A 144179-nucleotide genomic window follows, 5' to 3' on the forward strand; every position below is an offset into this window, starting at 1 on the left:
ATTGCTTTAACTCACTTGGTAAAAATCTTTAGATTATAAGCGACACAATGACGAAAAGGGAGGGACAACGTGTGCACTAACTTTCAATTAAATTGTTTATTCCACATGAGGCACTAATAGACACAGTGGTGGTGCCCTCACGCTTCACCAAGATGCCATGCAGGGAGATATGTCTTTTTCTTAGGGGTGTGTGAATAGTGAAATTTCATCTCGAATCGAATTCGAATTGAATAGTGTCGAATAGAGGCCAAAAATATCGAATATCGAATCTAATATCGAATAGTATATTTACACGACACATGCGCCGCCAGTTGCGGCAAGACAAAGGACGCTATGACGTGGTGACAGCTTTATTATGCATTTGTTCGGGAGGCTTTTTTTTTTAGATTTTATAGGTGCACAAACATGTTGATAGAAGAGCCACCATTCCAGTCAGCAGCGCCACTACTAACCTCCTAACGGCTAACAGAGGGGCGTGCGATAGCTAGTTTTTTTTTCCCCTGTAGTCGTGCAATACGGCGGCTCATCTGATTACGGTAATGTGCTTCATCGTCATGGGTGCTCTGGACCCAAAAATTTTCGGGTGCCCGTTCACAGCAGTGTTTTAACTGCGCACTCGAACGATGGGAGTTGCTGAACGAGTGGTGCGGTGCGGCAGTGGCGACTGTGCAGCGTGAACAGTTTTCGCCCCGAGGGTTTCGCGAGCCAAAGTCAGGACGTCTTACGCACTAGCGGAATACGTGACCGAACTACGCGAGAAGTAGTTTCGGAAGCGAAGTTGTGAAGGGCTGACGGTTTTCTCATGTGTTTTTTTTTCATGCGGAGATGACAACCTCCTTTAAAGTAAACATGCGCTCACTTTTGAACCAGGATATAATTGAAAGTTTTAACGAAAGGTCTACTGTAACGACGTTAGCGTTAGTTTATCCATCCGACACTAACCAAGTTGCACAGTTGGTCTTTGTCGCGTTTTAGATATTCGTCCTGTCGAAGTATTCGAAACTTCGAATACTAGCTATTCGAAATTCTAATCGAATTATTCGATTAGGTACTATTCGATTCGAATTCGAAGCTCGTATATTCGCACACCTCTACTTTTTCTGTTTTACTTTGACAAAATTAGGGATGGGCGAATAGTAAATTTGAGGTTCGAAGCGAATCCGAAGTGAATAGTGATTTGGTCGAATAATTTCAAATCGAATAGTTCGAATAGTATTTACCTCATATTATTTTAAAAAATGAGCGTTTTTGTCATGATCCTTGCACAATATCTTTAAGAATTGGAACTAGGTATGAGTGAATGTTAGTTTTTTTGGTTTGAAATGAAGTGGAAGAAACCTTGGATAGTATAAAAATTTGAATAGCAGTACGGTGCAAGTTATAAGTGGTACAATATGTTACAATTTAAAAATTACTAGACCTAGCACATATAAGCCCATATAACATGCTTTTAAACTTTAAAAAATATATATATGTACATTTAGCCTTGAAGTGTGGCTTCGCGGCAGTGCAGATTTTTCCTGGATGGATGGTTTCATGGCACAGCAACCAGGCGCTGCAGTGAAACCACCTTTACAGAAAGTTATGTGGGGTCAAATATATATTGTCACGTAGTGTTGTGACTAATGGAGCAGGAACTTGAAGGCAGTCTTGGGGCAACCACTTAATTGGGCGAAAGTAGTCCTCTAAATCGGCGGCGGTAACATCGGACAGGCGCAGCTGCCGATTTCGACGGGTCACAAGAAAACAGAACACTCGCGGCTCGGCGCCGCACGCGGTTTCGTAGTGGCACGTGTCAGCATGACGCCCCTTATCAACACGTTGAAGTCGAGGGAACAGAATTGGACGCGATAACATCATACACACATGATCATACTGGGCGCCTGCTTTGACGCATGCAAAGACGAAAGGCACAAATGATACGAGCACACGCCGTCGTGTCAAACCAAAAGACGTCACGTGGCATTGCCCCCCTTTCAACAGACATCGTCCCGATGTTTAAACCAAACTAGTATGTGACTGCAAGAAAAAAAAAAGAATGCAAAAAGCACACAATCGTAAATACGAGAAGTTGTGGATTAGTGTGTTAGTACTAGCGTGCGTGGTATGGTTTCAAACGGACGACGTGAACCACTTCAGGGCGTGGGCGACGTCGTTGGGACGAGCTAAGGTTATCGGGCACAACCTCGTAATCCACAGGACCTAAGCGTTGCACAACCTTATACGGTCCGAAGTAGCGGCGCAAGAGTTTTTCACTGAGTCCGCGCTTCCGAATAGGCGTCCACACCCAGACGCGGTCACCGGGTTGATATTGCTGGTCGCGTCGGCGAAGATTGTAGCGTCGGGGTGCTGCTGTCCCATGCCTAAGACGCCTCCCGGAAGCAGAAGCAGCAGCCCCCATCGCACGCTTCCAGTTGACGGCGCCATTGCGCAGCGAGCAAGCCGCCGCTTGCTGAACTTACCTCCGGAGTTCGGCGGTCTCCCAATCAAGATGACGACGAAGACGGCAGGAACTAACACCACCGACGCAACCACGGCACCAATTGTCTTCCAGCAGCCACGAGAGCCGCCGAAATTCCATGGCTCTTCGTGGGAAGACGCCCAGGAATGGCTTGAAAAGTTCGAAAGGGTAGCCGCTCTTAACGACTGGGACGATGACAGCAAGCTCAGGCACGTTTTCTTTTCCTTGGAAGATTCCGCCAAGGTATGGTTCGAAAACCGTGAAGCGTCGCTGTCTACCTGGCATTTGTTTAAGCAGCATCTACTGCGGTCATTCCCAGCGAAAATGGCAAGGAACGCGCAGAGCTGCTTCTTCAAACACGTACGCAACAGCCCGGAGAATCTGTGCTGATGTACGTAGAGGAAATGCACCGGTTGTTTCGAAAAGCTGACCCGGCAATGCCTGAAGACAGAAGGTGCGCTTCTTGATGAGAGGCGTGAAGAGAATCTTTTTGCTGGGCTTCTACGGAACACTCCCTCTACTGTAGAAGACTTCCTAAAAGAAGCTAGCAACATCGAAAAATCGCTGCAACTGCGAGCGAGGCACTACGATCGCTTCTCGACGACGTCATTGAGCAGCGCATCCGCCCAACTAACTTCCCGCATGAAGACAGCCTCAGAGAATGATTAGATCTGTCATCCGCGAAGAAATGCGCTTGATGTTTCCACCTTCGCAACCTCATGTCTCGTCCCTCGCTAATGTAATTAGAGAGGGAAGTTCAAAGCGCGCTAGGGACGCACGGACCATGTCAGGCGATAAAAGAAACCCAGAAGTCATGACATATGCCGCAGCCGCACACCGTGCACTACACGCGCCAGCCTACACGATTCGCGAGCCGCAACGTCGCCCTCCGTCGCCACACGTGGACAGCCGCCCACCGCTTCCTGCTCGCAGCGTGCTGAGGAAGACTGACATATGGCGGGCACGGGACCGTCGCCCACTATGTTACCACTGCGGCGAAGCGGGACACGTCTACCGCCGTTGTCGATACAGAGAAATGGGTCTGCGTGGGTTCCCCGCCACCGCGCCCCGCCCACAACGAGGCGAACGTCCGCAGGATATTGCAGAATACCTCAACCACCGCTGAGTGGAGACCTAGGTATTCGTCTCGCTCACCATCACCTGCCCGCTACCAGTCCCAGAACGTCGGTCGCAGTATTCGGGTGCTCGTGGCCGGTCCCCAAGTCCGGGAAACTAAAGTCGGCAGCCGCTGGAGGTGTGGTTGCTGTGGAACAAACTTTCGAAGAACCTCCGCCGCAGACGACGAGGCTGCAAGACCAAGCATGACGAAATAAGCGACGACGTGGCCCCCAGCGAAATTCAAGTGCCGAAGGAAGCGGAGCTTGACGGGTGCAATGCAACGGAACGCATGGAAAGCGGTACGACGCGACGCAGCCGTGACCCAACACCTCACCGCAACTGCAACGCAAGATCTAAACTACCGACCTCGACGTACTCATTGATGGCCGCAACGTTCGTGCTCTCGTGGACACAGGCGCCGATTACTCTGTCATCAGCGGGCGCTTAGCAACTGAGCTAAAGAAAGTAAAGACTGAGTGGGACGGCGCACAGATGCGCACGGCGGGCGGACACCTTGTCACACCGAAGGGAAGGTGCACCGCTAGAATCACAGTCCGCGACGACACATACCCAGCACCTCCACCAGATGTCACGTAGTGTTGTGACTAATGGAGCAGGAACTTGAAGGCAGTCTTGGGGCAACCACTTTAATTGGGCGAAAGTAGTCCTCTAAATCGGCGGCGGTAACATCGACAGGCGCAGCTGCCGATTCGACGGGTCACAAGAAACAGAACACTCGCGGCTCGGCGCCGCACGCGGTTTCGTAGTGGCACTGTTCAGCATGACGCCCCTTATCAACACGTGAAGTCGAGGGAACAGAATTGGACGCGATAACATCATACACACATGATCATACTGGGCGCCTGCTTTGACGCATGCAAAGACGAAAGGCACAAATGATACGAGCACACGCCCGTCGTGTCAAACCAAAAGACGTCACGTGGCAATATGTGTATTTGTTCATTTCAAATACTTCGAAATTTCTTATCTAAATTCGTATCGAAGCGAATTTGAATACTTTAATATTCGTTCAAATATTCGAAATGCCCAAATATTCGCCCATCCCTAATCAAAATATATGGCTCACTATAATGACTTCGCGAACTATCTACACATTCAATACAGTCAATTCCTTATTCGAGAAGGAAAGTTGCAGAGTGCTAACACAATTGGTACCCACTTTTGCCATTTTTGCAGCTTCTATTATCAATCTTGTTAGTTCAACTCTATTACCTGATGAAACCTTTGTTTTCTGAAAGAAAGGTTCATACTCACACACCCTACGCAGTGACGCCAGCCATCCATTGTTGCATTTGTTCAGAAGGTTACAGTGCTCTCTTCACCTGTCATTTATGCAGTGGCCCATTTCCTGACATACCGCTTACCACATGAAAGTGGTATCTGATAAACGACAGCTTCTCAGCATGTCCTATGTCGTTTTGTGCAGGCAATGGTCTTCTTTGGTGCTTGACTACTAATTCTGCTAATCGATTTTCAGCTTGCATGGGGCTGAAAAACTGCTTCCACATTGGCATGTGATGCCAAAATTTCCATAACTGTAGTTGGATAGCGCAACAACTCGACAGGACACGCAGCACATGGGAAAGATTCACACACAATGCGTCGCACAAACAGAAGTGTTAGTCGTAAAAGGCTTAATTAGGAAGTACCACTTCATTGCTCTAGTTGGCTGTTCCAACAGTGATGTCACTCTAAAAAGAATATCTGATGTGCCATACTTGCACAAAATTTAGCACTACATAATAAGTTTGATGTCACGTGCTAATGTGCAAACAGTTTTTCAGCTCCGGGAAAGGTGAAATCGATTTGTAGAATTTGCAGTCAAGCACCGAAGAAGACAACTGCTTGCAACAAACGATATAGGATGGTGTTTGCAGAATGTAGAGAAGCTGTTGCTTATCAGATACCTCTTTTCTGCAGTAAGCAGTATGCTGGGCAAAACAAGCAGCTGCATAAATGATAGGTCAAGATAGCATTGTAATCTTGTAAATAGAGGCAATGATGGGTGGCTTGCGTTACACTGTAGAGCGTGTGGGTGTGAACCTTTCTTGCAGAACACAAAGGTTTTAACAACCAGCAGAGCTGAACTAACAAGATTTATAATACTATTAGCTGCAGGTATTGCAATAATTGGGTGCCATTTGTGTTAGCACTCTGTCCCTGTCCTTGTCGGATAAAGAATAGAGTTTCTTGAATGGGAAGTAATTCAGTAGTTGATTAGTGTTACGTACATCTTGTAAAAATGAAGCGGGAAAAAAATTTCTGTGCATGGCTTCTTGGTGCAGTGGGAGTACACTGTATAAATGTTTGCCTCGTGTGCAATACTAAACGATATTGTTTAAAGTTAGCACGTGTGTTGTCTCTCCATTTTTGTCTTTGTGTTGCTTATGTGCAAAAAGTTCTTAGTCTGTTGCCAACTAGGCTGAATTTTTCCCTAAACCACTGTCACCCTGTGCTGCCTCGTCCGTTGTCTTCTGACCGAACTGTAGCCGCTTGTTTTGTTTTTTTTTTGGTATGCAGGTGTATGTGCATGCTTGACTGAAACATTTTTTGGTTCAATGTACCTTTTGTGTGCAGGATGAAATTAGAATTGCAGATATTCCCAAAAACACAATGTGATTGTGACACACACTGCTGTGGAGGAGCTCGTTAATTTTGCCTGCCCTAGATTCTTTAACATATCTAGATTTCACTAAGTGAGACAAAATCAGCTGTTCAACTGCCCCTTCTTTTAGCATTTACAAATGTTCGACAATTTGACAAAGTATCGCTGCTGTGCTTATGTGTTTGCCAAGTCAGCCTTCCGATTTTCGTCGTGGTGATACCTGTCTGCTCGATGGAGACACCTTGTACTTATTATGCCTTTTGCGTGCAGGTTCTTGGACAAAGTCATCAATTCCATTGCTCCATCCTATGCCATGTGGCCAGCATATTGGTTGGAATTGCTACAATAAAGGTTATGATCAACATTTGTTGAAATTTTGCATTTATGCTTGGAAGCGCAGTATAACGCATTCCATGCAACATTACTAATGAAAATGAGTTGACTTAAAATGCTTGTTGTCTGGAGTGCAATGGATCAAGCCAGTGCCATATCGGAATAAGCAGCGTTAACTAATTCTTTGGACAAAAGAACAATGATAAATTCTTGAACATGGGGTGTTGCTGGAGCTGTTTCGACAAGCATACTTGTCTTCTTCGAGGCTGCAACTTGGAGACAAGTCGGCTTGTTGAAATGTTGGCTCCAGCAACACCCTAAGTTTTAGCTGTTCACTATTAGCCTGTTACACCCCGGTGGCACAAGCTGAGGCATTTATTTTATGTTCTTTTTATGCCTCAACATAACTTCTATCAAGAGTGATAACTAAAGGGAAGCCTGCATAATATGGCATTGGATTAATTTCTTGAGCATCTCTAGCCAGCAAAATTGATAATGCAAAAATGGCAGAAGTTCAGGGGAAGATGGAGGCTTGAAAAGATGAAAAATTCTTGGACACGGGGTGTCACTGGAGTCAGCGTTTCGACAAGCAGACTTGTTTTTCTTCAAGGGTGTTAATTACTGCTGGGTGAAAAAAGTAGACGCAAAAACCACTATTCGACATCTTTATTTTAGCCAAATGGCACACAAGTGTTTTAAAATAATAGCAAAAGTCCCCGTATCTCCCGTGGAGAAAAGTTCCCTCGCTCAAGGATAGCTTTCGGTTTTCGACTACATGGAGCGCCACCTGCTTCCTGCAGCTGGTGTCATGGAGACTTCCTGTTTAACTTTTTGAAACTCAAAGCGACTTGCAACCTTTCCTTGCACTGTTGTACATTGTGGAATATATATGCTTCTGTATACGTTATGGTTATATTGGGCACCATCCGGGATATCAAGCATCAATATTTGACGTGTGACCCTTTGCCACTAGAAGGTAAGCAAAACAGCACTGCATCCGGCACAACGTTCCTCCTGTCTGTGTAGTGAAGCAAATATGTCATTTTTACGGCGACTGCTGTCCTTGCATCTGGGAACAACGTAGGCGGGATCGACTCCTCCCATATCGCGTTTTCTATAGTGACCGAGACATGCCTCTTTATCGTAGGAGAAAGTGAGCCGCGCAAATACGGACGCTAGAGAACCAGACATCGTGTCTTCTTATGTGTTAGCGTTTGACGCTTTTCCTGGCAATAAAGTCGGATGCCTACCTCTAGAAACTTTCTGTCGTTCTTTGTGTTTATATTATGCCCTTTTCACCGGACTTTGAAACAAGGTCGCATTTGTTAGTCAACTAACGCGACGTGCAGCATGTTGCCTTTGCCTTGTTCGCAAAAGAAAATAGTCAATACTGTGCCATCGGAGGGGCCCAGGAAGGCATACAATCCCTCAAAAAGAAATTTACATGCTTCATGAAGTCTGAAAGGGCTAGCTTATTTTCTGCATCGCAAGAAGCCAGTCACGTGTTCGCTGCTACAGGGGACCTCTCCACGGGCTGCTGCGGCTCCTGTACTGCTGTCAACCACTATCGCACACCCGTGAAAGATCCCAGCCTTTAAATCCGTTCCACTCCTAGCGCGAATGAGCCGATACAGCTGTGGCATATGGTCTACGATACATACATAAATTGCTACAAGCTGCGTACATTGAATGTGTTTCATTTCTACATGTACATAAAATATGATGCATGCATGCACAACAAACAAGGAGTTAAAGGGACACTAAAGGCAAATATTAAGTCGACGTTTATTGTTGAAATAGCGGTCCAGAAACCTCGTAGCGCTGCTTTTGTGCCAAGGAAGTGCTTATTTTGAAACAAAATCACGTTTTTAGTGGTCCGCATCGCGTTAGCGCGCTTCAAATCTCCCGCCTGAAAATACGACTCTCCTACGTCACTGCTGCCGTGCCCAACGTTGCCCGCTTTTACTGCGCGGCCGCCGACACTAGTAGCAGCCGAGCGGAAGTAGCGGGACCCGCAGTAGCAACAACGGCGCTGCGGCAAAGACTTGCTCAGATGGGCAGATTCAAAGCCGTCACCAAGTTGCGGTTGGTCTCGTAATCCTCAGTACGAAAGTGCAGCGAGCACACACGCAGAGGTTTTGACTGTTTAGCACACTGGCGCAATGGCATGACACTAAGCCACTTCGAGCGTAAGGGTTCATTCCGCGGCACCCAGTGAAAAGACACCGGTTTCCTTGCTGCAGCGCTGGCGTTGTGCACCATTCGGGCATCCGGCAATATCACACGCATGCGGCATTTTGTCGAACTTCCTGTCAGAGCGACTTTCACGAGCGCGCAAAACACGCACGGCAGTACGCGATCCCGAAACTACCACTGAGACGGGCGAGGCACAGCTCGGCGAAAACGGAACCTTTCAACCACGCACGCCGTTCCCCATGGCAACGCCACGGAGGTTTTGTTTTCCATGAATCAAGCGGAAACGAACAAACAGCATTTTATTACGTCTTTTGATGCTCGGAATGTTCTTTTTTTACTGCTGCTAGTTTGATTACTAGTGATTTATTGTAGGCCGACTTCCCTACGTCATCGGGATCACTTCGAAAATGTCCCACTCGTGGCGCTCATCATGTGATACATTTAGCTTAATTTCTCGGTAAGTAGGGCACTGCTGTTGATAATATTGCCGTTTTAGAAGTTGTCATACATTGGGCTTTCACTTTGACACAAATTGTTATTTGCCTTTAGTGTCCCTTTAAATAAGGTGGCATGGCTCATCTGTTCACAACATCACCACATTGGGAACCAATCGCATTGTTTGCATGAATGACATTCCCCACAAAGCGAAGGTGACCGAAGACGTAGGTGTAAGTGCAGTCTTCATATATTACAATATTTAAAGCCTACTAATCAACATGGTTTAGACAGCCTGTTACCATAAGGACCTACTGACATTGTGCATTTGTAAAGAGCTGTCTATGCTTTCAGCGTACCTTTAACTTGAGGCGTATGATAGATAGAAAGAGATTGACATGATAATCCCGTGTTATGTTGGTCTGGTTTATTGCATGACTTGCTACTCCAGGTATCATGATGACTGGTGCACACAATGGTCGCATGCACACGGATGCCTAAGTCACACACATGCACTAAGAAGTTATTCATTGTGTTCATTGGGGCTTGTTTTTTGGGAATGCTTTCCTGTTGCACAGCACACAGGCTGAGAAGCTGCCATGGCTCAAGCTGTTGTGCTTCCCTCAGAATCTGTCACTCTAGCTGCAGCACTGCCATTCACACAGGACATGTGCTAGGTCTTTTGAAAATCACATGTGGAGCACAACTGAGAGTTTGACTAAAATTTTAAATATGAAGCATTTATTAGTGAACCAGAGGATCTGCCTGTCTGTTGGCCTGTCTATCTGTCGATCCAGTCTACTCCATCTATCTTCTAGCCGCTCTTATCCGGGTGCTCTCATGGACGTAAGGCATACCACTGGAAGAGCAGACGCCACCTTTGGTGCAACGATCTAGGCAGGCTCACATGGTCACAGTGGCTGCTTAGTCTGCTTCGGGAGTACCAAAGCGAGTTGAAAACAAAACTTTCGAATGCCACCTGCGCTGTAATTCTGAGTGAGTGGGGAGGTTTTCCCGCTTAGGCTGTGCGCTTGACAACACTTGAAAGAAAGCACTACATTATGTAGCCGCTGTCTTTGAAGGAGTTTTGTATGGTAGGCCAGTGTTCAATGCAGGACGTACGCTATGGAGCCTGCTGCCAGCTTTCACATGTGTCTGCAGGGTAAGAAGGTGCATGAATCTGCAATTGCGGAACTTAGAAATCGTAAACAGCTATTGGCCACAGCACACACGTGCATCCAGCACTTCTGCGGGGAAGATTTCTGCTTTGACGTGGGTCTGCTGTGTTTGGTAAGTAGCAGAAAACACTGAAACTCGCCTGTGAACACTGCCCAGCTAATGTTTTTCTCCCACAAGGTGGCCCACATGTTTCTCACCTCCATAGCGCCCCCAAAATTAGGTTGACGCACTCAAGCTAATTTCAATTCAAGTTGACCCGTCCCAAATCCATTTGTTTTCTACGGAGCCAAATGTATTCTTGTAGGAAAAGTGCCACCCTTTTTGCGTTATAGACACAATTTTGGCGCCAAAATTGCTGAAAAACTTGCCATACACTTTTACGCATTAAAAATTTTTATTGCAATCTCTACACCTTGTTTTTACCCCGCTTTGTAGCTGCAAGCTCGTTGCTGCAATAACTTCTCAGTTTCTGTCATTCCTAGCCCATACATGTCCTTTTCTGCTGCCGTTGTTTGGAGAACTAGTCCAGCAAACGTTGCTATAAGATATTTGTTTTGTCTCGTAGACTGCTTCTCCTTCTAACAGCAGTTGCATAGCCTGTCGTCTTAAGTTTTGGTGTATGAAAGCTTTGATGCTATAGGAGGTGATCACATGATGTCGTACAAAGAGCACTAGCGCGGCAGCCGCTATAGCCGTGGTCGTCCACGCGGTCCTCATTGTAGGACTACAACCAAGGTTGTTGGCCGCGCGTGTTGTTTCGATGTTTCTTCTCATGACATCAGACTTGTATGCCTGATCGCTGAATGACTACGGCTACAATGGCCAGATGTAGGCACTTGCTAGTGCCACCTGACAGGCCGAGCTCAATGCAGGCTGAGTGCAGGCCTCCTATAGATACTGTAATGGAAAGGGAACAATAGGAATCATTTTAAAAGAGAAGGCTCTTGTTTGTTTTAGTCCCAACCAATGAATGTTTTGAATTAAGGAAAAGAAGCAGCTGGAAATTGCTCACTGACGACACTGATAACTGTGTAACTGTAGGTACGGCACCACTTGATTAATAATAATTATAAGGAAAAAAAAAAGGCTCTTCCCAACGGCACGCAGAAGTCGCCATAAATGTCAGTTTGCCTCAAGTTTAAACAAATTATTTTTCAAAAGCTTTGATAACATCCACGCATTGACAGTTTATTGTGTGTGCAGTTAAACGATATGCTGCGTACGTGCGATCGCTGACTTGATGCTTCTTTCTTGTATGTGCCATGTAGTTAGTTTCAATATTAGCTTGAAGAAATTGTCATATGTGGGTCATTTCTCAAGGGATTTGACTGCAGGATTCAAGAGATCTTCATAATGACTGAAATCTGGACCCTGATTCTGAAATATACATTTTTTGTTCCATGGTTATGTTTCAGCGCACTGTAACCTCATTTGGGGTACCTCATGAAAAAAATGCTTAAGACGAGTCGTGTCGCTGTAGCTCATCAACATACTTAGTAAGAAAAAGAAAGTACGGGACGAAGACGGTCGTGCGTGGGTATGCCGCTAGCGTAAGGTCCAGTCAAATCTGGAAGTTTTATAAGACACCTTGTGTGGGTTGGACAAGAAAAAGACATACCATTTATAGTTGGTGATTTTACTGTAGCAGAAAAATGTGCTGCAATGACCCCCATGCTGCAGCCACACCGTATAGATTGTGAATAAATGTTTTACATCAACGGTTGTCTAACAGCAGTTGACGTTGCACTGTTGGCTGTCCGGTTTATAACAATGTAATAAACTTTACATATGTACTCCTGTGGCTCAACAAGCTATAGTTTAGCCAGTATTTTTGTATGCAGTTTGTGTACACACCAATTCTGCGATGCCTGCATGACTGGTCAGGTTTCAAACTCAAATGCTTTCTCATAATTTGTGAAGGTTATATATAGGGGTTGGTTATATTCCATGCATTTATCCATAACGTCTTTGACAGTGCTAATATGGTCTATTGTTGAGTAGCGTGTATGAAGTCCTTTCTCATTTAGTTGATTGGATTCTAAGCATGGTCGTAACTAAGGGGGGGCTGAGGGGGTTTTGACACCCCTCAAAATTTTTTCATGCTTTAACTTTTCGGGTGATACTATTATACTTGCACGCCTTCAAAGTGACCACCAGTTGCCAAAGTTAAAAGTTCGCCGTTCAACACACAAACACCCCCCGAAAGAAATTCCTGGGTACGGCCGTGATTCTAAGGTGGTGCTAATTCTATTAGCTATTATTTTGTAAATGCTTTGTTGGCAATTAAGAGTAAGCTGATCGGCTTGTAACTTTTCAATTTCTTGATGCCCCCTTTCATTCATTTATTCATTCATTCAAACATTTATTTTGCAAAGCATGGTTACAACAAAAAAAGGGATATACAAAAGAGGGTCCCTCAGTCATGAGACCTTAACATGACCCCCTGCACATGATTATTGAATACAAATTACAAATAGGTACATAAGTTAATTATACCAAAAACAAAAAAATTACATTGATACAAGACATTGATAAACAAAGTTTATAAGTACATAAAACTATAGTAATTAGGGCAGTGTTCACATTCTTGCAAGATTTCAGTACGCTCACAGTAAAGAGGCATTGCATATACGAATTCAAGAACAGCGTATCCCCGTTTTTAAACAGATCTACTGTTACCTGGCGTGTTATCACAGAACAATGCCTTTTTTATGCCTTTCCTTGCCATTAGTCATCTGGTACTGCTGAAAAATTCCTGGGCTGCACTTTTTGACCAATGGCAGACGGCTCATGGCGGCAAAGGGCACAAGAGAATAATAGCATCACCCTGCAACAACACCCCTGATCATAACCGGTTGCTTTGCCCCACTGCATTCCCTCTAAGGCTTTCTTTCCTTCATGTTAAAGCTGTTTTAGACACACACAAAAAAAAAGATGCGCACTGCGAGAGAAGATTACTGGACAGGGTACCACTTACAGCTGCTTTAATTCCCAGAAACCACGCACATATGTACCATCAATTCACGCCTGCGCAACAAACATCCATTTGAACGTCAGGGATAATAAATACAATAACGCGCTCAATAAACTTTTTCTCTGCCTTTTATGACACTACTGACGTATCACTAACACAAACTGTCTTGCTTTCTTATATGAAAAACTTCCATAAATTCTCTTGCTTTCGTCTTTGCTCCTGGCAGAACCTTCTCTTGGGATGTCTGTGTGTGTTTTTTGTGCATGAAGCGATTTTAACGTGAACAGGTACAACAAGAAGTTTTCCCTCCTTCATGAGATTCCTCTGGACTGCTACTACTATATTTACTACCACTGTTGTCCTGGTTGTTCTGGCAGATCTCTGTAGAACATCATGGCTACTTTGACTACCTTATACATATTGATAGTGAAATTGCCTTCTTTATCTTGGTGCATACACCTGGTTTTTGCCTGTGCCCAATTTTCTCCACTGCTTTTAGGCTTCTTCTCTGCTTTAGCCTTCTTATGTTGACTACCTTACTCTTGTTTAGCGTCTATTGGGTTGGAGGCTTTCATGCTTTGTTGTTTTTAAAGCACCAGTAAACAACCTCGTGGTCCAAAATTTCTGATGGAGAGGATAAATGCGCACTTGTACGATGTGAACACGCTGCTGCAATAATTTTGCGAAAAAGTGCTGTAATAAGGAAGGTACAGGATATAGAATAACCCGCTTCGGCTGGTTTCGGTTTCTCGCTCGGCCTTCCTACCCTTCTCGGCAGCGAAGAGGAGTAGGCGTAGCCCTTTGTCGTGACTACGCCCACTTTGGCAACGTAACACGACGCTAGCCATTACATCATCGGCGCGCAGCTGACAACTGAGCAAGGCTTCTTCTACGTGTCGCTTGTGCCAGGCACCGGTGAGGGAAACACACATGCTACGGCGCATGCGCCCTTTCCCTAGCGGTAAAGCACGAGACGCCTCTTGATCTCACAGGCTTTCGTTCTGACAATACCGCACGACCCGGTAGTCTCAGCTCTACCAAAAAGGTAGAGGGAAGCACATGGAAATAAAAACGCAGACTGCGCGGCCAGAACTGCAGCACCGCAGGGCCAAGGCGCTGTTTCGTAGTGCAGAGGATCATTTGACGAAGTCGGTGCTCTGTAACTTTGCCCATGGGCAAGATTACATTACTGCGCTGGCGAAGAGGACTGTGGTCAGGCGCAGGAGAGGGGCATGGAAATTGTATTTCGAAATGGGGCGTCGGCGCAGCACCATAAAATGTGGTTGCCGCAGCTATCTGCATGAATTAGAGAGCTTGTTTGGGAGGTGCAAAAAAAAAAAAAAAAAGTTGGAGCCTGTTTAGTGGCCCTTTAATCAAGTCTTAATTTCGCCTCCTGGGCAGAAGTGCCTGATGCTGCCGAGCTAACAAGAAAATAATCATTCCAAAAGAAGCAGCACTTTATATAATAATTTTTTTCATTTTTTAACTATAATGAAAAAGTAGGTCAAAGACGAAGGGAATGTAAAAAAAAATAACTTCAATTACTTTGCACACCAAAATACGCGGAACTATGAACTAAAACACATTTTCTGTTTAACATAGTCTGCGGGTGGTCATTGCACGTTTGCCAGTGCATGAATAATGTCACTTGGGAGAGTCTATCCCAACTTATGGCTTACTTCAGTGTTCGCCTGCACAGTCACCAAAAAACTATTAATGAACGTATCGGGCATTAAAATAACTACATTTGCAGGAAAAACATGGATAAGCCCGAAAAACACGAGCGACTGGAAAATTCTACGTGCGACTCTGAAAAAAGCAGCCTAAATCTACTTACGAGTGGAACTGACAACTCTGCTAGTGGCAGAGCTTGCCAGTGTCCTGTCTGATGATCATATGATGACCATACCTGAGATTTCCAGTGCAGGTTAGCTTTAAGGTTAGCTTCCTCAGTTAGAGCTGAATATCAGTTATTCAACGAGATTGTCATTTACTCTCCTTTCTATCGCTAAAAAATTCATGGGCTTCTTCTATACCAGTTTCTTCTGTTCACCCCTCAAATCTAGGCTAATTAGTAATCTTACCATTTTACGGTTACTACATTGCACCTTGCCAAGCACTTCCACATCCTGCACGAAGCCAGGTTGAGGGAACAGTATGAAGACGTAATTCATTTTTAGGGGCTGAAACCTGGAGGCTTATGAAAAGGGTGCAACTTACGTTGAGGACGACACAATGAGCCATGAAAAGGAAATTAATAGGTTTAACGTTTAAGGACAAAAAGAAAGCACAGTGCGTCAGAAAACAAATGCATGTTAAAGGATATGTTGGCCGAAACCAAGAAAAAAATCACAGCGTATCCACGGAGTGAATGATGATGAGTGGGCGAAGCTGCGGAGGTTCATCGGTAAACCGTGAATCTTCCGTGAATTCTGCCCAGTACATCATCACCGACGTGAGATCGGGCGCGTTTATACTAAAGGTTCGATGAGAGTTATGACGACTTGCTCACTTTAATTTTACATGTACGCTGTGAATTTTCATTGTTTAGAAAACCATTGCTTTAGAAAACATCTGGCGTCTTTCGTTGGTTTATTTCATCAATCAACGGCGTTTTGAACAAAATTTTTATTGTTTAATCACGCACAGGAGAAATCTCACCAGACACTACCTTGGAGGTAAACAATGGCTGCTAATGGGAATGAGAGACAGAAGAAGTCGGCTTTTAGCTAACACTTACACTTCTACTTCTACTAACGTTTCCTACTGGAACATGCCAATGGCTACTAATGGGGAATGAGAGACAGAAGAATTCGGCTTTTAGTTAACGCGCACGCTGCGAATTTTTTATTGTTCAACAACGCACAGGAGAAATCTCCCACCGGCACCACCTTGGAGGTCAAGATCTGGTACTAGCGTTACGACTGGTTACGCACTACGAGGGACGAACGGGTGCCGCTTTAAGGAGCTTCGCCCCTAAAAAGAATGGCTGTGGGCATGTAGCTGGAAACCAAGATAACCGCTGGTGATGAACACTAACAGACTGTATTCTAAGAGAAGGCAATCATGCCAGGGGGAGGCAGAAAGTTAGGGGCGCAGATGAGATTAAGTAATTCGCAGGGATAGTGTGGATGCAGCAAGCACAGGACCAGGTTAAATGGAGCAACGTGGAAGAGGGCGTTGCACGGCAGTGGGTGTAGTTAGGCCGATGATAGCGCATGAAGCTCACTTATGTTGATGTACGTTATGCCATTCTGGCCTTGACATCAGCACCACCAACCTCTGTTGCTATTCCAAGACCCAACACCTTGACAACACTCAAAGCAACCAAGTGTATTTCAATGTCCACTCTTGATTGGGGGTCCTGTAGTGCCTCCACCAGCACTTTGGGTATTGCACGCACCCCTGCCATATAAGGCATTGAAATTGAGGTCTGTGATCCACATGGTGGTATGGCACAAATGGTTGAACATTATCCAAGCAAGGAAGCAAGGATGTCTTCTTAAGCTTAAGCTCATCATGATCAAATTTCATTTCACTTTGGATATAAAATTTAAAGCGACCCTTTTAACATCTTTTAAGCCCCCCGCCCTTTATTTGCCAGCAATGTTGACCGAGGGCTCATTCACACCTGCGACTAGTACCACTCATGCGACCAAGTTAGTCAAAAATGGTCGCTTTGGTTCAAAAGCGACTGCCATGGTTCACTTGTTCACTGCTCAAGTTCTAAGTCACATGAATGCAGTCGCAAAACACTGAAGCATTCGGTCAGATGTGCAGGAACAAGTCATCGGCTTATTTTACAGGGCATGTTGATGTGCGCACGTATGATTTCAGTGTTGCGGAGCATAGAGTTAATAGTGATTATATTAACTCTATGTTGCGGAGGGTAGGGGTTGCACAAAGGTGTGAACATTCGTCATGCGACTGGTCATAGATGCAGGTGTAAACATCGATATAATAATTAGTATTCAAATTCATTAAATAATTAGTATTATGCAAGGAAATCTGAACTTCACTGCTAGCCGCATAAGTGGGGAGTGGTGCACGCCAGAAGCATCTCTGACGGAAGTGACATCGCCAAGCGCTCATCCATAATTGGTTAAAAACAAGAATTGCATGTAGATAATCACTTTACTGCTGCAAAAGTTTGCTTGAAAGACGTTCTGTTTTGTTTTCAGCACTTTTTACATTAACTCGAACAGATACCATCATAAGAAAAAGAAGTTAGTAGCTTGTGAGAGAAGGTTCGTGAGATCACTGCAACTTAAAATATTCGTTGCCGAGAGGAACGAGGCCATTTGCAATTGGAGTGACAATATTTTTACACAAAATAGAATGACGTGGAAGTTATAGCATTACATGTGCTCAGTGAAAACGTGCAATGACAACAAACGCTACGCACGTTCTTGAACCACTGAAGTTCAACCAAATAAGGTAGTGTGCTACGTAATGTTTGTAACGGTTCACTGCGTGGCGGTCGATGTCTGTCGATGGGTCGATGAAACACTGGGCCGGTCGCACCTCATGTTGACGGTAGACAGGAGTCGGGCATGGACTGACAAGAGCAGGCGGCAGGACAGGCGTTGAATGAAGTCCCGGACAGCCAACAGTAGGCCCGGGTCTGGAATGCGCCCGGGTCCAAGAACAATAGACTGGTGCTGGCTACGGGAGCAACCAGTGGAAGGGAGCCAGGCCCGTGCAGTCGGCAGCAGTGCTGGGCAGTATCGAAGACACACGATACTCTTCGGGTATCTTATAATTGTACCTGTGTCGAGATACGTCTCGCAAAATGAGTATCTGCATCTGTATTAAGATACAAGATACTGCCATAGAAACACCACCGTGAACATCAATAAACATCAGCTGAACTTCGCTTCTCAAGCTGATACTGCTGTCACTAAGCCACCCCAATAAAACTAAGGACAGTGACATTATTTTTGTCTTTCCGCCATAGTGTTTTTTTTTCGCCAGAAGTGCATTTATTGATAATTTAATTGTTAACACAAGTGCTGTCTTTGCTGTCCTCCGTTTGCATCCCATACATTACCTAGGCCCCTGTATAGTTCTTGCGCGTTTGTTTACTGTAATATGTCTTGTGTAACCTGCTGCTAAAATACGTTATCTGCTTTATTCTTATTTTTAGGGGCGAAGCTCCTTATGCCGTGGGTCTGTCCATCGTCCGTTTGTTCGTTTGTTTGTAGTAGCCACCTCTAGTTCGTGAGAAGCGCGCGTTCTGGTATGCAGTAGAAGAAGAAGACGACGTTGACGAGCGAGACTCTCGTACGTGTTCGCCTGTGTGGCGTTCTTTGTTCTTCACTACGTCTCGTGTTTTCAACGACGCCCGAAGACAACATTTCAGAAGTAACGCGCCATGAGGCTCCCTCTTGGCGCGCTTTTTCTTTCGCTGGAAGACAAGGCTACAGAGACCCACCTACGAGATAGCCGTTAACTTTGCAGTGGTCGAACGTCTTGGCGAAAGATTGCCGTTCTCTTATGTTTTCTTTACTTGTTGTTGCCTTCTGTAGTTTCCCGGCTACCATGTAAGCCTAGCTGGTTTTATGTCAAGCTTGTAGACGATGTGGAACGGGACCCCATATTTACTGCGGTGGACGCTCTCTATCTTACCGGGACGTGGAACGCCAAAAGACCGTATATCAAACGATACGTTCCAGTCGTGTGCATCGATGATGCAGAGCGTCCTGCAGGTGGTGTGGCCGTATACGTCAAACAAACAGAAAAGGCACAAGATCTGAAACTACTACCAACGGCACAGAGTCACAACGGTGAATATGCTGCCATCGATTTTGATGGATGCAACATCATGACCATGTACCTTGCACCCAATTTTTCGAGTGGGAATATCAAGACGTTCATTGGCACGGTATCGTGTAATTATGACAAGTACAAGAATAGACCATTTGTGTTAGTTGGTGACCTGAATGTCGATATTACCGAAAAGAACAATGAGTGGTTAATACAACATATGGCAGCCAAATATGCTCTCACGTGCACGTCCTTTGATCATATGAAACCAACGACCATCCGAGGGACTCGTATAGACCTGGCATTTTCAAATTTCCAATTGCAACCCGTACAGGAACCGCTGTCCCTTCATTTCACGGACCATAAAGACGTGATAATGAAGGGACAACGCAAGCCAAGCATCATCTAATTAAGAAAAATAAAAGTTTGATGTTTGCAGTGCTGGGCAGTATCGAAGATACATGTATCTTAGATACTATCTTAGATACTCTATGGGTATCTTGTATCTGTATCGCGATACGTCTCGAAAGATGAGTATCTGTATCTGTATTTCCGATACATTCGATAATGTATCGTGCATCTTAAGATACAAGATACTTCTATCGCAACACAACCATGCGAAACAATAATCACTGGCCAAGCTCCGCTCTCAAGCTGGTACTGGTGCCACTGAGCCATCTGAACAAGTCTACGGGCTGTGACGCAATTTTATTTTTCCGCCAGAGTCCTCCAGTGAGGGCAGAAGATGAGGAAGACAAGCAAGCGGACGTCTACGCCCAGCCCACGTACCTTTTGTTTGCTCGATTTCTTTTCTTTTTAGTTGCGCCAGTGCCGCGACACTTGCTCTTAGCCACTGTCCTGCGCCGCGTACTCCACTGCGTGCAGCGTCTATCGCGCAAATTCTGATGTTGCTACAGTGTCGTTATTGAACATTCTCTTGCGTCTTGCTCCGTAACGAAATGTGATGCGCGCAAGAATGGGGCTGCTTTGTGTCTCGTGGATTTTACATATCAGCAATTTGAAGGATCTCGTGGATGTAAAGCTTGACTTGCATGCAATAAGATATGCAAACAACTAGAGCACCACTAGTACTGATGCTAGATCTAATAGAGCAAGCGTTTACCTAACAGAAAATATCTTGACGTACCGTATTTTTCACTTCCTGCTACATTTATTCAAAGAATTTATGAAATCATAATTTGATTATTAGCACAAGTGCTTTTTTGCCGTCATTTTGCATCCCATACATTACCTAGGTCTCTGTACTGTTTTTCTGGTCTGGTCACTGTAACGCATTCCCAAAATAAGATCTCTGGTTTATTCGTCTAACTGTCTGCTTTATATTTCTACTACAATCCGCCACGGTGGTATAGCGGTTACGGTGCTCGGCTGCTGACCCGAAGGTCGCGGGTTCGATCCCGGCCGCTGTGGTCGCATTTCGATGGAGGCGAAATGGTAGAGGCCCGTGTACTTAGATTTAGGTGCACGTTAAAGAACACCAGATGGTCGAAATTTCCGGAGCCCTCCACTACGGCGTCTTTCATAATCGTATCGTGGTTTTGGGACATAAAACCCCATATATTATATATTTCTACTACTGTTTACCCATTTACACGTTGACAAGGCGATTTTGAAAACAAATATATAATTATGTAGGCGTCCCTTGAGTTACAGTACAAAGCATTCTGCTTATCGCTTAGGAAAATAGCGAAACTGAGTTTGCATTATAATAATGGAAATCATTAGGAGCCATCTTAAAGATGTTAGGAAGGGGAATCGAGAAACGTTGTTTTACTGAATGCTCCCTTTTACTCGTGAGCGTCCCAACGAGCCGTTTCAGGCAATTTTCCATACGCACTGAATTTTCTATTGTCTTAATAGGTAAGTTGACGATACTTCATGGTCATTGCTATTAAGGGCGCCGTGTGTATTGTGTTTCTCTACTCATTCAATGTGAATGTTTGATACAGAACCACCTCTCTATTTTACTTATATTAGTTTTCCTGTTTTAGGCCTTCTTAAATATTTTTCGTATTACTAATCACCACCTAATGGGAGCTATAAGCGGCAATAGCGCGAATAACGGCGGTGTCCTCCGACGCTTTGTGCAACTATACAATACACTTGAGACGTCTCTGTGTTGCACATGTTTTCTCCTTGAAGAAAAATTGCTAAAAGATTACACGTTAGTGAGGATATCAACAAAGAATCCTTTATGCCAGCAGATAAGTAGAATATGAAAATTTATTGCTCTTTTACGTCATCTATGTACATAGGCGTGCGCAGGGGGGGGGCAATGGGGGCGAGAAGGGGGGGGGGGGCAAAGTCAGCCCTATACATTGTAGGGGGGGCGAGAAGAGGGGCGCAAAGGCAGCCGCATACATTGACATAATAGGGAGGGGGGCGCTGCGACGAACCTTCGCCCCCCCTGAAGGGGAACCCTGCGCACGCTTATGTCTACGTATACACCAGGTGTCTCAAACTCAGCTTATAGCCAGCGGGCCGCAGTCGCGAAATTTAGTTCGAAGCGCCGGGACAGTGAAGATAGTGGGAGATAGTTTGAACAAAATGACGTTGCCATTCGAAAGGAAGCCTTTCCCATATCTCATATATAGGTCATTTCTGAAGGGAATTTGGAGTCAAGATTAGAGAAACATCGATACCGATGTGCACAACGAGTGAATTCTGGACACGGATTCTGAAATATAGAGTTTTTGTTCCACGGTTATGTTTCAGCACATCGTTACCACATGTTCCTCACGAAAGGAAAGCTTGAGACCATTCATGTCTGTGTAGCTCACGAACGTATGTATACTTATCTAGAAAATAAAAACAAATGGGACGAAGATGGTCATGTGTGAGGGCGGGGCCGCTAGCGAAAGGTCTCAAACCCCTAGTATACACCATGCGCCCCCCCCCCCAAAAAAAAAAAAAGTCGCTACCAGCGTTATTGTGATGATATGGCAACCCGCTAGCTGGTCGGCAAGCTGAGGAGCGACTACCATTAATTGCAAAAATGACAAGCAAGAATCGCTGTCAGCGAACTGTGGGAAGAGTTGTCCTGTGAAGAAGCTAAAGCAAACCGCAAGAAATTGTTTTGGAAGGAAACTAATGTACTTTGAGCAAGAAGGGCAAAACTTTCAGATACTAACAGACATTTCATGAAAGTGAAACAAAATAGGTCACAGTTAGGAAATTTTCAAGAAGACATTTTCGTGCATAGGCGTTCGCTGCTACATTATATGGATCTATAATAACAAATTAGAGAATGTATCGAAGTATCTTAAGATACAATTGCTAAGTATCGTATCGGATACAATTATTGCGGCAGTATCTTGTATCTGTATCTCCAATACTTCTTGCCTGAGTATCTTGTATCGTATCGCGATACAATTTCAAAGTATCTTTGCCCAGCCCTGGATGTTTGTAGTATACACACAGTGTTTCTCACTCTTTATATGACGATTGATGGGGCGTTACACAGAAGATTCACGGTTTACCGATGATATCCTCCGGAGCTTCGCCCCGCTCATCATCATTCACCACGTGAATATGCTGTGATTTTTTTAACTGTCTGGGTTAAAGGGCGTAAAATAATCTGAGCGTGCCTAGAGTATACATTAACAACAATTCTGCTTAAGATTTAGTAAAATAGCGAAATTGAGCTTGCATTATACTAATGAAAATTATTAGAAAAAATTTTAAAGATGTTAGGAAGTGGATTCAACGTATCACCAAGTACTTCGTTTTGTAAATTTTGTCTGATTAATAAATTTACTCTTTTTAAATTAAATTATCATAGTTTCCTCTAGTATGCGGCACATACACTGAAGGAGGTTATTTATCGCTAATCCATTTATTTACCACCTTCACCAGAAAGTATGTCTAAGATTTATTTGTTTTTCCAGTGGGAAAGGGCACTTAAGTTAGGAAGGGAAGCCAATATTTCATTGGGCTGCCCTGATGAAGTGCCCCGCTCTCAGGGAGGTCCCACGGGGAAATATATTTATGCATATTCGTAAATTTGATCCATGCAGGACCATTTGGGGATACTTGCCCATTCTGTACCACTGAAGCGTCAGCGGCTGCAATCAAGCACCTGTTGTGGACATGCCCTGGCCTGAACCAGACACGGCGGCGCTACCTGAGAACAGTGGGCCTTCATCCGACGAGATCACCGGATTATGATTTGTGGCTCTATGGGCCCCACCACAGAGCACTCTTGACGTATATAGCGGAAACCGGCCTCTATCTGTATATTTAACTATGAATGCAGTTGGGCAAACTCTCGAAATTAAAAAAAAAATTGGTCCCCAAGTTGCAATTTATGAATACCTCCTGCACTCAAACTACCAAGCCAGCAGACTTGTGCTTACGACTTTTTTTATTTCTTTAGTAGCAACTTAGTGTGCTTTTGCAAAATATTTTTTTCTGCTCCACTTTATAACACTCCAGGCTCTATTTTAATCCGCTAATTAATAAGGAACACCGTTGTACTAGCAGCTTATAGATCTAGGCACGTATTCACAAAAACGTCTTGCGCTAAAAATTCCCGCAAGAGAATTTTTCAGCCAATAACGTACGAAATAGGTAGAAAGCGCCAACATCATTAGCGAAGCCGGCTATCCAGTGGGAAAGTGCACATACGAAGAATATGTTTTGTGAATTCGACCTCTATTTCTTTAATTTTTGCAAGGCTGCATAGCGCGAAGAAGGTAACTGGACGACGGAAACCAAACATGAGCCGTACAATTTCCTCCTGAATGAAAAAAAAAATAGAAAGGCTTCGCAATTCCTTTTCTGATGTGCCTATTTTCTAAGTTCATAAATATTTAATTTTGGGGGTTTTGCATCTCAAAACAACGATATGATTATGACGGATGCAATAGTGGAGGGTTCCGGATACTTTTGACCACCTGGGGTTCTTTAACGCGGACCTAAATTTGTCCTTGGGCTTCTAGCACTTCGCCTCCACCGAAATGCGGCAGCCGAGGTCGGGATTCGATCTCATGAACCTTCGGGTCACCAGTCGAGCAACATATAGCCACTAGATCACCGCGGCGGGTGTATTTTCTAAGTTGTTCCCCTTGCAACCAAAAGAAAGCGTTAGAGCGCTATCTTGCTATGAAGATACGCGTAGCCGAGCAAAATGATGTTTCTAGGTTATCTCCAATACATGATAGTGTCATATCGCATTCGTAAGGAACACGAGTAGAGTTATGCAACTTACAGCGTATGCGGTGTTCCTGTAACTTCATTTTATGTGAACTATAGTGTTATGTAACGGGACTGTACCTTGTGTTTTTTTTTCTTTCATATTGTTATGTGAATGAATTTGCATAAACTCTGCCTAGCTGCCCTTTTGTGTAATTTTTTTTCGTTGTGATTTTCACGTATCCTTTTGTCTGTGAAAAGAAGTAACCGGCGCTATACAAAAGCGCCAACATCTCCTAAGCACCATATAATAACACTAATAATAGGGTTATGTTCCATACAAGGAAGCAGAATTCACATTCTCGAGGACGAAAATTCCCCTATTTTGGGCAATTTTCTCCGCAAGATTTTCTGAAAATTCCCGCTTATTTCCCGGCTAGAAAACACACTTAGGAACATACATATTTATGCACACTCACGGAGAAGCGCATTAAAAATGGTGATGTTCTTTAGAGCAAATTAAAAAAAGAAACATACGTCTATTTTAAGGGTTGTTCATGCCCTCAATGCATCGCTATGCACTCAGAGTCTTCAAACAACGCTCTCTGAATAAAAAAAAAATACAGATCTTATTGCCCCTTTTTCTGGAATCGATTTTGTGAGCCAGAAACACGAAGTACATGTCGAACTTTACACCCTTTACAATCTCGGAGACCATGTCGCCAAAGTTTTGTGTTGTAAATAAAAGTTGTTTCCATCCATATATGATGTACTCACTAACATCATTTGCAATGCTAGCTCCACAAGTGTAAAATTCCCTATAAAAGGATCGATAACTGGGCTAGTTGGTACACATTCATTCAGCGAACTGGGATCGCGGAAACAGGCAAAGGACGATGAAGTTAGGGAGCGCTCGTGTTGTGTAGTTCTTCATCACCCTTTGTCCGTTTCCGCGCTCCCAGTTCACTGAATAAAATTCCCTGTACATCGCTAAGATTCCTTTTTCCCTTATCGCTAAAACTGCAGTCGAAAATTGACTGCGTAGAACATCACTGCCCGAGTGTACACGTCGAAACACCGACGCCCATTGGTGAGGCTGCGCCATCTGCCTTACTTCGCACGAACGCTCCCGCCATTTTTATGGCTCCCGCAATACGCGTGTGTCGTGGTGTCTTGGAGGCCATGCGAATCTATCGAGCAAAAGGACAGATGGCGCTGTATATTGACAGATGGCGCTGTATATAGCAAAGGGAAAGAGGAATGCTGCAATTATGAAGCACAGAGCTTTATGGGGATACAATAGGTACGATGTGCTTCGGTAGCTGTGGAAGGGTGTGATGGTCCCGGGCAGGGGCGCCGCCAGTGGGGGGCACGGGGGGGCTGGAGCCCCCCCAGAATTCTCGCCTGCCTCCCTTTGCCCCACCGAGATCGCCGAAAAGCTCACCCAAGGTAGGCGGTATGAAACAAAATGTCAAATTTCTGTCATAGTTTGAAGGCAGGTGCAGCATGACAGCAGCGCTGCTTATCCAAAGGACCATCTTGTTTAGGCGTGACAGTTTACTGTAGGAAATTTCTTCTCACAAGCGATTGCCCACTCGCCTGTGATAAACAGGCGCTTGAAATATAGTGCTAACAGGTGCAAAAAAAAAAAAAATGCTCCGACTGATATAGATTTAGAAAGGGTCTACACTTTGCAGTCCGGTCTGCTTGCGTGAACCAGCAAATTCGTGCCTCGGATGCGACAGCCTCTTTTTGAGGCGCCTTCCCCTCACATACCGCTTCTGCAGAGAATAAGCTTCGCCCTGCTAGGCTCGCATAACCGCGAGCGCTGGGCAACCCAAGACAGCACGCATATACCACAGATACACGTGTCGTCCATAAGCGGACCAGAACACAGGCGAAGCAAACAGCGCGGGCTTGAAACCTTAGATGTTCATATACGGAGCCGATTCCAATGCCTTTCCATCAGGGGCGTAGCCAAGGGGGGGGGGGGGGGTTCAAACCCCCCCCCCCCCCGAAATTTTTCAGTTTTGCTTACGTATATATACACACACACATACAAACGCACGCACAAACATACATAAAGTATGGTAGAACCCCCTCCCCCCCGAAAAAAATTTCTGGCTACGCCCCTGCTTTCCATGCGAACTCCGCTCGACAACTGGGCAGAGTGGAACCTTGGCCATGCGGAGATCCCAGGCGCATCCCTGAAAAGCAGTATAACCGAAGCCAGAACACGGCAAGCGGGATGCGCGTGTCGTCTTTCGGCGGCGCCAATGCGGCACGCCCAATAAACAAAGCGGACAAACTGCTGCGGTGTTAGATTCGTTTGCTCGCTTTTTCTTACACCGTGGGAGTCTTTTTCTTACACCGTACTCGATCGCTAGCAAGCAGTGCTTGTGACGCAGGAGGAAACGCCAGCCCGTCTTGCCGCCACGCCAACGTGCGGTCTACCCTACAGGACATTGGGTTCATTGCCTCAGTATGTCGCAGAAAAGGTCCATTGCCGACTTTTTTTCGACTTCGAGCAAGCGGGCCAAGCAAAAAGGCGTCCCCCCCGAGCTTTCCGCTTCAACAACCGAAGAATCGCGGACGCTCCAAGAACAAGAAAATTCTGCTCAGTGCTCCGTTTCGATTCCACTTGAAGAGACTGTGTGTAGCACCGCTTCTGACGACGCTTGCCCGTCCTCGCCGATGCATATGGACAGCGAATGTGACGAGCTTTCCGCATCGTGGGCAGCAAGGGATGAACCTGATTCTGCGACCGAATTCACCGCCTCTGTAGATGCCGACCACGCAGGCCAGTTGGACATTTCGAAATTCAAGGCAGAGCAACCCACACAGCCAATACTGAACCCATTTCCATCTAAGAAGTACGGCAAATTGAGCAGGAGCTTCAACTCGGACTGGTATCGCCTATTTCCTTGGTTGGAGTGCAGCGCGCGGGCTGACGCCGCTTTCTGTTACCCTTGCAGAATGTTTTCAACTGGCGCCAATGAGAAATCTGCATTTGTCAATGGTGGATACAGTAATTGGAAAAAAGCCCTAGAAAAAGACGCTGGTTTCAGAAAGCACGAAATCTCACTCGCGCCAGGCATCGAGGGTTTCCTACACGCAGATGAAGTCGGGAGGGCAAAGCAAGTCAGTTGCATCACATCTCAGCGACGCGTACTCCAGGGAGGTGCAGGAAAATCGCCTCTATATAGCAAGAGTTGCAGATATATTGCGATTTACTGCAGTTCAAGGAATCGCTCAGCCACGATGAAGGTGCCACAAGTGAAAACAAGGGAAACTTCGTTGAGCTCTTGAACTTGTTTGCTAAATATGACGAAATTGTAGCAAAGAAATTGAAGGGTGGAGCAGCGAACGCGAAGTATGTTCATCATTCGATACAACACCAGATTCTCGAAATTCTCAGCCACATCACATTAACAAGTATAAAGGAAGAGATAAAAAGCTCCCAGTGCTTCGCACTTATCGTCGATGAAACCAAGGACCTAAGCAAGACGGAACAGGTATCAGTTGTAGTAAGGTACTACGTCAGTGGAACTGTCTTTGAGCGGTTCCTTGGACTCCGCAACGCTGAGCAATTGGATGCAAGGTCGCTCCTGAGCTACGTAAAGGAAACGTTGAATCGCTGCGGCATTGATGCTCAGCTTTGCATTGCTCAAACATATGATGGTGCGAGTGTCATGAGCGGTACCTCAAGGGGCGTCCAGGCGCTGTTTAGGCAGGAAGTGCCGCGGGCAGTGTACGTACATTGCATGAACCACCGCCTCAATCTTGTCATCGTGGATGTCTGCAAGGCGATAAAACCGGTGAGGGATTTTTTCTCTCTTTTGGAATGCCTCTATGTCTTCCTAAGTGGATCTGCCGTTCACTCCATGTACGATGTGCAAAAAAGGTTGTCTTTGTCAGTGACAGAGCCGCAGCGTCTCAGCGATACACGATGGGCCTGCCAGATAGCGGCTTGCAGAGCTGCAATGAAAAGCTTTCCTGCAATCCTTGTATATCTCGCCGAAGTCATCGCTACAAACAGCAGGCGGGCAACGGAAGCTAGGGGTCTGCTTGAGCAAATGAACTTCTCGTTTCTCTTCCATTTAAGCCTATTTACCAAGGTACTTAGCCGCCTTAAGGTTCTTTCGGACCTATTGCAAAGTAGAGACTGCAATCTTAGTCAGGCATGCATCATGGCACGCACAGTCATTGACGAGTTCTCCGAAATGAGAAATTCGCAGAGCGCATTTGACACTGTGTGGGCGCAAACCTGCAGTATTTCTGAGGAGAACGGGGTGCCCCAAAGGGAAAAGCAGAGAACGAAGCGTCTTCCGCTCCATTTGGAGCAGTTTGTATTGAGTGGAGGACGGCCCGTTGAAGAAGAGTCTCCAGGTTCAAAGGAAACATTCAGAGTCAAAGTTTTTCTACCCGTTTTGGACCACCTCATTGCGGAACTGACTAGGCGGTTCACGGAGAATAATGATGTGCTCTGCGGAGTCAGCGCCCTTCACCCCCAGAGTGAGAATTTTATGGACATCTCCTTACTCAAGCCTTTCGCTGAGCACTATGCATGCGACATCGACAGCGTTGAAGTTGAGTGCAAGTTGGTAATAAAACTTCTTCAGCGCATCGAAGCCGAAAGAAAGTGCAAGATAAAAACATTGATGCAATTGGTGACTGTCTTGGGAGAGTATAAGCTAGCCTTCCACGAACTGCACAAGCTAGGTGTTATCGCTGTGACGATACCGGCATCGTCATCATCTTGCGAGCGCACATTTTCATGCCTTCGAAGACTGAAGACTTATCTTCGCAGCAGGATGACCAACAACCGTCTGAGCGACCTAGGTGTGCTTGCGGTCGAGCGATCTCTTTCCAATAAGATAGATCTTCAGCGTGTTGTTGACATGTTCGATGCTGCGTACAGTAATCGACGTATACGTCTACACTAATATGCTGGCATAATGAAACCCTATTGTACCTTTGCGGTGCATTCATGGGAAAATTGTTCGGGCACGAGCACATAGGAGTGAAACCTATACACCAGAGCACGCCTGTCTCGCACCCAGGCTTCTGGCGAGCCGAGCGGATACTCTCGCACCCAAACGCCGGGCTGACCGGGCTGCCGAGACGCGCGCGGACTGCACCAAGTAAACAGGGCAAGCTGCAGTTCTGAGGCTTTAAAGTGCGGAAAAGTGCCCGTTCACGCCACTTCAGCGTGTAAGAGCTCGTCTGGGCACTACTGCGTCGTCTTTGGATGCCAAAACAAGCTGCGCAACAAGAGGATATTAGCGTTGTCTGCGACGATTACGACGCGCCACGGAAATAGTGCCGGTGTGGTGTTCTCAGCTTCGCCGCGAGTGGATAACTGTGATTCAAGCAAAAAGCTAGGAGCCGAGTGAAAATGCGCGAGTAAGTACACTAACTGCGTGTATTCTGCAGTGTGATGCCCACCTATTTCATTTTACGAACCTAATTTGCGTGACACGCAGCTGGGTTGAAGGCAGGCGCGAGCTTTGTGTGGGGGTGCACTTCATACCTTTGAGCGTTTCTTTTGACGAAAGTCTAGTGCAAGGTAGTGCTTTCAAGCACAAGCAATCAGCATGCTTTGCCACTTTCAACGTAGTATTAAGCTTTAGTGATTTGATGGCATCCACGCCTTCGAGATTTCCTCTTCAAAAGGTAATAAATGGCACGGTGCTCCTCAACAGCTGGTCAGAATTTCGTGCTTTCAATGCAGTGTTTGACGTCCCCAAATTTATTTGGACACGAGGCATCCAGCTCCACATAATACATGTATTGGCACGTAAGTAAACAGTACTCGCGCCAGTGTCCTTTACGTCGCAGGCGTAGCTAACCGGCTTAACTAAGAGTAGCACAGTTTCGCTTGTAAAGCACCATCGTTACAAGAATAAAATCGCGCAGGTAGCTTCCAAAAAAAAACGCTGAACGATACTGCAGGTTATACTCTCTGATAGCACGCTTTTGTGAGCAAGACGCATTATTGTAAGAACGCTCATGAAACAAAAATTACGTTCCACAAAGCTGTACCCGTAAAGCGTACTCTAATTATTACGCGATGAATGCTGAAATATGGTGTAATATGGCTTGTAATATGGCGCAACAAAACATCGTTTCACTCTTTCGCGAGCTGCACGGCAATTAGGATTCACGCGTATTACAGCGAGAACGTTTTTTTTACAAATGTAACAGCGTACGTATCTGACGAGGTTGCTTCCGCAGCCCACTCAGCACGTACTGTATACATTGCGGGCTTGCATGAGCAACATGTTCTTGATGTTCCAATAAAATCAGCGAAAATGTCCAGGCTAGAAAAGACGCGAAACACGCTCTCCGACGGGCTGAGTTTAGGGAGTTTCACGTTTGCTCTGTGTAGCGTCTGCTGGCGTGGCAGCCCGCGCATGTTGTTTCGCCGCGTGTGCGATAGATGGCGCGACGCGCGATGCAAATATGGCGATGCGCATGGAATTCTCTGTGTTCTGGTCTATACCGGTATCAGAACACCCGCTTCACCATAGAATAATCCCCGCCGTGGTTTGTGGTGTGCTGTCACAGCGCAGGCATTGGAACCTGTGGTAGCGACGAAATCTTCGAGGACTTTCTTGGTATTTGTCCCCGCTTTGAAACAAACTGCAAAGGGTGCTGACCGAGGCCGCTTCGATGGCCTAGCTTGTCTGATGAACAGTGTATAGTCGGAGAGCTGACATTTGCGTTTGCGAAAGCTGGTGTACTGTATAGCCAGATGTGAAATGACTGACATGCCTATGGTGATCTAGTTTTGTAAATATATCCTCTCTTTATTTTTGTTATTCTTTTGCTACATAGCTTTATTTTGTTATTCTTTTCCCATTTCCAACGCTTAGCACGACCAAGCGGCGCAAGAAGGGTGTTTTAACGTTTTTTTGTTATCTAGCGCGTATTTAGGAAACTTGCAGGGGCGGCGCCAGGATTTTTTTACTGGGGGGGGGGGGGGCACCCACGACAACTGGGTTCCTTTAGGGGGGCAGAGAGGCTGGGAACATATGCATTGTATTTTGACTATGCTTGCTCTTGGGGGGGCAAAGGGGGGGCAGGCGGAAATTTTGGGGGGGCTGGAGCCCCCCCAAACCCCCCACTGGCGCCGCCCCTGGAAACTTGGAATTGATATGAACCTTACTTAGTGGTGTTAGTTATCTCTGATGCTGTGAGATTACTCTTTAGAAACTATATTGTGATGTAAGGTTACCTGGTGTTATTTTATTGCTGCTGGTTACCTGCTTTATTTTCTTTATTTGGTACTGCTTTTTGTGTATGCGCTGTTCGATGCAATATATAAATCTTCATTATATTAGCAGAATCACTGCTGTGCAAACATGCTAAATATTAATTTTTATCTTACTGCGTTGCTCGAATATCTTATTTACACTGACGTGTTTAGAACGTGGGCCTTCAGCCCAGTCAAACTGTTGTTAACATTTCAGCCACCGAGCAATTGTATCCTATTGTGTTCTCGAAGATTGTAGTGAATGTACATAAATAAATGTTAGCTTTTGCTTTTCACATCCTTTGATTGGTAGCTGACGCAAAGCACAGTGAAGGGGAACAGCGCAGGTACCGACGGCTAACAGGCACAAGACAAACGCAGCACTGACTTTCAACAAAATGGATATTTCGCTTGTGCACAGCTGTTTATACTGAACAATTCACAAAAGAAGTTATCGTAGCTGCGCACATCTTCTCAAGTCGCTATCGCCTTGGCATATCATCAAGGAAGCTCAGCTCTTTTCACACAAGGCTACACATCCTTTGCTGACAGGCATCTAATGCAATTCTAACCCGTGCGTAATTTGGCGGGTGCCTCGATGATTTATCTTGTAAGAGTTGACTTAGATCGAGAGAAAAACTTGCAGATAATATTTTATCTCGATGTAAGCCAACTCCTCAAGTCATCAGATGATGTAAGCTTACATGTAAATCATCGAGGCAGCCGCTGTCTGGATGACTGATGGGAGAAATTGCAATGAACAGAACCGTTGGGGCTGAGCAATGACTGGCATCTATTGATCATGCGCGGCCTCGATATCTATTACGTTGCACTTACCTAAGCAGAACACCGTGTATGTTTATTGGAGCCTTGAGCGACTGAAGGAAGCGTATGTGCCATCTAACAAGATTTATATCTCGGACATTCCAATCTAATAAGTGAGGCGTTTATAAAACAGGAGAGGAAAGAGGAAGGGAGTAAAACATAGTGAAAACCCAGCGCATAAGTTCCCCACTTCCCTGCCCCCCCCCCCCCCCCCCCCCCAAAGGAATTCGCTTTTCGTGGCTGCCCCCCCCCCCCAGTAAAAAAATCCTGGCGCCGCCCCTGGTCCCGGGGCTTACATTTGGGAACTCAGTGGTGTGTATGAAGTGAGAGGTACAATCAGGAATGGATGTAAATCAAAGGACGGTGGGCCGCCTCGCGTTGGGCGCTCACGGGAAGACGACAAATGAGGCTGTAAAGGGTGATATGGGATGGACAGGCTTTGAAGTGAGGGAAGCTCAGAGCAAAATGATATTCGAAGAGAGGCTGAGGAAAATGAAGAAGAGTAGATGGGCAGAGAAGGTTTTCAGGTATTTGTGTAGAAAAAGCGTTGACACGCAGTGGAGAAAATTTTGTAATGTCACAGTATCTAGTCATTCTGTCTATCCACCCCCAAGCCCCAAACTCGACAGGGCCCAATCGGTAGATTGGAGGCAATTACAAACCCAGACCTTCCCCAACCCCGTTCACCTCAGGAGGATATACCCAGACGTCTATTCAGACGATAACTGCAAATTATGCGGCTGGACTCACGCATCTCTTAGGCACATTCTCTGGGAATGCGCGGTTATAGGCGAAGAACATGCAGTCTCCCCAGATGAAGCTGCGGCGCGGTGGACGGCCGCGCTGCGCAGCTCAAACCTGCAAGATCAACTGTGGGCCATCCAGCAAGCCCGTGAGGCGGCGAGGAGACAGGGTCTCCGGTCCTCCTCGGGGGCGGCCTAGGCCCAGGCCACGAATTTGCCGGAGTTCTGAATAAAGTTGTTACCACCACCAGTGGAGAAAAAGAACTAGGAGGCTCACCAGTAAATATGCGGCTACCAGTGCGGACGATATGGCAACAAGGAGCATTAAGCGGAAGGTCAGAGAGGCGGAGAGGACTTATTGGATGGCAGCGATGGAAAAGAAGCCGGCTCTGAGTAACTAACGAAAGGGAAAAAACGAAATAAGGAGGGAAAGGGTTTATGGTAATTTAAGGGGAAGCGCTTTACTGTTTGAAGCAAGGTCGGGCTGCCTTAGAACGCGTAGTTATAAAGCGAGATTCAGTAACGAAGAAGAACAATGTACATGCTGCGGGGGAACTAAGGAAACGATGGAACATGTACTGATTGAATGTGGCCGGCAAACAGAGGCCGGTTCCCACTCTAGTCGGTGGGCGGGGCGTCTGCCCGTTGACGACGCGGATGTGCCTGTTTACGTCGCAAGAAACATAGCATGCTTATTGGCCGATAGCCGACGTAAATCGAGAGCGGCGTTCGGATCAGATGCGTTTCTTGCCACGGGGTGCCGCCAATTGCCGGCGCCACACTCCCAGTACACGCTGAATGACATAATGCAGCGCTAAAAACACACACACACACCACAAAGTAAGGAACACAAACCGACGGGACAGGCGCCTGTCCCGTCGGTTTGTGTTCCTTACTTTGTGGTGTGTGTGTGTTTTTAGCGCTGCATTATGTCATTCAGCAAGCACCAACTCGCCCAACAACACGTTCTTCCCAGTACACGGTAGCCGCACTCGCGCACGCGAATCACAGCGGGAGAGCGATCGCGTTTCATGACGCGCGCTGACGTAACTTCTTTCCCCCGTGCCTTCCCTAGCTTCCAGTGCGCTCGTGGGCACGAGAAAAGAGAGAAAGCGCTGAAAGCATGCGCCAAACCCCCGTAACTCCGCTCATTCCTGACGGATTCGAGAAATTTTTGCCGCAGTCGATTCGGGAGGCAGTAAACTCCAATACTGAGGTCATTGGATCATTACTTCGAAAAGTGATTCATGACCACTTTAAGGGGCACTGGCTAACTTCGGAACAGGGGCCCTGGAACCAGGGGGGGGGGCAGAGGGGGCCGTCGCCCCCACAGGTTCGAAATTAGTGGGGGCATGCCCCCACACTCACAGCTGCACCGACAGCCGCCCCCTCATTTTCTCACTGTGGGGCCGTCGCCCCCACAGGTTCGAAATTAGTGGGGGCATGCCCCCACACTCACAGCTGCACCGACAGCCGCCCCCTCATTTTCTCACCTTCTCCCCTTATACCACTCGTGAGGCTAGAGACTCCCTTCCTTCAGCGAACGAAACATCTGGAAGCTTGTGACTTGTGGCATTCTATTTGTCGGTGCTTTTTCTGCGTAAAGCGCACTGCCTATTTTCGTCTGGTTCAACATATCTTCCGTGCTAAAGGGGTTATCGAAGACATAAAAACTGGCGCTCTATTGTGCAGCTCTTGCAGGAGTACGCCTAAGCGCCACGAACCGTCAACCTATTCAGGGGCATAGCAGAAACTTTTTTCTGGGGTGTCTGACCTCCCTTTACGTTCTTGAGTGTGTTTGTATGTGTGTGTGCGTACATATATACACATACAATATACGATAATTAAAAAAAAGGGGGGGGGGGGAGTGTTTAACCCCCAAACCTCCAACTGGCTTCGCCACGGAACTTATCGCTCAAAAGCTTGAAATGTCAGTTTACTTCCAGTTCGGCCCAAACCACCTTGCTTCCTCCGCACATAATTGCCGCAGTAAAAATCAGAAAGAGAAAACGTGGCCCATGGTCTTGTTGCTGAAGAGTTGCGATCGAGAAGCTCTTCGTCAACTCATCAGGTATGTCACCCTTCAAGCATATGCGGTGAGCGACGCCGGGATTGAATAGATGACTTCAAAAAAATCCGTAAGTATAGGCTTTCCTGCAAGGTTTATTGCTTGATTTTGTTTCAAAACAAAATCGTTCACAGACACGTTCCCCGATCAGCGTGCGTAGGATGGGGGAGGATTATGAGGCATGACGTTCTCGAAGCAATTTTTAAAAGACATGGTGTTGTGGGCGTCTTTACTGAGGGGGGGGGGTGCCATGCGTGAACTCACTGTTGCTCTCCGAATTAACATTTGCGTTCCTAGTCCGCAGACAAAGTCGCCTTCTCGTAAGTGCCAGCTTGCTGCAAACACGTGTGCGGGAGTTCGGTTCATTTCCCTTTCTAATATTTGTGAGCCACGTGTCGTGATGTTTGTTACCCTTGAGGTAAGACCGTAAATGTGAAATTACGCCCTGCTACTTTGATTGCGTGGTGCATTAATTATGGCACGCAGCACCAGAGCACCATGCCGCCGAAAACATTGGTTATGCTTTCTTAGCTTTTCTTTTCTTTTTTTTGCGTTCTAGATGCAAGTGCACATGCACTTGTGAAACGAAGTTGCTTGAAGTGGGAAACCCAAAGAAAAAACGCGCTCGGGCCGCCGGCTTCCCTTCGTGAGAGCAGGGAGGAGTAGGAGACATCTTTATTAAGGAGAAATTTCGGGGGTTTGTGGATGGGTGCTTGTTTGTAGCGACCTCTTCAGCCCAGGCAGTAATTGCTTTTTGTATTTGTTTGTTCGGGCGACCGTGTCGTTTCTGGGGCAGAAGTTCTCCGGGTGGAGGAAGGCCTTCGCATTCCTAGAGGATCTGACTTTGGTTTGCTGTGGCATTTTTATCGCAATTTATGCATACTGGTTCAACCTCTCTACTCGTGAAGATCGCTAAGCGATGAGGAATGGTAAGGATGTTATTGTGAATTCGGCGAAGGATAGTGGCCTGCGCTCCAGTGAGGCTGCTGTGTGGTATCGGGTATGTCCTCCTGCTATCTGTATACAGATCCGTACGTTAGTTGTAGGAGGTCACTACCTCTCCAGGTTCCGTGAAGCAAGGTGGTACCAAGTGATTCAACTCAGCACGTGAGAACGGCTGCAGCACCCGTGTCACGAGTGGTGGGCCTCGTGCACAATAACACTAAGGAGATACAGGAAGAATAACTGTAATGGCAGATTATCATATACGATCACAGTCATGCAATTCTTACTGTGAACTGAGCTTCAACAAACGACCGAGAAAAGAGCGAAAAACTGAAGGATATGTACTAACGCCCCTCCAAGTTTCTCGTCAGGGGCGTAGCCAGGGGGGCGGGGGGGGGGGGGGTTGGGGGGTTCAACCCCCCCCGAAATTTTTCAATTTTGCTTGCGCATATATACACGCACATATACAAACGTACGTACGAATATACATAATGTATGGCCGAACCCCCCCCCCCCCCCGAAAAAAATTTCTGGCTACGCCCCTGTTTCTCGTAACCGCAGTCCGGCCCCAATTCGTTGAAAGCTATACTCATCGTAATATCTTCCTCAGTCGTTTTTATTTTGCTTCTTCCGGTGAGCGCGGTGGTAATGGCGGCAGCCGGCGTAGTTTGAACCCGGTGATGTTGACGTCGTTTATACAAGCGTGCTTCGCGGCGATTCTGCGTCGGATTTCATTTCACGCGTGTTTTGCCGCTGTCCCACAGAGAGCTATGGGGATTCTATGGTTTTTATTGTATGTGCATTTATCCTCACTGGCGCCGTCCCACCTGCTCTTCGGGAAGCGTGGCGCATACCACGGGCGGAGTGAGTTGCCCTGCATGGCCCTGATCTCACCCCGCCTCTCCTCACTGCACGACGCCTCTGTTCTTGTTCTCCCAAAGGAAATCGCCATTAATAAAAAAACTCAAAATGAAATACACGTGCACATAAACAGTATTCGGCAATCGGACGCCTCGCATACCGTCGACGAAAACAATCGTTTCCGTCGGTTGCTGCCAGCCATCGTACGCAGAAAGAGCTGCAGCGAGAGCACGGGGGATCATTTCACATTCATTGAAGCCGCTGAAATGTAATCCTGCTTCCCTGGCGAAATCTCCGCTGCGTGGTTCAGCGTCTGCAAGCACATCCATAGCGGCAAGCACAAAAGCCACGGCCATGCAGAGGCTACTTACACACGTGGTGAGTATCATGGAGCCTTCTAATTCGCTGAGAGCAATGAGATCGTGACGTCATGGTTTCAACACTGAGTCTGGGGCGAGAGAAATTATAAGTAATCTTTTGACACCCAACAAAAACTGCACACATTCTTGAATGCTCCTGCTTCATTTCAGCTTAACTTCGTATTTCTGGTTGCATCCCTTTGAGGTCCTTAATTAGCTGTGTGTATCGGACGCACAGGTTACGCCAGAGAACACCTGTACGCACTTGTTTTACCTTACCCACTTCCTCGGGAGGGAAGGCGGATCTAGAACATCGACTTCACAGTCAGCTTCAATGACGCGGTGAGCTACCACGATGCTTCCTTTTCTGATAATACAGCTCTAGACTTTGCGTTTGATGTTTCACGTAAACATGTTATGGTGACTACATGAAATGGCATTAGCGTTATCTGGTCGTCATAGACTCCAGATGAGGCAAGAAACACAAAAAAATAGGCCGTTGGTGTTGTGAGCGAACTAGATAGGGATGTGTCTATTCTCTCGGTAGCCGAGGAAATTTCAGAAAATAATTTCACCTGTCAGTCGCCTCATGTTGGTACTCGGAAACTGCGTCGGTACTCGGAAACTGCGTCCTATTCGCGTTAAACTTCCCCACAAAGCATTATTTTCTTGTTATGGTTTCCGTGGCCATATCCTCAAAAGCCCTGTTCACACAGCTGATAAAACAATGCAGCCGGGCAATAATGTAGTTGCCGGCGGCGTGCTCTATCGCACTGATAATGGCCTAAGTCACAAGTATTGTGTTTCTGTGCGCACGAGAGTTAAAAACGCGGACATAGGAAATTCCAGCGTTCTGAGGAGACTATACGTACGTGATTTGGCTTCGTTTGCAAATAATAAGCATCAGGAGGACTCGCATATCATCAACTCTCCGACCCACACACGAATTTGTCTTGTACACTGAGCTCTCGATCGTTATATCTAAAAAACCACCTGCCATATCCAGCTGCTTTACTACCATTGTATTTCGCGAAGTGGTGCTCGCGGTCCGAGGTGGAACGACGGCAACACTGTTTTGTGCAAGCACGACTACAAGCAATAGGCAGAAAAACTTCATTGATTTTGAAATGTATTTGAATGTATTTCAATTTTGGTACGTGCAGCTCCATGCAGGTCACTGCGGCCTAGATTTATGATGAAGAAAGGGCAAAAGAAAACCAGCAGATTCTTTCTCCCTGCTCCAAAACGTGCACACTTGACCCGGGGCGTAGCCAGAAATTTTTTTCGGGGGGGGGGGGGGGTTCAACCATACTTTATGTATGTTCGTGTGTGTGTGTGTTTGTATGTGTGCGTGTATATATACGCAAGCAAAACCGAAAAATTTCGGGGGGGGGGGGTTGAACCCCCCCCCCCCCCCCCCCCCCTTGGCTACACCCCTGCACTTGACTGAAGCTAGTGCTCGAGGTGCTCACTTTGTCTTCTCATAAATGTTTTATTCTTGGTTCCTTTCGAGTAGGTTGAACATTTTCATTTCTTATAGAAGAACGCGATAAAGAACGATGCCTTGAGAGTGACGTTCCGAAGTCGAGTAGCCATGCGGTGAGACCGACCCACGGTATAAGCGATGGCGAGTGAGACTTACTATGAGACCAGCAGGACGGAAAACTAAATGCCGTGACGGATACGTATATATGTATACGTTACAATGACTTCAGAAACTTCGGCCGCTACTACAGAGACGGAAGCTGGGAAAGAGCGCCAGTCAGCGGCTGTTAATGTCCTCTCGGAGCTTCTGCCATGCCCTACGGATTGTTCTATTGGTAAGGTACCATGTTGGTTACCTATAGAAACAACGTTTTATCATCGAAATTGAACACTGGCATAACCTTCCATTACATTTTATGTTGTAGAACCACAGGAAGCACAAACATCACACTCTATGCGACGAGTTACAGAGGAGGAAAGACCATCGACATCTTCCTTCTGATGGAGATATGCCGTGCTTGCGAGCTGTGCCAAAGAAAAGCTACAAATTTCCGAAAAACAAAGACGGTCGCTCATGCCACCACGAGTTTTTCTAGAGGTCTTCGTGGCTTTCTTACGACTTTGAGCGTGATATAGTTTTCTGCTACGAGTGCCGTGAGGCCTTAAGTAAGGACGTTGGAGGTACGAGTTATGGAGTTATCAGTTTTGAAGACAGGCTTCAACAACCAGAAAAAAGGTACCGAGAGGCTGAAACGCCATGAGAAAAGTCAATTTCACGTAGATGCTCTAAACCGCAGCCTCTCCAGAGCAACAGGAATTCGGGTTGTTCAGCTTCTATCTGCGCAGAACCAGAAGCAGCAGAAGGAATCCATGATAGCGCTGCGCGTCATAGTCAGCTCCATCCGTTATTTCGGTCGCTCAGGTCAAGCGCTACAGGGGCACACTAAAGAGGACGGCAACTTAATAGATCTTTTAGAAGAGCGATCGAACGACGTGCCAGCTCTCAGAAGATGGCTTACGAGCAAGGACTGAGCACTGATGTGCAAAACGAAATAATAGAGATCATGGCACACATTGTACAGCGCAACATCGTTTCTGTTTCAAGTAGGAAAGGCGCCAAGGCGCCTCAAACTTAGCGCACTTTTTTGATTTCGGCCGTGTTTGCCATTTTTTCACGTTGTCTTCCTTTTAGGGACGGCATAAAAAAAGCGTGGATGTAATTCACAGTAATGCGTATTAAAACCAGCAAAAGAATTGTTCGACACATCATTTATAGTTCGCGTTAAATTCGGCCGCGAAATCCGAAAACATTGCAGTGAGCAAAAACAGGAGGCCCGCGCCGCCACCTTCAAATATTTTTTTTTTTGGCGTGCTGGGAGCGTTTTTTGGAAATAAAATTTTCGGTTCCGAGCAATTTGAATGTGCCCACATAACATATAAAAAACCCAGGCAAAACAAAAATATCGACCGGACACGCATGTTCGATCTCACGTGGAAGCACCCCGTAGCCTCAGGAAAGCGCTCATTCAGTGCTTCACGTCGAATCAAAACTTACCTCCGCAGCCGTATGACACAAAGCAGACTAACGCATCTTCTACTTTTACATGTCCACAAGTGCAGGACCTCGGAAGTGGTGTTAGACGATATTATAAACGAGTTTGTTAACAGGACAGCTGAACGGACAGCCACGTTTGGCTCGACATGATGGCTCGCCGTTCAGTACATAGAAAAATTCTTATGTCTGACCCGAAGTAGATCGAAAAGGGCATGTTTTTAATTTTGCGCATGGTGTTTTAATATGGCTTATTTGTGTATGTATGCGTAAGTACGTACGTATGTGCAATATATGTATGTATGTATGTATGTATGTATGTATGTATGTATGTATGTATGTATGTATGTATGTATGTATGTATGTATGTATGTATGTATGTATGTATGTATGTATGCATGCATGTATGTATGTATGTATGTATCTATGAATGTGTGTATGTATGTGTGTATGTATGTGCGCGTGTGTGAGTGTTTATGTACCGTGTACCAGTAGTTGATTACATGTATTCTTTCTAGGAAGCTCGTTAACCCGTTCGTTCGAAGTTGTCATTCATTGTTTGTCAGTATGTGCGTTCTCACTAATAAATCTTTAAATATTCTGTCAGACTGCAGCCTTCATTTATCTGATCTTCATTTATCTGATCTTTGTCAGTGGTCGTTGACAAAGCTTACTGGGGGTTGCGCGACAAGTCTGAATTCTTTTAAATGCGCTTTCCCAAGGAGTGAGCGTGTTACGAGAACTCAAGGGACCCTGCGAAAATCGCATCTGCGTGCTAAATTCTGTCCTTTTTGAAATCCGAATGAGGTGGCACCTTGTTATTATTTGAATATCGCATGAAATTTTTTAGAATTGTTGTACGTATATTGACCCACAATCACAATCCGTGGAATTTTGAAAGCGTGCCATTCACTAAGCTCAACACATGAATAAATTAAATAAATCACGCTTCTTGCATATATATATATATATATATATATATATATATATATATATATATATATATATATATATATATATATATATATATATATATATGTATTAGTGTAATATATATGTATACTATATTAGGGTAGAGTGTAGGCTCTCTGCGGTGCAGGCTGCCAATGCGACGCCTTCGTGGCTTGCGCTCGAGCATTGCAGAAAAAGTCGAGTATTTGGGGAGTATGTCTGCTGCACAACAATAACCGTCATCCACCGCGCGTACTTTCCTCGCGTTATCACCGCGGTCCCGGCACTTGCCGCTCGGAACGGCGCGCGCATTATCAGTGTGACACAGCATCCTCGATAGGAAAGTGACGGGAGCCGGGTTTCCAAGAAAGGAAACGCGAGCAAGCCGGATGACGATTATTGCTGTGTAGCAGAAATACTCCCCAAATACTCGACTTTTTCTTATAGTCGTATCATATATAGTGTAAGCTCTCTTCGTTGCGGGTTGCCTATGCGACGCTTTCGCGCCTAGCGCTCGAACATTGCAGAGAAGGCCACCGCTCAGCAGGGGCTCTATGACATTAGAGCAATCTGTCATAAATTTTATTTTGTGTTTCCTGGCCGGAAATTTACTTAATCAGCGACGCAAATACGTGCGGGAACCAGTAAACGTTTTATAGCCCGATCGAACGCTCTTCCTCTTACAAGAAATCTAGTTTCTTTCTTTGAAAACGAATAGCATCGCCGCTGCTCCATATCCAAGCTTCTGTGAGTTGATCAGTGTGGAGAAATGTCAAATATTTTGGTTGTGCCGAGCCAGGACAGCTAAAAAAAGGTTCTAGATTTAGTCTCCTGACTGACTGATTGAACTGACTGACTGAGAACTGACTGACTGACTGAACTGACTGACTGACTGAACTGATTGAACTGACTGACTGAACTGACTGACTGACTGACTGAACTGACTGACTGAACTGACTGACTGACTGACTGACTGAACTGACTGAACTGACTGACTGACTGACTGACTGAACTGACTGACTGAACTGACTGACTGACTGAACTGACTGAACTGACTGACTGACTGACTGACTGACTGACTGACTGACTGACTGAACTGACTGACTGAACTGACTGACTGACTGAACTGACTGAACTGACTGACTGAACTGACTGACTGACTGAACTGACATAAAAAACAAAACAGACTGATTGAGCCGACACCTTTTTTTTGCGCTTGTCGGTGTCGGTGTAGTCGGAAAATGCAAAGCATTGACCAAGTACTCAGGATGTTAGGTTCAAAGCTGTTTATTGATCAAGCTGGCGCGTGCCGACGTATGTTTCTTCGAGTACAAAAGCGTCAAACAGGAGGACCAGGGCCATCGGGTGGATCTTCTTGTCGTATTTCTTTAGTGGAGGACACGCTCGCCACTTGTAGCGCCACATGCGGTGGTTGAAGGCCTCGTCATCTGGAAACACCTCGTTGTTTGAGAGCACAATGACGGGCGTCCTGGAAATGGTCTGATCAGCCGAGTACTTGACCGCCACCGAATCTACGTCACCACCAAAAATTTTTTTAACTGTATCAAAAGCAGACGACTCACAGTTTGGTTCGTTCCACACCAGGATGCGACGGCCCACGGTGTCCTGAAGTGGAAAGCTAGTGTAGCGGTTAAAGTTGCGGATCGTACCGCGGTTAATATAAAAGGAAAGAACGGGGTCAAAAAAAAAGTTTTTTCCTGCACTCGGAGGGGACACAATCTCCATGCAGTTTTTCTTGGGGACCGCCTTCTCGACCAGGCTATATAGGTTGTTTACAAAGGCCGACACTTCCTCGTGGATGCCATTAAACTGAAAGTTTAATAGTTCCATCATGGCATCAAACGACGCGGGCACATCCATGTAAAAGGTAGCGAGGTCACCGTGTGGGGCGTCAAAGAGAGGCTGGGTGTTCTGGTACATTTCAATAAAGTCCAAGGTGGTGTACGAGCACATTTCGTCATTAAACACCTGGATAGCTCGCTGCAGGCGCTTGTCGTCCAGGCGAATGAACCGAAACACCGGGGTCTGCCAGCCACTTGGGGGTGCGCACAATGTTTGTCAACGGCGATACGGGGTTTTCGCGTAGCCACTCGTAGATGGATTCTTCCGACGCTCCTTTTGAACGTTTTCGGCACTTTGCACCCGTTCTTGCGCGTACCTCGTCAGTGCCTCCACCGCTCGTCTGACCTCCATGGGCGTCGTCACATGCAACTGAATGCGGAAGTTTCGGGTGCAGTATTTCCAAAACTCGCCCGGGCTCGTGTCCAGAACCTTCGAGTTGTCCCAAAACTTCATCTCTAACGTCGCGACCCCAATCATTTCCTCCCATTTTAATGTATTCCAATACTCGGGGCTCACTATTGAAATACTTGACGAGATGGTAGAGGTCCCATGCACTGGCGCTTGTAGACCAAATTGACGAGCGATTTGGTCGTCTGACGAAGCCAGCGAAGATAACACATCGGCATGTGCCGTTGCTCCAGCTGCAGTCGTGTAAGACGTGGACGTGTGGGAGTGTAGTTCCTCGTGTGTGGAGTGCGACGGCAGCGATTCCGTACTGGGTGGGCCCTTGCTCGAATCCTCTGATAATGTCGTGACAAACTGTCTCAGCCTCTCCGTCGTCTCGAGCGGGAAACACATCGTGCACAAGCTTTCTTCGTTTTGGAATTGACTGTAGCTGCAGTGCCCAGCGTGGAGGGGGTTGTAAACCTTTTCCATCTCCTCCAGCCCCTGTTCCTGGTTCGGACACGTTTGGATCTGATACTTCTCCCACGCCTCGATCAGGTTCCGCAAATGCCGCCAGGGTTTCATTAATGTCATAGGTACTGTTCTCGTCGCTCGAACCAATAAACTTTGTAGTTTGTCCCTGGGAATATAGATGGCGTCACCAAAAAATAATTCCAAATGGTAATATAGGGCTACCTCATCTTCTGTTTCTTGATCGTCAAGCTGACGTTTGCGTGATTCTGCCATGGTCTCTATTAAAAACCAGAAAAATGCAAGAATTCAGAATATAGCATAGCTAACCGAAAAAAAAAGTCTTACCGAAGGCGTCTTGAGTGTCCGCTTGAGGTCCTCCTGAGTGGACAGCCTGTTGAAGACTGTGAGTTCTGAGCTGCTGCAGACCTCTTTATATACCCCTCGCGGCGGCCTTGGAAGCCCTTTATAATTAGTGTAAAAACCCGTCCTAGAACTAGTTACGATTGCGCGACAACTAGTTAGTTCTCCTGCATGGCGCTCAGTGGAATATAAATGAGTTTTTTTTTTCTTCTACAACAAAGGCGCTTTTTAAACACGTATTTTTCCTTGTATGTCGTTGTCGTTGTAGTTCCACTCAGAAAAAGTATATATATATATATATTTAAATATCCCTTTTTAGGCTTCGACGACAACGACAACGACATGGCTTTATTTTTTTTTTGTATGTCGTTGTCGTTGTAGTTCCACTCAGAAAAAGTATATATATATATATTTAAATATATCCCTTCTTAGGCTTCGACGACAACGACAACGGCGCAGCATTGTGAAGTAAATAAGAAACGAAACAAAAGTAGTGCTTTTTTATTTTGCTTTTATTAAACAGAACGATCTATTGTGGGAAAAATGGCACCGAGCGTAGGGTTCTTGAAGCAACTTCTTTTGATGCATTAATTTGAGCTTGCGCAATCTTCTGCAGCTCTGCCTTGTGTTCGGTAACTTCGGACTCCGTGCGAGCGAGGTTGACTGGACGTCCGTGACGTGTGAGGCTGTTGTAACTTGCTTTGATGTTTTCGTTGGAGTGACGCAAGTAAGGCCCCACGTTCGAGGGTAAAGTAACACTGTCGGCAACTATGGTGTCTACGTCAGAGTGAACCACCAGTTCTGTGTCAATTTGAAAAAAGGCGGCAATGTCTTGAAACGTTTCAGTACTGCCTGGGTCGTCCTTGTTAGACTTGCTTACTGCCAATACCCCAAAACTCAAACTCGGTTGAATAGTTGATTGCGCCATCGTTTTTAAACCTCGGGTGAAGTAAGTATTTTCCATAGGGTCCAAATACTTCACGTGGCGCGTGTGCATATCGTCGGGTCGAAGTCGCATGGTGATGTTGGTATCTGGCTTTTGCTCGTACGATTCGTAGTTTGACATGTTGCTAGTGGTGTAGGATACAACGTCAGCAGGCAGGCCAAGGTGTGTACGAGTTAGCAACTCGTTTCCCGCGTTATAAGTGGGACCCATCTTTAGCCATGCGTCACTTCCAAACTGGTACTCATAGTTGACTATAGGTGTGCCCACGTGACCTTTGAACGGAAACTGGTTTACGAACTTGGTCAAGCGGGGACTTGCCTTGTCAATGTGAATAAAGTCGTAAGCAAAGTTGTGACGTGGTACACCCATGCACGCAGGTATGCTCTTTTCGTCATCGCCATCGTGATCCTCGTTTCCGGGTGTGATCTTTAGACCCCAGTAGCTCTTAGCCAGATCCGAGTGGTCCTTCTCCTGAAATGGTAAATAAGACTGTGGCTTCATCGGGTTGTTTGTCTCGCCTTTCTTCACACGACACATGCCGGTATCCAAGTAGTGGTTCAGTCCGACGGAGCTAAGGCCATAAACTAGCATGTCAGAGTTGACGGGTTGGACAACCGAAGAGCCAGTCTTCCATGGCGTGCGTAAACCATGAGGGGTTACCTTGACAGAGCAACTAACAGCTCTTGTGTGAGCTGGTAGGTTAAGGTAGGTGCCGTGAGGAATGTAGAGATACGGCCGGTCCACTGGCAAGCGTGACAGGCTAGTCAGAACTCCTGGAAACGTTTTCTCGGTGTCATAAACTAAATTGGTCTTCAGCATTGCGTAGGCCCATGTGGTGAGTATTTTGCTGTCACGGAAGACTGTGACCACTCCGTGGTCGCGAGGTACGCGCAAAATCTGCTGAACGAGCTGTGTCGAATTTTCACCGTCACCTCCAACTCCTGCTCCGCCTGGACGGGTGGGGGCGTCTGAGTGCATCTGCTGCGACATCTGCGCACTTTGGGCGTCGCCGGTAGTTGAGTCAGGCTGGTATCGCTTTGCGTCTGCTGTATCTGATTCCCCGTTATGTGCACGTTTCCGTCTATCTCCTGGCATTCCATAGAGACTACGGCCCAAGACGTATTGTTCGACAATATTTTTCGTGCCCAGACCAACTGCACCTAATGCGGAGTGCCAGTTACCCGTGCGTCTAAAGTCGTTCAAGAAGAGAGCCGCAGATGCCTGATCAGCAGCAAAGACGTCCTCGTGGCTCCTGGCCCGCTCGTAGGCTTCGTCGTGCGACTTGGCTATGCCGTCGTCCTCGTCCACCGGAGCTCCGTTGCGCTGTGGATTCCCGGGACCCAGGTACCGGTGGCCTGGGAACAAAGGCATACTACTCTGGTTAAGAGATATACACATGGTAGCGGTAGCGACATCGACGACAGCTACACTCTTAGCCGCCTCTATTTAATTGACTGAACTGACTGACTGACTGAACTGACTGACTGAACTGACTGACTGAACTGACTGAACTGACTGAACTGACTGAACTGACTGACTGACTGACTGACTGAACTGACTGACTGACTGACTGACTGAACTGACTGAACTGACTGACTGACTGAACTGACATAAAAAACAAAACAGACTGATTGAGCCGACACCTTTTTTTTTGCGCTTGTCGGTGTCGGTGTAGTCGGAAAATGCAAAGCATTGACCGACTAAATCTAAGACCGACTAAATCTAACCTGCTTCACCTTGCTTATAATACGGTAGCATGCAGCGATCGCAGCGGCTTATAATTAAGGCCGTGGACTGGAGCACATTGAGAAGCCCAGCCTCCAAGTTTGCCCCTTAGCTTGATCTACCTGACCAGGGAGATTGTCAGGGTCGAGAAGACTGCCAACCTGCAAAAGATTGTGTCTGTTCCTAATAATGTTTATTTCTCTCTCAAACTCTCTCTCAACAAGGACGAGTTCACAGAGAGTTGTATACGCGCAAAACCAGCTCAACATCGTTATACTAGATCTGAAAGTACCTGAATCCATCTCGCCAGCTCTTATAAGTAGCCGCTGCCAATGTGATAGGCGGACAGCCTTATTTAATTGCGTTTAGAATGAGGCACTGTCTGGCTATTAAAAAATGTTTAGCTATTGCTCTGCATAGTAATGCGCTGTTTATGCACACTTCATTTCATTGCCGCGAGTTATCGCAGACTTGTGATGTCGCGTATTCATGGCACACCGAAAATTTTCGAGAATACCGAAAAACCAATGACCAACAATATGCTGTATCGAAAATACTTTATTGGGTTTACTCTTTTTTTATTTTTTTTTCTCTTTTTTTTTTGACGTAGTCGTGCGTAAATGGTCATTACGCGGTGAATAACTTACGCGTCATTTGTTGCGTCGTGTTACGAGCAGGTGCTGTGAGCATGACCCAGAAAATCTTTATCAATCATTAACAGCTAACGACCTATACGGAAGGAAAAACAATGCGGGGTAGTTTAACGTTATAATGGCCCACATTTTTTCAAAGAAAATTTGAGCTTACACAGTTTACGTAGGCGTATTTACTTGCAGGGGCCGGAGGGGAGGAGTAACTTCACCGCTTTTCCCACCAGCCCCCGCCCAAGCTGGGAAAATGAAGGCATGGGACGACACCGAGCATATAAATTCGTAGTCATTCATAATCATATATACACAGCTATAGCTCACTGTGGTTTCCGTAAAAATTAATTGACTGAACTTGGTCTTCTTCGTGTTTACGTCTGTTTTGTTTGTTTTTTCTTTCCTATTTTCTTTCCTCTTTCTTTCCCCCCTATCCTATGTTCCCCTATGTTTCCCCTTTCCCAAATGAGCAAGCAGGCGTTGTGCCCCTTTAGGTGGCAGTTGTCAGCCTGTTTCCCTCCCTATTTCCTCTGTGTCTTCTTGTTTTTTACGTATTCAAACCAAATAAATAAATAATTACGACTAACTTTAAGTTAGAGGGCTCTTACAGTAAAAAAAAATTGACACTCGGCTTATTCTGAAGACTTGCGAAGTACCTTGCTTTGTCAGCCGCATGTTTTGTTTAATAAGTGAGATTTTAAAGCACTAGAGTCCAAAGCAGCTTCTTCATAGTCATCGTATTTACAACGCGAAACTGAGACTGTAAAGCTTGCAGATGGAATGCTCAGATGAAGAACAGGTTAAATGTACTTTGTACAATTGGCTGGTAATTTTTCCATAATGTTATTAAACACTACTGTGTTGTCGCGGCAGAGGGTGGCCAAGCCTGCACAATTTGTTTGTGCAGCTTCTTCCGTGATTTTAGACAACAGTTTAGAAAGATTATCGCTCAGTATATAAAAAAATAACATCAAATTGAGAGCATATGCAGTTCTCTCTCTCGCTTTCTGTGTGTATATATATATATATATATATATATATATATATATATATATATATATATATATATATATATATATATATATATATATATATATATATATATATAAACACACTGCTGACAGAATGAGCGACGCTTGCCCCCCCTCCCCCCCCACTCGCGAATGAGTTGGCTCGCGCCGTTGAGCGCCGGAAACGCTTACCGTGGATCAGCGATGAAATGTAGCGGTTCCTCTTTCAGCGCTGTCTCACAGCGCTCTCTGGCCAGAGCATTGCGTAAAATAATTCGTGCAGAACAGACGAGCCAGTATGTCTGCGCATACGCAGCGGCGGCAGGGCAGGACGACGCGGCCTCAGATATCCTGGCGCCGGCAACGTAACCCAGACGCACTGCGTCTCTCTGCGTCGACGAAGGAATGCCACGCATTGTGGAGTGCGTCGAACTGCGGGGAGAGCGTGGTCACTCGATCCACGCCTGGAATGCGGTGCGCATCCTACAGGAGCAGATGGGAGAGCGACGAGCGAGGAGACATGTGTCGTGTAACCAAAACAGTCTACTTCCCAGCATTTCTATGGCAGAGGCGGGCAAATCACGTGTGGCGGTGGTCTGTAGGTCGCATTCGATCGCATGCTTGCCGGACGCAGTTTGCGATTTCTGCCTTTAGTGCAACGATGACGCATCCCGCAAGGTTGCCTCCTTGAAGCTGAATTCGAACAGCTATCGCTGCTATTGTTGTCTAATGCCTCGAGCCTTTCAATAGGCACGGCAGACTAGTATCGGCAAGGATTTAGCGCTGTATCGTTGAAAATCTAGCTCTCTTCAAGGACATCAGAATAGGCGGAACCGCCGCATTCGCCAGGCCCCTGGCTGAAGCAGAATAAAAACAAATCGGTGGAATATCACGTTATCAATTCACATGACTTTCTTCGTACACCGCTTTTTAAGCGACAGCAGATCAGACTGCTCCTAGCTGTTATCTGAACAGCGATAGTGATCTCGCTGTATTACACAGCTGCTCCTATACTATTCAACCACTAAAACACACCTGCTCTGAAGAGACCACATTTAGAGTGCTTTATAATAGGCGCTTATATAAAGACTATCTTTAACCTGAAATTTCGCTTACGAGTGCACTTTGAGACCATTATTCATGTTACCGGGCAACAATGACGGTTCAGAACTCTATGGGATTCAACCTAGACCTCTAGTTCGACCTAAGGCTCCTCTATTTATGGAAGGTAAAGACGACTATATACACGCGCGCCTTCTCGAGGGGTCCTAAGCGCAGCGCTAGCAGACAACGCGCCACTTGCTCCCGTGCATTTTGCAGACGCCTGAGTGCGCGCTTGAACCGCTTAATTATTGACATCTGAGGCCTAAGATGCTCAGCAAATATCAAACTACAGAAACAATAACTTGAACCAGCCCGGAGCACGTTAATCGTTGAAATAAAACGCGCGCGTTTCCGAACCAGCTTCTGAGCAGTTTCCCACAGTAGCTGTCGTGCAGGGCATTTATTTTTTCGTTCCTTGCACGTTCTGAAATTCAGCTTAACTTTGAGTACAGATGATATTTCGGTGAGCTAATAGTGCTTGTTTTCCAGTTCGAAGAAGAAAATAGGCATGTTGTGAGCTTAATCCTACTTTCGGAACCCGGTACCTAGCGCTTTTGTAGTGCGCAGTCCAAAATACGAGCTATTATTGGTTTCATTGCGTTTGTAAGCGTTCGGAAGTATTCCTACAGTTGCACCGTATTTTTAACTAAGCTTGTTGCGTTTTTAAAGTATTCTAATAGGTTTACTTAACAGAAAACGTTGCACTGCATGTTTGCAATATCAGCAACCAGAGTACAATTCAAGATCTAGTAAATATAGCATACCTCGTAGTGTCTCGCCCATTTTAATGTTTATCTGTTTTTAACACCAAAGTGTTCATGCCGGGGTCCACCAAGGCTCCACTGACGTATTTACGCCGCGGATATGACGCTGTAAAATATAAAGACTAACAGATGACAAAGAAATCTAGGAGAAAAAAATTTGGCAGATCCCACGTACCGTGGGAGTCGATGTTATGCGAAGCATGCGGCGGGTAGGTGACTGTGGCGTAACTTTTTTTTACTGAGCGACACGTTACAAAATGACGCTAAAGATTTGTATATATTTTACACGCACACATATATATGTTGAAGAGCCGCATATGTGTTATATAACCAGTTGTTTACGGTTGGGTAACGCAGCCAATGGCAACGTGGGTATTACCAAAATCAGAAGCGGTAAGCTGATATGTAGTGCTTACACGTGTCCCGAAAACGCACTCACGTTTCACGAACCCGTGTGCATGTGTGCAAGAAGTTCTTGACAGTTCTTGAACAAGGGCATCATCACCATCATCAGTGAGCACCAGCAGCTGGTCATGACTTGTTATAGGATCCGGTCGTGCTTACTAAGCATCTTCTCGCAGCAAGCGTGGTGGTTTTGGTATCGTGAAAGAGTAATTTACTAATATGATAAAAATCGTTTTGGCTCTTCAGTGCCCCTTTAAAGACGACAATTAATGTCCGCTATGCTTTCCCTGGCTTAATTGTCTGTTCGATTAATTTGGTTGTGTCTAACAAAGAAACGAGGCCCTCGAAAAAATTCCCATTCGCTCGTTCATTAGGTTTGTACACGAGGCTCACTGTAAGGCAATTCATTTGTCTGAAACACGTTTTGAACTGGTAGTAACAGTAAGTACACACATACAACTACAAACTTAATTCATTCGAAGTAGCACACCACGTATATGTAAATTATCGTTGGTGGATGTGAGCTTCAGTTCAATTAAACTTGTTAAGCGAGCGCATGCTCTCCTTGTTGCTGTATCTGTGTGAGAAAAACTGGGGCAAATATTGGTCCTGCCACTCCATATTTCATTGTTTGATGAACCATAAATTGTCTGTCTAGTAAAAGTTCTATTAACGGAGAAGTAGCTTCGTTACATTGTATGCAAAAACGGGTCTGCATTTGTTTTTCGCGCATGCTTTGTCGTAAGTTTTTATATTTATGCATCTTTTTCTGATTAAAGCTCTGTTGTAAGTCAGCGCTTGTGCTTGTCATTCTTTTCTGTGTGCTTTGCCTCGTTTTCTTTTCCAGAATTTATTGGGATAAATTTATACATCACTAATCTACAGGAACTGCCTCTAGGCAATCTTTAGACCACAGTATATTTGTGAGGTAATAAGTCCGTAGACACTCTATATACTGGGTCATAGGAATAGCCTATGGATAATCTACAGGCATTTGTCTGTGGATATTTTATAGACAAATGTAAACCAAAGTAGATTTATATGAGCCTATAGACTTTTGTTTATAGATATTCTGCAGACATCGGTTTAAACGCATGAATTTTTATTGATCTACAGACCTTCTATAGCCAATCTATAGACTTAGACTTTCTTGTAGACTGGTCTATAAAAACGAGTGTGGCCACTATTCCATAGACTGTCTATAGACCAGTCTAAAGAATTCAGCTATAGAACGTCAATTGATTTTGTAGACAGATGTCTACAAACTTTATATGGACTATCTAAACATATTTTTGTAAGGGATGGAAGCACCCACTACGCCATTATTCGTCATTCTGCGGATAAGCGAGGTACCCGCTACACGTCTGTAAGTCATTATGTGCACATTGTTCGTGCTGTGGCTGATGGCGATAAAGAAATTATGGCTGAGCCTTTCATAATGGGTTGGAAGCATTCAACGACCCACTCAATGCTCAATTCGCATTGCGTGACGCCTGGTTGTTATTTTACTCTTCTACGACTCTATATTACATATGTTAACAAGATTCCTTGACCGACATGACACCTGTATATGGTATTTTTGCGAAGGCGCTTCAACCCAGCGTGGCTCTGCGGTAGAATACTCAAATGCCACGCAGCGGTTCCGGGTTCGAATCCCATCTGTTCCTGGAATGTTTTTATCATTTCATTTTCTTATTTCTCCCGATAGCGGTTACGGACACCAGCGGAGGCGGCGGCGTATAACTACGGCACCAAAATCGGCCCTTGTTGTGATCGCATAACAGCTTTCGTTGTAATATATAAGGACCTCAAACACCATCTCTGTCACCAGAGCCATGTGCGAGAGCACAGAGTGGTTGCTTACCAGTGGCTAGGTAGGTGGTGGGTGGAAGCATGGAATAACAGCCACCACCGGTGGTATCTGTCGCTCAGGTTGATGCCATCGCTTCATCTTGAAAAGCGAGGCTGACGGCACGGAACCTTACCCGCTGTTCGAGGTGCTAATGCCTGGTTGGTGATGATAGTCAGTGAGAGCGGCCGACGTTTCTATAATTTCGTTTCTATTTTCATTTTTTCTTCTTTCGCGCGATAGTGGTTACGGGCGGCGGCGGCGGACAACTACCCCACTGCCATTGTGATCTGATAACAGCTTTCGCTGTAAAATAAGTTACAACTGTGACAGTTCGCGCTCGTTCGTTCCGTGCGTCCTTTCTGCTTGAGCAGCGCGTTGCAAGTTTCTTATTCAGCGCGTTGCAAGTTTCTTATTCAGTATATGCAAGTTTCTATCTAGCTGCCGTTCTTCGCGTAACATTACAATTTGTTGCCATAACATTCATTCCTTCGCCCTTGGGGCGAAAGAATGCCCAACAAACGCTCAACTACGTATGTGAAGTCGCGTTTCACTTTCGTGTTATACCAATTTCTAAGACAGTATCAGCCATGTTTTTAAGAAATGCATTTATTCAAAGCTGTTGCCATTTTACTACTCCCACCACCAAAGGTAATTTACAATGTTAGTGAATGTAATTTCAAGTAAATTTGGGGTATATATACACCTACCGGCCCTAAAACCAGACTATGACCAGAAAAGCTGAGTTAGGTGTCATTTTTCAGAGATGCAAGAGAATAAACGAGCACTTATTTAAAAATAAGTTTTATTGCAGCACTTGATAGCAAACTTTTTCTTTGGAACGTTTGTTGTGAGCACTGATCCACCCTCATTCGCTTGCAGTGTGGCTTCCGTTCTTTTTGCTTTGGCCGATGAGCAAAGATCCACGTTGCGGCATATGATTTTTAGTTTTCTCCCACCCGGTGTATCACAGTATTATTTACTCGAACTCGTCTAAAACATTTGAGATGTCACGCGGAATGCTTCAACGAGGAGCCTAGATCGACTTCGCGCATAGCAGTGGGTAAAACGCGGCAAGGGGTGGCAAAAAAGTAGTCCAACGTGGTTCTTTCCTTGTGAGATTTCAGTGTTGAAGACCCCGGTGAGATAAACAAAAGCAACTGTATCGGGATCCCGAACTATTTATTGTGAGCAATAGGGGTCGTGACTCTACAATGATTACTACGCACAAATCTACAGCATAAAGAATGCCGAAACAATAATAGAGTTGCTGAGATAATAGTGATGCATATGCACGAACAAAAGCGCGCCGGCCAGGCTAAAGGTGGCTTGAAGTTATAAATATTACAAAATTACTTACTTCGCATAGCCGGGTGTTCTATGTGGGCATAAATTCCTTGCTCCTAATTTTGTGGCGCCACACTTTCCTTCAGCAGTTGTTGTCACCGCGAGGAACAAGAAGAAGAACAACGGCTTTCTTGCATGCTCCTAGCGGTGAGGCAAACAAAGTCCGGCATACAGGTCACGCTCCAAGCATTCAACTCAAAACACAAAATCCCTGCGTCCACTCAAGCATCAGGTACATAGGCACTTCCAGTTTGCAACAACAATGAGAGAGGTGCGTGAAGTGCTTACTAAAACGGTCCAACTCCACGCTTGAAAACACAGGCATCCGTATCTAACACCGGCACAGCGCTGCCGCCGCTGGACCCTTTGGGCGGGGCGCCAGGGTGGTACGGTCACGTGTCGCCAACCGGCCTATCGCAGGACGCGGCGGCTAGATCAAAAGATTTCGCTACTTCTGAAAGGCTTTCAGTTCGGCCGACTTCCGGAAAACAACCGCTAGCAGCGGTGAAATGGCACGCGCCGGCCACCATGCATACGCCGCCGCGCTGACATGGCGCGAGCGGTTGGCGAATGCGAAACCGCGGAAAGCCGTCAGGGGAAAGGAGTGTGAATATCATAAGACAAGAAAATGTGACGTGCACGCGGCTTTTGTTTTGTTTGTAATTTACTTCTTAAGGTGCTCCCCGACATGGTAGAAATGAACCCCACGCGATTACAACCGGCCAATAACAGACATCCCTCCCATCTAGTATATATTACCTGGAATATTCTAGGCACTATACTTCTAGTCTATTAGCGGTCTGACAATCTGCTCCTGTGCTGCCCTTCTCAGCCATGCCGAAAATAAAGAGGCCCAGGAGTGTGTTTACTCGACAGTGCACACTAGACTCACCATACTAGAGAATAAAAGGCGAGACCGTCTTCTGCGAACCGTGCGGGACAAAGGACTATTGCACGGTTATGTTCAACTCTTGGCGCCTTTGTGGGATCATACAATAACATGTTTTTTTTTTCTTTCCTGTCGTAGATACAGGTCTCGCGCGTATTTGTTTTGAAATTCTTTGCATTTATGTAGAAAAAAATTGTGCCTACATTTATGACGTTGGAGGCCTAAAACGTTGTTTTGCCTGCCTATTTTTGGGCGCCTAAAATGCGCTTTTTTAGTGCCTAAAAATCCGGCCTCTAGTCACCACCTAGCTAAGGTCTAGAAGCAACCTAGAAGCAACCTAGAAGCAACCTAGAAGCAACCTAGAAACAACCTAGAAGCAACCAAATTAATCTTCAAAATCGTCCAGTTTCGCTGTGTCAAGCCTTGTGCGGCTTAGTGCAAGCATCGCCAATTTTTTTTAGTGTTTTAGTACACTCTGAAAGGGGAGTATTTTTGCTGCAACTTATACACAATTCAGTGTATCCGAATCATTCCACAAGAATGAGTTACTGAAAGTGCAAACATGTTTGATGGTACGTACGACGTGCCAAATACTGCAAATGCATTTTTCTTTCGTTTTTTCTTCCTCTTAATGCTTCCAGTCAATACTCAACTCGTGAGGGGGCTCTGTGTCAGTGATCGAATTCTTAAGAAAATACAGCTACAGATTATGATTACAGACTACACAGTGAGTCACTCTAGCACTCTGGCTCTATCGAAAGAGTTTGCATCATTTCGGAATAAAACTCCGCAGCATTGACGCAATTGTTGACAGATAATCAAAATTCGCGACTGCGAGGAGAAAAATGGTGTTGGGCATATACAATTCTCATAAAATAAATACTTGGAGGACGCTTGAGCTTCGCCTTCAAGAGCAGAACGCGATAGCTCAATCGAGCCCCGTGCGCATCGCCTTCTCAACTGCTAGCCTGGCTCCGGTTCTCGGTGCATGCCTCAACCGTGCCATAGGGAAACGAACGTCTGTGCGCTTTACATTAGCCGTTTCAAACTATCCTAGAATGCCTACTGCAAGTACATCTGCACAGTGCCCACCACTCCATAATTCTTCGTTTTGCGAATCAGCGAAGGGCCCACTACGCGTCCGTAAGGCAACACGCGAACCCACGCAGCTGCTCACTTTATTGATGGTTTTGCAGCTGATGATGATTAAATATGTCTGAGCGCTTTGTAATGGGTGGACCTTTAAAACATCCACTCGTTGGGTAATTCACATGTTTTGACGTCTGACGTGATTCAACGCTTCTGCCTTGCAACAGTACTGCATGCGTTAAGGAGATTCCACCCACTACAAGACACTCATATAGTGTTTTTTTTTTTTTTTCGAAGCTGTTTCAAGCAATGGCGTGCTCTATGGTAGAACACCTGCTTGCCACGTAGAAGGCCTGGGTTCGATTCTCGCTCGAACCAATCATTTGTATTTGTTATTTTATTTGCGTCTTTCTCGATTTTTCGGTCACGGACAACGCTGATTTTTCGCTAACAACGAAAGACGCCGACACCGGAATTTCTGCGAAACGAGCTTTTTAACGTTATCGCGTTGAAAGCAGTGCGTAAAAAAAGACAACCGCTCGCCCCATCTTTGTGTCTTTCTATGACCCATATTTTTTTGCGCTCTGCTTTTATTTTATGACCATTATCCAACTCGTCCAGCAGCAAAGCATTCTGTATTAGCCTTACAATTCTCATTTGAAAAAAAAAAAAAAACGTTCACTCATCGTTTTTGTTGTTGTTGTTCGTTTTCGTTAATTTTCTTCTTTCAATACACAACATTTCGCTGTATAACACTAGAAAAAACTAAGAACGGCACGATTTCTACTGTCGTTCTTTTTATTTTTTATAGGAAAGGACATCTGCCTCAAGCAAAAGCCAGCGCGTCTCCTTACTTACGGATGATTGCCTACATTCGATGCCTGTTTGCTCTATAGGTGCGATTTTTGTTTATTTGTTTCTGGAAATGAATTCCGCCTTTGAATAAATAGCGGCTGTTCAGCTCTGATGGAGGGCCTCGGTGTCAGGCTGAGTTCTTTTTTTTTTTTTTTTTGCCGGCCGTTGTTTGCCGTCGCCATTTATCGAACACAGCTAAGTATAGGTGAAGGCCTCCGATATCGATACATCTCTGTGTAGCGCTTCTGCCGATTTTCTCTTTTTCGTTTTGTCTCACTGCCCATCTCCTCTGCCTCTAAGCTGCTCAAAATCAACGATGAATGTTGCGATTCCGTGGCTAAAAAATGCCCTGCCTAAATAGTCGCTCGGCCATTAAAAAATTGTTGGTTATTGCGCACAAAATGACGTCAGTGGATATTTGCAGCTCACTGTTTTTGAAATGCAGTGACAATGGCTTCATCTGCTGTCGTTATTTCATTAGGTATTCAGTGGGCTTCCGGATTAAATGTTTCCGTAAACGTTTTCTAATTACGCTAACACAACCCCTCGAAGATTCGTGACATTCCCGATGCGGAAACTGTCCTTATTCTCTTCTTTATTTCATGTGCCAGAGGCGAATTCAATGAAACTGCCTTGCCAGGTACGGGAATCTACTTCAGCCGCCCCCGCCGTGGTAGTTCAGCGGCTAAAATCTTGCATTGCTAAATTTTAGCGTGCGATTTCGATTCCTTGTATTTCGGAGAACCGTCGTGCCCATGGTAAGTACTTTGGTAACTCCAAACATGCCTTACGGCACTTGATTTAAGTACGTAGTACTCAACACTTGTGTGTGTTTGTGGGTATTAGTGCCTTCATAGTGGGCACTTAGGAAATAAGAAATCTCTCGGTCCTGATGGCATTCCTAATATTTTTCTTCTTAGATATTGTGAGTGGACCAGCCGCTATTTGACCGTAATTTTTCAAAAGTCCTTATGCACCTGAACGGTTCCTTCAGCTTGGAAATTAGCCAAAACATTTTCCTATGCATCAATCTGGCAGCAAGCAGTCACAATCAAGCTATCGCCCGATTTCATTAACGTCTCAATCATGTAAACTTTTAGAGCACACAATCTTTAAGCATATCATGGGGTTTCTTGAAAATAATAACATCCTGAGTGATGCCCAGCATGGTTTTCGCCAAGGTTTTAGTACAAACTCAGCTTGTAGAATTCTCGCACGACATTTCGCACGCTCTAGACTCTGGTTACCAAATTGATACAATTTTCATCGACTATTCAAAGGCATTCGACACTGTTACACATTCTAAACTTCCGCATAAATTTCACGCTATTCTCAACAATTATTGCTTAGTTGGCTGGATTGCTAGCTCTTTTGAACAAGCGTTCTCAGTTTGTTTCTTTTAATTCCCCAAACTCGTCTGTTGTGAATGTGTCATCCGGAGTCCCCCAGGGTTCGGTCCTGGGTCCACTTTTGTTCTTATTGTACATAAATGATTTTCCCAATTACGTGTCTGCGAAAATCTGGCTTTACGCTGATGACTATTACTATACAATGTAATTAATACCACTGGTGACCACATTTTACTTAATGATTCTTTTGCACAATTTTGCAGGTGGTGCGACACATGGCAAATGAACATAAACTTTGTCGAAACAGTCACTCTTTTCTTCTGTAAACGCACTTCCGTTTCTTTGTTCGATTATTCTTTCAACGGCTCCTCTCTGAAACGTGTGTCCGATTATAAGTACCTAGGCCTGATCTTTACACCCAGTATGTCTTGGTCTAAACATATCGAATACACTTTCAATAAAGCGTTAAAGAAACTGGGCTACCTAAATCGTACATTAAAATATGCTCCACGCGAAACAAAATTGCCAACGTATAAATCGCTCATCCGTCCGATCCTCGAGTATGCCTGCCCCGTATGGAACCCTCATAAGAAATCGGACATCAGCACACTAGAATCCGTTCAGAAGAAAGCCATTCGTTTTATTTTCCGCCGTTACGACTGGAATTTCTCACCCTCCTCTCACCTTGCTACGCTAGGTCTACAAACCCTGTCCGAGCGACGCTATCTCGAATGCCTAAAGTTGCTGCATATTCTTGTTAATGCCCTACGCTGCACATTAACTAACGAATATCTCTCTCCTGATAAACTGAAACCCGCCTGGAATAGCCACACACTCAACCTGACACCGTTCCATCCACGCACTAAGCTGTTTAAATTTAGCCTCTTTCCGCACACTGTAGAAAAATGGAATGTATTGCCTGGGTCAAGTAGATCATTGCCTTTAGAAGATTTCTTGCAACTTTACTGTGCCGCATGTGGCTGGGCGTGGCATTTACGAATGCGTATTCGTGTCTCATTGGAATGGCCGGCAGTGCGGCATGCAACATTTGCGCCTGCGAGGAGACGCTTGAACACATTCTCTGCCAGTGCCCATCATATCAGGCTCAACGACGTAGTATGGAAGTCAAGCTCCGTCACCTGGACTCAAGACCACTGACAGAAAAGAAGATCTTAGGACCTTGGCCTACGGTCTCGCATATGCGCAAGGCCACGAAAGCCATCTTGTGCTTCTTGAGGACCACCGGACATCACGAGCGCCTGTGAACTAACAGCGCGAGTTCGTGTTGTGTAGTTTCACGCTGTTCATCCATCTCTTCCTTACTCTTCTTCTTTCTTCTCTACCCTTTCCTTTCTATTATTCCCCCTTACTCCCCCACCCCAAGTGCAGGGTAGCCAACCGAGCCAAAGCTTGGTTAACCTCCCTGCCTTTCCTCTTCGTTACTCTCTCTCTCTCTTGCATGAATGTATTGATTCGCGATTTGTTTATTAAGAGTTCTATTCTTGTTGTTTGTTGTTTAGAGTTGTATTCTTGTGTGTGCTGATGTAGAAAAAACCCACTCGTGCGATAGCCCAAATTGGGCTGCAGTATGTAAAAATAAAAATAATAAATAAGTAGGAATAGGGGTATTGAAATGCGCGGGATCGTGTGGGGATAATTCGCCGGAATTAGAAACAACTCTTAAAATGTTCGTGTTGGGTCAGGTCGCACAGGTAACCGACGTCTTTTCCTTTCTCCCACGACAATTAGTCGAGACGTTCTCTCGAAAACACCCGTTTAGAAAAACGCTTAACAAGTATACACGTTTGCAAGGGGTTCAGCGTGTTCCACTCTAATTCAGAGGCGTAATATGCGGTATTAAGCGAATACATATGGGGGCCACTCCGAAAAAAGCGCATCGAACGGGAAGCGTGCTTGTTCGGGGATTGCCATTGATTGATGGTTCTGAATTCTCCGTGTTGTGTGGCACGGACATCGTATTAAGGTCGCCTTATTCGAACCATCTTGGCGACAGGGTGCTATACAAGGCTTTCGCATCGACATTATCGACGCCGGCTGTGTTTGATGGGAACCAAGATAAACTTGGAGTGTACGCAAATAGGTGCCCTGGCGAACGCACCGACAGTTCGTTGATCGCTTATCAAAATTAGAACGCTGTCGGTGCCCTTTGAGCCGGCCCGTTTGGAAGGGCAAGAGGTTAGCTACGGACACAGTGATCGCGCGTTTATTTACCGATATAGTATCGGTGTATTCGGTAATTGTAGCTTAGAACGTCTTAGCCGAATCATTGGCCAATCGAGGGATGATATTCTATTACTCGAGTCAAAGGCACAGAGCTTCTGCTGCGACAAAACGGGAAAGTACACATGGCAACAACCATCGGCGGTGTGTAAACACACGCTGCTCTGTTTGCGCTCGTAGAAGGCGGTGACCTTCCGCGTGTCGTCCTTTCTTTTATGTCACAGCAGCGGTCGCTTTCGTTTCCAGATCCATTTCCAATTGCGACGCGATTCTTTTTCCTGTCTGCGACCTATATCGGCGCGCTGGCATGTCACAAATATCCCGAATACCAGGGAAAAAAAAAGAAAAACAGGGAGCAGGAGATGAACGAAACATACGACGAAGCGAAAAGAAAACTTTCGTGGTGCTATGGCATTTTCTCCCGTCCCCGCTTGTTGTTATCTTCTCACTTATATCCGAACACTACACATCACAGAAGATCGGTGCCCATGGCACCTAAGCACATGAGTTTGATTCTCCTCTACGGCAGCCAAATTTGGATGAGAGCGATCGAAACGCAAGGGCATTCGCTCGTGTTCTTGGATTTACGTGCATCTTGAATGGCCTGTGGTCAAAATTAACCCGGAGAAGTTTTCAACGACGTTCCTGGCAACCCATTATGAACTTTCAGAGAGTAAGGCTACATACCTCGCAGTAAGACAAAAATCTATGGAAATTATTTCTTTTACTAAAACAGTAATGATTGGAACAAGCCGCCGTGTGCCAGCTTATCACGTCTTGACCTTTTAAAGACACAGCTAACTTATCAGCGTCTTAGTTCCGGCATAATACAAGTAGCTGCTATATGTTGTGCGCTTTTATTATGTTTGTTCCCCTTCCTTGAAGGGTTTGATAGATGGCTGAAATCAATTTTTGATCATATCAGTCAAGTGCATTTCAAGTCCCTTCTGTAATGTATACGTCCGCATACCCTGAGGGTAAAAATAAATAAATAAACAAATAAATAAATAAATAAATAAATTCACAGGGTCCCTTAAAGGGGTCATGAAGCACCCCTTGGGCTGATTGAAAAAACACATCCTGCGGAAAGCTGACACGGCTATGAACTGCTCTGCCAAATATTACAGTCGTGCGCGCCGCGTAATGGCCACAAGCGGAGCGCGAAGTTGCCGTTTCCCCAGGCACCCTCTTTTCAAACAGAGGCCGGTTCTCACTCTCGTCGGTGGGCGGGGCGTCTGTCCGCTGTACGTCGCAAGAGACATAGCATGCTTATTGGCCGATAGCCGACGTAAATCGAGAGCGGCGTTCGGATCAGATGCGCTTCTTGCCGCGGGGTGCCGCCACTTGCCGGCGCCGCACTCCTCAGTACACGGTAGCCGCACTCGCGCAAGCGAATCACAGCGGGAGAGCGATCGCGTTTCATGACGCGCGCTGGCGTAACTTCTTTCCCCATGCCATCCCTCCCTGTCTAGCTTCCAGTGCGCTCGTCGGCACGAGAAAAGAGAGAAAGCGCTGGGAGCGTGCGCCAAACCCCCGTAACTCCGCTGATTCTTGACGGATTCGAGAAATTTTTGCGGCAATCGATTCGGGAGGCAGTACACTCCGATACTGAGGCCATTAGATCATTACTTGGAAAAGTGGTTCATGACCCCTTTAAGCATCCGCCTCAGTCGACTCGAACGCGAAAGCCATCTTTTTCTTCTAGGTCGATGTATTGAACCTCCCGCGCCCCCATTCGAAATCTTTCTGCTACTATCATGGCTTTGCAATGCCTCCAGAATTGGAGGCGTTGTAAGCTTTTTGCACCTCGCCTTGTTCTACACTGCCTCCGGAATCGGCCCACCTTGACAAAGCAATGATGTCACGTGATGATATCACCATGTGACGTCACAAATTCTGGCTATCTGTGGCGTCATCAGGACTTCATATGGTGACATCGTCACGTGATGACGATTGCTTCCATCGCTCGCGTTGACGCCGCCGACGTGGGACGCCGACGCGGTTCGCCAGTCAATTTTTGTGCTTGATGAGACATCTGAGGCTTTCGCCTTAGAAATAACTAAACAGCGTACAGCGCTGTAAAACTCGGTCTTTTCGGCAATGGACTCGAGAGCGCGTCCACAAAGGCAGATACGTGTTCCTTAATATTAAATAATGAATCTATTATTGACCTGCTTTTCATTCGGTATTCGAATCTAAAAATAACAGAGAGCTGAGCTAGTTGGTATGTATTCATTCTAAAAAGACAGGGCGTGCAAACACGGACACAAGAAAGAAGTCAGGACACCACAAACAGCGCTTGTGGTGTCCTGACTTCTTTCTTGTGTCCGTGTTTGCACGCCCTGTCTTTTTAGATCGAATCTGAGAGTCACTGCTAGTATATAAGGCCACCTTTTTAAGCAGCATTTTGAATGTTTTAAATCGTGAAGTGCGCGCAGTCGAATATGAAATCGAAGCGAACGTGGGATAAATTTGTTAGGGGTTAAGGCAGGGACTTGGACACGTCAAGCGTCTAATTTGCTTCTCTGCACTTGCGGTGAGGGAAGTGCTTTACTGAAGGGCACGGGGGAGAGAGAAGGGGGGAAAGAGAGATGGCGCAGACTGAACGCGCGCATACAGCAGTGGTGATAAAGTCCAACAGCGTCCGCCTCCAGTGTGGGAGTCGCTGGGATCGATTACCAGTGCCGACATCCTAATCGAGAGAGAGAGAGAGAGAGAGATGTAGCCCGACCTGGTGCTCGGAAGTGTTGGTACTAATTCAAAGGAGGTGGCTTTTCCCTTTCTTGTTCTCTGTGGTGTCTTATAGCTATAATTTACACTCCCCTTAATTGCCTCCTCCTACGACGCCGTGCCGTGCCGGGTGCAGAAGTACGTGTGTTTCCTGACGTTAAACTGCAATCAAGGACGGATTGCAATATATCATGGTGGTGAGCCAATCAAACAGCGCTGAAAACGGCACAGACACAAAAGGAGACTAGACGATGCAGGGGCGTAGCCAGAAATTTTTTTCGGGGGGGGGGGGGGGGTTCAACCATACTTTGTGTATGTGCGTGCGTGCGTTTGTATGTGTACGTGTATATATACGCAAGCAAAACTGAAAAATTGGGGGGGGGGTTGAACCCCCCCCCCCCTTGGCTACGCCCCTGAGACGAAGCGCTAGATGCCGACCGAAAGTTTTTATTCGCGCAAAGCGGCGCTCCTTCCTGCCTTATTTCATTACAAAAATTGCGCATGCTATTAAGTTGCATGCCAACAAAAAAATCTGTTAAACAAATAAAGTCAACAAAAAAGAAAACATTAGCTATGCTGATTTTTGTACGGGTTTAGTGCCTGAGCCGTTTTCAGCGCTGTTTGATTTCCTCACAGTCGCTCAACGAGGAGGAACATTACCTGAAATGAAAATTCTTGAACCAGACCACAATCGTTAATGGTACGCAAATCTATTTGTCCACTACTGCACTTGTTTTAGAAGAGTTTTAGAACAGCAGGGCGTGATCTCTCAGTGGAACAACTTCAAAGCGTCAAAAACAAGGACAGACGAAAAAGAGTGGACACAACGAGCGCATTCCATTCTTTTTCGTCTGTCCTTGTTTTTTGGCGCTTTGAAGTTGTTACATAATGTCTTACAAACTCGCCCAACCTCCCGTGCTTCTAAGGCTCTCAGTGGGCGCAAAAGGCGGGAGTTTCCCGCTCCCGCAGGCTGCCAAGAAGAAAGAGTGGGAAGAGCGCCCGAGATAGAGAGAGCGGCGAGCGCCAGAACTACTGGCGCTGCTCTCAGCGCTCTCAGTTCGCTCGCGAACTCCGTAGAGGCAGCGCAGTGTATCTGCGGCGCCGGCTGCGTAGGCCACATCGCGCGTGCGAAGCCAAGGCTAGTGCGTTTCTTTTCCGCCCCGGCAGGCGCCCTCGCGCTGCCTCCAAGCGGGTAGCTCCACTCAGTTAAGCCGAAGCATACATACGAAACAAGCCACACAGTCACTCCATCTGTCAAGCTTTGCTATGCAGTAGAGCGCGACGTGGTTAAACATTGCTGCGCGGATGAGGCGGCTGTGTCGTGCATGCGATAGCGAACAGCTGTCAGAGATATGCATCGCCGGCTTGGGACGTCTGAGAAGTGAAACCGGTGGTGTCAAAGGGGTTCCTCGCACGCAGCTGGATGCGCGCGTGCAACGGTGCTACTGCACGAAGCGTCCGTGGTGCCAGTGATGGTTTTGCTCTCTCCGGGTAGCTGATGCGTCGGGAGCAGCGGATCGACCAGCCCGGATTTTCGGCGGCGGTGGCGTCCTCTTCCGATCGGCGGCAGGGCATCGCCGGAGCCCGTCGTGGTGACGCCGAACTCTTCCATGCCGCCGCTGGGCGCTTCGCAGCGACGACGTCGAATCAAAGGTAAGAGAAGCCGGAACGCGATCGCTGCTAGACTGGGCGGAGGCTTCAGTTAAGCTGACCGCCTCCATTTTGTCTTAAACATCTCTATGTCTAGAAGAAACGTGAATTTTAAATATCGCACGTGGAAGTTTGATTATACTGGTGACGAAAAGAATGAGCGACCGCGGGCTTTCCGGTCAATGCTCCAGCTGCGATGTGTAGGCGCGCGTTTACCAACAGTGAGCGCGTGCTCGTTCTCGCTCGCACACTGGTTATTTTTCCCGCTTCTATGTTCCCTGTGTACAAAAATCGGTGTGTTCAAAAGCATCGCTTGTTTCTCTAGGGGCCGTGTATATTCTTGCAGGCATTAGAGGCTTTCGCATCTTTTCCATCACTTTCACTGGCAGCGAAGGCTGCTTGCGTTGCCTGTATATTACGTCGTTTAGTTCAATAACTCTTTGTCATTTTTGATGTCCGAAGAGTAACCGCTACAGCGTCAGATTTCAACATCTCTTCTTAACTTGCCTCCCGTATTTCTTTTCACGCTGTACAAGACAAACATGGACATTATCTGTGAGGCTGTTGAACCGGCCGCGACTTGAGCAATATCCGACTTGGCTCACATCCAGGTGGCTTCTTACTCTTATTTTCCTTCTTTCCTTTTTCTTTCGTGGCCTGTGATGCGGTGCGACTGCTACCGCATCGTAACGGCGGCTATGCCTCGGGACCGGCATGTTCAGGAAAACTGGCCCGATTGATTCTCGTCCCCTGCGAGCTGCGTAGCAAGAACGTAACTCAATTCGTAATCTGACCCCAATTAAGGATGCAGCAATGTACCATTAATTTCATTTCGTTCAGGTTCCCTTTCTAAGCGAAAATTTTTGGAAATAACTTTTCAGCTATCGCACGAAGCTGTGTTGCTCATACAATCACTATACGTATATTAAATTATTACTCCTGTATTCCAAGTTTTTATCATAATATTCACACAGCAAACAATATCTGGACACCTCCCTCCCCAGAAGTTTGACTTTTGCAGCGTTCTGCCGCACACATCGCTATAACCATTTAAATTTCTCTTATAATTAATGTATCTCCATCTCTTAGTTATGCATATATGTATATGTATATATATAGAGAGAGAGTCCCTACGCAGCAGCTGCACGAGCATTAGCACTCGGTCCCAAAAGTTTCTTGAACACACATCATTACAGAAAGGTAAATATTCCCGCAAAAACCTTGACCCTCATACTTTGGTTTCCCGCGAGGACATGTACACATGCGAACGACGTATATAAAGTCGTATAGCTTTGCCCTCTACCGTCACAAAACAACCCGAAATTCCTTCATTATCGCCAATTGCACAATTTATTCAAATTTTCACACTGTCTAGATCGGCTGTCTGCCTGCCTTCACACTACCACGTGACAATGTACCAATTTTGTCATAAAAGCAACCCCTGCTACGTGATGACATAATAAATGAGTAAACCTGCTGAAAGCATCCCTTCCTGCTAACGTACATAACCTAAGGTTGGTTCGTCACTGTAATTCATATATGTTTCACAGGGGTTTAGAAAGGTATTTCGTATAAAGGCAATTCAAAGATTACTGTGGATGTATGCAGGTTATAAATGCATACAAATGGTAGAGCATCGGACACGTTACTCGAAGTTTGTAGATTCGGTGCCTAACGGCGGCAAGTTTTTGTTTTCATCCAATTGAATTCCTTTCCATTTATGTCATAATTACTACGCTACAGTTAGGTACAAATAATGCCCCCTGTGACTCCCTTGGCTTCATGGCCTGTTGCTTTATGTTGTGTATAACAAAGAAACGAGCCCTTGATCTATCCCATCCCTCGTTTCATCAACTATACAGAAGCGTAAACCGAGAAAGGCGGGCACTCGTTGATGATTATACCCAGCCCCCACAGTTTGTTAAACCTTTTGCTTCCTCGAGCTTCAACTTTTTTATAACCTCCATCTTCTGGAAGAACACAAAAATAAACAATCGAGTACCGTAAAACGAGAGTGATCGCAATCAGTGCGAGTTATCCGCGTGCCATTTATAGATGGCACGCTACAACCACGCTACAAGCACGCTACAACCATACATGGTTGTAGCATGCTCGACAATAGAAAAGAAGCACGTGCATTTTGAATAGCCTTAGTTTTCAGTGTGCCATCTTTCGCGCCCTACATGGCGTCGCGGTGACTCCTGACATCACCACTTTACTTGCACAGACTCCATTTAACCTAGTACGACTCTCTAACTTCTTTTTTTATTGAGTCACCTATTCGCGCATATACCAATTCATATAGCTCTTGAGATTTGAAGGAACTGATTGCGCTAGAGAAAGCCCATCTTTAGATCGATGAGCGACTGTTTTAAAGTAGCTTATTGAGGGTGCTGTTATATTTCATATTTTTAGAGCGCTGAACTTTGGTGCCCGTTCCTGCACTGAGCGGCGTCTCCGTCGCCGTCGCGTAACCGATAGACATGAAAAAATAAAATGAAAAAAAAATACCCAGGATTGAACGGGGATTTGAACCCTAGCCTTCTGCGTGACAGTCGAGTATTCTACCGCAGAGCCACGCTGGTACCTGAAACCCACTTGCAAAAAGACCCTATACAGCCGTCATGTCGGGCAAGGAATCGCGTTAACCTATGTAATATAGCGTGGCAGAAGAGTAAAATAACAGCCAGTCATCGCAGAATGCTAACTGCGCAAGGAGTGTGTGTTTTAATGCTTCCCACCCACTGCAAAGTGAGCAGCCACAGTTCTTCATTGTCATCAGCCCCATGCAGCATCAACAAAGTGCACATAATGACTTACAGATGTGTAGGGGGTACCTCGCTTTTCCGCAGAAAGGCAAATAATGACGTAGTGGGTGCTGCCTTGCCTCACAAAAATTATGATTTATAGCGTAGCGGATACGTTGCATGTGTATTTGTATTAGTTGTCCCAAGAGAGTTTAGAACGGGCTCTAGAAAGGCCGCTCTTCCAGCTTTCGAGGGCACTGTGCTGCGCGTTCCGCGCGGGCCTGGCGTTTTACAGCGCAGCTCTTAGGCGCCCGTTCCTGCTTTGAGCGGTGTCGCTGTTGGCGTAGGCGTAACCGATAGAGTGAACGAGGACGAAAGAAAGTGAACGTGTAGCACTAGAACGCTGGCAGTTTCTGTGGCAATATGTAACGAATGTTACATTGCTACGACTGCGCAGTGCCAAAACTTCAAACACAGTTGGCGTTGGCCCAGCACGAAGCTGCACTCAGAATTCGCATTAGGCAGTATCGTAATCGTCCGTGAATTTTTTCGCAAGATGAAGCTCTGTACTGGCAACGTTGACTGAGAACACCCAAACACACATTTAAAAAAACCCCTGATGACTGCATATAATCTGGTTCATAAATTATAAAGTTGACTTGTGCAACACCCACTGTTCAGCAAGCACTCAGATGACGAGAGAATATAAAAGAACTTTTTTTTTTGTAATTTTCCTATCCACTGCAATTGTTACGGAAAGAACGTTTAGGTTTAAAAAAGAAAAAGAAAAAAACAGGCGGCGAAGATTATTCCGCAGCCTTCAATGTTATTCCTTACAACACAGTTTGCGAGAGTCTTTAAGGACCACACTTGCATTTTTTCCCCATCTCCAATCACGTGTCTACTTAAATGTCATTCGCCAACAATACTCGCCGCACACCGCATCAGGCTCTAATATCCGGCCTTTGTACGCGTTATGCAAGGGTCCGCTTCATTCTTTCTTTTCTTATCTGATCACCCAGTCACTGCCAGTGGCTGATAAAGGCGATAACGAAGGTTTCGCGTTATGCCAGCCTAGGACAAAGGAGGAGTATCGAAAACAAGATGTGTGTCACAGTACGGCCGCTGTTTTTTTTTTCCTTATTTTTTAACTAAGAAGATTTAGCCTGCATTACCACTGGTCACAGCTGCCCTTATTTCACGCAAGTAGTAAAGAACATATCCAAATAAACATTCCAAGCACGCGACATCAAGTGTAGAATAAGCCATATTGCACTAACGTACTATACATTAAATATTCCATATTCGAGCACGTGTCCAACGGTGGTATACTTTCAAGCTACCTTTGAACAAATTGACAAATCCCATATAGCTGGTTTAGGAGTGCTTTGGTCCTGGCAAGTCGGTGCGACACCTTGCAAAGTTGAACAGCACGACACACGAAGACACAAGAAAAAAAAAAAAAGACACGAACACGCAGGACCAGCACAGGTCCTGTTTTTGCAGGTTTTCTAATGTATTCGTCTATCGTGCTGTTTAAATCTGCAAGAGGCCCATATATCTGCCTTTCTCACTGGCCTCGCTTTTCATGAGCGGGAAAAAAAAATGCCAGACCTGTAGATGAGGAACGTTGCGAGGAACATCCGTAAATGTCTACGACTCAAAAGCCACGCCAGCTACGCTGCACGCCAATTCAAGTGCTCTCGCGCCATCATCTTGCACAATGCGCTGCGTCTCCCCCTGCTTCGTCACGTGTCTTCGTTCCACATCACGTTCTCTTTCATGGCGTCGCCGCTTGCCTTTTCTTTTCTTTCCCGTACGACTGCACCATTCCCTCAAACACCACTTGTCCTCGCTTAGTAAGTACAATTGAAGGACTCTGGTATAACCAAGGAAATACGATAACTGCAATCGCCCTTGCATGCGAGATCGCCGCGCTCGAACCAGTCTGTGGCCTTTCCCTGCTACCCGGCTATTTATGACGACCGCTCGTGCGATGGGCGCCGACAGGCCACCGCGTGTTAATGCGCAGTAATTTCCTTGACATCATCACAAGGCAAGGAAAGTAAAATGCGCGTTAGCTCGCCGCCTTCGCTTTTTCTTGGCCGGCTTTACAGGTGCTCCTCTGCTCTTTCAAGCAGACGAGGAAAAGCAGCTAAGGCGGCAGTATTTCCTTGTAACGAAGGGGGTGTCGAGCGGCATAGATTTAGTGCTTTATTTGCACTTCATAAAGTCGAAATCGCCGCCGAAACTTTTGTTCGAGACAAGTATGCGTGCGCAGTGCGCCCTTCGCGGGGATATCGTTTTATTTCCAAAAATGTTTCATCTAAGCTAGACGTCTCGATTGAGGCACTGTTTCCTCTTCATTGTAACCGTTACTGTGTGAGTGCCTCTGCTTTATCGTAACATGCGGTTCGTGTGTGCGTGTGTGTGCGTGCGATTCTTTATTTACGTTAGAGTGGCGCTCCTCTAACGCGCCGTATTACTCTGGGCGACGTTACACGAATGCGCAGTACTTTCAATGATTAAGTATCAGTTTTGGCAGGTCACTCAAGAATTGAGCTTCAGCAGTGAAAGCCTATTTCTGCGGCACGATTCGTATGTTTGCTGCTTAACTCGGTGCCTCATATAGAAGGAGAACGCCCACCGCTCGTTGCTCCCAGGACCAGTACTATACCCTTAAATAGGGCTGCTGGCCGAAGTTGACAGAACTGTAGTCGTTTTAGCAGCTTGCTGGTGGATATGTCCTTCAGCCTGTTTTGTGCTCTAACTGGTTACTTATATTCCATTGTGAATTCGCAGGATATTAGTTGCTTCTTTCATATGCTCTATACTGGAGTATGCAAATAAATCTTATAAGGAAGGAAGGCACCGACGTTTATTTGACTTGGTCTGTTTTGCTACCCGATGTGTAGGTAATCGATGTGGCTCACTGTAGTGACTAAGGAGTTTCCTGCTTACGTCGAAGTTGCGGGTTCGATGCCCTGCCGGATCTGTAACATTTAAGTAGCAACTAAGTACGCAAACCAACCGACTATCTAAATTTAGGTGCACGTTCTGGAGACCCCAAACGGTCAAACTTATTCCGCAGCCTCCGACAGTGGCGCCTTAGCTGCAATGCTGCTTTGGGACATGAACCCCGTCATTCATTCTTTATTTCAATCAATCAGTCCGTCATCTAATCAGCCATCCGATAAATCACTTCACGTATGTACTTCCTACAGTTAGGCCCACGACATTTCCTTCGTGTCTGTGTGAATCACGTGAGTGTGTTTTTGTTCGAGTAGATAACACGCTTTTTACTAATTGCGACAAACTCACCGCGACCACTCGACGTAGATACAGAGAGGTGGTATTGTACGTTACTTTCGCTGAGCACTAACCGCGCGAAGACGGATCATGCAGGATGTATTTCTACCTAATAGCACCGCGGAAATTCTGCACACACGTTAACACAGCTGCGATGATGGCGCACTCATGCCCAGAGCGTAGCACGCACTGCACGTTCTCCAGGCGCATCCTCCGGTCAGGCGCCCAAAGCGGTGCTCTGCACTTGACGTATACCCTTCCTTACTATGAATCCCTTGGATCACCGCCAACACGCAAGCGGTGAAATCGGCCCGGTTCCGACCGTTCGGCCGTCCATATAATCCCACCTCGCATGAAAGGCCGGTTTGTCTGCAAGAAGTGATGAAGAATGTGCTATAGAAGATGTCGAATCACATCGGTGAACACAGTTTCAATTTTCAGCGCTCTGTAAGCATCGTTTTAGACGTTTTATTATTTTTTTTTTACATTTTATCTACATCGAGGCACAGCATTACTAAAAAGGGGTGGAGCTGGGAGGTGGGGGGGGGGGGGGGGGGGCATAGCTCACATAGTTCGTAGCAATAGGTTGTTCTACAAGAGACACTTTATTCTGCAAAAAGGACAGAAACACGCAAATTGTTCGAGATTTCGTTTTAGCTTTGGTTTATTTTCATCGCAACAGTACCTTAGCACACAACAGAATGTAATATTTATGTTGAAAATGGTAGCAAAAAAAGCTGCGTGCATTTAACTTGACTGCCTCGCCACCATTTTGGTACAGAGGCAGCAACAAGCGATACATAAACAGCTAAAGTTCCTACGTACAGTTCTAGATCACACTTCAAAAATCATGATATAAAAACGTTCAAAATGTCATATTTACATAAAAAGAACGAAAGACAGCTAAATTATTAAAACTAAGTTTTTAGACCTTACAGTCAAACTGTCATTCGTTAGTTTGAATTTGTTTAGTGCATTCTGTACGCAGTAGTGTAGCAGCTGTGGTCCATAGTTTATACGCGGCTGTGTAGTGTGCCACTGAACAGAACTTGCAGAGGAAACTAGAGTTAAGTTTGCTAATTTATACGTTTGTGACAGCTATTATGGATGACTTCTGATCTAAACGTCGTTAAGGGGTAGTATTCGTAAAACGTTTCAATTTTTAAAATCCTAAATATTGCGGAATTCTTACGTATCTGCATTGTATGGTGTACCTGCAATGCAACGTATAGATTCAATGCCAGCAACTCGCATTTATATTTCACTTGGTTGTTGCGTTCTGCACATCGTTTTGTAAAGTTGAGGTTGCTCTTTTGGGGCTAGCCGAATGCTTATATGGTGGCATTCCTTGCTTCATGAATATTTTTGAGTGTTTTGCTGATCATTGCTTCCTAATGATGCGAGTATCAAAAATGGTATCATTAACTTCAAGCACGTGTAAATCCTTGTTTCGCATCTTTGCGTTGTTAGTGTGGCTCAAGCCGCGGCCTTTTTCTTTTTTTTTTTTCTCAGGCTTCAGCGTTCAAAAGTAACACGCCATGGTGGCCCATCGTCGGCAGCATGGGTGTGCGCACGAGGGGGCAGTGTGCCCCCCTCCCCCAGATCACCTAAGGGGGAGGCTGATAGATAGAGAGAATTTATTAGAAGGCAGAGAGGTCGGCCTGAGCTTGAGCCCTAAGGGGGACGGGCGAAAAGTCTGCCCTAAGCCGGACCTGTCGCGTCCTTGTTTGAGAAGCAGGGTTATGGCCACGCAGGTTTTTGACGATAATGGCGGGCGAAGGCCCCTAATGCTGCATTCCAATGACCGTCTATTTCCCATCTTTACTTCAGGAAAGCCAGGGACCAAAGGCAGGTCATTGTAAGAAGCACGTCATCGCTTCATTTTCATGTTTGTCATCCACTGGGAACCATCCTGCTCTTTGGACGCGGCCAACGGTTGTTTGTTTGTTTGTTTGTTTGCTTGCTTGTTTGTTTGTTTGTGTGTGTGTGTGTGTGTGTGTGTGCGTGCGTGCGCGTGCGTGCGTGCGTGCGTGCGTGCGTACGCGCTCGCAGTTCTGCGATGAAGAGAAGGCTCTGCGATAAAACTTCGCCACCCCCCACCCCCTAATGGGGGACCTTGCGCACGTCTAAGTTCTCCGGTATCACGCTTCTTGCTCTGCACGTGGTCGTGGGTTAGATTCCCAGCCAGGGCAGTCTCATTTCTCTGAAGACAAATAATAAAAAAAGATTCACCTGATGGTTAAGATACTGCCTAATGCGAATTCTGGGCGCAGCTTCGTGTTGGGGCAAGGCCAACTGTGTCTGAAGTTCTGGCTTTCCGCAAGGTATCGTTACGCTATAAATGATAATTTCTGTGAAGTAGGACAGCAACCCACTACAGCCATTATTCATCTTTCTGCGGATAAGCGAGGTACCCGCTACACGTCTGTAAAATATTATGTGCACTTTGTTGATGCTGCATATGGCTGATGACGATGAAGAATTATGGCTGAGCACTTTGCAGTGGGTGGGAAAGCATTAAACCACACACTCGTTGCGCAGTTAGAATTGTGTGATGACTGGTTGTTATGTTACTCTCCTGCCACGCTATATTAAACAAGTTAACGCGATTCCTTGCCCGACATGACGCCTGTATAGGGTCTTTATGTGAATGAGGTTCAAGCACCTGCGTGGCTCTGTGGTAGAGCACTCGACTGCCGCGCGGAGGGCCCGGGTTCAAATGCCATTAAATCCAGGATATTTCTTTCCTAATTTTATTTTTCCATGTCTATCGGTTACGCCACCGACGGCGACGGCGACGCCGCTCAACGCAGGAACGGGCGCCTATGAGCAGCTCTCTAAAAAATAATAATAAACGCCTGTGTGCTTAGATTTAGGGGCACATAGCTACCGGCGAGCAAAACTATCCCATGCGGGTGGCGCCCTCCTCTTGGTGTGATTTAGCCCTTCAATTACGCATAGTTTAAGAACTCCATGACATGGCATTTGTGCACTTAACTGATAAAGTGGTAAGCCCTCTCTCCCTCCCACCGTCACCACCAATATTTCTTTGTGGAATTCTACTTAAATAACTGTGACATCATGTCGCTAAATTTCTGCAACGCTTCTTCCCTTTATATCCTGTTGATACAGTCAGAAGCTGGCACCGATTCCTTTTTGGTCAAGCAAACAAGCAAAAAACGTCTTCCTGCTTTTGCGTATAGCGGCGGGTGTACGTGCAACGTACACGTGGAAAGAGGCGGGGCGACCTCCAAGCACGATGAGCCTGGTTTTGTCAGATGAGCTGTTCGTTTCCTCTCATGTATGAAGCATCAGAGAACGAGGCCGGCGATATCTTGTGACGCTGGATGGCCGCACGAGCGGTTAAGGTTTTCGTCGCAGCTAATGCGACGAGTAACACAACCGGTGACACGACATCTGCAAAAAAAAAAGAAAGAAAAAAGATGCGTGCGCTCTTTGCGTAATGCACCACGAAACTTGAAACGAAAGGCCTTGTTCAGGATTTCGGGCTTCTTACAACACGGGCAATAAAAATCTGGGAAATATTGTTTTTTTTTAACCAAAGCGATTAACGAAGACTTTCGCGGTCTAAACATTGCAAGACGAACGTAATAAAATCCTCATCCATCTCATTAACTCGCGCATTCTAATATACCCCATAGGGTTGAGCCAACTTCAAACAGAGGATTTGTAGTGCGATACATTCATTGGGAACATTTACACAGGATCTCTCAAATCTTCGCGGGATCTCGCCAAGTGTGTCTCGCTATGCCTCGTCCAGTCTCTTGAAATTTCGGCCGGCTTACGGTTCACCTCTATTAACTTCGTATATATAACGCTCGAATCGGTTTAAATGAAGCCAATACCTTCACAAATGTGCAGGTTGCTCAGTGTGTGCTAAACTAAGCAGCTAAACCACAGACCATACGTGAATATTCTCAGCGTAACGAACTTATGTAATAAGCACAATTCATTTATTAAAGCGAACCTCTTTACCTCTTTTCTCGGTGTACCGGCTTGGTTGCTTTCATTAATAAACTTAGGTTCAGTTTTCACTAGCTCTATGGACGGCCCACCCATGCGGCCACCTCGAATCGCCGTTCAGTTCCGCGACCCGACAGATGTCTGATCACATACAGTATTAAAGGGACACTAAAGAGCAAAACAATTTTTCTCATATTAGTAAAGTACTCTTTCACGATACCAAAAACACTACGCCTGCTGCGAGAAGGCTCTTAGTAGCGAGAAAACGCGCAAAAACAAAATGTGGGTGGCGACGCCACCTTGAAGTTTCCGCACCATTCGCCGTGTCGTCAGATGTTTTGACGGCGTCTACTAGTGACAACGTAGTTCCTAATCGGTAAAAATGAAGTACATTGTCCTTTGAGGGGGCCATAGACTTAACATACCAAGTTTGGCGTATTTTTGTAGAACCAATGCCACCAAAATATGATAAATACACTTTGAAATCCGTGACGTCACGCGGGGAGATTTCTACGCGAAATTTAAAAATGAAGCTTTGGACTTTATATTCTCCTCTATTAATGAATCTGTGATGGCGAAATTAACGACGTTAGATTTCTCGGAGCACAATTTATCGGTCTAAACCGATTCATTGTTTCTCTTTAGTGTCCCTGTAATCATAACTGACAATAATGCCAAGGAAAGTATAGGGGATGTTATTCGTTGTAATTCGCATAAAGTGTGAAGAAAGTAAAGTGGACGAAAAGATAACTTGCCGCCGGCAGGGACCGAACCTGCGACCTTTGAATAGCGCGTCCGATATCTCTAACACTGTGCTACGGCGGCGGTCATCCCCCCGTCCCCTTTATAGACTATATATGTGCATTTAAAGCTAGGAGTGTTTGTCAGCGCCGATCGCAGCCGGAACACTCTTTTTCTGCCTTTTGGCGTCACGTAGCTTGTGATCTTTTTACGAGCTGACAGCTGACCAATAATCCCTCGCATGCTACCTGAAGGCCTCAAGTCTGCCAGAACGACACCCTTGCTATACAGGGTGTTCAAAATTAAGCTTTATGGTTCTCTTAAAATGCAGCACTGGGAGGCACGTGAAAACCACTTTTGCAGATAAGTTATGTGCCTAGGGGGACACAAAGTGAGACAATAATTATGGCTCTCAGCCGCCCAATTAACTAGATTGAATAATGAATTGTTTTGTGACTGTAGCAAGCGGGCATGTTTGTATTGAAAAGTTGGAGGCAGTCGCGTTTCTACACAGTTCCACTTGGAAGATTTCTTCTAGCGTGTCTGCGCTCCGATATATCCCGCTGCAAAGTTTAATTGCGGTTTGCATGATTACGCATGCAAGACAGCGAGCACTGGCGCAAAGCTCCTCCCTGATGTGCCGCTTCAGTTGTGTGCGGCGTTTTATCTGACAACGGGTCGAAGCATGGGCGTCCGGAGGGGGGGTGCAAGGGGGGGAGGGCGGCTGCCCCCCCCCCCCTGGAATTTCGGATAATATTTTTCTATGTAGTAGCAGTAAGCTGCACACGTTGGTTAGGACACAAAAGGTCCGCATATCCGTGTGAAACGGCCTTCAGGAATGACAGCCAACTTTGCACGTTATTTCATATTATTGACTAACCTTGCCAGTCAAGTCACGGTAGTGAACCCCCCCCCCCCTCCTATGGAAGCACCCCCCTGGAAAAATTTCTGCGGACGCCCTTGGGTCGAAGGCTTAGGCAAAGATGATAACGGTTACCCTTTTGCTACCGGCTGGCGATAGCAAGCAATGACTGCTCGTCGAGTCAGGGAGAAACATTGCGCCGATCCTCTCCGCCTTGCATGCGTAATCATACAAACCGCTATTAAACTTTGCAGCGGGATATCTGAGACATGCTAGAAGAATTGTTCCAAGTGGAACTGCGTAGAAACGCGACTGCCTCAAACTTTTCAATACATACTTTCCCGCTTGCTGCAGTCCCTAAAACAGTTCATTATTCAATATTAGTTAATTAAGCATCTGACAGCGATAATTATTGTCTAACTTTGTGTCCCCCTGGACACATACCGTGTTTGTAAAGGTGTTTTTCACGTTCTTCCCACTGCTGCATTTTAACAAAACTATAAAGCTTAACTTTGAACACCCGGTATGTGACCAAACGTTCGTAATTATACACAAAATAACACACCAAGCATCGCACTGTCCCGATGAGTGTCCCGATTAGTAGCGCCCAGTGATTTTCTGGAGCACCAAGGCCGCACGCGACAAGAAAACAGAGGACCACATTCCCCGTCTTACGGGATCGCCGGCTAGATACTGTCGCCGCCTGCAAACTACTAAAAACCCGAGCTTGCACATACTACGCGTCATACACCACACTGCATAGGTAAGCCCTGCCCTTAGAAGTGAGGGCAACTCTCGCCGACGGTTCGTGGGATTGTAGGATCAGGTCACCGGGGATCACTTCACCACTTTCATAATAATAATAATAATAATAATAATAATAATAATAATAATAATAATAATAATAATAGTAATAATAATAATAATAATAATAATAATAATAATAATAATAATAATAATAATAATAATAATCAATCAATCAATCAATCATTTATTTAACGGGCCCAGGAACAACCGTGAGGTCTTTGTGCAGGCGCACGCAAAAAAATATCAATAAAAATAAATACAATACAGACAGTATTCGGAAATAAAAAGCGAAAAACACGTAGACATAGAGAAATGAACACAAAAGGGGAGGAGTAAAATAAGACGACATGAGAAATATTGAAGGGGAATAAAAAATGAGATTGCACATATACAACTATGCGGAAAGACGGAGAAGGGAAGACTTTGTTGTGCCATACTATGTCAAAACAGTGCAAAGCTCGGATAAAAACAATGATTGTGGACTATGAAAAACGTCAAGATCAAGAAAATTAATATTATAAAGACTTTGTATTCTGTGAACGGTAGAGTGTTGGAAAAAGCAGGCGGGTACATGAAACGGTCTGTTCTCTCTGGTTAACTTACGCGGAATTCGAAAATTAACATAATTGAGAAGTACAGGGCAGGATATGATACCGTGGACTAGCTTGTAAAGAATAAGAGATCAGAACGTTTCGTCAGCAGTGAAGTGATGGCAGTGATAATGATTCAGCAGTATTTGAACGAGATCCAGAGTCATTTTTAGCAAAGCGATGGTTATAGATGCTGAGGAATTTTTTTCTGGACTCGTTCAATGGTGTTACCGCTGGATTGAGCAACGCCATTCCATATCACGGACGCATACTCAAGTTGCGGAAGACATATTGCCGTGTACAATTTGTGTAGGGCCATCGGAGACCTGAATTCTCGAGATATTCTACAAATACATCCGAGAGAACGAAGGCCCCGCAGAGCAGCACGCTTAACGTGAGAAGAAAAGTTTAACGCGCTGTCAACAACACCAAGATCACTGATATCATAAACCTTGCATAAGGACACAGAATTGACAGAGTATTGAAATGACACGCTAGATGTTTTGCGAGTGATAGACATGAATTTTGTCTTTGAGGTATTTAGAGAAAGGTTATTGCCGTTGCACCATTCGGAAAAAGAACACAAATCTGACTGCAGCAAGCGACAGTCGTTAACTGAATGAATTTCCTTAAATATCTTGATGTCATCGGCATACAAGAGGAAAGAAGAATTACGAATGGCAAAAGAAACATCATTAACGTAAATTAAAAATAGGAGTGGGCCTAATACCAACCCTTGAGGGACCCCACTAGTCACTTTATACAAAGAAGAGGTTTGGCCATTTACGGCAACATAACAAGATCTATTGAGCAGATAGCTGTGCAAGAGATTCACAATCGACAAGTCAACGTCAAAGTTCGCAAGTTTAACCATAATCAGTGCGTGGCTGACTACGTCAAAAGCCTTGCTCAGGTCACAGTAGATTACGTCAACCTGTCCTCTCTGAGAAATAGGTGTGGAGATCTGCGTCATGAAACTAGCAAGATTTGTGGTAGTTGAGCGGCCAGCAAGAAAACAATGTTGATTTGGAATCAATGAGTTTTTCACACTAAAAGACAATATTTTGTGAAGAGCCAGTTCGAAGATCTTTGATGTGGCACATAGTAGAGAAATCGGGCGATAATTAGAAGCATCTGTTTAAGAGCCCGACTTAAATACTGGAAAAACACGAGCAGTTTTCCACATGCTAGGAAATGTGGAAGTGCCCATGCAGTTATTAAATATCGTAGTCAGTACTGGGACAAATATACTACCATAAGCTTTTAGTATGGCGGAGGGGATGCCATCTGGGCCACATGATAGGGATGGTTTTAAGCGCTTAATGCATTCGCAGATAAGATTTTCATCCAGCGACAAAGCACTGGATGAGCTAACTGCCTTGGGCTGTTGTCTGATATCAGTGCTAGAGTAATATAAACAGATGAGAAATGTGTGGCAAAACAGTCAGCGACGGCATGCACTTCTACCCCATTTGAGTCCAGTAGTCTGAAGGACTTTCCGGTTTTGCTGGACCGTTTACGTACATACTTCCAAAACTCAGCCAGCCTGTCAGAGGCGCTTTTTTCTAAGAATTCAATGTACGAACTATGATCCTGTTTATATAGGCGTTTAGAGAGAGTTCGAAAAAACCTGAACTCTTCCTTCCACTCGCTGGATGGAGAACATTTAGATTTCCTGTGTGCGTGATCTTTATGCTTCAGTGCACTGATAAGTTCAGATGAGAACCAGTGGGGATATTCACGTTGTTTAGGTGTATACTCGGGAATAAAATTAAGCATGCTGCTCAGTACAAGCTCCGTAAACCGATCAACCTGGTCATCAACATTAGGTTTGTCGGTAACCTGTGACCACTCAACGGTGGACAAGTGATGATAGAGGCCCGTGTAATCACCTCGCTTGAACGCAAATCTTGGAGATTTGTTTACGTAACTGCTGTAGCTCGTTGTTTCGGCTGATGCAGATAATCTTACGTTAAGTGGTGGGTGGAATTTGTCCGGACGTACAAGAGAGATGTTGGAGCGGGAAACTTCAAGGGCTTAATAATAATAATAATAATAATAATAATAATAATAATAATAATAATAATAATAATAATAATAATAATAATAATAATAATAATAATAATAATAATAATAATAATAATATCTGGGGTTTAACGTCCCCAAACCACGATGTGATTATGAGAGACGCCGTAGTGGAGGGCTCCGGAAATTTCGACCATCTGGTGCTCTTTACCAAGGTTGCTATCTGGGCCTGTTGTTTTGCCATTAGTGGATATAACGTTGCGCAAAAAGTGACACGGACACAAGAGAGACGTGTTTTACAACGTCTCTCTTGTGTCCGTGTCAATTTTTGCGCAAAGTTATACACACTACTGGTGCTCTTTAACGTGCACTGACATCGCACAGGACACGGGCCTCTACCACTTCACCACTTGTAAGGCAAAACCACAAAACTAAGCAGTGGGAGATCTGACTCGCAAACGAGAGCCGGGTCCGAAAGCCAGCTAGCCGTGCTGGAGCAAGAACAGCGAAGCCTCCCTCCCCCTCTCCCTCTCTTTCTTCCTCGCAGTAATTCTCCCTTTTGTAGCTTAGAGATACACAAACCAAAAAGTAACACATATGAGTGTTGACACGCCAGTTCGTTCCCATAACTTTTGGAGGACCTCCTGCTCTCCACAATGTGGTGGTTTCGTTTCTACATCGCCTGTCGATCATTTGGAGCGGGATATGAAGGTTGAAAAGCATACATTCAAGCACGCATTAATTAATCCTGAGGTGCCAAAATGCACTAAAAGTCTTGCAGTATAGAGCGAATCTTACCGGCCGCACCGTACCTTCGGCAGGTGACATACATTCTTTATGTATTCATTTTTTTCTCAATGTGGTACAAATGTATAGTACAAAAAAAAAACTAGTGATACAAACTGAAATCCGCAGAAGGCTGGACAGGATGCGTACTACATGATTCAATAAATTACTGAAAATATCAGTAAACGTTGCCTCAGTAGCTTTTTAGGTTGCCTATTAGGTTGCCTTTTAGGGTGTTTGTGTCGTTTAACACTGGACACGGAATAACCCGCCGAACACACAGCGGTCTTTGGAGTTTTCTGATGCCTTGCCTGTGTTCAGCTGTTACGTCGTCACCGGAAAGGCCTCACCAAATACTTGAACCCTCTGGAGCAGCAGCTCGAAACAGAGAGGATGGTGAACGAGATTTGTTATCGGTGGCATCAATCTGTGGCAACCACACGCACGGCCCAAAAACAGCAACACATTATAGAACGCTCGATACAGTGGTACAAGAACCACCATAAGCTAAACGAAATGGCGCGAAGAGCCCAACCGCGGGTGCGTCGCGTGTTCATTCGCGCCAACGAGCAAAAACGAAGCACTATTGTACCACTGGATGGGTGCGTGCCACAGGGGAATATATCTTTGCTGTTGATATTTCATTTTTCTTTCCTTTCTCTAGGAACAAGAAAAACCAATACCAAAAGACAGGGCGCTGTAGGTTGGGGCGGCGTGTTGGCACAGGCGCGTTGGGCTCCCGAGCGCCCGGCGTCACGCACACAGCGGGTGCTGCCTCTGCTTGTGCGACAAAAGCGCCGCGATTCAAGAATAGAACGACCTCAAGTTCGCGTTTTTCTTTGTCTCCGCTCCACGCTCGGTGACATCGTATTAAGAGAGAGAGGCATTCCACAGAGGAGAGGAACTATTAGACGTAATCGAGTGGAGTTGGCAGTCGTGTTCGTTAGAAATGAGAATGGAAATAGAAATATAATTGAATAAAAAACGGGGCCACCAGCAAACCCGCACAATCCAATTAGACCCGAAAGTCGTAGTAATCTCATTTTCCATTGTGGCTGCGGGGAGGTGTTCATGTTAACACGTCTTTGTTGCTGGCGCTGCGGTCAACATGTAAAAAACGCCACGAAAAGAAAAAAAAAAGAATAGGAACACACGGAAAAAGGAAGTGGAGACATCGCTGTATATCACGTGACACGCAATATAGTTCGAGCATTAGAGAGAGTCTAGTCTAGTCGCTGATAAACTTTTCAGCACAGCCTTGCGGGCGGCATATACAGTTGATGCACGGCCATTCGTGCACAAAAAAAGAAAAAAAAATTGGTTTGAAGAAAATCAAGTTGCTGGAATTTTCTACCTAACCGTCGTCGAACGCGCAGAAAAGATACAGCGCGGCGACCCCATCACTGTCCTGCACGAGTACGCGTACGTTCCCATTGAGTTATATGAAAATGGCCCCGACGCTTCACATTTTACATTACTCTCGGCGACGATGCTGGATAGAATGAAAGATGGAAGCGATTCATGGTGTCATACAAGGCAGGCGCGCGCGAAACGCAAACATGTGTAGAACGAGGACAACGCAAACGCGTACTTAGACTGCATGGTGGAACACGATTTTACACACAGGGAACATCAAATATTAACGTGATAGCGTTAAAGAGCTCGTTTCGCAGAAATTCCTGTGTCGGCGTCGTTGGTTGTGAGCGTAAAAACCCCGTTGTCCGTGACCGAAAAATCGATAAAGATGCAAATAAAATAAATAATAAATGTTACGTGCATGGATCCCTTGCGGCACGGATGCGAACACCGAGAACTGAAGCCAGGCTAGCAATTGGGTAGGCGATGCGCAACAGGGCCCGATTACGCTATCGCGTTGTACTCTTGAAGGCGAAGCTCAGGCGTCCTCCAAGTTTTTTTTTTTTCAATGCACTCGATAATGTTGAAAGCTGGATGAGTTGGTGATTGAACACCATGCCATGTATGTAGGTGAAGTGGCGCACTTTGACGACGACAAAATGGTCGTGTCGTGTCTTCCTTGTCCCTTTTTGTCTTTGTCAAAGTGCGCTATATTTCACGTACGCAGCGCGATGATCCAATCTATTAAATTCCAAGCACACACCGAAATGTGCAGTCTGTATAGCTTTGTACAGGCATGAGAACTTACGCCTGATACCCCGCACGATAGCTCAGTTATCTACGGCATCCAACTGTCGTGCGTTTCATGACCACCGCAGTCGCTTTCCGGCGCGATATAGAGATGTACTACATTGGATGCAGGCTGTTCGTGTGCCACTCAAATCGTGCGGCATTTTTAGGAAGATAAGACAGAATTTGAACGTAACGCAGCAAGATTAGATATAAAAGCGTACTTTTCCCCGCCCTTCTCTGTTTTCGTTTTTTATCATACCATCTCGCCCGCTATGAGCGGACAGTCGCTTAACCGCACAGCTTCGCTTTGTGACCTGATGCAGCTCGAAAGATAAATCGCCACTTGAGCTCTTTGCTCCAAGGCCATGGAAACCGCCCTTGTATCGTGCCTTCCATTCTTCACTGCGACAGTCCGACCGGGATAGTGCTCCATTGAGCTACAATTGGCCGTACAGAAGCGCTGTTCCTCCCCCTAAAGTATTCGAGATGCTTCTTGGAGCACATAAGCAGGTCCCGGTGAGCCGGCGCTTGAAACTGGCGCAAGAACGTCACAAGCTCGATTACGTGAATCACCACGTCCCATTGATCGTTCACATCGTGTGGCAGCAAGTTAGCCAAGGTTTAACTAATAGTAACTGCTGCGGTTTAACCTCTCAAACCCACCATACGATTACGAGGCACGCCGTATAGTGAGGGATTCCGTGTTAAATTTCGACCACCTGGGGTTCTTTAACGTGCACCCGTTCTTCGCATTTCGCCCCGCCACGGTGGCCTATAGTGGTTATGGCGCTCGACTGCTGACCCAAAGGTCGCGGGATCGAATCCCGGCCGCGGCGGCTGCATTTTCGATAGAGGCGAAAATGTTTGAGGCCCGTGTACTTAGGTTTAGGTGCACGTTAAAGAAGTCAAAAGAACCTCAGGTGGTCGAAATTTCCGGAGCCCTTCACTACGGCGTCTCCCATTATCATGTCGTGGCGCTTCAGATGCGACCCCCCCCCCCCCCACTTTCTTCGTTCCCCTTATTTCTGATTCGTGGACTTCGCAGTTGGCGTGACTTTTAGATGTTAGCTCCACCAGATGCACCGAATGAAGTAAATCGGCGTTTCATTGATTGACTTGTTTCAACCTTTGATATTTATATGGCTTAACAGATGGTAAATATTTGGTGTTCTAACAGATTTCTAAACATTTCTTTTGGAACACTTGTAATAAAGAAAGCTGGATTCTTCAACTGTACTATGGAGGAATCGAACTTCGTCCCATCTATGATTCGTAAAAAGCGATAGGCCGTCAAATAAATAGTTACGTATGCTCCTTTTTGCAAAACAGACCCCTCCCCCCCAACCCCTTGTGATACCTGCAACGTTTCAAATTCTGGCAAGATGGCAGCATGCAGACATTCTTTGCGGTCAAATACAAGACGGATCTATTCTTCCCCAACATTACGGTGACGTTCGTACTAGAAATGAACGCGCGATCTGTCATGACATAATTCTTATTATTATTATTATTATTATTATTATTATTATTATTATTATTATTATTATTATTATTATTATTATTATTATTATTATTATTATTATTATTATTATTATTATTATTATATTTCATATCCTTCTCACATTTACGTCAGGCTAGGTGCAGCTGTACTATGACGCGTGCATGTTTTGTTTTGTTTTCTTTTTTTTTGTCCGTACAAAGAGCGCACTCTACACAATTGGAAGTGCTTTGACTCGCATTTGTATGTCCAAAGCAAGCCGTGAAGTGGTGACTTTGGCGTATGAGGCTATCCTGCTTCATTCATACCGAAGTATATTGAGGCAAAAATGTTGCCAAGAAATAAGCGCCGACGCACATTTGGAAGCCTTACACTCTCCATGGAAACCTCGGAGTAGCGCATACGCGAAGGGATTCCCTTTAAGATCGATCTGAGGTTCGTGTAGTAGTCCGTTCGGCTCAAGCCGCGAACTGCGTCCGCGATCACCCGCGAACGGGATAAACGTTACCATGGAAACTGACACGTGGGCACTCGTCTACACTCTGACGCAGCGGATATCTCACACCCCAACACGAAGTTGTCGCCGCTGCTCGGAATGCCTTACGAACGACTATTTACAACTGGCGCGCAAGGATATAAAACGTGTCTCGGCATCTGCGCATTCGCTAGGTAAGGGGATCAGCACAGGTACACAGGTGTGCATCTCCACGCATACCGTATACGGCCTAACCGAGCTAGCATACCGGGCTCTACAAGTGAGTTATCTCTCTCCAGGTTTTTTTGCACCAACATATAAATTAGGAATTGTGATTGTCGCTTGCTGTCTGCAGCGCCACGGCATAAAATCATCATCATTGCCTATTTATCAGGACGAAGGCCTCTCGCAACGATCGACAATTTCCTCTGTCATGCGCCAATCGATCCCATCATATAATAGCTAATTTCCTGATTTCATCACGCCAACACTTGTTTCTCTGCCGTCCTCTACGTTGCTTCTCTTCCCTTAATTAGCACCTATTCTGCAATTCTAATCAGCTACTATAGTTATCCTACTAACCGATCACGCGACCGTCCCAGCTCCGAGTTTTCCCGTTCAACTGTAGGCCAACTGCGCTTTTTTCGATGCTTCGCGCCGCTGTCTGAAAAGGCCGGAGAGGTGCCTGCAGTGGTTACGGCACTCAGCTGCGGACCCGAAAGACGCGGCTTGGGTCCCGGCTGCGGTGGTCGCATTTCGACGGAGGAGGAATTCTACAGGCACGTGTACTGCGCGACGTCAGTGCACGTTAAAGAACCCCAGGTGATCGAAATTATCGGGTGACCTACACGGCGTTTCTCACATTTTTAGTCGCTTTAGGCCGTTAAACACCACAAACCAAGCACCGCTATCTGATCTCGTCGCCTTTACGTGTAACATTTCCTCTTTTTCTTTTTTTTAATTACATCGCTGAGTGAGCGCTTTTTAGCTTCCTTGAAACTTTCTTTGCTAAAATACAAGTCTCTGCCGTATATGTTAGTATTAGTAGAATACGGTGATTGTATCTATACTTTTCGATAATAGCGGTAAGCTCCAGGTAAGCAGACACCGGTTTATCTAGGTCAGTCACTCACAGAAGTCCCTGATAAGATCACGAAGAGATCACGAAGATATAGAGAATTCACAGAGGAATAAAAATACAGCGGTTATTACGAAGTCCTCGTATGATTTACTTTACTTACCAACAGCGCTGGCTTAGTCAGTACGGCGTTTCGCTCGCTGCTAAGGGCGAATTCTCGGAGTCTAATCCCGATCGCGGTGGCCGTATTACTATGGTTGCTAAACGCGAAAACGGACGTCCATCATGCTTTGTGTGCACGATAAAAACGCAATAAGCCGTCAAAACTAATTCAGAGTCATTTTTCTTTCTTAGTTCTGACCACCTGTAGTTCTTAACGTGTACCATAACAATGACACACGAGCTTTTCACGATAAAGTAATTATGCGGGCGCTCGAGGAGTCATGATTGTCGGAGCCATAAGGCTGTGCAGCTATCGACAGGCCATGGAGTGCTTGAGCGTGGTTGGCTGAAGGATCTCTAAAGATTCGGTATGCGTTTGGACGCTCAAACGACCTAGCTATGTTGAAATACCAACAGCGCCCACCGCTCAATAGGGTCGGTCGTCTGTCCTGCCGTTATCTCCAGCGGTCCTCTCATATCGACGTCGCGAGAGCGCTGACAGGAGATGAACCGCAGCCTTCTGGCAGATTGCTGTTTGTGGTCGACGATGCCGTCAGAGTGTTATTGCATGTGGGTCCGGCCGGTTGTTTTATTTCGCCGTGAAGGAAGGCCTGTCGAGGCACTAGAGCCGTTCTCCTCTCGTCGAGAAAGAAACAATTGCCTTGACGTCCGGTTTGGTAAAAAACAACTCTCAGGAACGGAAATACAAATAAGTAAAAACGGCCACAGCTCTCTAAGTAGTCCTGTGCGTGGGCCGCACGACACAGTCGCCATGAGTGATCGTATCATGCCACTGCTTACTTCTTTTGCTCTTTCGTTTTTTTCGTGCTTTCCTGATTGTTTGTGTTGTATTGAAGAATAGTGGCACGTGCCTCAGAAGCATAGCCAACGTTTGTGGTTTTCAGGGCCGCTTACAGAACAATACCTATTACAACACAAGAAGCGTAACTAGGCAAACGAACAAAACATTTCAAGAGGCATTTATAACCTTATGTGCAGAGCATCTACAGTATAACAAATATGTTCATCTATTGCAGCGTCCACGTAGTCGTGTAGCTTACGCTTCATCTAAGTGGGGGGAGACAATGAGCGATTGGAGTGCAACGTTGTTCGCTTGTTTTCAATACTTCCGAGGGGTATATAGACAAAATAATGGCAGAAAACCTGAGGGGTCAGCCTGGATGTAGGTTCTCACCTACCAGTCACGCAGCAGTAATTACAGAAGAAAAATGGGAGTACAAATAAAGCTATAGGTAAAGGTTGATCACGGGAAAGAAGATTGTGACGAGTTAACATAACATAGAAGGTACTTCAAAGGTACCTTCTATGTACAGGCCAATTTCGTGCAAGAATTCGTTCAGAGTCCTGAGAAGATCACACTGATGACAAAGGCAGGGGCCAAGGTAGAGAACCTTTCCAGACACAGATTGCTTCGAAAACTCGTACAAAAGCTTAGACAAAAGACAATTGTATTCGCACTCAGATTAACGCTTAAACAAAAGGCTATTGTCCTTGCAAGTCATATCGCTACCAGATACATGTACAAGACGTGTTCAGTAGTGTGGGAAATACCGCACTCCTGGCTGTTCGGGCTGTATGCACGGCCGATAAAGCGTATTTTTAGTTTCGGGTGACCACAACACCTAGTCGTCACCCTTGCAGAAAGACTGTATTAGGTACATGTTCCAATTGTGGGCGGCAGTTTTTATTTGCCCATATGAGTCGAGTACGAAGATGCGGCAATGGCGATGTCACTGTATAGCTTTGAAGTATTTTTGGTGTAGTAGTGTTACAGTGTACTCTAGTAGTGTCTGCTCTGCAGTAGTGTCGAGAACATTAGTGACTGGTCGAGAAAGCGAGGCAACCTTTGCCTCCACGTTAGCATTTACATGTAAACCACTGGGTCCTGGAATGCATTCAAACGCTGTTGGAAAAAGAGCGGTAGCTTATGTTTCACGATGTGGCGATATCTGTAAGCAAATTAGACGGACAAACCAGAAACCTTGCGTTAATTTTGATTGACAGACAATTCCACGTGCGCATATCTCGGCCATGGTATGGACATGCTCGTACGTATGTGGAAAGGAGCCATTAGTGTAGATGCTGAACAATATTGACAGTTGAGTGTATTATAATCATTCGTGAGGCGTATATGAGCTGCGATAATAGTACTCTCTCGACGCACACGGTTTTGTACTAACGCGTGTACAACTAACCATCTGCACCTTGAGAAAGTTGCACATCAATAGGTGATTGTATTGACCTTGGCAGTTCGGTGTGCAAGCAAAAATGCAAAAAAAAAAAGACTTTATAAAGTGTATGTGTATGGTGCTTGATTGGTTCATGTGACGTACATTATTTTTATAATCAATATTTTGTTTTTCTTAAACAATCATCTCGGGATTTCCCTTTAATACTTACGTCTTCTGCTGAATTTACAGAAGCGAATTACGTTTCTGTGGACAAAATAAATAACGTTTATGGTTAGATAAGGCACGATAAAAAATGCATTTGGTTTTTCCTGATATGAGTTTTTTTGCAAAGTTAATGCACAAGACATTGTGGAAAGAAAGAAATCGTAAATGAAGCGATGAAAGGATTAAGAGTAGCGTTGTTTCGTATCTTCCCTGTCCGTCTGTGGCGTTTTGCAATACAGCATGCGAAATTATGGCTGCTCGGTAAATTGTTTTAAAGCCATTCGTACGTTTTATTGTTTTAAAACTATATGGGTATGTAACAGCGTACACGTGCTAATGTGTATACTGTTAGCAAGGGATCTGCCGAAGTATGCCTACAGCTGACAGTACTTCTGTACAGCGTCACGTGGTTGTTTTGAGCCGCGGAGTGACATTTCACAGGCGCGTACTAAAACTAAATATAGCTTATTTGTGCGTGCGTGTGTGTGTGTGTGTGTGTGTGTGTGTGTGTGTGTGTGTGTGTGTGTGTGTGTGTGTGTGTGTGTGTGTGTGTGTGTGTGTGTGTGTGTGTTTACACACATGCGTACAACGTAGCGCTGCTGTTAAAGTGTCGCTACGATATAAAGCAGAATGTGTAAATTCCTGCCCTCGCGAAGCATACCGAAAGAGAGAGAGAGAGTGTGTGTGTGTGTGTGTTTGTGTGTGTGTGTGTGTGTGTGTGTGTGCGTGTGTGTGTGTGTGTGTGTGTGTGTGTGTGTGTGTGTGTGTGTGTGTGTGTGTGTGTGTGTGTGTGTGTGTGTGTGTTTACACGCATGCGTACAACGTAGCGCTGCTCTTAAAATATAAAGCAGAATGTGTAAATTCCTGCCCTCGCGCAGCGCACCGAAAAAGAGACAACAGATTTTTGACACCCCCCGTATCCGATAACAACATGCCAGACTGAACGTGATGCGTGGCGCGGCACGCAGCCGACAGCGAGACGCTCACAAGTGGAACACGCCGGTCCTAAAGGCTCCATCCATGCAGCCGTTGTGGCCTCGTGGGAGGTTCGCTGGCCGTTCCGTGCTGCTGGCTCTGTTGCCGCGTTCGTTGCTTGGGGTGACGGCTCGTCGCCGTGGGAGGCGAGGCGTTGTTACTGAATGTTCTGGCGGCTCTGTGGCGAAGAGAATACATAATGGATTGCGCGAAGGCGTCCCTGTCGTCCCGGCACTCAGCTCCCTCTCTCACCTCGCACCCTCTCCATCTCCTTGTCACTGCGTTGCTCTTCCCTAACGCCACTACTCGCGCGCAGCCCTGGTTACTCAGCCTGATTGCTCGTCTCTGTTAACACGGCCCTTTCTGCCACCTAACTGCGGCCATCGTGATCTCATCTCTTCCCCTCCTTCCTCTGAATATTCAATTCTATGGTTTGGCGGCGTTCGTAACAAGCTGTTGTTTGCAAGCACTATCGGTGGTTGGCTGATGCATCACCTTCCTCATGGTCGTCCCTGATGGCACTAACGTGTCGTCGATTTTCGTGCGGCCTCCCTGCGCATTCTTCTTTCTCCAAAAAGCACAGAATGGCAGAAGGGCGTTAGGCACGACGAGCTTGTGTAGGCCTCGGGGTCGCCTGCATCTGAAGCACATACGGTGCTATGCAGGGGCGTGTGGACGTACCGTACGCCACAGATTAGAGGCGTCAATGACCCATGCATGCATCAGTTAGTGCGCCTATACGCTGTTGCTTGTGTTGGCCGGTATGACACTTGTAGCGTCCCAGTTTCTCGTCCTGGGTTTATAGTGGCGTAAACTTTGTTTTCGTCGGGTGCGTTTCAGTGTTTGCGCTTAGAAAAGTGCGACTATAAAAGAAAAAAATATTAAGGACGGTTGCTACCTCTTTCATATGAATCGGTCGTAACACGAAAGGGAAACGTGTCTTCGTTTGTGTAGCCGCAGTTTTGTTGGACGTTAAGAAATACAGTTTGCAGAGTGAGTGTTGCTATTGGGCCGGCATGGCAGCCTTTGACGTTGAATGCATCCATGTTGACTCCTTCTGCCACATCTCTCCCATCCCGATGACTAACGTTGACGACCATCAGCAAACGCCATTGAGTCTGCCTATTCGGTCCGTGGGAATAAGTCTACATTAAACAGACCGTTATCACGATTCTGTACTACGTCGGGCCTGTACTACGCCCTTTCCATTCGTCAACTCGTTTATTCGTTTTTATTTGTTTATTCGTTTGTACACCCTTTCTGTTCGTTTAGTGAGTATCGCTGCCTGTCACGCTTCTTTGCAATGATTTCCACGCGCAGTGTAATAGAACGGCAACCAAGATTAATCTTTTCTTTTCTTCTGCACTCAAGTTTTCTTTTCTGCTTCTTTTTTCGCCGTTCCGGTGGCATTCGAGAAGTGCCATGCATGCCGCGTACGTCCCGATAAGAGGTCTCCTGCGTGAAACACTTCGGCGCGACGGAAATGACTGTGCGCTAAGAGCTATCAGTGTCAACATGATCGTCATCACCATACGCCTGACTACGCCCACTGCCGGGCAAAGGCCTCTACTTTGTTTCTCCAATTAATCCGGTCCTGTGGTCGGTGCGGCCGTGTTATTCTCGAAAACTTTTCAATCTCATCTGACCATCAAACTTTCTGTCTCCCCCTGCTGCGCTTGCCTTCTCTTGGAATCCGGTCTGTCTTGTTTCTTTCGCAAACAGGCAAACCTAACACAATGCTCTACCATATACACGAACTACGGAGAGATGCCAATGTTCACACATATAGGGCAATATATCGCTTGCGAGTGTTAAACAATCGGCTATCGAGACTGTTATATACAATGCATAAGAAAAACATGAACCTGACGACATTCCTGAGATGCAAGAAAACACGCGTACTCTCAAGGATGGAAGAACCAGATCACGCGGCTGCGTTCAGCTGGCCAGCCTAGTTCTGTCGTTGTCGCAGTTTCAGAAACCCTCCTTCAAAAAGTGAAGGGATCGACAAGAAACAGGCAGCCGGTGGAAAAAAGGCCAATGGTTATGCCATACGTGCACAAGGTTGCTCACAACCTGAAGAACGTGGCTAACGGGTATACAAGGTACCTTCGGTGTTATCAGCCCCCCGCAAGATCGCCAGCCTTTGTCCACGCATTTCTAATGCGCAGAGGCACTCCCCGTGCGGGAAGATGCACGCAACGCCGTATGTCGCCTGCTCGGTTGGCGTAGTGTACGAGATCCCGCTCAGTTGCGGTAGAGTTTACATCGGCCAAACAGGCCGATGTATAAACGACAGAGTTAGGGATCGTGAACATTCCGTAAGAAAACAAACTTTCAGCACATTTGCCTTTGCATTGCGGATCATGCAAGTGTGAGCCTGGGTTTTCCAGTGTATCGGTTCTTGGTAACAGTAACGATACCCTAGCGCGTGAAACCATGGAAGTGAACTACATTAAAAAGAAGAGGGATACGTCTGCAAGCGACACATCTCTTGTTCTGCGTGGTGGTGAATTTAGTTTCTTCCTATCTTTGGTCTTTGTCATTCTCCTTATCGCGTGTATTTTGACGAGCGTGTGAGGCGATGTGTGTGCGTACGGTTGCTACACTTATATAATGCCACGCGCGCTTCTTTTTGTCATTTTTATGTAACTAGTCCGTTGCTCGCATAGCCGCCGCCTTGCGCAAGCCGCGCCCTAATGTCTGGGAACCTTCAAGGTTATCTTAGAATCTCCTTATAGGCTTGTGTGACAATATGTCGCTGCTTTTCTGATAATAAAGTTAGTTGCGAGGTGACGCCCTTTTCTCTTATGTATTACTGCTTCCCCGATGGTATGTGTTTTTTTTTTTCATTAAGCATGTACCACTAGCCCAAGAACAAGTTTTACTGAGGACATTACATCTAAGAAACTTCGCTACTATTTTCGTCGCTAATAAAACATAAAACTGTTTCGCTAACTTTTCATTTTCTTATTTTAATTGCAATGCTCCTTCTATGTATGCTTTCTGCTTAGAGATAAGCCTTTGTGTGAATTATCAATGTTAGTACGGTGTACCTCCGCTTGTTGATTATGATTGCAAACTTTCTATGGAGTCTTAAAATTTGAATGTATGCAGTTTTTGTTTCTGGATACTGCAACGCGATTGCCTAAATTTTTCGTTTTTTTTTCTGCACAATATACAATACATGTAAATTTCTGTTATTTTTTATGACTCGCCGACCATTGCGTGGTGGTGGCAATGCGGGGGCCTGCAGCCTTTGCAGGTCGTCATGACGACAGCTGTTTCTGCAAGCCTCGATCATTACGTATGTGCGTGACGTAAATAAAGATTATTATTATTATTATTATTATTATTATTATTATTATTATTATATTATTATTATTATTATTGTTATTATTATTATTATTATTATTATTATTATTATTATTATTATTATTATTATTATTATTATTATTATTATTATTATTATTAGAGTAAATAGCGTTCATAGCGTTGTAGGAGAAGTGCGGAAAGCAAGGATTGGGCAACTGCTGACCCCGAGGTCGCGGGATCGAATCCCGTCCGCGGCGGCCGCATTTTCGATGGAGGCGAAAATGCTTGAGGCCCGTGTACTTAGATTCAGGTGGACGTTAAAGAACCCGAGGTGGTCAAAATTTCCGGAGACCTCCACTACGGCGTCCCTCATAATCATATCGTCGTTTTGGGACGTTAAACCCCAACAATTATTATTATTGGTTTCGAAATAAGCTACCTAGAACTTATCACAAATCGTCGTGACTGGCACTCGATGTGATGTGAAGAGCCTATTTCGCTAGATCATGAAAAACGGTTCGTCGAGCGCATGTACCGCTTATAGGACCAATAAAATGACACGGGCATCTGTGTCGGTTCCGCGGCATAGCACTATTTCCGTGAAAGTTGCGCGCTCAGCATTTTCGGCCTGTTTGCTTGTTCGGTAACTCTCGAAATGTCTTGCGTACACAGATTCGAAAACAGCAGTCAGGATTCGTTGCGCAGTTGAAGCATTTCTGAAATCCACTAAGCAATCGTTCGCGGTCGTGTGTAACGTTGATAAAACGGCGCTGACAAAATATCCCCTTGCGAAACAAAATTGTCCTCGGCCGTATCTCGTAACAACTCGGTAGATATACACGGCTCGTTTTCTCTACTAAGAGTGCGATGTCCTCTAAATGTCTTCAAGCACAACTCGACAAGGCGGTACGGTACGTATGTGAAAAAACAAACAAACAAACAAAAAAAAAACCACGCATCTCCAACTAAGTGAATCATGACGAGTGGGCGAAGCTCTGGCTATCGTATGGGTGAGTAACCGTACGTTACCCGAGCGTTGCACCATATAATGTAAAGTGAGTGACATAAAGTGATACAAAGAGTCGACGACAAAGCTAGGTCCTAAGGTCCATAATGTGTACATTGAAGTCGCCGACTAGTATGAAGGGTTTGTGCTTGTCGTTGTTTTATATGGTTCTGTCACAATTATGATTGATATTAGTCTATTGTTAAACCTGATGTTTCGATTTGAGACGGTGCCGCGCCGTGTGCACGGACGTCGTACGGACAAGCCTCGGCCTTAAGGTGCTTCGCCCCTAAAAGAGAAGCTGTGTAATAAATGGCTGCAGGCGTCGTATAACTTCGCAGAGTAGTTCGCAGAGTCACGGCCGGTCTGGAGGCGCTTGCTTGCTCCAGACCAGCCGTGGCAGAGTATAACTTCATTGAGCAACGCGTCAATGATCGTCTCTTGATAGCACTTCATTACCAAGACCTTTGTTGATATTTCATCTAATTGATATTCGCTTTTCGCGGTCCTTATTAGATGTACTTGAGCAAGATGTTAAATTTCAGTGGGAACTTCTGTAATGGGTTTTGTTCGCGTTCAGTGTACGCATCGATCCAGCGACGTTAGGCTGATAACTCTCTGTAGCATCTTTAGTGCCAGTGTTGGCAGCTGCCCAGCCATTGTGAAATGTGAAACTTGTTTGAAGCTGATGAAACGGCTCTAGAGCAACGTGTTACACCAGGCATTCTAGAATTTTATGAGCGCGTAAAATGCTGTTGGACTGCTGTAAACTCACTTAGCAAGTGGGCTTTTGATTGCGTTGTTAGCGGTGATGGTTGTTTTAACAGGCTGAATCACCATCACCGTAGCCTGGGGCGGTTTACCATGTGCACGGCCTCTTATTTTTTTTCCTTTGCTGTAAACATCTAATTTTGACCTCTACTATGATTTCTAAAGCTGCGTAGCTGACATATCTTTTTATCTAAATAATAAAGAACAAAGCGAGCTAATTACTCTGATTAACTGATTAGGTGCAAGTAAAATATCAGTGACGTATCAGTGACGGACTCTGGACTACAATAATGAGCACTAGGTCTGATCCGCAGTGAATTACCCGCCTTTCTTTTAAGCTTCGGGCATGGTATCTGAAACACTATGTATGCAATCTGCGTTGTGTCACGCTTCCGTTAACCTTTCAGCTAAACTGAGCGTGAAACGAGCGTGAGACGTTTGTATGGTCAAGTTGTCCTATGACAAGCACCGACTGTTGCGATCGAATTTCGAAAACAGTTCCGCCGCTAATTGCCAGATATGCAAGATCTTTTATGTCTCTTCCTATGTTACGAGCTTTATTTATGCTCTGATAGTAGACGATCATAGAATATGCAAGCTCTGTGTCTTAGCAGTAGCGTAGCCTGAAATATTTTAGTAGGTTGGGAGGGGAGGGGGGGTGTTAACTCTACTTTATGTATGTGCGTGCGTTTGTATGTGTGCTTGCATAAATACATGCAAAACTGAAAATTTTCGAGAGGGGGGGAGTGTTTGAACCCCCTCCTTAACCACACCTTTCTGGCTACGCCAGTGTTCCTTAGAAAGGCACACCTACGTTAGTTACTCCGACGATGCATAATACAAGACTGTCAGTGTGAACACTACCCACTCAGGCATTTTGTACGCGTTCATTCTATTTATTTGTAACTTTGTGAAACAAAAAAAAAGGAGCAGAAAAGAAAACTTGAGTGCAGAAAAAAAGAAAAGATTAAAAATTGGGGGACGCTTAAGCTTCGCCTTTAAGAGTTGAACGCGATAGCAATATCCTGCCCCTAGTGCGCACTTCGAACACTACGAGTGTTTACCAGAATGCGCGCAATAAGGTGTGTGCCTTATGTAATGGGTAGCATGCTTTAAACCAGGAGCAATTATGCGCGAGAACCTTTTTCGAAGCTGCGATGCACCCACTACGGGGTCTTAAAGGGCCCCTCACCAGGTTTGACAATTTTGAGCTAACGAGCGCAATGCATACACTGAGCGTTCACGATCACGTCTGCCAAAATTTGCAACGCTACGCGCCGCGGAAATGGGTCAAATTTCAATGTGAACGCTGCTTGCCCTTCCTCTCGCGGGCGCGCGCTTTAGAGAATGAGGGGATGACGTGCATGAGAAAATGGCTCTACGTAGATGGTAGTGCTGTGACGTCGCTCCTCTACGTAGACGACTGTGCTCTGACGACGCCAACAGTAGCACGTGACACTGCGATAATTATTTGACACGACATGTGTAGTTTCCGTAATTTGTTGCTTGAATAGATTAATAAAACTTGAAAGAAATAATGAGACACACAAATGGAATGTGTGCCTCTTTTTAATTTTTTTTTCGTGAATTCCAGCGAGTTGCGGGGCTAATGTGCCTCTCTTTCCCATGCGTTCGTGTCCCCGCGGTTCGAGCAGACGCCATCGAGCAGACGCCAGCCCTGGAAACGAAATTAATGTTCTGGCGCGTTCGAGCACTCATTATTATGCTCGTTTATTCTACCGCGTCCAAGTAAACGTTAATGCGGCACTGGCTCATGATACCGCCACTCTCGTACCCGTACAAATGTCTCAACTTTCATGCTCGTCCCGCAGAAACAGGCAGTATACCACAGAGAACGCCGAAAAACGCCCACGGCCGCTACATAAAAACGAAGGTGGCGGCCGTGCAACGCCGCTCGCGTGCTCGGGCTGGCTCGGGCACGTCATGTGCACGTGACCATGCACGCGCATGACGTGTTCATGCGTATGTGTCAAGTGAAGAGGGCAGGGAAGGGATTTGGCTTGCTAAGGCTACACGGGGGCGTGTGGCAAGGGTTTGAAACTCGCCTTCTCGCATCATGGTTTCGCGCCGCTACAAATTATTGTTTTTCTCAGCTCGTAATGAACCGATTTGAAAAATTCTTGCGGCATGCTGCTCTTCATTCGGCACACAACAACTTCCAGCGTCTAACTAAAATTTGCTATGTGGCCTGGTGAGGGGCCCTTTAAGGGAATACGCGCAGTAATGTGTGTGCTTTTTGTAATGGGTGGCTGTCTTTAAACGACCAAGTCGTTATGATATTGACGTGGTGTGACGCTCGATGGCAATGTACGCTTGTACCACGCAATATTACTGCAATATTGCATCTCGTACTGTGACACCGGTATACAGGACGCGTATTTTTGGGAAGCATCAAAGTTACTTTCAGTAACTTTGATGTAACTTTCAGTAACTTTCAGTAAGAGGCGTGGCTGTGTGGTAGAACACCTGCTTGCCACGCAGACGGCCTGGGTTCGATGCTCACTCTGACCGAACATTTTTATTATTTATTTTATTTGCAGCTTTTTCGATTTTTCGGTCACGGACAAGATGATGATTTTTCGTTCACAACCAACGGTGCCGACGCCGACGGCGGAATTTCTGCGATACGAGCTCTTTAACGCTATCGCGTTAAAATCGCTCCAGATGTCCTTCTACGTGACATTTAAAAATACTACATCAGCACCAACAATGTTTGTTCTCCTGTTTAGGCAGCTCACAATGGATATTTCTTATTATTCTCAGTGCCTGCTGGCTCATTTCTTCCATAAATATCGAGAGTATACAGGGCGTTATTTTATCCAAACAGCACTTTTATTCCAAGTGATAATTTTTAATGTGCCTGAAAGAGAACGTCTTCAGTGGTCAAGATTGTCTAGTACGTAAACCCCTGCTTATACTAGACACACGCGAGTCAGTGTTTTATGGCATTCTGGATAATCGCCCGTACACGACGTATTCTTGTCAATCTGAGTAAACTGCTGGTTGAATTCACTCGGAACCTGACGTGGAAAGCACACGATCACATATAGCACGTTCGTTCGTATATATGCTTATGAATCCTGTGTTCGGCCAAATCTTTGGATTGTCGAGACGCCTCGTACGTCCGGTGCATCCACTCCCTCTTCCCTCATATCTCACTCTGACCGATACACCACTTATTTTGCCCGTTGATTACTCTGAGTGCACTTCAATTCACCTCACGAACCGCTGCAGCCGCTCGGAATCCGTTGCGGTTCGTATATGGCTTTCTGGGCACGTGACGTCCATTTATAGGTCCTCCTATACTTCCGATGGATTAATAGCGGTCTCTGGGCTATCGAGCGTGCCCTACGACCTTAAATTTGTACTTCTTCTCGGCCTCTTTCTCTCCTTTTGCCCCCAAGCCGAAGCGCAATTACGTTAAGAGCGTAGCGAAGCAGCTGTGGAGTGGGCAGTGTACGATGTCGAGCTTTGGGTGCGCAGTTGCTTCCCAACGATTGCGGCGCATGCTTCGAATCACTGCGCATAGATCTAATCCGCCACTTCACCACCAAGCGGTCAGGGAAGCCGTGCGCGACACTGAGTACGCTTCGCTGTGCTTGAGTTGCGTAGAGAGTGATAGAAAGGGGATTTTTCTGCAAACATTGTGCGCTTGCAATGCAGTCCGTGTACGTTGATGACTTCTCACATCGAGTGAGTATCCATACTATATTGCATGATTCTTCTTGTGAGTAACGTTGCGCAGAGTGGTGTAGGCTACTTGGGCTGAGCTTTTGTTGATTTGCCCCTTTAGATATGTTTTGGCGCGTGTAACGCAGTGCAGTTCAGCTCACTTGCGTTTATGTAGTTCACATTGCGGCTCCATCACCACTTTTGTGCCTGTGTTCTCTTGTCGTGTACTTTATGTGTAAGGACAACGATTAAGACGTACAGCATGCAGTGGATAAGGAGAAAACGTGTCGAGCCGGTGTCCCCTCGTCGCTAAATGTATAACGGCGAGAATCAAGTTGCAACTAACGTGCACGCTATAGTCAATTAGCACTGCGTTGTGTCCTTTCTTCTGTACTTGTTCCATTTGGGCTATGCAGTCATGCAGTCCATTTGCCTTAACACCCATCGGGGATCCATGGCGGTCCATATGCACAACTATCGGTGTGTTCCAATTTTTCGTATGGTATTACAAGGTGTGGGAGTTATTTTTTCTTCTAATATTGATAGGAGTTGTACTAGACATCAAAATAGAAAAATGAATAGTAAGAATGAACATACGCCATTAAACATGACTGAAGAATAAAATTTAGTTACTGGAATATCGATCGAATACACAACTCTTTTACACGCCTCTTTTCCTGCCTTGTCTCGCAGGATTCCGCGATGTGGTCCATGAGGAAACGGCGCTTTGCTCGATTCGCGGCCGCTGGTGTGGCCGCGGTCACGGTGCTCGCCAGCCTGGCCCACTTTGCCAGCAGCGCAACGCGGATCCATGACGGTCGAACTGTCGCTGCTCGGCGCCAGTCATCGGCCTACGCACTTCCCGTCTCGCTACCGTCCCAGGCAGCTGCAGGCTACAAGGAGACTCAGCAGCAGCCGCTGGCTCGGCGGACATTCCCCAGCAGCCGCGTCTACAGTCCTCCGTTCGAGTACCTCATCAACCAGGAGGGACTGTGCCGCGGCAACAAGCACGGACAACCGCCGGCACCGCATCGACTATTTATTCCTCATATCGTCCGCGATGGGCAACGTCGACCGCCGCAACGCCATTCGAGACACCTGGGGACGCGACGTCCTCGCATTCACCGGCAACCGGGTGGCCTTCCTTCTGGGCGCCGGCAACGACTCGAGGCTCCAGTCGGCCGTCGAGAGCGAGGCTTCGGTGCATGGCGACCTCATTCAGGAGGCGTTCTTTGACTCGTACCGCAACGTTACGCTCAAGTCCATCATGATGCTCCGGTGGACGACCCGCTTCTGCCCCGAGCCCGATTCGTCGTCAAAGTGGACGACGACACGTACCTGAACGCGGGCAACTTCTTTCGCCGCCATGCAGTCCCGTTCCGAAGACGCCATCTACGGCAAGCTGTACCAGATGAGCCAGCCCAATTCGCGACCTGACCAACAAGTGGTACGTGACACCCGACGAGTACCCGGACGACATGTATCCCGACTACGTCGGCGGTTCGGCCTACGTCATCGGAGGCGACGTGGTCGATTCCCTGTATCGGGCCACGGGACACGTGAGGCCCTTCCCGATCGAGGACGCCTACATCACCGGTTCGTGCGCCGAGAGCATCGGCGTGCGTCGAATCCAAGTCGAAGGCTTCAACTCTCTTCGCATTGAGTCCGTGTGCGAGGTGAAGAGGGCGGTGACGGCGCACTACACGACAGCCAAAGAGATGGTCACCTTTCGCGATCAGCTACAGCGCACAGAGTTTGTGTGCCAGAGGCTCTTGTTTGACTTTGCCTACTTCTGTTACTGCCGCAAGTCCTCTGCCGTCACGTGACGACGAGGTGATGGCGAAGCTGTTAAGTGTTCTGTGATCTTTTTGTATTGGTTTTTGTACGTTTCGTTTACGAGTTTGGTGCCTGTTTCAGTGCCGAAATTTTGATTACGGCGGCTCATCGATCATTGCTGCAGTTGTGTCACAACGCACTCATTTGGAACGGCATCTCACGAACCTGCCAAGAAATTATCGTGATGCACGTCGCCGCACACTCACCGGTCATCACGCACTGGACACTGCTGGGCGACGCCTACTTCATCTCACGTTTATGTGATCTTAAAACGGAAACCTACGTCGGGATTTTTTTCGTAATTTTATTTCGCGCGGGTGTCATGACGTTTACGTAGGTTAAGTGTTCGTTTCTTCCCATCATACTGAGGAAGGTGTTTTTGTATGCAAGTTTGCGCTTCCAGATCGTTCGCCGTCCGAGTAATTTGCCTGTTTTGCGTACTGTGTTGTTTCAAAGTATATACCGCCGTCTACCACATCATCGTGGCGATTTCGGCTCTCCGTGCCGCTAAGTACGCAATCACTCATTCGTGTGAGACGGATGGTTCTCACACCGGCATACTTAGGGACCAGAATTGTTCCGTCTGTCTATGAAATCATTACTCTTTGTTAATATAAACATGCACCACGAAGAGACTTTTTCGGGGTCTTCGACAGCACAGACCAAGGCAAAAACCGTCATTTTACGAGCATATTACATGCGAAACATTTTTACGGAATTTCACCTGACTGCAGGTCGTTTGAGAATGTCACACAGGCAACGACTTAGTTGCACTGTGTGATGTTCTGAACAAAAAGAGCGCTTTTCGCACTCGCCACAACCGGACAGTTCAGTAGTCACAGTGTTAAAGTCTCCGTTTCAGTTGTGGCGATGGAATATTGTTTTTCCTGAGAGAATAACACGAACAAGTACCTAGTGTTGTTTGTATTTTCGCGTAACATGAAATACTGGCTAATTTGGATTGTTTATTAATGGCATAACTATAATGTATTCTCGTAGATGCCTTTTGCGGTTGTGACAGAGGCATTGCTTCGAAAAAGGATTGTTTGGTTGTGAACTGGGCCTTATTATTACTGTTCCTATTTCGCCGTTTGACGGAAAAAGGCCAAAGTCTCCTAGTAGCTTCAGTCACTGCTAAACTTTTCGTGACGCGTATTTGATTAAGTTTTGAACGCAACGTAACGTGGCATCGATAGAGTTCTTTCAGCAAACCTCAGCGTCGCCTAAAGTATTGATAGTTAGAACAGCACGCCACTGTATGGCTGTGTTAGTCATAGAACGCTAGCGTTACACGCAAAGTCACTAGTGAGAGAGTCTGTGCACGCAGATATAGCATTTCGTGGCCACCTCTAGTGTTCCGATATAGTGTTGGTAGAAGACAACAGGTGGTGTTGAATGGTATGTTGGAAGTGGGTTGATGGTTGTACACCAATGTTTGTGGATGTTGCTATCACGTGATGAAGATAGCCAAAGCGCTTCGTCTGTGTCTGTGTTGTTCCTAATACCGAGAACACGAGGACGGTATGGATTATCTGTTAAAATTTCGATTATCCAAGAACCTGAAAATTTTACAAGTCGTCCCGTTGACTTGCGCCACTGCGTGCGCATTTTTCATAGTCACAGTGCCAAAAAAACTCATTTGTGACAGTCCGTCAAACAAAAAAATTCAAGTGTGTGTTCTCTATAAGTTGCCTGAGGAATTCTTATTTCACTGACAATAAAGCGAATATCATGCTGTTCAAACGTAATCTCTACTTGTTATCAATCGCGCTTTGCAGATTAGCTACTTATAGTTACCACGACTACATTTCTGTCTCTCTCGTTTGGTTAGATAATTTGCTCGAAACGTTGTAAGTTTGTAAGGCTTGTTTGGAAATACTAGTTCGGGAGAGCTACTTTCACTCCCTGCGCCCCTGGCTGCACTTAATTTCACCTAGAATATCGACCACTTTTTGTTCTCGCATTCTTGTCGGTGAAGTCTTCTTTTGACATTCATTCGCAACTCCAGACTGGTCACTGTAATCGAGCTAGCTCACTGCTTCCAGCAGTTTACCTCACACATTGTGCTGCACCAGCCTACTTTGCCATACATTCTCACGTATGTTAAGAAGAGAAATAAGAGCCCGACTACGTCGAAAAATATAACCTCATTTACTCTCGCGGATGTTTACATTTGCTCCGGTCGTCAGTGTCACACACCGCGTTAGCTTAGCGGCTTAAGTGTTGTGCAACTGAGCTTGGGTTCGATTCCCGGCCACGACGGTCGCATTTCGATGGGCACGAAAGGGAAGATAAATGTATGTAGTACTTACCTTCATAGGTGCAAAACGGAAAGGCGAGCTAGTTGGTACTCGTTCATACTGATATATTAAAAGCGCTAAGACGGCAGGGACAAGAAAGGGCGCAGTACGAGAGCTTACTCGCCAATTGAAGGCTTTATAGCTTCAAAAGATAAAATATACCTAAACCCGACCCTCGCCAATTACCCGCGCATGCGCACCCTTAGTCAAAGCAAAACACAGCAGATACAGATGCATTCGCTCCCCCTCCGACTATCTTCTCTCATCGAGCAGTGTCCCTTCTTTCGCATATATGGCCAAAGATGGGCGAATGATGCAGCTGGAAGCCCTAGTGTTAATATGGAACGCTTCCGCGAATTCACGTGTCGTGCGATCTCTGTGTTTGAACAAAATTTCCGTCGCAGCGAACTTCGCCTCGCATCGGCACTCAGCACACTGCATGGTCCAAGTGTGTTAGTGGTCTTCCCTGCAAAGAAGACTGGTGCTCCCTTAGGCGTATATTCACACATCGACCTGTCTGGCCAACGTAGACACGTCTACAGGAGAGAGGGACGCAATATACGACGTTCGTCCTACAAGGCATGAACCCGACTCTGTGGTTGATGGTGCTACCATTGTCAAGCCTGTTGCTAACCATCGAACACAGCCTACTTAGCTTATTAGTAGCAGAAAAAATTAGGTGTACTTTAAATATCCCTAGGTTGCCAATATTCACCCGGGCTCTTCCACTACGGCCCCACCATCATGTAGCACTTCTGATATATAAAACCTCACAATCTAGCTTAATTATTTTCAATATCTTGCTGACCTATTATGCATGCTCACTGAATGGCCTTATCTTCAACAGCCGTGATACTCATATTTAACGATGTAACATCGATCCATATAAAGTATATCTTCACATTCCTTCATGTGGACCTTACCTGACCTAAAACCACAACCAGGGCCAACTGCTTAGCTAGAGAAGAATTAGGCAAGCTGCTTTGAAATAGCGTTTCTTTCTCTATTTCTTGCTCCACGAAACGATGATGGTCATCATCAGCTGTCATCATCATCATCATCCTGACTACGCCCACTGCAGGTCAAAGGCCTCTCGCATGTTTCGCCAATCAACCGGGTGCAGTGCTTGCTGCGGCCGCGTTATCCCCGCAAGCTTCTTAATCTCATCTGCCCACCTAACCTACTGCCTCCCCCTCGCGCGCTTGGCTTCTCTTGGAATCCACTCCATTACTCCTAACGACAAGCGGTTATCTTGCCTACGCGTTACATGCCCTGACCCATTTGTTCTTCTAGATTTCAACTAAGATGTCGTTAACAACCGTATGTTCCCTTACACACTCTGCTCTCTTCTTGACCTTTAGCAGAACAGACTCTTGGGCTAGTTAGCTATGCACGAACACTAAAAGAATAAGCGCTAAAAATCGACGAACACAAGAAAGGAGAGCAGACAAAAGACTGGCGCTCGTTTGTGCTCGTCGATTTTTAGCTCTTATTCTTTTAGTGCTCTTCTTGTTCCTTTTAAAGTTGCATCTATCATTTTTATTTCCTTGTTACGCTGCGTCGTCCTCAATTTAAGTTGAATCCTTTTCATGAGCGTCCAGCTTTCTGCCCCGTAGGTAACACCAGTAATATGCAGCTGCTAGCATAGGCGTGCTCGCGAGAAGGGTAGCGGGGCGACCCCCCCCCCCTCCCATATCATCTAAAGGGGGGCGCCAATTCTGCCCCATACCTTTACTCAGTCGGACCTCTCACGTCACTTTTTAATGCGCGAGGTTATGGCTACTCATGTTTTTTATTTTATTTTATTTTTTTTACAGTAGTGGCAGTCAAGGACCCCTGATGTTTCATTCAAAGATATTATCACTTCCTAGATTTACCCCGCAGAACCCGGGGACCCATGGCAAGCCTTTGTGACAAGCGCGTAATCGCTTAATTTTCATTTTTGCGTTCATTACGGCGCTCGTTCTCTTTCGGATTCGACCAGAGGTGGGGGGGGTGTGACTTGGCCCTTCCTAATGGACGCACGCCTATGGCTGTTGCGCACCTTCCTCTTCAGTTATGGTGATAAACTACCATTGCCGAATGATCCGAGAATGCCTGTCAAATGCTCTACTCCCCATACTTTTTCATCTAGGTGTGTCGTGTTCCAAATACGGACGATGCGTTAGAAGAAGAAGAGGAAGATGAATCGTGAAGCTTGGCGCGCGGAGTTGCAGCATCATTCGGCTTCCCAAGCGAACGAAATCGACGATGAGCAACCGTTCGACCTCGACATCGAGCACAACGAAGCAGCGAAAGAAACACACGCTGTCCGCGAGTGGTGAGGCAGCCGGTGGAGAACCGGAAGGCGAACTGAAGCCGCAATCTCGGGATGTGCCTCCGCAGCCCGGAAAGGACAGCACCGAAAGCAGCAGCAGCGAAAGCAGTGACAGTGGTGGGCGCGTCGTCAGCAGGAAGACCGCGCTGGGCGACCGGCAGTCGACGGCCGAAGTGGACTTCAAGAGTGAGCTCCTGGACGCCAACATCCACGACTTCACGAGTAGCGACCAGAGCAGCAGCGCCGCCTCAAAGCGGCGCAGCAGTGGAGCACGTAAAGACAGCTGGAGGCCCGGTAGCAGTAGCCACGGTACCGATGCAGCCGGTTCGCTGAGCGAATATTCCAACGACGTTGACACTTTGACCCACGCCACGACGCAGGCGTTCACAGCCGTTCCGGCGGCCTCGTCCACGGCCATGCTCGTCGCACACGAAGAGCACGAGCCGAAGCACGAGTCTTTCCTCAAGACCATCGCCAAGGCGTCCTTCAGGTGCGATGCGACCCTGCATCAACACAGTTCATGCGCGTTGCCTTTACGACGGCTTGCTTAACATGTTCGTAGATACGGTTGCCCCTTGGTATTGTGCGTGGGGTTTAAAGGGCGTGGAGATTAATGTGCAGGAATTAGTAGCGATTAAAGTGCATGGAATCATACGTGTATACGGAATCAACCGCGCTCTCGAAGAATGCTTCTCCAATGCCTGGGGCCTGGGCGTACATTTCTCAATTCTTTAGGGTGTATCCGCGATCGAACCTCCGTCGATATGTGTATCGATGATAGCATACTCGGGGCTTTTGTGCCCCTTCCATAGCATACCGGGGCAGGCCCAAAGTAGGTAGTTCAGGTTGGGGCAGGTATGTTGTACGCAATGAGAGCATCAGATTTTCTGAATAGGGTACGCTCTGTAAAGCCACGCCGCCTTAACGCCTCGGTGTCTTAAGCATATTTAACAAAAGAAAGTATATTAATGCGTGTGGATGATGAGGAAAATGTTGGGGGTTTGTTAAATGTAGCAATGATTCCAGCTTCAAAGCTTCTTAAAACCAAGCCTGTTCTTCTCAAACCTGAACTTCGACCTCCGTTCGCTCAGACTTGCAGCATTTCGCCGGTACCTGTCGACGCGCAAGTTTGTTTGCTCTGGGAACCGACGAAAGGTGCCAACTGTAGTTTGACAGAGTTACAGCGAGTCCGCTCAGTGAATACGCCACATATCACAATATGGCACGAAATATGACAGTGCAAACAATGTCGTAAGGGTGCCGCCACAAACCGGTACGTAGTTGCAAGAAGCGGCGTGTTAATTTCCGGGCAAGTGTCCGAGCGTTTGATGGCGGTCTCTGGTTATCACATAATTATCGCGAAGGACAATGTTGTCGCTTATCAAGACGAACAGAGGGAGGCGACACGGGGGATGCAAGAGCGTTTCGGAAGGCTTTAGCCATTTTACGATGATGCGGGCGGCAATCCATCGAAATATCGGTTTGGTGCCCTCGTTAGTTCGGCCATTGGGACTTATGGTAATAGGATAAAGGATAAGCAAAAATAAACGGTGATAGCCTAGGCGGCACAGTTATGTTCGTGGTTTGTTTTCTGCGATAATTTATATCCGGGTATAAGTGGTGATACCATTTAATTAATTCATTAGCATTTCTCTACGTGTGCCGCACCAAAGCAGCCAGGAGATGCGCGGTCCACTCTGCTTTTATCCCATAAACAAGAAATTATATTTTAATTTGACTCTGAAAGTGGTGGAAAGATGACCCCAAGCGTCATCCAACAGCGATTTGGGCCATCCGCTCGGTAGAGGTAAAAAACCGACGCGGGTGGACTTACTTTGCTTCAAAACAAAGATGTATGATGTAAAATTGCCTCTTATACAATTTTTAGCGGCCGCTTCATCCCCGAAAATTTTCGCCTACACCCCTCCCTTGCCCCCCCCCCCCCGCCCCCTCATTAGAAAAGGAATCCTGACGCCGCCACTGTGTAACAACGAAATGAACAGCAGCCAAATGTATGTGCATGCATGCTTGCATTCGGTGCAAGCGAATAGCTTATTCTGGCACAAAGGAAGCAGAATGGTCATGCGTATTAGCATTCATGCTGCGCAACAACGCACCCAGGTACACAGGGCAGACAGCGCTTTGATGCCGTGGTACGTATAATCAACCTGTAAGGGAGACGCAGTCAGCATTTATAAAGCACAGTACAACTCTTTGAGGCGCGAATTACGATGAACTCTCTGCAAACGTGTCGAATTCCCACAACATAAATCTAAGGTATTCAGTATTACACACCAAAAAAGAAAATGTGGTAACATATTTTGAGTCAGTTTGGGTAATTAATCGTAATTACCGTGTAATTAGATACTTAATCATTCTGTCGTCAGTCATGTTCCGTTTTTACATAAGAAGAAGAAAACCTTAGGCTTAAAATTCATGAGCACTTTGTTTTTGGACGTATACATTTTGGTGCCTTCACCAAAGTGGTCGGCTTGCAGTCATACGCAGCACATTGAGGTGAAGTCAAGACACACTGACTAGTTTATGTAGAAGGCTCAATTCATCCTATGTGCAATGTATCCAGCTCTTTCTCGGTCACTAGTCCAAAGAACTGGCAAAAACAAGTTGCGTCCACATATGCGGACATTGTGCCTCAATGGGATAACGAAGTTAGACATCGTGAACGTAAACGACAAATATCCGATGTTCTTCAACTGAGCGTCTCGTCCAATCCGCAATCTCGCCTCCGTCGTCTTTGCTGCGCGCGTTTGAAGCAACTTCTTTATAATGTTCTCAGTCTCGACACAGCGCAGCGATGCCACGTGCCCTGTTGTCTAGTTACGCTCTGGTCGCTCGTGCAAATCGCTCAAGAACCTAACAACCAGCCGCGCGGAAAACGTTACCGGCGCTTCCGTCTGGCACCGGTCACCGGATTCATATTTCGCGCTCTGAATGTCGCCGCACCCGATGCACCGCCGACGTGCTTGGCGAGGAAGAACGGAGCCAGAATGGCCTGAGCTGGATTCTCCGCTTGCGCAGTCGGCCGTGACGCCTGGAAGCCGCCGTGCGTGACCTGCCTTGTTATTCGAGCCTTTCTGAGCCAGCCGCCCTTGCAACGGTGAAAGCCAGACGGTGTACACACAGACCGGTCTCCGCAGCGGGAGAGAACCAGCTTTCGCTCAATTTGACGTCCTTGGTAAACAATGTGCGCTTCTCTTCGCGAAACGAATTTATCTGTCACTTTTGACGATTGAACCGTTAGCAACCACCTGTACAGGGGCTCCAGATGCATTAAATGATACGAAAAAGTACGGCGCTTTCGTTGTTTTTTTTTATTTTGGTTACACCAGCGCTGTTTTTTTTCTTTTTTTTTTTTTTTTTCAATCGTCGTTTCCTCGCAGCTGCCTTATATTTCTATGGGCGCTTGCGCCCACGCACCGGCACTGTCAAGCTTGCAACCCCCAAAGAGGCTTCGGATACATTTTTCGTTGCAGTGAAAACTAGTCTAAATTACTGAAAATTAGTTAAACGTTTTCTCTCGTTCTAAAAGAATTTGAGAAAGTACAAACGAAAAACAAGCTACCAGTACGCACTTGTTTTTTTAAACTACGTTTGCACTGAATTAAAACGGCAAACTCGGCGAGTTGGTTATTGCACATACTTATTCTGTGTGGGCCCCGACGGGTCAGCAAAGACAACACCTGCTCACACAGTACCTCTTCCGCCACCAACTTGTAACCTAACAATTTTTAACAATTCGACTTGAGAATATGACAAATCGCTTTCCTCGGAAAATCCAAAGCAATAGTTCGTGTAAACGTACACACTTTTGCCGTGCGGGCAGCGCGACACGCACGGAGGACTAAAAGGAAGGGACACACACGAGCGCTGACTCACAACGGGTTTTATGTATTTCTTTCACATCTGATTAATAAACCACTTGTGCGAAACCACGTGTGTGGGCAGCACGGCCCCAAGACAGAAAATTGTAGAGTCATGTGAATCACGTCCGGGGTCGCTTGTAGGCAGTGTTGGCTGTAATGCGTTACAATAACGCCGTCACTGGTAACGAGTTACTTTTTTCGGTAATTTAGTAGCGTACTCGTACAATTTCAGAACTGTAACGGGTAACGTACTTACGTTATCACTTATTTGTAACGTGAGGTATCACGTTACTACCTACTATTTATTCTAATTATCCCTGCAGTTCTACACAAAACTTTCGTTTCGTAGGCGCCACATTCCAAGAGCTATCCTTTGGTCGTAGCGGCGTACTCCTGTTGGCCTGCCAGGCGCTGGCAATAGGAGTATCATCTAATGCGTCCGTCCAGCGCCTATTTACCGTAGATGCGGACATATTCACTAAGAAGCCAGGCCCTGTATCCGACGGTAGCCTTAAAATGGAGCTTCTGCTTAAGTTCTACAAGCTGCAGTTGTCAGCAAGTTGTCCCTTCAATACTATAGCATTGTTTATCAGTTTTGTTTTCAAAATAAAATTTGCTTCTATCTGTCTGCAAGTGCTGGTATGCGTTTCTGGTTGTTTAATTCTTGAGCGAGCGAGGCTGACTTTCAACGCCTTCGCATAAACGCTCGAAATTTTCGCGGCAATTTCATAGGTTAAAGGGGCAAAAACTATTCATGTTCCAAATAATTTTTCCTTGACCATGCAATTTAAGCATTTCTTTATTGCTACGAAATATGTTTTGTACGTTAGTAGAAGCATGCCGTCGGAATTGCTCTACGTTTGTTGATAGATCAATGATGTTTTCTTTCCGGAGAGCGTTGACAACGAAATCTCATTATCTCTTTAATGTCACTTCAAGAAACAACTTTACCATGTGCCACAAAGTTATAAACCATCACATGTAACTCTACAGTTAATTTTCCCCGCCACGGTGGTCTAGTGGTTATGGCGCTCGACTGCTGACCCGAAGGTCGCGGGATCGAATCCCGGCCGCGGCGGCTGCATTTTCGATGGAGGCGAAAATGTCTGAGGCCCGTGTACTTAGATTTAGGTGCACGTTAAAGAACCACAGGTGGTCGAAATTTCCGGAGCCCTTCACTACGGCGTCTCTCATAATCATATCGTGGTTTTGGGACGTTAAACCCCAGATATTATTATTATTATTATTACAGTTAATTTTAGGCCACTATAATGTTGCTAAAGTCCGGGACACTTGTCCAAAGTATTCTCGTTACATCAGTATTTCTGCTAAAATCGTTGTTTGGACTATAGGTTTTAAGTGAAATAAAAATATAAGCTTTATTAAATTATTCTGGGTTCCTGCAGTGAAGGCGCACCGATTAAAATTTATGACCATGGAGCAACGGCAGGAGTAACGTGTGTTACCTTTTTTTTCGGTAGCGGTAACTTTAACGCATTACCTTTTTTTTAGGTGACGTGGTAATGCATTCCTTTTTTTGTTAGCGTAAGTGGTAACGTATTGGTTACTTTTTTTCGGTAACGCCTAAGAACACTGCTCGTAGGTTTAACCTTTTTAAGAACAAAAGAAATATGCGTTGCGTACTGCAAATACAATTTCAGTGCACTCCACTTTGTTTAGTGGCGCCGTACTATCGTCTTGAGACTCTTAACTAACCGAACTTTACTACAGCATGTTACAAAGCTCCAGTCTTGACACTGTAAACCCGCGTCCATAAGCCACATGTTTGTTGGCTTTGTGTCTTTTAAGTGCGACCATCCGTGGTTCGATTCATAATTTCAAAAGGTCAGTGGTCGTTCGACCGTTGATGTGTTCTAGAAGCGTGTAGGCAGTCTAGAGGTGTAGCGCTGTCTGGTGTTTTGACAGCGCACGAATAAGACGAGAAAAGTATCAACTATTAAATACGCATATGAAATACTGGGACGGCTGCACATGGATGGTCCAGAAACATCCATACACAATCACCCACCGAATGTCCTTGAACCTTTTTTATCTGAGACGTTACGCACACACTTCAATAATAAAAGCTTTTCCAGTGTAAACATTCTACAGATAATGTGCATGGTTAAATTAAATTAAAGAGAAGGAAAACTGCAACCATTTTTTAGCTCGATATTGCGAAGACGACCGGCTCCTCCTCCGGGGGTGACATGGCCTGAGTGTAGCGGTGCTTATATGCGTCTATGGCGCTTCGACGAGCGTCACGCTCGTAGACAGGCGAAGACAGACTCGTAGATATTTTTCGCTCACAGTAAGGGTACACTGAAGGTAACACGGTATCGTCTAATGCTTGCGCACCGTCTGACAGTTCCCAATGAAAGGTTTCTGCTTCATTTTCTGTTTATTTCTTTCGTTTTCGCAGCGTCTCCTCCTTTTCTTTCAACGAGCCGCTGGCTCAAGTGTCCATCGCCTTTTTCTCAATGTGTCTGCTCTTCGTGATCGTCGCGTGCTCCGTGATCGTCTACTCGTGCGGAGTGGGCGCCTGCTCGGAGGCCGGTGACCCTGCGAGCAACGGCACGCCAGAGGCGGCGGCGAGGGCGCACAGGAAAACGGACGTCTCGAAAAGCGGCCACTTGTATATGCCGTAGGCTAAAGCGACCGCCATTGTGCTGTACGACGCCGCCAGCTCTCTGCCCACCGTTTGTGACGATGACGCGCGCCCGCTGTATGGGGGGCCCGCGTGGAATCTGAGCGGCGCACATGCTTCCCGACCTGCCTGCAATATTGAGCAGCACGGAGAACTTCGACACCACGTGACGAAATTTATGTCGTTCGTGTGATATGAAGCGCTATTAATAATAAATGATGGAACGAAACTCTCGCTCCATGGGCCCCTGTAATATACAATGATGGTCATTATATCGTGGGTGTCAACTCGTGCTACATGCAGACGCCTGGCCTCTATAATGTATAGCTTCCTTTTACTCGACATCATTGGGGTTATAGGCGACAGTGGGTGGTGCGACTGTCAACCATCAAGAAACGCTACAACGGTAGTCCTCGTGATTTTACAAATATGGATAAGGTCGCTTAATGGAGTGCGATCAACCCCTAAGAGAGAAAAAAAAAGGTAATTTATCATTGAAGTAGCACTTTTAAATATGTATTATCGAACGAAATTTTTCGTTTTGCTTTGTTTCTTGTACTTCATGTAATCATCTCAATGTTGAATGAAAACAGCGAATACTGTAGTGATGCAGAACTATCGGTAAATTGACTATCGATAGTATCGATAGTTTTTTTGAAACTATCGATATGTAAACAAACTATCGATAGTGCTACTATCGACAAATTATCGATAGTGCAATCGGTAGTATCATCGTAATATTACTAGCGATATTACTGCTACGCGTGTTTATTGCTTTGTTTTGACTTATTCGGGTTTCACCCACAAAGACTGTTAGCAACGTTTGACGCAGACCGCGCTATAATGTTGAGAAGCTTCACAATTGTTTGAGATCATTCTGTTAAGATTACGCGTCGGACGCGAATAGTCAAGTTTATTCGAGAGCTCACGCGAGCGCCAGCGATAACGCTGGAAGGTTTGATGACTGATGTATAAAGGACGACGCGTTCCACCGATGATCAGATTACTCAACGGCTGACGACTGCTCCCGCCGCTGCGAGTGCGCAGCACGTATCGCTTGTATCATGAGTTTTAATTTTCTGGGCACAAGTTCGCCCAAATAAAGAGCTCCGTATTTCCCAGTCTTGCTGCAGCATTCTTCACCGTTACAACCACGTGACGATACTATCGATAGTGGTGGGAATAATGATGCGGTTGCTGGCCGGCCTTATTGCGAAGATATTTGCGATAGCCTACTACCAGCTTCGCTTAATTTATGAGCAATTTTTGTCAGAGAAATGAATTATTTCCGCAGTGAAAATGGCGGAATATATCCATCAATAAATTCGTATCCAAAAGCAACCAGTTACACCTTACACTTAACTTCTTGATATTTTTTTTATTTTGAAATAATAAAATGCAATATCAATTTGAAGCCGCGCAATCCCAACACATATAAAGGCTTCCTTTCCGCTACAGCTGAACAGTTTGACTTTATAATCATGTGTCAACAAAGCACTGTGGTGAAGAACTCAATCATGTCAACTTTCTCGCCAGGGGCGTAGCCAGAAATTTTTTTCGGGGGGGGGGGGGGGGGTTCAACCATACTTTATGTATGTTCGTGCGTGCGTTTGTATGTGTGCGTGCCTACATACGCAAGCAAAATTGAAAAATTTCGGGGGAGAGGTTTGAACCCCAACCCCCCCCCCCCCCTTGGCTACGCCCCTGTTTCTCGCCCTTCAGCCTGCTCCTCCGGCTCCCCTATGTACCACGAGAGCGGAGAACCAAGTTTACTCTGCAGTGAGTCCGCGCTCTTGATTTTATACTATCGATAGTACCATCGAATTTTTTACAATCGATAGCGCTATCGATAGTATTTTTCACCATCGATAGTTTGATAGTCACTAAGCTATCGATAGTATCGATAGTACCATCGATAGTTCTGCATCACTAGCGAATAGTTTTTTTCTATTGCCCTTTTTTTGTGTGAGGGACCTGTGAGGGACCAACTCCTGCGTCATGTGGAAGTACAGACACGAACTTGTGATTGTTGCTTGCTTTGGCATATCTACCTATAGTGATCGGTTCCGTTAAACATACCCGTGCAAGTATACATTGTCTGCCAAGATCGACGGAGCACTGCCTGGCCCGTAGAAGTTTAACAGTATCATTAATAAAACGGGAAACTGGCCGATGTCAAACAAAATGATCGCTACAGATCTGTTGTTTGCAGTGAGCCGCTCACTGCAAAGCCACTTACTCTGGACGTGGCCTCGTTTATGGTAGATGCGAGGGAAACAATTGCGCACCGAACTGCTGTGTACATTCAGATCGATGTTCACTGCAATGTAATATAAACGCTCGCTTGAGGTTTGTTCGTTTCGCTTCAGATGTCCTGGATAAACCTCGGATGACTCCAAGGTTCATGACGCGCCATGTATTGGACATGCTGACATTCGTAGCAACATTGTTTTTCGAGCACTCCTGTCAAAAGTATCAAGTGCACTGGGAGATTGGCTTTTAATTCTTGCTTTTGTCTGGTCGTGCCTTCCACGTTTTTAACAGCTGAGCAGTTTAAGGCAGCCGTAATTTGTGCGGCCTCTCCTGTGCGGCCTATCATGCACTCTAAGAAAAAAAAGAGTATGCGTGACTCTTTTCGGAGAGTTCTGACTTGCCACGTATACGACTCTCTTTAAATAGTCACGGTGACTCTCTTGGTGGGTCAGGGTCGGCTCGCTCTAGGAGAGTCCCCTGACCCTCTAGGAAGAGTGCAAAGACTCTCATCGGGAGGATCACGTTATCACTCATAGGGAGTCAGACGACTCTTGCCGGTACCGCTCCTAGGGGGGTCAAGGGACCCACACCGAAGCATCAAGCGACTCCACAAGTATTTTAAGCTACTCATTTGATCCTTGCCCTACTTTTGCGCGACTGTTGAAAATAGTGGAGTATTCATTTTAAACAAGTCCAATAATACTTGCCGTTCTGCCCAGCTACTGTAAAAAAAGAATAGTTCAGTTTTAGCATTATTTTAATAAAACTCGTCAAAACAACACATATTTTCCAACAAAGTTATATAGAAAGCGCGAAAAGATGGTCTGTGATTTCCAATTAAGAAGTTTGGGTATTCCTCATTCACATGCTTCTATAAGTATAGCCAACTAAAATGTGTGACTGTGATGTGCACAGTGTCATATAGTGCTAAATGAACAGCAGAAATTGCCATCATGTTTCCATATTTATTCCTTGTGATTAAGAATAAATCAAAAAGTGGTGACGGCTGGAAGCATCAGACTTGTGGCTTGCTAGGTTGTCGCTCCTGTCCAGCGTGAGCACCATGAAAAACGGTATCTGAAAAGCAGAACGTGATATTATGATGAGAAAATGAAATTGCAGTAAAGGTTTGCACAACCTACACAATAAGTGGTTCACACAGACATAATAAAGGCTAACAACAAAACAACAAAGCACATCCTCCGGCAGCCAGGGGCATGCCGTGAGCGGTTATTGACCGCACGTTTACAAACGTAACCCATCCTTAAATACTCAGAAAAACAGATGCGAGTACTAGGGCCCGAACGACACCCAGCGCGTGCGTACGCCGTCTACGTCGAGATCAGACATGTCATATGCTAGAATTAGCGCGCACAACTCCCACAATCACGTACACTCACTCGATTCTGTTATAGCGCCCAACGTCATCGCACTGTATGCAAACCACGAAAACAGCAAACAGAAACGAGGGAAAAGAGTGCACGCCGGCGGCCGCAACAACGCGCGCCGTCGAAAGTCTAGAGCTCTTTCACTTTCACCGGCGAGGCGTGTCCAACTTGAATGACTACCGCGTACATTCTGGAAGCCACCGTACTATATCTGCACCTCAAACTACCGTCTTTCAGCCAACAAAAACCATTACATATAGTGCGTCTGAGCGTTCTGTACACAGGCTTTTTTTTTTCACGTTCCCACGCGTGGAAGCACGCCGCACACTCAAGGTCGATGGAAATGTTATTATGAAGTAGACTAAAGGGCATCTCAAAACGACATCTTGCACCTTCAGTAGTGCAGACACGACGTGCGATCAGCAAGAAATGACCCTCGATTATTGTTTGCATCGCTCACTTTATGGGAGCTTGTACAGCAACGCGCATAACGGTGGCAACTCGTTAACTGACAGCTATAGTTGGCCATCCGCAACAGCCCGGCGGACACAGGCTGCTGTTGGAAATGGCTGGCAGATAACTTCCGCAGAGCTGCTGCAGACGCCCAGCTAAAGCTGTATAATTAGTGCCTACGAAAGCAGTACACTCACCGTTAACTGGCGCCCGTTGTCCGTATCCACAGCTCCATGAATATTCCGCCCTCCAAGCGTCACTTCGTGCACGGAGCCGGCGTCAGTACCACAGAAGACGCGCAACCAACTCATCCACGCAACGCATTCCAATAGACCAGGAGACTGAGAACTGAGACGACTGAGAGAGGAGAGCGGCGCGCCACCCCGGCGCCAACCCCGTCTGCGTCGCCGAGCAATGCGCCACAACGGCGCCAAAGGGCGAGCGTGCGATATGTATGGCGTATATGGCGGCTCTTCCGTATACCGAAGCCAATCGAAACGCGCTTCAGGAGGGTCCAGTGACTCCTTCCCAAATGCGAACTCTTTTTTTCTGCCTGTACCTTCCAAAAGGGGTCAGATGGACACCCGAGGAGAGTCACGGTTCCATGACCCTCTTTTGACTCTCTTTTTTCTTAGAGTGTGTATGAGGCACAGAAATTGGGTAAGTCCCACTACTCACCACTGGTCCACTAAAAATCAAGAAGGCAACAGTTAGCCCAACAAACGGGTATTTGCCACAGGTCCCGATTGTGGTCATTGTCATTTACCTGAAACACTGGAACATATATTTTGCGCCTGTCCAGCGTACGCACGAGAACGTCACAAACTGATCTCCTCGAGTGGGCAATATCATAGTACTTAGACCAATAACTGATGAGGTTGTGTTAGGTCCTTGGCCTGACTTCAGCAGCTCAAGTGTGATTATAGAAGCAGTCGTAGCTTTCTTAGAAGCCACTGGACTGGATGCACGTCTTTAAATTTGCCCCAGCGTCACGGAATTATGTTCTCATCTCCCTACCTTACCATCGTCATTCATCACTCTTTCGCTCCCCTGTCCCCCTTCCCCAGTGTAGATTAACAGGCCAGAGCCAACTATAGCTCAAGCCGACCTCTCTGCCTTTCTTTAAATAAATTATCTCTCACTCTCTCTCTACGCGTACTATCAGAAAACTCTCATCGTCATAAACGGGAATGTATCACACACAAATTGGGTAAATCCCACTACTCACCACTGGTGCACTAAGAAGGAAGAAAGCAACAGTTAGCCCAACACTAGGGAACGGGAAAGGCAACAGCGGCTGCGAGAAGACCCCGAAGCGACGGAAAGCCTACGCCAACGACGACGTGCCCGAAGATCTATGAGAGGTGCGATTGCTTGGTTTCAGCGCGAGTTTCTGTCTCTGGAGTTTGGACATCCGTGTCGTGTCTGTGACTGTCTGTGGTTTAACTCAAACCTCTCTGCGCCAAGAATCAACGTACAACCTAGCATCACCTAGCTAACAATGACCTATAGAAGCAACCTAGAAACAACTTTCATCACCTAGCTAAGGCCTACGAACAACCTAGACGCAACCAGATTAGTCTTCAGAAACGTCCAGTTTCACTGTTTCAAGGCTTGCGCGGCTTACTGCCTAGTCGAAGGTTCGCCCCTTTTTTTTCTTTTTTTTTTTAGAATAAGAAGTGCACTCGTGAAACCCTTGTAAGGGAGCAACAGCTTGTCCTCCATTGAAATCTATTTTTGGGAGTTTTCATTCTCCTTCATTGAGCGCATTCAACGCAAGACCTGCGCTCTGTGACAAGTATAAATTTGTGCTCTATTAGCCTTTGATAGAGAATGCAGCTATACGTTGGCCCTTTTTTAACACGAAAGTGTTTTATGCCGGGGTCCACCAAGACTTCAGTGACGTATTTCCTTCACGGAAATGACGTCGAAAAAATACACACGATCAGATGGCAAGGAAAAAAAGTTCCGTCAACGGGCGTCGATCCCACGACCGCTCAGTCGGCGGACACAGATGCCGGGCACGCTATCCACTGCGCCATGGGCACAGACACTGGAAGCTTTACAAACGCGTCTTTGATATCTACCACTCTCCCAGTCGGCGGGGTCGCGTTGCCCCCTGGGAGCGGTAAAGTAAAGTAATTCGTCATTACTGCGGCCTCCATGATTAGCCCCTGCAACGCGTTACACGTCCCTCCCATTCGGCGCGTTTTCAATAGAAGTTCAATTCTGTCAATGCCTTAACACACCGCGAGGTGGCGACTTTAGCCGACCGTGGTGTTCAATCACATTTTAACATGCCGCGGGATGGCGATCATGTTCTGCGTCCAATATGCGACGCTCTTCTGGCTATCACACCTAGTTCTCTGATTACATTTTCACCGTTAACTACTACCGCTACCACACGGTTAGTTTAATCATTTAGCAGGGATGTTAGTCGTCGGGATGGAGATGTACCACCAATCATCAAAGTGGGCACATCCACGTTGAACGGTGCTATAGCTGCCAGGCATCAATATACATTGTGCAAACTCTCTTATATCAATGTACAGTAAACATTCAGTTACTTCTGTAAGGGTACGCTTTACTTTCGTGTTATTGCGATTCCTACGACGGAGGGATCAACCATTTTTTTTTTTCGTCAGCCATTGGAAATTTAACGAAGTGCAGCAATAGCGCGTATTCTGCGCTTAATGGATGGGAGTGCTACCCACTAAACAGTGATGGTTCATTAGCCAGCTTAATCTCATAATTATGCACTTTGTTCTGTCTAAATTTGTGTATAAGTGCACGCTGTGACGTCAGTTATATATTAAATGCGAGCTGGTCGTGGAATAAAATTCTTAACCTTGTTGACGACCAGATTTTGATGCGTGAGAATAACGATTGAGATTAATAATTGAGTTTAGCCAGTGTACACTCTTACAGCGTGCTGGCTCTAGGATACCTCGTTTTGGTTAAGACGAGCACTCGTAACCACGTGTACGTGTCTTGAAACTGTTCAGTGTGCGAGGTGGCCGAACGTATATATAGACGCGAAACCTGCCGCCAGTCAAAGTGAACGTCTTGTCTCTCAACTTTTTGGTCTACGAGGAAGAAGGAAGACACGTAGGGCAAGGAGGACTTATTGTGGGTCACTGGCACCGGGAATGGTGCACGCAGTGTCAGTTCAGTTGGATGTAAAGAGGAGGGTTTATCTGAAACTCGTGCATGCGAAGGCTTTCTTTGTCAAATCATATGGTACTGCGGTATACCAGGAAACGAGTTTGGAGTTCTCGAAATTTCACAAGCGCACAATTATGCTCGTGTGAAATTCCGAGAACTGTCAAACGTCGAATAAATGTCTTGTTTTTGTTTTCGTACGTGTGCTTGCACTTCTCTAATCTAACACACACACACACACACACACACACACACACACACACACACACACACACACACACACACACACACACATATATATATATATGTATATATATATATATATATATATATATATATATACATATATATTATATATTATATATATATATAATTCAAAAGATATTTCTTAAGGTCCGGTGCACATGTAGTTGAAGAAATGAAGGAGCACACTTACGAAAATTGCATATTTTTACTCACTTAAGTTTCGGCCGTGGCACGGCCTTCATCAGAATGACGCCTTCATTCCGACGAAGGCCGTGCCACGGCCGAAACGTAAATGAGTAAAAATATGCAATTTTCGTAAGTGTGCTCCTTCATTTCTTCAACTATATATATATATATATATATATATATATATATATATATATATATATATATATATATATATATATATATATATTTATTTATTTATTTATTTATTTATATATAGTAAGCTCAGCAACAGCAACCCAGTCTCCTTATCTAGCCCAACTTTACCAACGTGTCGGCACACCCAACTACTGAAATGGTATATATATATATATATATATATATATATATATATATATATATATATATATCAAGTTCCATAGGTCCGATGGCATTTGCGCTAAAATAAGAAGGCGACAAACGTGCGAAATACTACCTTTCTAACCTTTCAATAGTTGGGTGTGCCGACACGTTGGTAAAGTTGGGCTAGATAAGGAGACGGGGTTGCTAAGCTTACTACAGAAAGTATTAATTAACGGATTTTCCTTTATCAGGTACTGATTAACGTATCACCCGTCACCGCATGGCCGGCACCACTGGCAGCGTGGTTCTAATAGGATATGAGCGCTTTACTTCAACATGGATACATTTAAACCAAGCCAGGACGTCTCGGTTGCATTCCGCTTCCTCCAACCCTCTCATATAGTCAGATGATAAGCGAGTATGTTGCTGCTGCAATTTTGCGATCGACTGTGAGCCGTACACCAGTTTATCATCTTATCGGAAACACCGGGAGAAATATAGCACGTTTCCTTCTTGTCTTTCTTATCAGCTGCCGAACCGCATGTGGAAGATAAGAAACTATATTCTGGCCCCACGCCTTGCTTAGGGACAATAATGATATGGTAGAACTTTTGCCCATGCTTGGCTAACTCCCACCGCTGTATACATGCGAAGCTTCCACACACGTACTATACCAACAGCGTGGCGGATTCGGCGAGTGGCTGCACAACGTTGTCGTTAAAATTCAGACGCAGAGCACGAAAAGCACAGCGAAAATTCCACTTCGTGCGTCACCAGTGAGGCCGCCGTTACGTTTGCGCAGCTTGCATTAGGCACGCGCACGTAAAGTGGTGCAAACAGACTGTCTGGTTCTTCGACCCGACAAGGCGGGAAGCATCCAACCCTAACCGCGGCACGACGACGCTATATGCATGGTTACGATCGCAGAACGCAATGCGCTTTTTGCGTGAGCCATCCTGTACTATTTATGCATGCGAGTGCTACTCACGAATGGAGACATACGCACTCGAGTGTGTACAAAGGGGGCAAGAATAGAAAGTACAGTGCGGGAGTCTAAATGACGTCAACGTTTCCTTTTCGGGAAATGCGAATGCGAATGCAAATGCACTTATCCTGTTAGTGCAAAAATCAATACATTTACCTCTCGTGTACTACTACTTCCGATGATCAAGCATCTTTACGGACAGTATTGGAGGAGCACGTTGAACACCCTATCACGTCCTACCTCCTTCATTTTCTCAAGGTTTCTCTGAGGAATGATACTGTTTTACGCTTATGCCGGGCACGCTATGATCAGTGACGTCACAAGCCGATGATAACCTTGAATTGCGCGTCTACTGTCATACGTTCACGTCTTTAAAAACACAAAAAATTGCCTGTTTTTCTGTTGGTCGTCCACTGTTATTGGTCGTCCGTTGCTCTTCGACATCGTTCATCGTTTGTGAACAGCTGGCGCCCTCTTCCGCCGTTCGCGTGCGACGCGACCTCACATATGCACCTAACATTGTCCTCTCTACCTCTCTTGTGACACCAAGCTGTCAGAAATATTACCATTATTAGCAGCGTACTGGCGAAAAAAGGCAAGAACTTTATATATTATTTTAATCACTATATAATTTACTTGTACTTCCATCTTGTGACAACCGTTTTCTCCTGGTACTATTTTCTAGACAATATATTCTTGGCCAAGAAAGTTCCTGATGTGAATAATAAATAAATAAATAACTAAATAACTAAATAACTAAATAAATAAATTAAATATGCAGAATGTGTTCTTAAAACTGACAAAAATTTGCTGATCAATTTCGTCCGTTTCAACTCAGCGATATCTTGTTTCTATGAGTTAAGTGAAAATGTCTGAAAATGCCTTTGAATGACAGACGCTATGACGACTACATTTGCATTTAAATCCACTACGATAAAACGCAATATTAAAATGCGACTTCATATCAGCACCATCCTAGATAAGAGGGCAAAATATCGAGATATTGTGATGCGTGTTTTGTTACGAGCGCAGAACGCCGTCACGTGTAACTTCTCAACTTCTCAATATGTATAGTTTATGAAGCGCCCTTCCTTTGCTACATTTCTGAAGCGTGGGTCATTAGGCAACCTCTCAACGCCCAACGATGTAATATTTTCCATTAATAAAAGCAGCGTAATGGCGCCAGATGCGTTAGTTCTGTTTGTTTGCGCCGCCCTTTACTTACTAGAAACACCCTTTCCGTTGGCCTCATTAGAGCTACGGGCTGAGCGCTCTCATTGTAATCACATGATTGAACGCAAAGTGCCAAGTGACCCCATCTAACGCGAGGAGTAAATGTGCCAACATATATAGTGGCCTTCTAAATCCCTAAAGATAATTCCCAAGGATTTCAGCTTACGTTATGGGAGAGCTTCCTTACAGTACGTTCCAGAAGGGTCCATCCGCTTTGCTTGTGTCGCGCCAAGCCATCTATACATATACTTTCGTTTAACCATGACATCATCTTTTTTACGATTGAAAGAAAAAAAAACGTAGCAGCAACGCATCATTGTTTGCTTAGACCTAATCCAGCTTGGACTCCTACATAATCAAATTTTCGAACTTTTGCTCATCGACAAGAAAGCAGCGCGCGGATGCCACAAAAGACATCACAGCCACCACTCTGATGCGTCCATTCAACTTTGTGTTTTGCGCCCTTCATTAGTTATCTCCACTGAACACTGTAACACCTCATTGGTGTTAGCGAGAATGACTGAAATGCGCGATTGGGCAAATGCATTCCAGTGGGAATGATTCCACGTATCAGGCAATACATGCCAGGGTTATGACGTCTGTACGCGTCAGCTGGATACGGGAACGCACGGTGCCTGGCCTGGAAATCGGTCGCTCCTGGTTATTATCGGCTTGGGATATCGGTGTTTGTGTCGCAAGTTGCCGTCTCAATGGCTCTGTGCCTGTTCTGAGCAAGATAGCGACAACATTGTTCCCGTTCTGGCCCTCTTTTTTTTCAAGAGTCCACTTCGACGAGCTCCTCCATTGGGTAAGCTTCCGTTCCGTACTTCGTTCGAGGCGTAACAGTGTCAAGGGGTGAGCCGCAGCACTGTCTGGGATTGTCCGACCTTGATCACACCGTGTCTCGTGAGCGTGAAACAATCCCACAACGTTGCTTCTCACTCCTAATCGACGTAGAACGAAACGCAATTCTTTCATCAAGCCTTAACGTTCATGCGGTGATTTGAGATTGTACTAATCATGGGCGCGCAACCCGACGCTTACTATCCTGTCGTAGCATCAAAATTAAGTTGTAACACTTTCCACCACTGGAAATGCGATTTTGTCTGAAGAGTTTTGTGTTCGCGTTTTTCCGTTCGAGAATAGTGAGTGTCATAGGTTTACTCGTCACAAGTACTACAAAAACTGTAAATTTCTCGTTTGTTGAAGCAGGGTAGATTTAATTGAATGCGTTAAATTGCGATGGACAACCTCCGGGTACGATCCTTAATACGAGAATATGTGTCCTAACTTCGTGGAAATGCAGCTTTTTTTGTAAGACCTGTGTCTCGTGAACTTCTGGCACTGAATGTATAGTGAACGATCTGTGATTGACGCAGCAACTGCATAATGACTTGTTATGACGAGCGTCCAGACAAGTGTTACGTTATATGCGGACTTCTATGTAGCTTTTTGTACGGGTTTCCGCAGAAGCGTTAAGAAACATTCTTTGTTGAAGAATTAATGTTTGTAATCTCGTCGCTATTCACTTGATACAAAAAATAGAACGACCTTACTTGTTACTGCGACAAGAAGCAACACCGTGTCTGGCATATTTTGTTTAAACAAGATTTTCGAGAGCTTGGTTTTAATTTTGATCCCCTGATGTTCTTTGAGCTCACATAATAATAATATAATAATATCTGGGGTTTAACGTCCCAAAACCACGATATGATTATGAAAGACGCCGTAGTGGAGGGCTCCGGAAATTTCGACCACCTGGGGTTCTTTAACGTGCACCTAAATCTAAGTACACGGGCCTCAGACATTTTCGCCTCCATCGAAAATGCAGCCGCCGCGGCCGGGATTTGATCCCGCGACCTTCGGGTCATTTTTCTTTGAGCTCAGGGGATCAGCGCGAGCTCAGGGGATCAAGCGCGAGCTCATGCCCCACGCCACAGCAGTGTAGTGTTCATTCGATGAAAGAAGTTTTATTATTTCCTTTTAAACAAGTAATTTTGTGGAGTGTAAAGCGTTAAAGATGTTGAAAGAGAAAGTAAAGTTGTGTCAGCATCATCGAGAGGTCGAAATTGACCATTTTTCCAGGTGTCATTAAACTGCTCCACCCACTAACTCGCCCCTTGCTCCACCTTGCTTAGCGCCAGGGTTTATAGGGGTTACTTTGTAACGAACAGATCCGCGCGTGCGAAACTGTCCCGTCTTTGGATCACACCGCGCACTAGAGGAGTGTAGTTACTCGCTACTAGTGCTACGCAGCAGCCCTAACAGTCAGAGCTGTGACCCCCTATCCCGCGGTTCGCGTAAGTTGCGACCGCGGCGGGTTTCAGGCCAGTGGTAACAGAGACGAGTTCTTTGCCTGACACAGTTTATTGTGCCAAAAGCGCCACCAACGCAACAAGATACAAGGTAAGAACGAAGCGGCGGAGAAGTTCCGCACGACAACGTGAAAGCAACAACAAAATGGGAAGCACACGAGATTTAGAGCGATAAGGTTCAACTCACCTCTCGTGGCTTCGCAGTCCGGCCCTGAGGCAGTAAGTTACCTCACAATAGACCGGGCGTTGCGCAGGGGGTGATGGCGTCTGGGTGGCTCCCGACTCGATCAAGCTGTGGTCGTCACCCCTGCTCGAGTCGAAAGACCAGGCGGTCCCCAAGAAAGCCGCGCGCGTCTCTTGGGGTCTGGAGAGGAGTCTCTCCAGAAAAGGGCAAGGAGGGAAAACGGGGCATCTCGACTTCGGCCAGGGAGGAGGGCGCGAAGGGCTGCGGGAGCGGCACGTGGCCTCTCCCACGCAACCCCCCTCGCCCCTGCGCGTACAAACGTAGCGCGAAGCCGAGGTGCCGCCGCGTTGAAGACAATGGGTGCGCCCCCATCAGCTGTCATGTCTCCCCAGTGCCATCACTCAGCGATAACGGTGCTGTGATCTGTGTCTCCGGGCGGCTCCCTCATCGACACGGACGTCGCCGTGTTTCTGGTGGAGTCGCTAGCCCCCCTCTTAGAAAGCCCCTGGTGATGGCGGTCCTCTTTTTTGGCTAAAGGGTTCAATTAAGGAGGGGGGGATGTGGGGTTGCACACGCAACCCGTTGTCTTCAACGCGGCGGCACCTCGGCTTCCCGCTACGTTTGTACGCGCAGTGGCGAGAGGGGTTGCGTGGGAGAGGGCACTGTGCCGCTCCCGCAGCCTTTCGCGCCCTGCTCCCTGGCCGAAGTCGAGATGCCCCGTTTTCCCTCCTTGCCCTTTTCTGGAGAGACTCCTCTCCAGACCCCGGGAACGCGCGTAGCTTTCTTGGGGGCCTCGAAGTCTTCGGTTTTGGGCGGTGTGATTGACCACATCGGACCCAAGCCGTGAGCACCACCGCCGCCATCAACCCCTGCAGCGCTCCGGCCATGGAGTGCGAACTACCGCCCCGGACCGGAGTGCAAAAGCAGCCACGCGAGGGTGAGATGGGCCTTTATCATTCCCTCGACGTGTGCTTGCTATTTTGTTGTTGTTTCCCCCCAGTAGTGCGGAACACTCCGCCTCTGAGGGGTTAACTAACTTGATGTGCTATACTTATTGTTGCAATTGGCATCTGGGGTGAATAAACACCTTCAGTTGAAAGACTTGTCTCTGTCCCCACTGGCCTGAAACCCGCCGCGGTCGCAACTTACGCGAACCGCGGGATAGGGGGTCACAGCTCTGACTGTTAGGGCTGCTGCGTAGCACTAGTAGTGAGTAACTACACTCCTCTAGTGCGCGGTGCGATCCAAACGAGGGACAGGTTCGCACGCGCGGCTTGTTGTGTTCACGCTTGTTTGTTGCACAAAAGTATAAAACCCCTATAGGTTACACCGTGCTTAGCGCGCTGACGTTAAAAATGTTGTCCGCATTGTGTACCACTTCAAATCATTATTGCGTGTTTTGTTTGTAATGCAAGCTTAGTCGCTTAATTCGTTCGTAAGAAGTGCTCGAAAAAGCGGATCACTGTTATCTGATAACTTCCTTGTGATTGCTCCTAACACATCGCTCGATTTCAGCCCTGGTGAAGAACCACTGACGCTGAGATAATGCGCGTCTCTGGCTTCGCTGGCGTGATCCTCCTGGTTAGCGTCACGCACGCACTGACGCCTCCCGTAGTTCGAACAAGAAGCGGTGACGTCAAGGGACTTCGGCTCAACGTGTACGGTGAAAAAGTGAACGCGTTCCTCGGAATCCCTTATGCGTCTCCACCGCTGGGTGACCTGCGCTTTCGAAAGCCGTCGCCGAAGGTCTCCTGGTCTGCTCCGCGATGGACTAAGACCTTCGGTAAGCGCTGCATGCAAGAGATCATTCTGGATGCAGCTCCTGAGCACTACGCCGAAGGGCCGAGCATGAGCGAAGACTGCCTCTACCTCAATGTGTGGTCACCCGTGAGCGACAACAGCACCAAGTCCGTCATGGTTTGGATCCACGGCGGCAACTTCAAGGCTGGCTCTTCGGATAACCCCGCATTTGACGGTTCCGTGCTCGCCGCGACACAGAACGTGGTCGTCGTGTCGTTCAACTACAGGCTCGGCTTCTTCGGCTTCCTCAACGCGGTCCACAGCAACGCGTCCGGCAACGCGGGCTTGTTCGATCAAGTGCTCGCACTGTCCTGGGTTAAGACCAACGTCGCTGCATTCAATGGAAACGCCTCGCAAGTGACTCTTTTCGGTGAAGGCTCCGGGATAGCAGCCATTCGACTTCTGATGATATCTCCCTGGGCCCGAGGACTCTTCCACCGAGTCATCATGCAAGGGGGCGCTGCACATGCCGCCAAAGCGGCTGAGAGCACGGGCAGGAGTCTGTTGAAGGCCGACGCTCTGGCAGTCGAGGTGGGTTGTTCTAAGGCGGGCCACTCGATTGTCTCACACCCGGACGACGTCATCGAATGTCTCAAGAGCCGTCCGGCGCACGAGGTCCTGCTCGCGCAGATCGAATTGCGACACCACGGAATCGAGGCCCCCTTCCCACGCACGGAACCGAGTTCCTGCCGCATAACCCAGATCTCATTCATGACCTGAGGGGATTCGCGAGTGCCCAGGCCCTCATGGGGCACAACCGTGCGGAAGGCAGAAGGCTGGTGTCGCAGGTCTTCGAAGGCCGCTTCGAGGCGCTCAAGCAACAGAACAACATGACCAAGGGAGACGCACAGGTGGCACTACACGTCCTGCTCAGCGCGCGAGGATACCGGCGACCCGTCGCTACCGAAGTAGCCGACCTCTATCTTAGTCGAGCGGCCAGCGTTTGTGATCACCCGAGGACTCTGGCGGAACTGGTGGAAGGCGGCGCCACAGACGTGGCCGCCGGCTGCCCCGCGCTCGCGTTCGCCCGCAAACTGTCCAACGCCGGTCTGACCGTGCACTACTACGTGCTCGACTACGTCGACGAAGAAGTGGACAGCTACTTCCGCACCGACTCCGACCACGCACCCGAGACGGCGCTCGTGTTCGGACTGCCTATGAGGTTTCCCGGCAAGTTCGAAGAGTCAGACCGGACCTTTAGCCTGAACATCATGAACGCCTGGGCCACGTTTGCAAAGCGAGGGTAAGCAAATTCGGAAGGCTGCAGTCATGCCCGAATTGTTTCACCGCGAAGGTGCATTGATGCGTTGACACGTTTCTGACGTCGTACTTAGCGATTTTCAAAGGAGTTGTCTGCAAGGCTTCTCGAAAGCATCAGCTGTTCAGCTTAGTTAAATATTAGGGCCTGCATAATCTCTTAGAATAACAGAGAGCTGAGCTAGTTGGTAAGTATTCATTCTAAAAAGACAGGGCGTGCAAACACGGACACAAGAAAGAAGTCAGGACACCACAAACGCGTTTGTGGTGTCCTGACTTCTTTCTTGTGTCCGTGTTTGCACGCCCTGTCTTTTTAGAATGCATAATCTCATTGTGATAACTGAAATCACGTGTACAAGAGGTTCCACGTACGAACCAGGAAATGCTTGCTATATGTAAATATGCCTATACGATGAAATCCGTGTGTACATGCGTAAATAATCTACGGAATATACCTGAGGGGACGTGCATCATATATATGGTTCGTGCTATTAAAACGGCTCTGCAATCTCTCTTTCTGCTATTCTATGGGTTTCCCTTTCACAAGTTTTGTTAATTCGGTTGAGGTAAGATCTTTTATATTGGACTACAGAAAACGAATACCACCACGGAATCTGGGCAATTCACAAGGAGTTTGTCAAAAAAGAAAATGAAGAAGCACGTAACATGGCTACGCCTCTGGTTGTGCGACATGCACGGAGTTTCATGTGAACAAATAGTTTTTTTACGCGTAGCCCATATCGATCAGAGGGAAATAAGGAAGAGGGGGATTCATTGTTTATTTTTCTTTCAAGGTCATTTGTGTTCCGCGCTTTCGTTCCAAAGTTACTTTGGAGCAGTGCAGTGTATTACGTTCACAATTCGATAATTTCGCTGCGAACTTCGGGAGCCTATATGTATACGTATATATAATGCATGACACTTTTGAATACGCGTACGTACTTCCTAATTGTGAAGGAAAAATTGTACCATATCCACGAAGAGAATGATGTTAGAGGAGCTTGCTCGGAGGTAATCGGGTAAACCGTGAATGCTCCGTACAATTCCTCTACTGTCATATAAAGAGGTGACACGTTGTTATAGTAGCGATTGTGGTCAGGTTGTTGTCGAACCACAAGCGGTCATAGACCTTGCAGCTGTGGCCGAACGTGCAGTCGAGGAAATCGTGCTTGAAGCGCGGGTCGGCTCCACCAACTTCAGGTAGCGACCGCTTTCGGCGCTTGGCCGCTGCATACCGCGACCCTACCTCTTCGAGGTTCTCTTGCCGCCGCTTCCGCGCTACTTCGGCTTCGCGGGCTTGTATCTTGAGGTCAGCACGACGCTGGCGTCTCTCTTCGGCCTCGCGAGCTCTCACCGCAGGGTCTTGGCGGCGAGCCCGCATTGCTGCTGCCTTGCAAGCCCTCCGCTCCGCCGCTTTGTCTTCTTCGTTCATGTTATTAGTATCGAAGCGCACTGACTGACGACTGTCGAAAGAGAGATGAAGCGCACAATTGTGGCCCTCTAGCGGTCTCCTATCAAACTATAGCACGCGCCGGAGTCGAGCGAGCGCCGCATGCTACAGTGGCTATGCTATATGTGATTTTGCCTGCGTTAATATCATCATCAAGACGCTGGAAGAACAAGAGGAAGAAGACTTCTCTTTCGCGCGAGCGTGCGCTGAGATGGTTATACTTTACCTGTGTTACGCCCGGCTACTACGACGATGGACAAGCCCCGAGCATAAGGAGCAAGCTCCTAAAACAGCGCTGAAGACGGACGAGGACTAAGGAAGACACGACACAAGCGCTGACTCGCAAATAAAATGACTCGCAACTAAATGTCGTGTTTTGCTTAGTCCTCGTCCGTTTTTAGCGCTGTTTTTCCTTCTTAATGATGAACCACCAACTAACCCAAGCTTATAGTACTTCCTAAGTTTGAATACTCGGCGAGTGACTCTCCCCATACATGATCGTTTATGTGCGAAGAAATTCTTTTATTCTAATATTCTGAAAGCAATTTAACGGCACAAATCGGAGGCTAAATTAAATAGTTGTTGCCAAGCAACAAAATTGCGCTGAAAGCTGCATATTAAAAAAGCCGGCAAAAAAAAAATTCACGAGGTCGTTCAAAGTCAGTAAAACTAAGCTTTGGCAAACAAGTGTACCATAATGAGGGGCTTTGATGTATATCAAGACGAAGCAGGTTTCAAAAAATTGAATAATTACACTGTTCAATATTTTCACAATGACTGATTAGCCATATGAAGAGTCACTTTGTGACTATTGGCAGCAGCATCTGGAGAAGTGGCGCTAACTTTTTTTTATTCATAAAAATGCACAAGGACGAGGAATAACATTATTTGGATTGGAGCCAGCACAGAAGTTGGGAAAAATGCTAGGGGGGGGGGAGCAGTTCCTGCGTCTAGACGAGTTCTGTTTTGTTACCAACATTCGGGCAAATATTGTAATTGTGAAACGAACTGAGGTAAGAAGTTCTCATGCCTGGGAAATTTTAATACTACAGCACCACTTTCGAGGCATGCGACCGCGGAACGTACGATAAGATACACCCGTTTTTCAGATAGCAGTGTTTTTCGAGAGCGTGCCTCATACCATCCGGAACTTTCTTAACTGTATTGCTGGATTACCTTTTCGCAGATTTTGGGGACGGATATCTCAAGAGTGATGCTATATTCTTAAGTCTTACCTTTTTCTTTGCACCCGCTTTTCCCTGTTCCGTCAAGGGCGTGACGTCGTATATTGCACAAACGGTTTACGTCCACTTACTGATGTCTACGTCAACATTTAACAGCGGTGCTGTTTAAGTCGGCCGTTAGTCCGTGCAGAGCGAACAGAAAAACTATCATCATCGGCACGCGCAATCTTCTTCCTCTTAGTCCTCGTCCTCTGCTTCGCTACAAGGACACATGCGCCGATATGTCCGGTGTGGGATACAGTAATTCTGATGAGCGAGAGAAGGAGTACAGAGAAAGAGAGGAAGATAGAGAGAAAGAAAGACATAGAAAGAGAGAGAGAGAGAAATTCCTGGCGAAAAAAGTTTCTTGGCGAGGCGGGATTCGAACCCGCGTACCCGCGATCCGAAGGCGAGCGTCGTAACCACTCGGCTATCCAGGCACGCAAGCGGAGCATAGAATAGCCTTGTATATTATAGTATGCCAAGGGCGTGGGAGAGGGAAGTGAGGGTGAGGAAGAAGAAAAGGATGAGGGGAGAGAGTAAACCATAGCATAGAAAGAAAAATACAGAGAAATAGAGAGAAAGAAAGGGAAGAAAGACAGAAAGAGAAAGAAAGTTATAAAGAGCGAGAAAAAGAAAGAAATACATTGAAAGAGAAAGAAAGAAATACAAATAAACAGACCAAAAAGACATCGAAAAAACAGAGAGATGAGAGAAAAGGAAAAAAAAAGAGAAAAATAAACAACCGAAAACAAACAAGGCCTCCCAGCTCCGCACTTCCTTCATCCTCGGCACCAATTGTGCACGAAGCTGCCTTCATTTTTTTTTCTTACCGCAATCTGCGATCAGAAACAAGCGGCATGTACGTTTGTCTTCAATAGCTCACAGCTTGACGAGCTTATGAGAACCTTTTCGATCACACCGGCAAACGTAATGGCTTTCCTGACCTCATGGTCTGCGCTCAGCCCAATGGCCTCTTGTGGATTCCTGTGGATTCTTGCCTCATGCGTCCGGCACCATGGACTGAACGCTTCCATGCGGTTCCGTCATATAGAAACCACGACATCAACATTCTAAAACACCTTATCAAAGACGATCTTGTGTTCACATGCCAAGTGAACATAAACTGCACCGCTACTGTTATTCAAAAGTGCCTCGTACGACCTGAGGGAGAATGGTTGCGTCGATGAGGTACGCCCTCGTATACCTTAGACACTAATTAAGATACATTCAGTGAGCAAACTGAACGAGAAAATTGGGAAGCCCATAGCCATGGGCAAAGAAAAGGGAAGTGTGTAAGTACTCCATCCGTTACCCTCACCAAGTTCGAGATCGCGTTCGCCGGGCTCAACGGGCACAGATCTGAACGCCATTGTTTCGGCTTATCGCGCCATTACTTGCCATGATCTTTAAATATCTTATATTGCCTCCCCCTCTCCCTATACCCCTATATACAGTCGAGCGCGATTTGAAGGTTATCACGCGAGCGTCGCCCAAGAACCGCAACAGCGCCACGGCCCAGAATCCCCTTTCGAGGAGAGGGAAGTATCAGGCAAGCTTCACTCACTATTTTTGCTGTTCCTTAAGCTGCGACCACTCCCGTCTGAGGAAGACATATTTTCATCTTTTTTTATGACAACGCGATATATTTTGTTCAACTTAGCAAGCCGTTCAAACGAAGCAATTCCAAGGCTTTACTAGATCTTTCCCAGCGATATTGTTATCATCTGCAGAGATAAGAGTCGACGAAGAATACACTTGATCGCAACGAATGGAAAGCTTAAAATGGAGAGAGAGAGAGGTTGTAGAGTTCGTCGTAGGGGCGATTGTTAGCATGGAACAGCCAACAAGGGCGAGAAGAATGCGTAATCTTGATTTTCACTGTTCCGAAACGTGCCGCTAGGCCCCTGGGACGCTAGGCCGGTCGATGCTCGCGCGATAACCTTCATATCGCGCTCGACTGTACATAATCCTGTTCGCTAAATGTATTAAATGAGGTGGTAGTTATCGGCACGTACTTTATATTGTTCTTTTTTTTTGATGTTCTATTTTTTCTTCTTTAGCTAGTGTAACAATAATTGCAATACAATAATAAATTATACCCAAGAAGGGGAAATTGACAACCACTCGTTTGTAGCATGAAGCCACAAGGAAATCCATGCGGATTTCTCTGAAAGAAAGCTTCTTAGTTCCCTAAAAATTCGTCCTGGTCCAGGAATCTATTCTGGGACCAACGCAGATTATATCGATTGCAGACTTACCATGTTAACAGCCGGGTGAAGATAATCTCCGAATCTACAGTGATCTGTATACGCAAGAAATGATTTGCAAGGCTTCTCTTGCTACTCTGAAATTCAAAAAGGGTCTCACACCCCTTTATGAATATTCGTGTGTGTATATATCATATACAAACTGCAAATATTTAGTAAAGTGACTCCCCTTCCCCAGTGGCGCAGCCAGGGGGGGAGGTGCACACCGGGCCCTTGCCCCCCCCCCCCCCCCCCCGAAATTTTTTTGCCGAGGCACACAGAGCACAAAATGACACTCGACCAGATCTGCCATCCCGGCCCCCACTTCGGATCAAGGTGGTGCCCCCCCGAAAAAAATTTCTGCCTACGCCCCTGCCCTCCCCCCCCCCCCCCCCCCACACACACAAAAAAAAAACCACTACAACTTTGCCAAGTTCATACTTTGCGAACACTTCGATTTGAAACATTTTTTTCTCGGTTCAGTTCTCTTATTCACCTTACCCGGGTCTGAAGAAACGAGCGAGAGCTGGTGTACAGGGATCAGGACATACTAGAGCACTGCACGGGCCGTAATTTTCAGCCCGGGCCCGGCCCGGGCCCGGACCTCGTTTAAATTTACCCGCCCGAACCCGGCCCGGTGACTCAAAGTCAGACCCGGGCCCGGCCCGAACCCGAGAAAAAATTTCGCCTACCCGGCCCGGCCCGGCCCGACCACAGATCAGGCCCGACTGAGGCCCGACGCAGTAATCTAGGTGGTGATGCCCGAACATGGAATCGACAGCAGGGTGTTTTAAGTGGCAAATATCTACGCTTTGTGGGCGCATATTTTGCTAACAATTATATTTTAACATAGTTACGGTAATTTCTTGTAAAAAGGGGCTCACGGTGCAAACAGTTGAGCGGACATACTGAATACAATGACTGTTTGTTCGGCAGTGGTATACTGTACCTATTTTTTCTGCAAATACACTGGGGATCATGCAGGGTGTTTTGTAGCAGACATTGTAGCAAGAAAAGTGATTTGCAGCACGAGTTCACTTTCGATAGGGAGCGCAATAACAACAAAGGATGGATTGATGGATGGATAAACTTTATTATGGTCCATCGGAACGCGCTCTAGCACGTTGCGGGCCCCTCCGACATCGGAACAGAAAGACCAAGTCTCTCTGCTGCGTCGCGGGCCCGTTGGCCTGCCCATATAGCTGTTCTTCTAGCGCGGAGCTGGTATATAATAGCAGCCTCCCATTTGGACAGCGTGATGGCTTCGCCGCCGCGTAACACGGAGCACCGCCAGAGCATGTGTTCTAGATTGACTTGGCGGAGAACAAAACGCTCACTTCACTTTCTTTTTATTGCACTCTATAACCTATTGAAATTTATAGCAAGCTCTAACCTCAAAGCCAACCATGCACCCTTTTCGATATGTAGTACCCATCTTCACCATTGTAGCACCTTGCCAGAGCAAGAGAAACAGGGGAAAAACAAGTTTGTGACCTTTGTTGTAAATACACTAATCTAGGCAAAGGTATGGAACCGCGTGCACCACGTGTATGCGTATAATCAGCCGAAATAAAAAAAAGCTATTTGTCATAGCATTATTTTCATATACCATACCACTGCTAGTATATACAGACTGTAAGTTTCTTATAGCATAGTTTATAGTTTACTTCTTCACATGTTATTGAGCGAAAAATCAAAGTATCAAGCACGCCATGCGCTGTTGCATCACATATCCTGCCGCGCTAAAGCTTCTTGCACTGCTCGCGCTGGCCGGACGGGCGCACCACATCTGCCTTGCCAATTGCGAAGGCGTCGGCAGTCGTTGTTGTTAGCTTCCACCACTGGAGCAAATCTAGGATGTCTTTGTGGACCTCTGCAGAATGACCATAGCTGTCCAGCTCATCCCTTCACTTCTCTCGTTCCCGAACGTCGTGCCACTCTTGAATGTCGTCTATAAAACTCCTCTTTGAGGGCTTCTCTTTGCAGTTTTCAGCAGTGTATGTTATGCAAGGTTTCCACCGTGCTCGTTTTATCCATATTATAAATGTTTATGCCTTCCCAGCGATGTTGTACCGGTAGAAGTTGGCCATTGGACTACGCGGTTAGGACTGGCAGGAGTAGGACGAAGCAATTTCGATATATTTTCGGGGTTCGTTCGAGTTTGGTAATAAATGCGCGACTAAGCTTCTCGAAGCTCACTCATTGGATGCATATGGTTCGAGGTAAGGGGACATCACCCGGCACGGAATCTGTCATTATCCTTTTTCAAGCCAGATATTTCGTCAAGCGAATATACTTCACCCCACGCCTTGTTTAATGGACCTGTTCTATTCCTGCACATTCCAACGCTGTTGTGTCAGTATCATGCAGCTCTCGCACTATATAGCGCACTATATAGGGCCTCAAACACGCGGCTCGCGGACCTCTCGCTAGCGGCTCTCCGCCCGCACATGACTGTCTTCATCCCATTTTTTTTATAAGTATGTTCTTGAGATACACAGGCATGACAGATCGAAAGCATATTTTTCGTGAGGCACCCCCTGCGGTCAACGTGTGTTGATACATAACCGTAAAACAAAAGCTATTTCAGAATCGGCGTCCAGATTTTAGTCACTATGGGTGATACGAAATGACTGGTTCCCCAGACGTGAAAGAGAGACGTCCTGCTGCGCCGGCCACGTGCATGTGCACGGGCCCTCGATGACCATCGGTTTCCTGTTCTTCGATAGAGTCTGGCGCGCTCGAAGTTGCTCCGTTCCGCACTATTTTGCAACAATACGTTGTTATAATCCTGCCGCCAAATCCCCTTCAGAAATGATCCCGTGTATGAGATATGGGAAAGGTCTGCTGTGAAATAACGGTAGTTTTAAAACCTGTTCCCCCTTCCCACGCTCCTACCTTCGTCATTGCCCTAGGCTTTGCGGGAGTAAATTTTTGTGAATGCGGCCCGTTAGCTGAGGTGAGTTTGAGGCCCCTGATATGGCGGAGCAAGACGAAAGCTCAGACGTTAATGCGGGCACAGAAAGCAGGCTGTGCATGTCCATCTCGCGCCACATGACCACTGGCAGCCGTCACAGAGTCACGTAAAAAGAATGTGCCTTTTTAGGGATTCTATGTATCAAGACTCCGTGCAGTCCTTTCGTATTAGAGGGGTGCTCTAAATTTCAACAACATTTGCCCGCTTTGGGGCACTGTGATCGTTGTTGCGATCACAGTGCATTACACATTACATTTATTACTGCGATTACAGAGTAATATTTGGGATACAAAATGATAACGAAAGGAAATAAAGCACGGAATAGCGAGATGTTACATATAAATGCCTGGTCTATTTACTTTAGCTCGCCCGTTTCAGATAAATCAAGTAGCTCGTATGCAAGAAGCAAAGGAGTTCAGTACTTATCCCTCATAAAACTTCTCCAAATAGCTTACCCCACATAAAAAAGCGTTTTTTCGAGATAAAATGTGGGACATATATATATGCACAGCGTATGCGGAACAAGGCATATTAAAGAGAACAACGATTTTTCTATTATCAATAGATTACTCTTTTACCAATCCAAAAGCACCACGCTCGCCGCGACAAGACTCTTGGTAAGAGAGAAAACTCGCATGAAAATGCAGGTAACGACGCCAACTTGAAATTCACGCAGCGAACTCCGTGACGTCATAGATTCTGAGGGCATCTACTGGGCCCTACGTAGTTTATAGTGGGTAAAAATGAAGTACATTGACCTCTGAGGGGGTCATAACACTTAACATACCAAATTTCTGGAAATTTCGTTGAGCCAGTGTCCCCAAAATACGACGAATACAGTTTGAAATCCGTGACGTCACGTGCGGACATTTCAGCGCGAAATTTGAAAATGGAACTTTGACCTTGATTTTCTCCTTTATTAATAAACTCATTGATGGTGAAATTAATGACGTTCGGGTTCTCAGAGTACACTTTATCGGTCTAAACCAATTCAGTGTTTCACTTTAGTGACCCTTTAAGAACGGTGCAAAGTCCAAGCCCGGCCCGACACGAGCCCGCCACCTCAAACCCGGGCCCGGCCCTAAGCCCGGAGCTTCAGGCCCGAGCCCGGCCCGGGCCCGCCGTGAAAACTACTTTACCCGGCCCGGCCCGGCCCACGGGCCGGGCCGGGCCCGGGTTTTCGGGTAGGCCCGAGCCCGTGCAGTGCTCTAGGACATACTAGCTTGGCTACGCCTACGCTTCTGGTTCTGCATGCATTTCGCAAAAAGCCTTACGTATAGCTGTTTTCTGAATGTGTGCAAGACCTACAACGTTATCTTGATGCATTTCTGTTCAATAAAATAATACTGCCGTCAAGCAGCAGTGGGTACTTTAAGTATGATGTTGCCATGCTGAGAGGTTATGCTGAAAGGTTATTATTAGAGAACGGATTTTAGGCAAATGCCTATTTTGTTCCTCGCGCTCCCATCGCGCCACTCTGATATATGAGCATGAATTAGAGGTTAAGAAGGGCTTTAGTCTTTTTATAGTGCCTATAAATGCCTATTTTCGGCGTTTGTGGCTAAATGCCTATAAGTGCCTATAAATGTTTTTTTTTTTTTTTTAAATAGGCTCCTATATGAACACTACTTAACCTCAAAATTTGCTTTCTAGTGCAGTTTGAGACCGTTATTCATGTTACCGGGCAACACTGACTGTTCGGAACTCTATGGGCTTCAACCTGGTCCTCTAGTTCAAATCAACTTCCGGAAAACAAGCGCTAGCGGCAGTGAAATGGGACGCGCCGGCTACCATATGCCGCCGCCCTGACATGGTGCGACCAGTTGGCGAATGCGAAACTGTGGTGAGCCGTCAGGGGATAGGAGAGGGAAGAGCCAAAGAAAGAAAAAATGTGATGTGCACGCGACTTTTGTTTTCTTTGTATAATTTACTCCTTAAGGTGTTCATCGACAGGGGAGAAATTGACCCTACGCGATTAGATCAGGCAAACACGAGGCATCCCTCTCTTCTGGTCTATTAGCGGTCTGGCTATCTGTTCATATGCTGCCCTTTTCAGCCATGCCGAAAAGAAAGGGACCCAGGAGTGGGTTGATTCGACAGTGGGCACTCGCCTCACCATGTTACAAAATAATCCGTGAGACCGTGTTCTGCGTACCATGCGCGACAAAGGACAATTGCACGGCAATTTTCAACTGCTGGCGCCTACGCACCACCTTAAACAATAACATTTTTTTTTGTTTTCCTGTCACAGGTAGAGGTCACGCACATCTTCATTTGAAATTATTTGCATTGATGTTAAAATTTATTGTGCCTATATTTACGACATTGGAGGCCTAAAGTGTTGTTTTGCCTGCCTATTTCTGGCGCCTAAAACGCTTTTTTGTTGCCTAAAAATCCGGCTAGTTATTATAATTGCATTTCTTGCGCTGCAACATATTTCCTCTTTGTTTCAGAATGCCTCCCACATTCGAAGGCATCTTGTGGCCTCGCTTTAGTGAAGCTCGACCAATGTACTTGGACATCAACGAGACCTCGGCGCATTTAAGTGAAGCGGACACTTCGCCTTGTGGCCTCCTAAAGAAATAGAATGGTGCAGAACTGATCAGTCGACCAGCACACAGATACGAGTCATTTTGAACATGACAGGGACTGTCGGGTATGTCGGGCTGTCAAGCTAGGTTTAACGAACCAGAAATAAACGACTCAGTCGAACACCAACTGCTGTGGATGTTTCTAATCTACCATGAGGCACTGGCTATTTAAGAAGGTACTCGTTAAAAGAGCTGTGATACCCTTTTCTATGCCTAACGCGAGAACTCTGCAACGGTTCTTCGTCTGTGCAGTTAGAACCGACTTCCGATGCTGTGACGTGCACATGCTGTCTAGATTAAAGGGTCTGTCTACCGATCTGCAGCTATCAGCGCTGTGTGTGAACATGCTACATAAAGCCGATTGTAGCGAAATCTTCGTGCAAGCGTTCATTACTGCGACAGCTGTGACTGGAGTTACTCTTACAAGGCTTGAAAGGAAGTGCTGCGCGCACCTTATGTTACCTGCAAGGCCTAGTCCTTGTCCTCTACTTGAAAGTAGACAACTGCCTGCACGATTGTATATTGTGCATGTATACGAAATGAAGAGATGGAAAGGGATATGTCGTTTCCATATGTAAGTTGTAGACTTAAATTAAGCAGCTGCATCAACGCAGTCACAGTGAGTGCGCACTCGTAAACCATCTATGGTAATATGTATACTCTCTCAAAGCAGCTTTGACGCTTTGATGCTGCGCGGCTATGTCTGCATGATTTTCCTTGCTTTGATTTTTTTTTCGTAGCTTTGAAGAGGGAGCAAAAAACGTTTCCGTCTGAAGTCACCACTTAATTTCACAGCTGGATTAGAGGCCTATACGTACGATTTAACCAGTCATTCTCATAGCAGAAATCTTAAGAGGCGGACAGTGCGTAGCACAAAGAATATTCAAAAGGACACGAAGAAGGCGCCAAATATGGATGACATAGTGCGGCTCGATGCCCAGGATTAGAACATGTGTTTTCTCTCACAGCACACTCTGCATGTTCGGCTGTCGTGGCCGCATTTGCAGAGCGATGACCCGCGGTGCTCGTCTCCAGTATTTGTGGAACGCGTTCCGCTCTTGGATCTCGACTTGACCGCAGTGCACGAGCTCGGAGTTGTCGTGGTAGTTGAAGGGGAAGTGCTGGGATTCTCCTTAATGTCGCTTGGGTTCGCAATTCCTAGCACGATGTTGGTCGTGATGGGCCTCTGACCGTACGCTGCGCCAGGATCTTGATAAACGCCCGCATTGCTCAAGGGAAGCATTGCATTGCTGCTACAACACACTATCAAGGCGGCGTTAGCGTTGGATAGAGCTCCGACTATATCGTCTCCACCGTACAGCTGCAGCGGCTGCTGCGGCTGGTAGGTCTGCGGAGGAGGAGATGGAGGCGGTAGTGCTGGCCTGTATGCAACCATTTGGCCAGCCACGCGAACGAGGGCGTTTTGCGAGGGATACCCACTGTACTCTCTGAGCGCCGCGCCCTTGCAATCCTTGCAAGTTGTTATCTTGTGAAGGTCATAGCATTCCATACAGACCAGGTACGTCTTACGCTGCCCACACCTGTCGCAAAGTATCTGCACCTGTACGAAGCCGAACTCGCACTGCTTCTTGAGCTTCGATGATGTGCTTTTACTAGTGGTACTGCTGCTGCTGCTTGAAGTGCTGGCACTGCTTTTCTTTTCTTTGTTTTTCTGGCTAGTCCTGGTACTGGTGCTGCTAGTACTGATTTTATTTCCTTTCTTCTTCTGACCAGTCTTGGTGCTGCTGCTGCTGGTACTGCTTTTATTTCCTTTCTTCTTCTGGCTGGTCTTGGTGCTGCTGCTGCTGGTACTGCTTTTATTTCCTTTCTTCATGTGACTGCTGCTGCTTGTCTTGGTTGTCTTGGTGCTGGTGTTAGTGGGGGACGTGGTAGACGACGTGCTGGTAGTGGTGGTGGTGGTGGTCGATTTTCTCTTGCCCTGGTAATGTCCGCACAAGCACTGAAAAACGAGTGAGTCCACTTTTTGGGGACGAATGATCTGCATCTGGCCTCTCAAGTTCTGCGACATCAATGGTGGTGACGCCTCCCTGCGTGGCAGCATCTCGCAGCTGGAAACCTGCATCATGGCGGTCCTCCCACCGTTAGTGGAAATCTGTTGCTGCTGAATTTGCATATAGCGTTCCGCCGGTGCCCCCATTTGGTCCCGTGGCGAGTACGTCAGCTGTGGCCGCTGAGGTTGTGAATATCCTTGTCCATAAGGTGACTGATAGGTGGACCTGGCACCGTTCGGCTGTATCATGTTGTCGTACGCACCGTTCTCGGTCTCGGTGGCAACACCCTGCATGCCGGGCTGCCTTCGCTGTTTTCCTCGCAGGGCTTCCGCTCCGGCTGCCTTGATTACCTCCACTTCGTACATCGGGCAGCAGCAGGGCCCGCTGTCACGCTGACGATGCTTGCGGCGGGACTTGCGGCGTTTCTGTTTCCTGCTGGTCGCAGTGCTCGTACTGCTCGAACTGCTCGAGCTGCTTTTACTGTCTGACTGTACGATTATCGGCCCCTTCTCGTCACCCCTGACGTTGCCCTTGTCGCTCCTCCTCGAGTCGCGAGACGATGTATTTCCGGTCCCTTGGCCGGGCTGGTCGGATCTGCGAATGACGTCACCGGAAGAGGAGGTTTTCTTCCGAGAGCCGCTGCTAGGCTCTCTCGGCTCGATGATGGCACCGTAATTTTGCGTCCTCATCGAAGTAAATCTCGAAGCTACCCTGGGTAGAGGTATGCGAAATGCACCAAAAAAGAAGCTGCGGTGCGGTTAAAAAAAACAAAAACTCCTTTTTCTCAAGAACTAACTACCACTGCCGGTGCATTTTTATTATCGTTGCAGTCCTTTCGATTTAAAAAAACGGTTAAAAACAAAAACTCATTTTTCTCAAGAACTAACTGCCACTGCCGGCGCATTTTTTATTATCGTGTCCGCAATCTCACGGACCATTTCTACTCATACGAACATATCTTCGGACTCAGAGCTCTTCACTCCGAAGCAGATATCAGTGTGGCTACAGTCAGCTGGCCTGTTAGTAGCGACGGTGGCCAGTGCTATAGTGCATTTGCTGTACACAAATAGGCACTAGGGATGCGCACATATTTGAAACTTAGCGGTAATAAATCGATGAAAAAAAAATGTCATCAACCTGCTTACAACCCAAAGATACAAGGAGACGCGCACAGAGTTCTCAAAGAGTAAAGCAGGTGCGTCCTGCTCCAGTATTTTCTCTAAACTAAGAAGCTTTTCTTTCCGATAAATATGTATGAATTTACCTGTAGGTTTGTGCTGCTAGTGGGTCGACGACCACTCACCCTTTCATTACAGCGTCTGACTTCACAAAACCGTTTTTTAGTCAACTGTTAGCACTTCATTTCGGCGGTCAGAAAATTAGCTGCTACGCTTCGCAAACGGCGCACGATCGGGTATTCGGAGAGCGTCGACACTGCATTACAAGGAAACAAATAATGTCCCATTTTCAATGCCTCAGCACTCATTCAAATCGAGAACTATTCACGGTTCCTCGACTCTGCAGTCAGAACCAACTTTTGATTCTACGACGTGCACATATATGCTGCCTAGATCAATGGTCTTTCCACCGACCTGCAGCTACCAGCGCTGTGTGTGAACACGCTGCGTAAAACGATTTGAAGTTAAGGCTGCTTGCATGCGTTCGTTACCCCGACAACTATGACTGGAGTGACACCTATAGGGATTGAAAGCAAGGGCTGCGTACACCTTGATTTATCTGCGAGGCGTAGTGTTTGTAATCTGCATGAAAGTATCTTAGACGACTGTTCGCACGAATGTGTGTTGTGTATCAATACGAAAGGAAAGGAGGGATAGGGATATGCTGGTTCAGTCTGTAATTCACAAGGTTAAATTAAACAGCTGCATCAACGCTGACTGTGACAGTGACTGCTCACACACAAACCATGTACGGTAATATACTCTCTCAAAACAGCTTTGCCACTGTGCAGCTATGTGTGCTTTTCCCTGCTTTGATTGTTTTTCTTGTTCTTCATAGATTTGAAGAAGAAGCAACAGGCGTTTCCGTCAGAAGTCACCACTTAATTTCACAGACGGATTAGAGGCTTACACACTTTATCCAATCGTTCTCATCATAGAAATCTTGGTGGCGTACAGTGCGTAGCACAAATCATATTCAAACAGACGTGAGGAAGGCCTCAAGTGAGGATCGCATAGTCCGGCTCGATGCACGGGATTAGCGCGAGCGCTTTTTATCACAGGAACGCGTTCGGCTCTTGCCACCCGACTTGGCCGTAGGGTATGTGCTCGAGGACGTCGTGGTAGTCGAGGAGGAAGTGCTGGAACTCTCCTTATTGTCGCTTGCGCTCACAATTCCTACCACAAAGTTGGTCGTTATGGGCCCCTGACCGTACGCTGCGCCAGGATCCCGATAAACGTCCGCGTTGCTCACAGGAAGCATTGTCTTGCTGCTACAACACACTATCAAGGCGCCGTTAGCGTTAGATAGAGCTGCGACCATGTCGTCTCTATCGTAGGGCTGCAGCTGCTGCTGCTGCGTCTGGTAGCTTTGCGGAGGTGGAGGCGGTAGTGCTGGCCTGCATGGTACGATTTGGCCAGCCATTCGAACGAGGGCGTTTTGAGAGGGATACCGAATGTACTCCCTGACCGTAGGGGCCTTGCAATCCTTGCAAGTTGTTATCTTGTGACGGCTATAGCATTCCTTGCAGACCAGGTACGTCTTACGCTGTCTACACCTGTCACAGCGTATCTCCACCTGTACTAAACCGGACTTGCACTTATTCTTGAGCCTCGATGAGGTGCTTGTATTAGTGGTGGTGGTGGTGGTGGTGCTGCTGCTAGAACTGCTGGTACTGCTGTTATTTTCTTTGTTTTTCTGGCTAGTCTTGGTACTGGTGCTGCTGGTACTGCTTTTATTTTCTTTCTTCTTCTGGCTAGTCTTGGTGGTGGTGGTGCTGGTACTGCTTTTATTTCCTTTCTTCTTCTGGCTAGTCTTCGTGCTGGTGCTGCTGGTACTGCTTTTATTTCCCTTCTTCTGGCTAGTCTTGGTAGTCGTACTGCTGGTACTGCTTTTCCTTCCATTCTTGCGACTGCTGCTGCTTGTCTTGGTGCTGCTGTTAGTGGGGGACGTGGTAGACGAAGTGCTGGTAGTGGTGGTGGTCGATTTTCTCTTGCCCCGGTCATGTCCGCACAAGCACTGAAAAACGAGTGAGTCCACTTTTTGGGGACGAATGATCTGCATCTGGCCTCTCAAGTTCTGCGACATCAATGGTGGTGACGCCTCCCTTCGTGGTAGCATCTCGTAGCTGGAAACCTGCATCATGGCGGTCCTCCCACCGTTAGTGGAAATCTTCTGCTGCTGAATTTGCATATAGCGTTCCGCCGGTGCCGCCATTTGATCCTGTGGCTGGTACGTCAGCTGTGGCCGCTGAGGTTGTGAGTATGCCTGTCCATAAGGTGACTGATAGGTGGGCTGGGCGCCGTACGGCTGCATGTTGTCGTATGCACCGTTCTCGGCCGACACACCCTGGTCTTCGACCAACTTGCCCCGAGGACTGATCCGCACGCCTTCGGGCAGGTCGATGTCTATGTTGTACGTGTAGAGGCGCTTGGTGACCGTCTCGGTGGTGACGACCTGCATGCCGGGCTTGGAGCCCGGCAGAGGTCGCTGTTTTCCTCGCAGGGCTTCCGCTCCGACTGTCTTGATCACTTCCACCTCGTACATCGGGCAGCCGCAGAGCACGCTGTCGCGGTGACGATGCTTGCGGCGCGACTTGCGGCGTTTGCGTTTATCGCTGGTCGTAGTGCTGGCTACTGCTCGAACTGCTCGAACTGCCTTTGCTCTGTGACTTTACGATTTCTGGTCCATTGTCGTCACCCTTGACGCTGCCCTTGTCGCCACTCCTCGAGTCGCGAGACGATGTCTTTCCGGCCCCTTGGCCGAGCTGGTCGGATCTGCGAATGACGTCGCCGGAGGAGGAGGTTTTCTTCCGTGAGCCGCAGCTAGGCTCTCTTGGCTCGATGATGGCACCGTAATTTTGCGTCCTCATCGAAGTAAAGCTCGAAACTACCCTGGGTAGAGGTATGCGAAATGCACCAAGAAAAAAAAGCTGCGGTTCGGTTAAAAAAAAAACAAAAAAACTCGTTTTTCTCAAGAACTAACTGCCACTGCCGGCGCATTTTTTATTATCGTGTCCGCAATCTCACGGACCATTTCTACTCATACGAATATGTCTTCGGACTCAAAGCTCTTCACTCCGAAGCAGATATCAGTGCGGCTACAGTCAGCTGGCCTGTTAGTAGCGACGGTGGCCAGTGCTATAGTGAATTTGCTGTACACAAATAGGCACTAGGGATGCGCAAATATTTGAAACTTAGCGGTAATAAATTGATGAAGAAAAAAAATGTCATCAACCCGCTTACAGCACAAAGATGCAAGGAGATACGCGCATAGTTCTCAAAGAGTAAAGCAGCTGCGTCCTGCTCCATTATTTTCTCTAAACTAAGAAGCTTTTCTTTCTGATAATTATGTATGAATTTACCAGTAGGTTTGTG

The 144179-nt window shown here is 46.3% G+C and overlaps 4 protein-coding genes and 2 pseudogenes across 4 annotated transcripts; 4 read left to right on the forward strand and 2 right to left on the reverse strand.

Moving 5' to 3' along the window:
* Positions 1-2359: 2359 nt before the first annotated feature.
* LOC125758595 (uncharacterized) lies at positions 2360-29189 on the forward strand. Its single transcript, XM_049415935.1, has 2 exons — positions 2360-2670; positions 28109-29189. Exons 1-2 carry the CDS (start codon positions 2360-2362, stop codon positions 29187-29189), a joined length of 1392 nt encoding a protein of 463 aa, XP_049271892.1.
* Positions 29190-42569: 13380 nt separating this feature from the next.
* Positions 42570-43839, reverse strand: LOC119393613 (uncharacterized; annotated as a pseudogene).
* A 1034-nt stretch (positions 43840-44873) lies between these two features.
* LOC125758717 (uncharacterized) lies at positions 44874-46696 on the reverse strand. The gene has a single exon (XM_049416292.1). The coding sequence runs from the start codon at positions 46686-46688 to the stop codon at positions 44901-44903; it is 1788 nt and encodes a 595-aa protein (XP_049272249.1). The 5' UTR covers positions 46689-46696; the 3' UTR covers positions 44874-44900.
* A 17712-nt stretch (positions 46697-64408) lies between these two features.
* LOC119393614 (beta-1,3-galactosyltransferase 1-like) lies at positions 64409-100839 on the forward strand (annotated as a pseudogene).
* A 3904-nt stretch (positions 100840-104743) lies between these two features.
* LOC125758596 (uncharacterized) lies at positions 104744-111582 on the forward strand. The gene is made up of 2 exons (XM_049415936.1): positions 104744-105300; positions 111117-111582. Exons 1-2 carry the CDS (start codon positions 104744-104746, stop codon positions 111340-111342), a joined length of 783 nt encoding a protein of 260 aa, XP_049271893.1. The 3' UTR covers positions 111343-111582.
* A 10671-nt stretch (positions 111583-122253) lies between these two features.
* On the forward strand, positions 122254-137717 carry LOC119393615 (cholinesterase-like). The gene is given in 4 exon segments (XM_049416293.1): positions 122254-122376; positions 125583-126528; positions 126531-127110; positions 137477-137717. Coding segments are annotated over 3 exon segments (1629 nt in total). The 5' UTR covers positions 122254-122376; positions 125583-125612; the 3' UTR covers positions 137610-137717.
* Positions 137718-144179: the final 6462 nt, after the last annotated feature.

Source organism: Rhipicephalus sanguineus, chromosome 5, assembly GCF_013339695.2.
Source record: "Rhipicephalus sanguineus isolate Rsan-2018 chromosome 5, BIME_Rsan_1.4, whole genome shotgun sequence".
NCBI classification, from domain to species: Eukaryota; Metazoa; Arthropoda; class Arachnida; order Ixodida; family Ixodidae; genus Rhipicephalus; species Rhipicephalus sanguineus.

Excerpts from the sequence above, each read along its gene's own strand:
- LOC125758596 (XM_049415936.1), top strand. The coding sequence starts at position 104,744 with ATGAGCAACCGTTCGACCTCGACATCGAGCACAACGAAGCAGCGAAAG. Across the intron at positions 105,301-111,116 it reads ATCGCCAAGGCGTCCTTCAG|CGTCTCCTCCTTTTCTTTCA; the intron begins GTGCGATGCGAC and ends TCGTTTTCGCAG.
- LOC125758717 (XM_049416292.1), bottom strand. The coding sequence starts at position 46,688 with ATGCCTTTGTTCCCAGGCCACCGGTACCTGGGTCCCGGGAATCCACAG.
- LOC125758595 (XM_049415935.1), top strand. The coding sequence starts at position 2,360 with ATGCCTAAGACGCCTCCCGGAAGCAGAAGCAGCAGCCCCCATCGCACG. Across the intron at positions 2,671-28,108 it reads GACGATGACAGCAAGCTCAG|TGGATCTGCCGTTCACTCCA; the intron begins GCACGTTTTCTT and ends TGTCTTCCTAAG.